Source organism: Sylvia atricapilla, chromosome 4 (assembly GCF_009819655.1).
Source record: "Sylvia atricapilla isolate bSylAtr1 chromosome 4, bSylAtr1.pri, whole genome shotgun sequence".
Taxonomy (NCBI): Eukaryota; Metazoa; Chordata; class Aves; order Passeriformes; family Sylviidae; genus Sylvia; species Sylvia atricapilla.
Window position 1 is genome coordinate 61,137,899 of NC_089143.1, and position 133,552 is coordinate 61,271,450.

The 133,552-nt window shown below is 39.8% G+C and overlaps 3 protein-coding genes across 21 annotated transcripts; 2 read left to right on the plus strand and 1 right to left on the minus strand.

Moving 5' to 3' along the window:
• Positions 1 to 232: 232 nt before the first annotated feature.
• On the plus strand, positions 233 to 28,649 carry OTUD4 (OTU deubiquitinase 4). 12 transcript variants are annotated; one of them, XM_066318082.1, is made up of 22 exons: positions 233 to 374; positions 3,316 to 3,823; positions 5,375 to 5,458; positions 8,298 to 8,348; positions 8,661 to 8,707; positions 10,505 to 10,577; positions 11,050 to 11,131; positions 11,351 to 11,495; positions 13,388 to 13,445; positions 13,824 to 13,941; positions 14,168 to 14,232; positions 15,897 to 15,997; positions 17,235 to 17,359; positions 17,476 to 17,656; positions 18,211 to 18,376; positions 19,191 to 19,308; positions 20,942 to 20,997; positions 21,544 to 21,702; positions 22,203 to 22,341; positions 23,334 to 23,603; positions 24,306 to 24,346; positions 26,009 to 28,649. In XM_066318082.1, the coding sequence occupies exons 2-22, from the start codon at positions 3,659 to 3,661 to the stop codon at positions 27,233 to 27,235; spliced, it is 3,471 nt and encodes a 1,156-aa protein (XP_066174179.1). In that variant the 5' UTR covers positions 233 to 374; positions 3,316 to 3,658; the 3' UTR covers positions 27,236 to 28,649. The 12 variants fall into 12 exon arrangements, 11 of the variants coding, with proteins under 11 accessions (XP_066174179.1, XP_066174189.1, XP_066174186.1 ...); XM_066318085.1 differs by lacking the exon at positions 233 to 374 and having other exon boundaries at positions 3,080 to 3,823; positions 23,334 to 23,413; positions 23,489 to 23,603; XM_066318083.1 differs by lacking the exon at positions 233 to 374 and having other exon boundaries at positions 3,078 to 3,823; positions 21,547 to 21,702.
• A 1,703-nt stretch (positions 28,650 to 30,352) lies between these two features.
• Positions 30,353 to 47,295, minus strand: ABCE1 (ATP binding cassette subfamily E member 1). Its single transcript, XM_066318093.1, has 18 exons — positions 47,281 to 47,295; positions 41,122 to 41,289; positions 40,713 to 40,798; positions 40,127 to 40,224; positions 39,627 to 39,744; positions 37,644 to 37,781; positions 37,430 to 37,499; positions 36,265 to 36,361; positions 35,182 to 35,271; positions 34,479 to 34,600; positions 33,594 to 33,815; positions 33,111 to 33,170; positions 32,968 to 33,026; positions 32,678 to 32,788; positions 32,443 to 32,585; positions 32,233 to 32,355; positions 31,158 to 31,269; positions 30,353 to 30,885 (listed from the first exon to the last, which is right to left on the minus strand). Exons 2-18 carry the CDS (start codon positions 41,222 to 41,224, stop codon positions 30,838 to 30,840), a joined length of 1,800 nt encoding a protein of 599 aa, XP_066174190.1. The 5' UTR covers positions 41,225 to 41,289; positions 47,281 to 47,295; the 3' UTR covers positions 30,353 to 30,837.
• A 192-nt stretch (positions 47,296 to 47,487) lies between these two features.
• Positions 47,488 to 80,149, plus strand: ANAPC10 (anaphase promoting complex subunit 10). 8 transcript variants are annotated; one of them, XM_066318097.1, is made up of 5 exons: positions 47,488 to 47,641; positions 53,979 to 54,095; positions 55,400 to 55,490; positions 56,159 to 56,279; positions 79,757 to 80,149. In XM_066318097.1, the coding sequence occupies exons 2-5, from the start codon at positions 53,981 to 53,983 to the stop codon at positions 79,985 to 79,987; spliced, it is 558 nt and encodes a 185-aa protein (XP_066174194.1). In that variant the 5' UTR covers positions 47,488 to 47,641; positions 53,979 to 53,980; the 3' UTR covers positions 79,988 to 80,149. The 8 variants fall into 8 exon arrangements, with proteins under 8 accessions (XP_066174194.1, XP_066174192.1, XP_066174193.1 ...); XM_066318095.1 differs by lacking the exon at positions 47,488 to 47,641 and adding an exon at positions 47,706 to 47,773; XM_066318096.1 differs by lacking the exon at positions 47,488 to 47,641 and adding an exon at positions 48,240 to 48,258.
• Positions 80,150 to 133,552: the final 53,403 nt, after the last annotated feature.

Below are 133,552 nucleotides of genomic sequence, written 5' to 3' on the forward strand. Positions count from 1 at the left end.
GCACCATCCGGCTCCTCCGAGCCGACCGGGGCGGGATCCCAGCGCGGCATCCCAGCGCTACATCCCGCTCGCTGCCCCGGCGCCCGGGAGCGCCCCCCGCCCGCCTCTCCCCCCCTCGGCGCCCCCCGCGCGGCGAATGGTGCGAGCCGCAGGTGTGGCCGGCGGGACAAACCAAGAGCGGGCGGGGGGGGATCGGCGCGGCGGGAGGGCGGGACGGGACGGGGCTGGCAGCGGGCGCATCACCGGGAGCGACGCGGGCGGAGCGGCCGCCGCGGGAGATTGAAGTGCCGGGGCCGCGGCGGGGCGAGGTGCGTGAGGCGCTGCCGCCGCTGCCAGGCGTCGCCCGTGGGGAGCAGAGCAGGAGGAGGGGGCTGGTAAGTGGCGTGCGCCGGCGGCAGCGGGAGCGCGGCCCCGGCGGCGGTGCCGGTGCCGGGGGGGCGGCCGGGCGGGCAGGGCACGGCGGAGCGGCGGCCGCGGCTCCGGGAGGCCGCCCGTGCCCGGCCGCCCGTCCCCGGCCCGCCGAGCCGCCCGTGCCCGAGCCGCGGGCGGGAGGAGGCGCGTGGCGAACCGGGAAAGGGCGCGCGAGGCGGGGGAGCGCCGGGAGCTCTCCGCGGGGCCGCCGGCCCAGGTGTGGGCACGGGGCAGGCCGTGACCTGGATCGCAGAAACAACCTTGCTTTAAAGATAAAAGTTCATTTTTTTTTTTTTCTTCCCCCTCGAAAAAAATTTTTTCGGCTTGAGTCAGCTTCCTGGGCTGATTCAGGGTATGGGCAGTGAGGGCAGAGACTCGTGGCTGGGGCTGCTGCACGTGGTACAAGCGCTGGTTGGAAGTGTTAATAAAGATACGGCTAATTAGAACATCTGTACTGACTCTAATTAGAGCATCTGCAGGAATTCTAGAACATCTGTAATAACTCTGTGGGTTATAAGTTGGTCGTTCTTACCTTGATGGAGCATTTATTTTAGTGCTGAGGTGTTTCAGGTGCCTTTGGGTGGGTGCAGGGGTTCTCCTTGAGCCTCAGCAGATATACGTACGCAGTAGTTTTCTTTATTGAGAACGAAACCTCTTTAGAAATGGATTGATTCTTGTACAGCAGCACTTGGAAAAAACTCTGTGGGTCATGATCACTTGATCAGCTTCAGGGGCTGATTACAGGAAGAGCAGGATTTTGGAAGACTGACAACCAGACGACTTTAATGCTCTAATTTTCTGTGTATTCACTTATCAGAACCACATTTACATCTTGTCACATACTGAATGGCCTGGTGTGTATAGGCATTCTTGAGTCTAACAGATGTGATGAAAGGCATTTGCCCTTCCCCTCACCAGCCTTTAGAATCGCAATGACAAAAGGCTGAAATATATGAGAAGACAAGATTTGTTTAAAATATTAGGGCATAGTTCTGCCTCTAAACATGACAAATAGAGCGAGGAAAAAATAGGATATTCCTAAGAAACTCTGTAACTGGACACCAGTTTGATAGGTCTCAAAAGCATCTCTCCAAATCACTTTTATCTACAGAAGAAGCATCTCTCACATGTAGGACTCTGCTACCCTGAGTTCCCTGAGTGAGTGTGGTAGCAACTGTTGATAGTTCAGTCTTATTAGATGACCTTTCTCATCTTCTGGGGAGAAGTTGGAGCTTTCCCTCCAGCCCCTTGCTGGTATTTTTATCCCCTTCCTTCTCTAAAACATCCATTCCTGTGCTGCCTCACTAGCTCACTGTGTCCCGGAGGTTTGGCTGCGGGTAGAGCTTTGCTTTCACTTCTTTCACTTTCTGTTCTCCTTGTCTACAGAGATCCCGGGAACGGGCATTTGTTTCTTGTTCCTTTCTGGCAAACCCGAGCTTCTGTTAGGAAAGATGGTGTGATGCTGCTTGTAAGGAGCTGGTGGAGCAACTAGACTTGGGCTGGCTTGCAACTTGTGTTTATTAAATAAGTTATTTACTATTATTATTACCTAAGGATCGCAAGTCACCACCCTCCCTAGGCTTATTACTGGGAGCTGAAAGTAAAAATCAGGGTTTCCATTCAAGTTGCCTTACAAGTTTTAAGAGCATCCTTTCTTGTCACATTTTGTGCATCAAAACCTTCTAAATCCTTTAGAAGGATATTTACAGTGCCAAGCAAAATTTAATCATGTGATTGTGATACAAATGTTTGGGCTTCTTACAACTAAGAGTGGCATACAAGAGAAGTAATACACTAAAAGTATTGAATGGCTATGGCTTTTTAAAATCCATTTTTAATTAAACCCTCTTTTACTATCTCTGTTTTATTTTCATCTTCTTTCCTGCAAGTGGATGTAGTTAAAAAGTAATCTTACAATCTCATCTGTTGGGGGGAAACCCCCAAACCAAACAAAGCCTAACTAAACACACAAACCCCACATCCTGTGGATTAGGTTTCAGACAATATCATTGACTGTGTAGGAATGGACCTTAAAGATTATCTAGTCCCAACTGCACTTCCCTGTGGACAGGGACACCTCCCACTAGACCAGATTGCCCAAGGCCTTATTTATCCAACGTGGCCTTGAACACTTCCTGGGATGGGGCATCCACAACCTCCCTGGGAAACCTGCTCCAGTGTCTCACCACTCTCAAGGTGGAGAATTTCTTCCTAATAGCTAACCTAAATTTCCACCCTGTGAGTTCGAACCTGTTACTTCTTGTCCCAGCACCACAGTTCCGAGTCCCTCGCCTGCTTCCTTTTACCTCTTCTTCAGATGCTGAAGGTTTGTTGTAAGATTTCCATGCAGCCTTTACTTCTCCAGGCAGAAGAGCCCAAACTTTCTCAGCCTGTCTTTTTTAGGGGAGGTGCCCCAGTCCCATTATCAACTTCGTGGCCTGCTCTGGACTTGCTCCAACAGTTCCACGTCCTTGTGCTGGGGGCAGCAGAGCTGGACACGGTATTGCAGGTGGGGTCTCAGCGGAGGGGAGCCGAGGCGGAGAGAATGCGCCCCTTGCCCTGCTGCCCACGCTGCTTTGGACGCAGCCCAGACACAGCTGGCTTTGCGGGCTGCGAGCGCACGCTACCGGGTTGTGGTGCGGTTTTCACCAGCCGCCTCCCCCGTGTTGATCCTAAAAACCGAGAAGCGATGCAATGATCGTGGCCGGGAGCGAGGCTGACAGCCCGGCCCCGGGCGCCGTGTCCGCTTCCTCCTCCTCCGGGACTACGGCTCCCAGCAGCGCCCGGGCTGAAAGTGAAAATAAGCGCCAGGTTACGCTCCTGTTTGCGCCCTCCCCTCCCTCTCTCCCTCCCTCCCGGCGGGCCGCACGTGTCCTTCCTTTCCCTTTTGTTTTCCGCCCGCAGGCCGGCTGCGCTCCCGGGACGCGCCCGCTCCCGCCGGCACCGGGACCCGCCGGAGCCGCCCCCGGCCCTCCGCAGCCGCCGGGAAGCCGCGGCGGTGACGGAGCTGCGAGTCCGGGCTGCGCAGGAAACTTTGCCGCTTCTCTCCGCGCTCCCCACATGCGAGTGGACACCGTGAAGCCGGCTGCTGCTCTTCCTGCCGCTCCTGTGCCTGCTCCCGCGGCTGCCGGCGGGCCAGCGCTGCCCCCCGCCCCGGCCGCTGCACCTGTGCCCGGCCCCGGAGCTGCGCCGCGCCTTGCCCTCGCCATGTGGGACTAGGAGGGGTGCGGCGTTCTCCGCGGCGAACATGGATGCGGCGGGCAGGGCCGGCGGAGGGGAGCAGAGCCATCCCGGCAGCGGCGGGGACGGCCCCGGGGACACGTCCATGGACCGCTACCTGCGATCTCAGGGCTTGTACAGGAAGAAAGTGGCCAAGGATGGCTCCTGCCTTTTCAGGGCTGTGGCCGAGCAGGTAACCGGTTACATAAACAAAGCTCCTTCTCACGACAGCATGGGAAGCGGATCTCATTAGTGGGTGGTAATTAGTGTTAAAACGCAGACAGGTGTAGGTTAAGGTTATGCAGTCGTGTCCCAGTGAAAACCGTGACTTTATTAAAATAATTCCCACCTTGCGAGGTGAGAGAAGTTACGTGCGTACAGCTGCCTCCTCCTGCCACCAAGAAATCCTTATCTGTTTTGACCTTCCACCGCCTCCTCAGAGCTTTTTTCAGTGCAAGATCTCAAGATAGGAATACAGCTGCTGGCTATGAGATTGTCTAGGAAAAGGAGTTTAGTGGAAAGAGCTGAAAAGCCACGTCCTTAGCTTTGTTAATGAGTTGACTATAAAATTAGAGAAAGCGAGTAATTTATTTTCTGTTCTTCCTGTTGAATTCCCCTCCCCCATTTCAGTGTTAGTGTTAAAGGAAAAAAGCGACAGCGTCATCTTGTCTTAAGTGCAAGCAAACAGCAGTGGGAGCTCTGGTGCTTCTGATTGTGGGAACCCAGATTCCTGTGCTAATTATACACAGATCACTTTTTGAAAAAAATTCCTTTCCCCACTGAATTGATAAGTTCAGGCAAGCAAACACTATTGTTTAGAAGTGGGTATGTTTTTTTCTCAAAGGAATATATACATATATATATATATATGTATATGTAATATATGTAGCTATTCTGACTTTTTAATTAAATACATAGAAAGTTTCCCTTACACTCCAGTGTTAAGAGAACTTTTTTCATCTGTTACATTTTTAACATTGCATTCTTATGGAATCATTTAGGTGGGAAATGACCTCTAAGAAAGTAAGATTTTATTTCAGAGCTATTGAGTATTTATCTGCAAATTTGGTTTAATTTGTGTACTCTTCATTTGGAAAAAACTGAATTTAGAAGTGATTTATTTTGAGGGCGGTGTGTAAGGGCTGCAAGAGACACTGCACCTTAAATTGTCTGGAACATGCCTACGTTGCACTGAGACAACTTGGAACCCGTGATGAAGTAATAGTTTTCCAGTAGAGATTTGAACAGGATTTAGAATGCAGGTGTCATATTGGGAACTGAATTCATGGCTTCCAAAAAAGTGTGTGGTCAACAGGCCTCTTGAAGAGAAGGTAAAAATGCACTGTGAGGCTTGGTTGGATTTTGTTTGAATGAATGCATCTTGGTAGGTGACTTCCTCATCCATTCCTGCTGCAATTTCCTTCAATTACTGAAGGCCTTTACAAAGGAGGCAGTTAAAGATTAACAATAAATGCTATACATTTGCTTCCTAAATCCTCATAAAATTGAAGGTTTGAATTTAGCAAACCTGTGAATTCTGCAGTTACTTAATTTTTTATTAAGTAATTGAGATTTGACTTGCCTGAAGATGTTGCTGCTGAATGAGAATGCATATTAAATATTCTTAAAAATAAAACTAGAGTATTTCCCAGCCTGTATTTAGACAGCAGTCATGAATTATTTGTGGCCTGTCATCAAAACTCCTGAGATCCAATGTCACCTTGTTCTCTTTCTCCCTCTGTAGGTGTTGCACTCTCAGTCTCGGCACATTGATGTTAGGATGGCTTGTGTAGACTATCTTCGGAAAAATAGGGAAAAATTTGAAGCAGTAAGTATTTTTGGTTTCTTTGTCAGTATTTTAGAGAAGTTACTTTATTCCTTCCACTTTGGCATATTCTGCACCTCCCTTTGTTTGTGGCAGTATTCATCATAGCTAAATACCACTTGGTCCTAATTTAATTAATTTGCACATATGTGGTAGTAACTCATTTTCATAAGCCAGGAGAGACTTGTGTACTCCTTGGACTGGAGTCATGTCCAAGGAGTGGGGGAAGTTTTTAAAGCTCATGAAGAAAGAAAAGCAAACTTAATCTTTAGTAGTCTATAGTGAGGCTACTACAATCTAGATTTTAGTTTAGTGTAATGCCTACTTTAATAAAAGTCATAAAATGTTCTTGTGCTAATTAATTGCATTTCCAATATATAAGGGATTTGACTGATGAGATTAGTGATTTTTTTTTTTTCAGGATCTGCAGTTTATTATGCATTGGCACTTTTTTTCCCAAACATCTGTAACTAAGCTTTTTATCAACCACGGATGTAAAACATTTTGATATTCATTACACTTGGTCAATGCTGCCAGTGTTAACATTAAAAATCCTTTTTTTCTTCCTTTTAAAAGAGCATTAATCAATAACGGTGCTTCTGTTTGTGTTTGTATGGGTTCTAGTGTATATACTGTTACCTGATTTCCAGGACAGACAAAAGGGGAGTGAATATGTGTAAAGATTTGCTACTAGAAGATTGTTACTCTCTTTTTCTGTTCTAAATTTACCCAGACCCAAAATACAAAGACTGTTTTGGGTATGGGCTGGCACAGGGAGGAGAAGGAAAGCAGGAATAAGGGTATGTCTTTGTGCTGTAATTTCTGACCTAGTACCCTCAGCTCAAATGTGAGTGATCACATAAATGTGGAAGTTATCAGGAATTAATGATATAAAATACAGCAGATCTCCCTGGGACAATGCTGCTCTGACTTGACTCCTTCCAGTTGTTTTTTTTAACTCTTGGATGTCTCTCTTCTTACTTCATTTTTTTCACTGCTGACTTTTTAATCGCTTTCTTTTCAGAATTACTCTGCTTACTGCAATATCTGCTTCTCTGCTCCTGTTCTCTCATTCCACTGTGTAGTGTTTTGAAATTCCATGCCCTTTTTGACTCTAAAGTGTATGTTGTTTCCCATCCCTGCTTTGTTAGCCCTAGCTGGTTTTAGTATTTGGCCTCTCTCATCCAAACTCCTGGTCCCAGTGCTCTTTTTTTCCTCTCAGACATTATCCCAAGGTATGACCTCTCCTCTGTCCATCTTTGCTGTCTTTCTGAAATATCTCTTTTAAAAAAGTTTCCTGTGAGAGTAGGTGTTTCATATTTGTTTTCATTTCCCAGTGTTCTTCCTCCCTTGGTCACCTCATTTCAGCACTGCTGATTTTCTTTGCTGCCTCTGTCTCTCATTCTGCTTTGTGTTTTCTGTCTGGAATACACCACTGTTATCTCTGTAAAAAACCCAAACAACAAATGCCTCTCTCCTGGTTCAGCCATTCACTTGCTGCCTCCTCAGTAGTTATACTCTATTGACATGCTGGTGCTTCCTGAAGTTCCTCTTCTCTCTCTTTATTGTAATAATTTCAGCTGGAATTTGTGTCTTTCTTTTCACTGATACTGTTATAACCAAGATTTCAGGAGTGTAGCCACCATCTTCATTTCCATCCTCAGCCTTTCTTGAAGTGTTGTCTTGAATTGCTGCTGTGTTACATTCATTCTCCAGCTCTTCAGTTTCCTGTGGGATCTTCCTGGTGTCCTTCCTTTCTTCCTCTGTGCATTATCTTCAGGCCATTTAATTTTGACAAAAAAAGTAACTGCTCTCTATGAGCACGTTTGGCAGATCCACTTTTTTTAACTTCACACCCAGTTGCTTCTGTCTAAATTAAAAATTTGGGCCAGGCTTGTTAGTTTTCCTCACTTCCAAGTGGCTAAAGCAGAAATTTCAATCTCACTACTCCACGCAGTTCTCTTTATTATCTTGTTTCTGAATCACTGTGGGTAAAGAGGCCATCCAGCTTGTAGCTCAAGTTCATGAAGGGATTTCCTTCTTAGTTTGCAGCTCTGTGGATCTTTGTTTTAAGTAAATCAAGCAGATTGTGACCGAAGAGCAATTTTTAAAAGCAGCCTCTCTGTGGCCAGTGTGGCTGGAACTTTGAAGTTAAGATGTCTCAACTATTGCAGCATCTGTCTCTGCTCTTGGCAGATGTGAATTTGGCCTCCACATGTGTATTAGGGAGTGCAGTTGAAGGATCACTTTCTTGGGCTGGTACGTGAAGTGTAGTTTGATCGTTTGCATCCTTTGCTGAAAGTAAAAGCACTTTGAGGAAGAGAGGAAAAAGTGCTGTATGAGTTGGCTGAACTAGATCTTACCACTGCTTCCATACTGTGGAAATGTGACTCCTGTTTCTGATTGTCCAGTGCTGTTTGTTTAACAAGATATTTGAATTCAAGTCAATTCCTCTCTTCAGTGATGCTCTGCATCCTGAGATGAATTGCCCCGAAACACCTTCATGACATCAACTTTCCTTTCTTCCAGATTCCCCATTTGGCTGCTGAGTGTCTTTTTGGGGGGGGTTGTTTGGTTTATTTTGACTTGTGTGATGATTTTGAAAGCTGTTTATGTGGTTATTTTCTGCAAGGCAAACCTGTGTGTTTGACTGTTCATTCCTTCATCTCGACATCCCTTTATATTTGGGCTGTAAGCTTTCTGAGGGCAGGGGAGACTTCCATTTCCAGTGGTGCATTCCCATTGGTACAGTGGGTCACAGGCTGGGGATTCCATATGCTGCACTATTAAATATTACTAATTACTGCTGGTTTTTTTTTTTTTTTTTTTTTTTTTTATACAGTTCATAGAGGGGCCATTTGAAGATTATTTAAAAAGTTTGGAAAATCCCCAGGTATGTTAAACTTGATTTATTACAGAAAAGCAAGTACTTTTGTTGAAGTTGATGCTTAATTGGGTTTTTTTTTCCCTCTGGAGTGTTTTTGATTGAGCTTAGGAGGTCTTTGAATTACATGAATATATAGTTTTATGTATGTACTCTCTACTGTAAAATGATCTGGGGAATGTTCTTTTATGTCTTGCTGAACTCCAGATTCTGTGTTCATGTATTTGTTTTCAACAATGATTTCTTAATCTCTTGATCTGCTTATGAGGAGGTGTACTTGTGTATTTGTTTGAACTGCATTTTCTTTTGTTTTCAATACAGGAATGGGTTGGACAAGTAGAAATAAGTGCCCTTTCTCTTATGTACAAGTAAGAAAACCTTTCAATATGTTTTACTGAGATAATTTCTGTTGTTTTGTTAGTAAATGGGTTGGAACAGCAAGGATAGAATTATGTTATACCATGCCATACCATAGTCCTCTGCAAAATTATAAATATATTTGAAAATTGCAGCTGTCAAGGGATTAAATAAAAATAGAAAAGTGAGTTTAGAAAATAACATTTAATCTGGGATGTGAATACAGGTTTGCAATAATGCCATGTATCTCACCTGCCTCACCTGCACAGCCAGTGGTGGGTAATCTCATACACTTCTTGTTAATTTTAATATCCTGGTTTTTCTGTTAAAATTGCTTTTCTTCCTGTTTCTCACTAAGGCTTTAGTACTAACCTTATTGCTCATATGAGCTCTGCCCATTTCCTATGTACTAAATCTTTCCTCACAACGTAGTGAGGACCAATGTGGTGAATATTTATAACTCCATTCTAATTATTGTGCAAGGGAGTGAGTAATCCACAGCATCTTCATTGCCTGCTGTTTATAAACCCATTAAAAATTCAGAATTTCAAAATGTTTACTGTAAATTAATGGCTTTGTCTATGGATGAGACAGCTGGTAAGAGGAAAGAAGCAAACTACTTAAACATTACCTTTGGGCACTTTTGGGTGCTATGTGTGGGAAGGTGCATGGAATTCTCCCTTTGCATTTTGTGAGGTGAATGGGCCAGCTCAGAGTTGCGTGTCCTGCGTGAATGGGGGAGGACTGAGCTCAAAGTCAGAGCAAAGCTTGGCTCAAGAGGCTTAGTGAGAAGGTCTGATGGTTACACTGAGCCGGGTTGTAGAGGGATATAACTCAACTTAAATCAGAAGAACTGGATGCTTAATCACAGCAGAAACGGATGTCATGATCTGTTGTATTTCTAGCCATGAGAAATGTGTTCTCATAAAATAGGAGTAGTTTATTTTGCAGTCGTGCCACACTAGTATCCAGGGCCACAGCTGAGGAATCAATGGAGACAAATCCTGGCTGATAATAGTGGGGTTTTTAAATTTCCATTGAAGGCATCAGGAGGGTTTTGTGGCACAGATGCAACTCCTATGTAGTATTTCACTGCAGAGGTGAGCACACAAGAGTAGTTATTGCTGTGCCTGTTTTGGGAAGACAGGCTTCTATTGAAAAGGCAATTTAGAGTCTCAGGGAAAGTAGGAGTAGTGGTGGAGGTAAGGGGAAAGAGCTGCTCCCTTTCCTGCTTGCTGGGAGACCTAAAGGAAGTAAGAATTTCCTGTTCTGTTCCATTAAGTGACTTTCAGACTTTCCAGCCATAGGATAGAAATTCAGTACAAATAGGTTTGATTTCACTTTCACTCCTCAGACACTCTCACAAATATAGGTTGGTTGTCTAGTAAATTTTTCTTTGCTTCCTGAAGTGTTGGGTTTCCTTTTCTTCTCAGAATTGCTTTTTCTGAGTAGTTGTAAAAAGGTAAAGAGTGTTTTTTTTGGTGTGTTTTTTTTTTTTTTTTTTTTTTTTTAATCTAGAAACTGTGAATAGACTCAATTATTTTGCAAGACTGATAACACTTTTGCCTATGTGAGAAAGAAGCTGAAGGAAGTGACAGGTTGTTAAGCAAAGAACTCTAATACAACATTATGGATGAAAGAGAGAGAAAATATTTTAAGTTTAAAATGGTGATAGAGATTGATTATAGCAGAGAAGCCACTAGGTGTTTTCTGTGGTTATGTATCTTCCTTGAATTTTACTTCAGTGCTTAAATTTTTATTGATACTACTTTTAAAATAAATTCTTAACTGCTACTTTTTTTTTCCAGGAAAGATTTCATAATATACCAGGAGCCAAATGCTTCTCCTTCACGTGTAACTGAAAATGGCTTTTCTGATAAGGTATATTAAAAAAATATGGCTATTGTGACAGGCTGAAGTAGGACTGCTTTATAAACAGCAAGTGATTCCATGTGGCTTTTATTATTCAACACAATGAAATGTTCTGAGAATTCAATTTTAGCAGTTTATTTTGTATGTGTTTCAGCCAGCTGTGCTGTTAATAGGTGTAACACTTCTTTTTAAGTAGATGGGATGTATTTAGGGTGTGGCATATCTTCCTACTAATATAAGATTCTGTAAAAATCAATTTTCAGGCACTGACCTCTGTCTTAAATTTTTTTTTTTTTTTTTTGCTTTTGTTCAAATTCTGTTTGGTTTGAAGTGCATCCACTAAACATTTTGGTTGTTTTATTGAGATCCTGCGAAATAACAAAGCACATGGATACCTTAAATTGAATTTAAAGGTAGTGCTTATGAACAATCAAATGAGATGCAAAGCCTAAAATACCTGTGTGATTTTTTTTTTTAATAGGTATTGCTGTGCTTCTCAAATGGAAACCACTATGATATTGTGTATCCCATAGAGTATGCAGAGAAGGCTGCTCTGTGCCAGTGTAAGTATTAAGCTGTTGGTTAAAAACATATTTTCACCAAAGATCTTAAAGGTGTCAGTGTTAGATTTCAGGAAAAGGCTCTGTATACAAGTTTATTGTAGTCATTTTCAATAGCTTGGTTTTCAGTTGGAGTTGTCAATGCCTGTATGATTACCATCCAAAATGGTGGAATGAAAACTGATAGAGCTGGTAATTGATTTTGCTCTTCCTCTTACCCAGCTCTGCTGTATGAGTTGCTCTATGAGAAAGTGTTTGATATGGATGTAAAGAAAATCATGGCAGAGCTCAGTGCTGTTGGTGTGGCAGAGGAAAGTAATGGGAGCAGTGAAGTGTCTGCTTCGGATTCGGAAGATGACAGCTACAGGTGAGTGAAATAGAAAATTTGCCTGTGAACTCGGGTTAAATGTGTTCTCTGAGTTTCTGGTGGGTAGTGGAATCCAACAGTTAGGGTTGAAAACATTTAAAAATTGCTTAGAAGCATGAAGACAGAGGGTTAGAAGTGTGAAAGAATGCAGTGTGTAACCTTCATTTACCTGAGGACAGGCTTCTGGCCTTCCTCTGTTCTTCCTGCAGTCTAGCTTTGAGTCTCTTTATATAATGGATTGTTGCCATTGCAACATGTGCCTAGAGTTAGAGTAGCAGAATTCCCTGGGAAGGCTGTCAGTGTGCCAGTCTGGCATGGTAGACTCTGGGAGAATGACTTGGCTTACTCTGCAGCTGAGTAGTGTTACAGGAATCTGATCCAACTGGTGTGGCTTCCACATCTGGGGGCTGGAATACCTGCTTGAGGTGAAGCTAATGGAGACATACAGATACAACTTGCTTCATTTTGATCTTGATCATAAAGCAGTGGATTAATACTCTTTCTGCTGGATACAAGCTTTGAGATTTTGACCTGACTCTTGTTGCACAGTCAGTCGTTCACAGTGCCATTTTTGCTCTTAGGTATTGGCAGGTTTTCTCCTGTTTAATAGGGTTCTTAACTCTGGCTTGTATGAAATACCACTGAAACTGTGGAGATGATGCTGCATCAGTGGATCATGTCCCCTCTTCCCACTGATTGTTACAGTCCTCTCCCAGGGCTCTCTCTGTGGCATGTGGCAGAAGTTCTTTGAGCTGTTGGGAGCTGTTTTCTCCCGCAGGTTGAAGACAGCAGAAAGGAAGATGAAGAAAATCATCACAGAAAAAAAATAGTTCTGGGAAAGGGATTAGCTTATTTTCGTATTTGGAAAAAAGTACTAGGGAATGTTGCCAATTAAAATACAAAATATTTCTGCCTCAGGAAACAATTATAGCTAAATGTCAGCTAATGGAAATCTTTATTCCTTTCTGTTCTTGGAACTTTCTTGGGATTCAAATACAGTAGCCTTACCCTGTATCTTTGGGATTCCTAAGAAAATATCCTGCTAACCTCCTTAGCACCTTTGGAAATAAAGTCATATGCTCACTGGAGACTGTGGAACTCAATGTTTTTGATTTAAACCATATGTCCTATAATGGAGGGTTCTGGTGTGTGTGTGTGTATGTGCCTCTTGACCCAGTTAACACAAATTACAGACACTGCTGAGTTTATGAAGTCCTAAATCTTTTACTTGTCCAAAAGTTGACTTCCGCTTGTTTCATCAGCTAGTTTTCCAGAAGATTCTTTTCATTTTAAAAATATAAACTTTTTAATTATGTTGTTATAAAGTGCAATAGTTTTGGGAGAAGTTAATGCTGAGAGTTGTGTACAACTATTGTAGGAAAAATACTTGGGACTTTCTCTGTGGAAAGTATTTTTCCAGTGATGTCAGGTGTAGAAAGTAAGAGCAAATTAGAGTGCCTGATGCAAGTTATCTAATGGAGTAGGTTTTGGTTTTGACATTTTTTTAATGTCTACTTTTGCAATGTTCTCCTCATGTAGTCGCAAAACTTTTAAGAAGACTTTAGTTTCTCTGGTCTTCCATCCCTTCCTTTTTTTTTTCTTTTTTTTAAGTGACAACAAAGAACACGTAACATGCACTTCCTAAAACTTGTACTTAAACTCAAAATCTTATTTCTTTATCAAAGTAAGTTAAAAATACAAATTTTATTTTAGACAGCTTTTTCACTTCAAGAGATGAAGACATTCTGTGATATGCTTACTGTCAGGAAAACTTATAGGGAATGATAGTGTCACTATTTTTATTCCCTTTTAGATGTGTCTTACCTGATTTTCAGGCCTTAGTAATGCTGTAATTCATTATGAAAACATGACTTGCCTCTGTCCTATTACAGAAGTAAAACTGCAACAGTCAGTGATACGAATGGAGTGAAGTCTCTTTCTGGCAACAAGGTATTTATCCACTGAGATTTATTTTTTAATAATTTGTACTCGGCTATATTTTTTAGTGTTTAATGTTCATGAGAGACTCTTGAGTTAATAGCTGTTCTAACATGTAATATCCTAAAATGTGGCTGTCTCTTTGAAAAGTAATGTGTATTTTTGATGTGCTCAGAGGTGGATAGTGTCCTTTTTCGTGATGCTTGGTTCTTAGATTTGTTCTGGCATGGTTAAAGGAACACCATTTAATTTTTTTCAAAGCTCTGTATGCTCTATGTATTTTCAGCATTTTTGTGTTTCAGCACAAGGCTTGAGCACTGTGATTGAAAAATGCAGAGCTGGTCGTGTCTGTGTAGCTGACCATTTAGCACTTTGTTCTGTTCCATGCAGCACCTTGAGAGCAATGGGAATCCCAGCTCGTTGGTGTTGCCTAAAAAGGTTCTGAAATCGCTGGATCCCTTGGTTTACAGAAACGTTGAATACGATGTTTGGCTCCGATCCAAATGGGGTGAGTGACAGAATACTTTGAAGTGGCAGCTTTTGCAAGCTGTGTGAGGTGAAGCCCTCGTGAAGAACTGATGCAAGTGGCAGTTTGGGTTTCGTTTGGTTTTCCTCACATGGCTCAGAGGGCAGATTTAGGGCCTAAACTCCTCGTTTGCATTTTGACTGCATCAAGAAAGTAATTCTTTTGGTATATTTAAACTAACGGTGTATTACTGCTTCTGTGTTTACAGATCAGCAAAAACAAGATTTCTCTATTGCTGCTGGCATGCAATACTCCATTGGAGATAAATGTCAAGTAAGTAATATGGAATTGTAGTTTACAGACACATTAACATTTTGCTCAAGATGTCAGTTTTCCCTCTTTGTTAATTATTTTGATGTTGCTACTGTCTAAGTACTCTTGGCTTGTGTCTTCAGCTGAGGATATACTTGTTCTTCAGTTGTTGGCAGTGTTCATGACTTACAGCATACATACAGCTGATCAGTGCAGTTCTGCACCATTAAAAAAAGACAAGGTTAACTCCAAGAGTAAATGTAATAAGATGACTGAGAGCCCTCAACATTAAGCATGGAGCTGTAGATCCATGTATTTATGTTTGACACTGGAGAGAGCCATTACTCTTTGTATATTGGCTTTGATAAAATCTCAGTACTTGGAAGCAATGAAGTACAGCTTGCTTTAGTTACTGCAGATCCTGAAGTCTTGGGCCATACTTCTTCTCAGGGTGTTGCAAGTGTGTTTTTCAATTGGTTTTTAAATTCTGTTAAAATTTGTATTAAGTGTTGCTGCTTAAGAAACAAGGTTTGCCATTAAATTCTCAATTTGTAGGTTAATCTCCTTAAGTGTTATTTAAACTAGTGGTACTCAGCTAAACGTGTTTCTTTCTAGGACATTTGACCATCTATTGAAGTTATTAACATTAATGACAAAATACTCAGTTGGGGTAATCGTGCAGCACAGGGGCTCTTTCAGTTTGTACTTTTTTATTTGTGTAATGGAATCAAGCATAGTGACTAAACTGCAGGGAAAAAACATCTGTAAACCTGAAAAAACCCCCAACCACAAAATACCCCACAAAGCCACAAGCCCCCAGCCCCCAAACCAAACCAATCTAATGCCAAGTTGATTATTTATTGCTTAATAGTACAGGCTTAAAATTTGCATTTAAGACCCTAAGGCTGTCATGTGTAGTATTTATCGAAGAGTACAGATATTTTTAGGAGAAAACACTCTGGTTATTAATGTATTCTCTCTGTCAAATTTTATGTGTATGTGGCAAGACAGTAAATATATGGTATACAAACATGGAGTGAAGAATGAAAATTAGAGTTGACCAAATGAATACAACTGTAAAGCCAAATACTGTAGTGAAACATGAAGAAATTTTTTCCTTTTATTCAACAGAAGTATTTTAAGAACACAGAATGTCAGTCAGAAAGTAACACTGTGATCATGTCTAAATTGGTTGTTCTTAAAAAAACCTTCTGAAGAATAACTCCTGAAGTAATTGGTGTTTATTATGTTCCTAATTAGACTACATTTCACTGAGGAGAAGTGGATTTTAATAGGGAAAAGCTTTGAGTTTTATTGTAAGAGTGAGTGTTTTCAGTAAAGCTGAAAAGCCTGGCTGCACTGATTGCTTTTAACTTTCTCATGTGGTTTTGAAAAGCATATTTCATTAAGTAGTGTTTCCCAGCAAGCTGTTTCTTTGTGGGCTGTTTGTTTAGTGTTGTGTGTGTGTTTGTTTTAATAGTATTTTTATTTCTTTTTTGAAGAAGCAGTAGGGATTGAAGATTGGTTTTTGATTCATTTACTGAACTGATGTGTATTGCTTAGGTCTTCTGTTGCCCAGAGGAAAAGTTCTGTTTCTAACATTGTTGGTATTTTAAAGAGTTACCTCCTGTCACAGTCGTCTTTGGAGTTAATCCACTTTTTTTCCTTACTCTTGTTCTTTACAGGTGCGCTTAGACCATAATGGGAAATTTTATAATGCCCATATTCAAGAAGTTTTTTCAGAGAATGGGCCAGTTGTTGTATTTGTAGAAGAGCTTGGAGCAAAGTGAGTGCTTAATCTTCTTTTGGAAGGGAGCACCGAACTGAACAAAGCATTACTTTGGTTCAGAGTTAACTTGAGCCTCTGAAACATATCTGTTTCTTTACTTGAAGCAGTGCTGCCACAAATTTCTTAAGAAAACAGCATACTATTTAAAAAAAAAGGAAAAATTGATTATCACTTCATAGTAGTCTGGGTATTACTTGCAGAGTAGAACAGTAACTACATTAATAGCGTTTTAATTTATTTTTTGTGCACAAGATTCAATCCTAAACAGATTGACACCATTCTAATAAGGTGTTGCTTGTACTTACTAATTAGATGCTAGATTTGTGACAAGATTTTCATATTGAAAGGTCCATTAAAGCACCGAGCTCCTCTGGTAGCTCTGTTTGATTTCATACAGAGAGAGCCACATTGCTGTTCAGATCAGCATCATCTTTGCCCTGCCTGGGACAGCAAAGTGTTTAAAGTTGTTGTGGATTTGATGGTTTTGGTGTTTTGTTTGTTGGGGTGTTTTGGTGGGGAGGGGGCAGGGAGAGAGCAGGTTGAGACATCCCGAGCTCTGCTGTAAGTCCTGGGTCAAAAAACCCCACAGTGGTTGTCATTTGGGAAGAGGAAACACTTTCAATCAAGGTAAATGAGGAAGATGCCCATTAATCTCATTTGATCTCCATTAAAAAAACCATGTTGCAAGATATGAAGATTATGTTGCAGTTTGAACCCTTTTTAAATTGGAGTTTAACTTGTTTGAATGTCTGCCTTTCAAATAATGTAAACGGTTGCTTGGACGTTCTCCTTGCTACATGCAGCATCCGGACTTAACAAGGCAGTAATTGTTCTGGGGATATACACCATTAATGTAACATCTTTCAATCTTGTCACCTATTGCACTGTTGGTAATAAATTTATCTAAGTATATTGCTTTTATCTAAGCACGTTGCTTTTTATGACCATTCTCTTTCCTGTCTTCCCTGAAGACATTGCAGTGGGCACTTCAGAAATGGCTGATGATTCTTTACTGGATAAGTTTGTGTCAACTTACCAGTTTTATGTAAAAAGGAAAAAAAAGTGTTTGCTGTTCTACACATTGCTTGAATCATTAAACCAAAGGACTTTGAACGCTATGGTCTCAAAAATGGAAAGATCTATCAGTATGAGTGAACATGTGGTTCATTAATTTATACGAGCCCCAGTCTGGCCTTTTGAGATACTATTCCCTCCATAATTTCTTGTTTTGTAGGCATGCTGTCTCACTGAAGAGCCTTAAACCTCTTCCACAGACCTCTCCTATGGAGGGCTGGAACACTGTGCCAGGGAAGAAGATAAAAAAGTTTTACCCAACGTGGGGGCAGAATGCTCAGCCTGGTAGGACTGTACCTGTCTTTGTATGGCAGAATCTTCTTTGTCAGCTGTTTTGTCCCAAAGAGCTTAAAAAAATGATTAAAACAGAAGTCTTACCTGTTTTTGTGCTGTTACCACAGATGCAGAGTGCAGAGGGCCAAAGAATCAGAGCAAGTCAATCAAACCCCAGTCAGCACTACCTCCTCGACTGCAGCATACTGTGGGAACCAGACAGCACCAGTTCTTGTGTTCTGGGCCTCAACCTCATCAGACCTCAACTGAGCAAAAAGCTCCGGGCAGGAATCCTTCCCAGTCTGCAAGGTAAAACTGCAAACACCATCTTCCCTGGCTTGAACTATTGACTGAGCTTCTGGAAGCCCTGGTGCCTGCTTTGGATGCTTCCACCATATTATTTTGAAATACATTGCCATTGACTTTTTAGGAAGTGTCCCATGTCCCAGGTCCTTAAGAATATACACAAGCAAAGGAATTTGTTTGTTTTGCATGACAGAAATTGCCTGCAAAGCCACATTTCTTTCTTGAAAAGTGGATGTTAGTGTGGATTTTGTTGCAGTTGTTTTTCTTTTTGGTTGGCACTGAAATAATGTTGCAAGTGCTTCTTGGGCATGGCTAAGATCTTCCCTCAGCTTCTGCTGAACCTATCGTAGGGGATTGCTTTGTGTTCTGACTTACCACTTGAAAGGAGTATGAGAAGAGCATTTTGCCTGCATTTGTTGGTAGAGACCTTTCGATTCCTTGGGCTGCTGCGGCAGAGTTTCTATTTCCATGATTGCATCCATCTTCCTCCTAACGCACGAGCGGTTTGATGGGGAATTTCTCAGTGCCGCGATGGCGTTTCCCTTTTCCCCGCGCAGGAAGGCGGAGCGCGAGCGAGCTGAGGAGCTGAGCCACGGCAGCCGGGACTGTAACTACTTCGGGCTGTCCCCGGAGGAGCGCAGGGAGAAGCAGGCCATAGAGGAGTCTCGTTCCCTGTATGAGATCCAGCAGCGGGATGAACAAGCTTTTCCTGCTCTTTGCAATGTAGGCTGTGTTCCTTGTAATTAGTGCTGCGCTGCCCGTACTTGTCTGTCAACCTTTCCTTAGCCATCGGTTTGCCGTCCTTGAATCACGCTGCAATTCAGAAATTAGGGATATTTATTTTGCATTCACTTTGTAATTAGAAATACAGCTATCTACAGTATCTTAAAGATAAGAAAATACACGTAGTAGTTTATCCTGGGGATAATTGAACATCCACCATGCAGTGCTTTAGACTTGTAAATATGGGAGACACTTAAGCATCTGTAGCTGTAGGATTTTGGAGAGATCATTCTATTGATATAATTTTAATGAAAGTGGGTGGAAGTCTCAGTACATCCAGAGACGTGAGCAGATCCTGTGGGTAAAGAGCTACTCTCCTCATAGGTTTGTTCCAGAGATGTGTGGGGCTTTTTGGATTTAAATCCTAGGGCAAACAGTAACAAGGCTGAGAAGAATGACTAGGTGGAAGATGGAAGCCTGAGGGACAGAGGTTGATCTCTCTCCCTGAGCAGTAACAGTTTGCTGTATTTGCTCACCTGCAGGAGGATGTGATTTATTATCTGAGTGAAACAGATTCTGTCACATCAGCTAGTGACATGAATGCTCTTAAAGGGCACTTGGAAAAATGTAGCAATGAATGAGAAAGAGTGGATGAATCTGCAGGATACTGAGCCAGACTCCCTCCTTCCCTTTTCTGCCTGTCATAGATATAAATACTGTCATGAAAGGCATAATAGTGTCATAGCAGATGATGGTAAAGTGTCACTGGACTGATTACATAAAGTAATATTTCTGCTTTTGTCCACTTCTTCAGAACCAGGCAGTCTGTCAGGCTGCTACACAGACTGTGGATAATGTAAACCAGAAAAAGTTCTCCAATAGTGAAAGAAGAAACAGCAAGTGGACAGCAGAGGTGGAGGAGCAGGAGAAAGGTAAAACTAAATGGGTTTAGATAATGGCTTATTTTTGTTTATTTGCTTGCTTGGTTTTGTTATCAGCCTCAGAATTTATTCAAGATGGGGCATCTGTTTAGGCAATGAGGAAAAAGTTATCCTGAGTAGCGGTACCAAACTGGGCTGGAGGTGTAGCAAGGATGTGCTTTGTGAATGTGGCTGAGAGAGTAGACTCCTGCCTGGGTATTTGTAGTAAATGGGAAGAGAAATGAGAGAAACTAAAAGACTTACCAGAGCTACCCTAAATTAGATGCTTTTGAAATTCTAGAGTGTGTGGCAGAAAAGGCTCCTCCCACTGGCACTAAGAGTCGTTTATGAGAAAAGCAAGTTAAAATATCCACTGTGGCATGGTTAGGAGTTAGCATACCACGGTACAGGAAGGGGAGAAGATGGTGTACAGAAGGGCTGGAAAAACAAACCTGTAGAAAGCGCTGTCACATGGTCAAAATTTTGCTTGGGTTTTCTCCTTCCCCCCAGTCAGTTACAACACTTTAGATGCTCTTCATGGACTTAAAGCTTTCCTCTTCTGTGAGGAAGTGGAACACGGCAGTAGTAGATGAAAGCTGTAGGTGCCAGGAGGAGGTAGTTAGTAAATCTCTGCTCATTGCAAAGGAATCTTTTAAGGAACGTTCATGTGTTTTTTAAGGAATGTTCACTTAGAGAAAGCTGGAGAGAAAGTAAAAACTCCAGTGTCATGATGGATTTGGCTGATGGGCATGGCATGTCCAGCTTTCTCTGCTTTTTGTGACGCTCTGGATTGCGTTGGCTCATGTGAAACTGGGTTAACAATCCTATGGGAATCAAGTATTCTTCCTTGTGAGTGTTTAGGGATTCCTATTGCTGCTCGGGGATTTGGCAGTTATTCTCAAAATCAATACTGTTTCCATTTATACTGCTGTCTAATTGTGACAGAGTATATAAAAAGCTTTTAAAAAGTCTATATCTACTGTTGATAATCTGGGCATGACTTTGATTGACAAGCAGTGGTAGCCAGGTCTGAACATAAGCCAGAATGTGAAAAACTTACTCAGATCTTATTATGTCACAACTGTTTTTGAGCATTGTCTTCTCCAGCGAAGTGTTTGCTGGTGCTTGAGAAATGAAACTCTGTGCAGCAGTCTGAAATCTTTTAATCCACTGCAGCATTCTGAACTGTTTTTACTCAGGCAAAAGTAGACAAGACTTTGATCTTCTGTTATCTTAACACTCGAATATGAAAATGCCAACCAGAGCACTTTCACTTTAAGCAAAGTACAAACTTCTGTTTCGTTAGGAGCAATTTAGGATGAATATATTTAAAGGGACAGCTGCATTTCATTCCTGCTTTCCCCAAGCATCACTGAAATGGTTTCCAAACATCAGTAAAGAACTCCTGCAGAGCTTGGAGAACCCAGGTTGATGTAGTTGCTCTGTTACTGCCTGAACAACTGTTTGTTTTAGGATGCTTTGATCTTTGGTAAAAATAGAAATTTAAGTTTTCTGAAGTAATATATTCTAAGGTATAGGTTTGGTTTTGAAAGTTTAATTTTGGAAAGACAAACTAACTGGCTTAAGTTGTGATAGCCATAAGTGGTGTAATGGTTCATTTACTAGGTTATGTTTGGTGTTGCAGAGTCAAATTCCAGGCAGATCCACTTAAGTCAGAAGCTTGAGCCAAATTCATCTGAGGTAATCTTAAAGAAAAGACCAAATTTTTTTTTAATGTTATTGCTTCTCTGATACATGATTAGCAGAGCAATAGCTGCCTTTAGAGCTGTGATTGCTGCTGCTGCTTTACAGCTTTTAGTGAAATACTCCCAAGGCTGGAGGCTTGTATTTCTGTCAGCTTTCCTCAGCCCTGTAACCTATACTTAGTCTTTCTCTGCAATTGAAGTCCTCAAACCTGGGCTATCAAGAGCACTTATGAATCTGGATTTGTAATTGCTTAGTACAGTCTGTACTTTCAGTATAATGGGACCACAGAAGATTTGATGTTTCCTAATAGTTACTGTGCTAACAGACCATGAGCTCTGAAGTTCAGTGAAGATTCATGGCCTCTTGTTGGCTTTTAACCTTTGCTGTCCTTTCAATGAGCAAAATGTCGTACTAGTATAATACGTGATGGGTGCTTAGCCCACTTTGTATGGAGTGTGGTTTACTGTTTGTGAATAACTCTTTGTAAAGTTAATCTTGCTATTAGACTAGCTGTGTATGTTGTTTCTAACTTTGCTTTAGAAGAATAGTCAAGATGAGAGTTATCCAAAAGCTTCATCTCCTTTGGAACAAGTAAAAACAGATTCTCCGATTCTTGCTGAGCAAGTAAGAAATGTTTGTTTGATTTCAAAGTTTTCCAGTCAGGAGACTTCAGACAAAGGGGAGCTTCATCACAGCCACGTATGTATTACAATACTGGCTTCTAATTACACAGTCATTTCTATGGTGATAATGCAAAAATAGCATATTTACAGTTAGGAATTCATTATGTCTGGCATAAAGATTGTAAGAGGACAACCCTTGGTAGAAAAGTAAAAGTGATCTATTATTTTCTGAGAGATGGGTTATTTCACATCTTTCTACCAAGGTAACTGTGCTTTTCCCTTTAAATTCTTTAGCTTTTCCTTTTCAGGTTTCTCTGAGATTATTGGTTGTGAGGGTGGCTTTTCTTTTGGGTGGGAGATATTTAAATATAAGGCTTGGGGAGGTGGTTCCAGCGCTGTTGTCTCTGTGGTACAGGCATAGCTGGGCAGAGCTCTCCACACAGTGATGCAGCTCAGGTCTCTTGGGGTATGCTCCTAGTTAGTATTTCCCTGTGGGGATGGTGGTAAGATGGTGGATAAGACTGAGTCATCAGGGCCACCAGCCATGATGGGATTTAGATTTGTTTGTGTTTACAGAACCTGGCCGAGTGCTTGCCGAGCGTAACTCCAACACCCTCTCCAGTCTTCTCTGAGGTGCATTTACCTCCAGCAGTGCCTTCTGTACCAGCCATTGTGCCAGCTTGGCCAAGTGAGCCAGCAACATATGGACCAGCAGGTTTGCAGAAATATTAACATTAATCAGAAATTACTAACCCTGGAAAATACTTAAACTCTCTTACTAAGTTGAAGATACCCCCAGGAGACACTGTCTCATATAATTTCATGTTCCAAAGGCAGGCATTCATAGGAATCTACTTTCTCACTGCTGAAAGCTAGTGAGAGTTCCAACAGAACTTTGATTGCCTGTATGTACAGTTTGCTTGACTCTCAACCTGAAGGTATATGAGGGTTGTGTAGTTAATTGGCCATTTTTCCTCTTGAGTGGGATAGCATTGAGCTTTGGGGATCTGCTTAATGTAGAACATATTGTCAGCATGTTGAAACCTGGTAAGTGTTTGTGCTCTGTAGTACAGGCTCCTTGGTTGACTGAGGATTCAGCTTGGGGCTTGTATGTCTGGAACTAATGGGATCCATTTGGACCTGAGCTGCAAAGCCAGTGTAATGGCTTTCTGTGTGCTGTGCCTATCTTGTGGTCTGTGGAGTTAGCTTACAATCAGTAATGCTCAGTAGGTCAGGTGCTGCATTTCCTCTCACACTGCTGTTTCTGTACAAGAACCAGCTTTCAGATCAGCCTGCTTTGTTCACATGAGACAGTCAAAATCCTGTTTCGCTTGACTGTGTCTGTGAAAGAAGATGTGGAGTCGAGTTGATCTCAGCTCAGATTCAGAGTTAACTCTAAATGGCTAGTCAGAATAAGAACTTCAGGGATTCACATAAAAGTTACAGTTCCCCCATTTTTTTCTCCTTCCTATTTCCTTCTGGCATTCGTAATTATAAAAAGAAACACGGGCTCAGTGTAGCTGTTTCTGGAAAGCTTCGCTTACTTGTTTCATTCTTCTGAAAACTATTTTCTGCATTTTGAATCCTGCTTTTCTGATGTCTTTGGTTTATGATTATTTATCTCTATATACATATATATAGATATTCATTGATACCTGTTCTACTTTTATATATATAATGTACGTATGTTGGGTTTTTCCCCTCTAGGTATTCCAACCCAAATACCTGCTTCTTCACTGATGCCAGGACCAGCAACGGGACCTGACTCTATTGTATCACAGGCTCAGGTAACATCTGCTTCAGGTGCTGGAGTTCCTGTGTGGCTACAAGCAGTTAACCAGCCTTTAATGCCTTTGCCTCAGACTCTGAATCCCTACCAGGATCCATTATACCCCGGATTCCCTTTTAATGAAAAGGGAGAAAGAGCCGTTGCACCTCCTTACTCCCTGTGCAGTACTGGGGAAGACTTGCCTAAAGGTGAGAAGCCCGAATTTTACACCATTGTTCCTAATAGATTTTATTTTCTTAAAATGTAGATAAACACAACTTTTTTTTGGTCCTCTCGTCAAAAGATCTGATAGTTGTCATTCCGTGATTTAAGATGTGGGAGGGAATATTGAACAGAATAGAGGGAATATTGAATTGTATCTCTTCAGTTTGCATTGTCAACACTGTGACTCTTTCAGGTGGTCACACCTGGAGATCTGGTAGGATCATTCTGTGGTTCTTAGCTTGCCCCACCATAACTTGAGGTTTTGTGCATGTAAAAAATTACCTTTGGAGAACTGCTCCTGGCAGTGTAGTAGGTGTGCTCGTGTCATTTAAAAGCTTGGAAGCTGTTGAGCATTTCCTTACTGATCTGGGAAAATACAGGTTTTGGTATATTATGAATGCAGGGTATGCCCATAAAGAACATCTCATGTCTGACTGCCCAGTGGAATTTGTTTAGTGAACTGTTTCTTTTAAAAACTAGAAGTTCACAGACTGTTAAAACTGAAATTTAAACTGCTGTTGTGTTCTAGACATCTTACTGTGGCAAAAATACCCTCAATTAATCAATTGAAGACAAGCAAGCAGTAATTTAATACCAGTGTTCTCTACTGAAATGGAACTTCATGCAGTTTTTGTTATCAGATGAAATATTTTCAGTCTTCATAAATATTTTTGTTCTTTTTTTAGATAAGAATATTCTTAGATTTTTCTTCAATCTTGGTGTGAAGGTAAGTCTTCAAACTTACTTACGTTTTCATGTTTGTGATAAAAATCGCTTGTAAATAATTGTTGGAACTTGGAGTGCAGAAGTTTGTTGCTGCAGCTGTACACTTCAAGTCCACTTTTCAGTCTGAGGTACTTTCTTATTTTGTGTTCTGTTAACTGGGATTCCAGCAATTGTCCACAGTGCAGTTCAAGTCAGCAGAAATTAAATTCATGTCAACAGCATAGTGAGAATTATTGACTTCCAGCTGTGGCTGCACAGCCAGCGAATTGTGCTTTACAAAGTCCCAGATAAATTGTGAGTGTGAAGATGCTTATTTTGGGTGATATGCATAGGGAATGAGAAAATGCCCTCAGACTGCAGCCCTGGCTGTGTACTGGCAAAGCCACTGCATTACAGATGCCAAAATCTTTCCCTGGGGACACTCCCTTAAGTAACCTGCATGTCTGTCCTTTCTGCTCAGGTTAGTGATAACAGTATTTTCACTTTTCAGTAATTACAGTTGTGTGTATGTGTAAATGTGGTGCAAATCTGTGTGTGGTTGGAGAAGAGGCTCAGCCAAATCTCAACGTTTTTCATTGCTTGGCAAGGACTAGTTGTTTGCTTTATTTCTCTCTTCTGCACATAAAAATGCTCCTTTTTTTACCTTCTTACTCCTTGTGTCAGGCAAACAACTTGGGGCAAGGTGCTGAGAGCTCTTGGGCTTATTTCATTGAACTTTGGCTATAGAAATAATTCTTTCATGTCTGGGCATGGAAAGAGGGAATATTCAGCACAATTTCCAATGTAAATTTGGTACCTCTGCCTAATATAAGTCTCTGTGCTTAACAGGAAATCTGTAAGTCATTAATCAGCAAGTGTCACCACAATGGATTTAAACAGCATGATTTTCCAAAGCTGACATGCTTGGAACTCCCCTTACTGCTACTGTGGATTATTTAGGATCTAGCCTGTCCTTCTGGTGCTTCAGCACCATCTGCTGGTCCCAGGCCACGTTCTAGTGGCTGTGCTGCTCAGCTCGTGTCACAGGGTGCAGTAGGCCTGGGAAATACCTTCTGCTTTGTCTGTCTGCTGCTCTGCTCCAGACCCTGCCCTGCTGGTGCCCACACCCTTCCCCTGCACATTGAGAGGGAAGGGGCTACTGCTACGGATGTCTGCCTAGGCTTTTCAGGAGGGTTTGATCCAGGGACTGTTTCTACAGAGTCCCATTCAATAAAGTGGAGGTAGAGAAGAGGGAAAGGTCTCCACCTGAGGTGGACAACTTCAGTGTTGTGGCTTTTGTGAAGTGAGGTCTAGTAGGAGAAATTGTCAATTAGTAAGTGTGATTCTGGAAAACGAGGTTGAAATGTTTCTCTTCAAACACATAGCTAGAGCTTGACTTACTAAGTCAAACTGCTGGGTCTTTAACCTATAGAAATTGTTACTAAGTTTTCTTAGTGGTCATAACAGTGCCCATTTCAGCTGCATTTGGAAGGAAAATAAAAAATAAGTACACCAACCTAGAGTTGTAGGATTTAGAATTGAGGGCAGTTACTGTAAAGAAAATGAACTTTTATCTCCTGTTAACTGTTTCCAAATGGTAAATGACTGGTCTGCTTTTATGTCTCTGAACATTCAAAAGACCAAATAACTGATTTTTAATTTTTTTTCCCCTGCTGTCTTGCAGGCATACAGTTGTCCCATGTGGGCACCCCATTCTTACCTGTACCCCCTGCACCAGGCCTATTTAGCTGCTTGTAGAATGTACCCAAACGTGTCCCTTCCTGTGTATCCGCACAACCCCTGGTTCCAGGAGGCTGCTCCCGCTCAGAACGAAAACGAAACTGCACGACCAAACAGGCACTTTGCTGTCCAGACTGAGGCCAGGTCCAATGGTCAGATCCCACAGGTTGACAGATCTCAATCACTGCCTTTGATCATACCTTCAGCTCAGGTGACAGAAAGTCAAGGACAGGTCTGTGTCGAACCGGAAAATCCAGCGCAAGCTCTTCACGCGAACTACGAGGAGTCCCTGAGGGGGAAAAATATGTTCCCGCAGCCGCCCTTTGGACACAATCACTTTCTGGGAGCTGTTCCCATAGCACCTCCTTTCTTTCCTCACTTCTGGTATGGGTACCCAGTCCAGGGTTTCATTGAGAATTCAGTAGCGAGACCTAACGTTGTCTTGTCGCCTGAAGACAAAGAGGCAGCAGCGGGCACCTCTGCCAACATGTACGTGGGCAAAGAATGCAGCCCTCCAGTTCCCGGAGTGAACTGTGCGGAGCAGCTCCAGAAGACCAGCAGTGGCAGCGGCTCCAACACTGTCCCATTCCCAGTGGCTGCTGCAGGGACCCCAAAAGACACTTCAGCCAGGGCGCCTCAGCTGGAGCAGACCTGTCCTTCGGCCGCTCCCAAGCAGAAAGCAGCCGGGCAGCAGCATCGCCCTTCACAGACACAGGGCCCAGAGAGGCCGACGGCAGGGCCCAGCACGCAGCCTCCGCTGGCAGAACCTCCCAAAAATGAACTGAAACCCAGCACTCCCGGCAGGAAGGAGAAGCCTGCTAAAGGGAGAGAGTCCAAGGGCGCTGGCAGCGTGCAGACGGAAAGCAGGGCCCAGAGAACGAGGGAAGAGAGCTCTGAAGATGACACCGAGGTTTCCGACATGCTGAGGAGTGGCAGATCCAAGCAGTTCTATAACCAGACTTACGGAGGAGGCAGAAGGCCCAGACCTGACAGGGGTTATTCCAGCAGGGGAGGATACCAGTTCCAAAGAAACGAGGAGGCCTGGAAAGGACCACCCAGCAGAAGCAGAGATGACGGCTACCAGTATCAGAGAAACTTTAGAGGACAGCCATATAGGAATGACAGGAGAAGGGCAACAATGGGAGATAATCAGAGGGGGCAGCAAGCATAAAATGAGTGGATCATTGGAAAATTTAAGAAGCAAAAAGTGATTTGAAGTAGCAGTTTAAAATCTTAATTTCTTTTTAGTGAAGTTCAATGATATGTTTAATTTTTGGCTAATTTCTGGCAAGTAAAAACTAGGAGGATATCAAGTCCTACCATAGGGTTTTTGGGGGGATTCTAGAGTTTGTTTGGCTTAGCAGTTTTTCTTCAATGTCAAATTAGAAAAAAAAAAATAGGTTTAGTGTTTGATAATTTTTTCCCCAAAAGGTTTGCGTTTGTGATAGAAGATGGATATATGTGTTTACTAGAGTGACAAATGACAGCATTTGATGTGATGATCTAGATTCTAAAATTGACAGTAACATTGCACCAAATATAAATGTATATTTTATCATACAATGCCTTAGTTCTGAACTGAGCTAAAGGAATTCTCAGCCTACTGCACTGTTGTCTCTGATATGCTTCCAACCCAAAGGCCTTTCATCTCAAAAAGAAAAAATATCTGTCAAACTTGAATGTTTCTCTTGTGTGTTACACGTACGGCAGCCAGCTAACCCTGTGTCTTAGGTATGTTGTATATAGTTCTTTTCATAATCATAGGGTATATTTTTGAATTTTAAAAAGCATTTATTTGTTGAAATCAAAATCAAGACAAGCAGTCAAGAATACCTGTGTGTGAACTGATAAGAATGGCTGTTTCCACCACGAGTTCTTCTTAATGCTGGTGTGACTAGAATGGTGCCTATGCCAACTGAATAATTACAAAGACAATAAAAATGTAGATGCTATGCATTTCCAAGATAATTCTGCATCTGTTATAATAGCAGAAGTTTTTTTAATGCCACTTTAACACTAATGCACTGACAAATCCTAGATATTTTGTGAGGAGATGCATAAAGTACGTGTTACGTTTTTTTAAGTTTGTACGATTGAGCTACTGTTCAGTATTCTTTTGTTGTTGCACTGTTGATGTTTTGCATGTACAACTCCTTGCTGGAAGTACTTTTCAAAGCAAGAATGGAGAGTCTCAGTGTGCTCTGCTCTTCCCTACAATTCAGAAGAAAGTGGCTTCTGCCTTATATTTTTACACTGTGTCAGAGTTCTGATGCTGTTTCTTCTGAGCCCGGTTACGATCTCCGCAGTGTTCCTGTTGCCTTTGCAGTCTGGATGTTCAGCTGTCCAGGCTCGGAGAGTGCAGTGTGCACAGTATTCACTCAGCTCTGTTGCTCTGTAAAATTGAACTGTTGTGTATATTTTTATATCTCTGTATACAGTAGTGTAGGTGATGGTACCCATTCATTGTGTCCGAGATTGCACACCCTTGGTGCGGAAACCAGAGTGATAGTTACATGATAAAGAGTTTGTTTTCAGATGCATGCTATGTATAAAACCCGAATTAAAATAAATGTTTTGTCTTTTCACTTGTTTTCTAAATTATATTTATGTATTTAAACCTGTTGCAATGGCATTAAATGAAGTGTTGTTCTTACAGAGCCAGTTGTAGTAAGCAGCAGAAATTATGAACAAGATGTTGCATGCAGTGAACAAAAAGAAGCCAGAAACTGAATTTGTGATTTGTTCATAGGGGTAGGGGTCATGCTGGAGGCTTTTTTGTTTTTCTTTTTTTTAAATCTAAGTACTTTTTCATTCAGAAATGTATTCAGGCTTTCAAAAAGAGGCAATCTTCACTTTTTCAGGTTGAGAACGAAGCAAGCACTGAGGGATTTAACTGTTGTTACCATTGTGATTCTCCTGTTTATTTCAACTCCTTTCAAAACTGTCAAGAGGGCTGCTTGTTGAGTTCACGGGTGAATTTTAAACTCAACTCCAGCTGTACCCCACATCTGTGCAGCAGTCACTGAACTGATCATTCTGTCCTAGAGCAGGATCACAAGCTTTGTTGCAGGAATGAAGGCAGTTACACTTCCTACAGAAATTTGTTGGGAAACACTGTGGAAAAGAGACATGGTAGTAACTGGGAGGGATGTGCTTTTACAATTTCCTTTTAAAAGCCAGTTTCTTTCAGCTGGGCCTACACTGCCTTGCTACTCTAGGACAGTGAAGGACTGGAAGGTGTAGATACATTTTCTCCAATGCTCATCAAGTAAGTCTGGTTTTGTCTCTTGCTGAAGGAGTAGTAGACTGATTGGCCCAGCCTCTGGCTTGGGGCAAAATGTTTCAGATTGCAGGATCCTTCTGTTAACAAATGTAATATTCAGCTTATAATGAGCTGTGACACAGCTGAACCATGACTTTACCTTATCCTTACTACAGCTGAGTAGGAGAAGATAGCACAACTCCAGTCCAAAGGGAGTTAAGCTGTGCAGAGGAGAACAAGTTTGGATGCCTTTGGAAGTTTCTGACTGACCAGGGTGGTTGTGTAAGGATGTATTCAATACCTGCACTTCTTTCAGGAGTCCCTCTGCTGGTGTAGTACAGGTGCTCTGCTGCTACATGACACAAGGAGGTAGTGTGTGTGTAATGCTCAGTACTGCCCAGGTTATGACAGAACTAACAGATTGGCAAGAAACACCCCAAAACCCCCGACTCCTTTCTGCAGCTTCTGAGGCAAAAGTGTAAACAAGGAACAAAGCCATGTTTTATCATGTTTGGCACATGCCACTGAAGGCAGAGAACTGTGTTGAATGGACAATACCCTTCCTTACTTTTAAGATCCATAGCTGAAAGTTGTTTTTACATGTATGCTTAAGCAGGAGCCTTTAAATTTTCCTTCTGGTTCCCTGAAGGACCTTAATGTATATGGAAGTAAGTTTTTCACAAGGTTTTTTAAATTTACTTTCTTTTTTTGTCATACTAAGGGTCAAAGCTTTTACTTGAGGAAAAAGTAATTCCTGCATCTTAGCCTTCCATAAAAACTTCATGGAAGAGTGAGTTGGCTGGATGAAAAGGATTTTTTTAAAGATATTTCACTGATTATTTTCATCTCACTAGGTCTAAGGACATGCACAGGGACAGATTATTTAAAAAGGGTGTAGCTACCTTCTTTTACATTCTTTGTACTGCATCTTCTGTGAGTGCTACAGTGCGAGAAAAAATTGTGTTACATTATATATACACACTTGTGAATTAGTAATTGAAGAAATTCTGCAGTGTCACGGAAGAGTTGTAAGTTAGATGGATATTTTATTTTTGAAACCCTCAGCCAGAGAGATTCAACCTTTTAAAAAGAGAAGTCACTCCTGTAGTGTGACACTCTCAGTAAACTTCCCTCTTATACAGAAAACAGCTTCAAAGATTTATTTTAAAATGAGGACTTCAGTCAGTACTTGGTACATGAGTAGGATATATTGAATTGGAAACCTCCCTTAAATTCTGAAAAATCAGGAGACCCATTTGCACAATTTCAAGGTAGTCTATTTTGAAATTATTACACTGAAAATAGGGCTGTGTCACCAAAATATAGAAAGTGGCAGTTTTACTCAGACTAGGATGTTTACTGCTACTGTCTCAGATGTTAAATGCAGCAAGAGATTTTAAGCTCCAAAAGATTATTTGTTCTAAAACCTGATTTGAGCCATCTCATCACAGCTGTTTAGATTCCAAAATGCATGTCTAGATGCCAGTTAAAAAGGTGCTGGGATTCAATATTTAGTCATCCAGGAAAAAGTAGTTTCCACTCTTCTTTTGTTCCACATCCTTGGGAAGAGAAAAAAGGTCACCATTACTTGAAGCAGTCTTTGGCAGACTTGAACATAGCTGAAATAAAAGACATTTATCTAAACTCCTTTCTGCTTCCCTTATTACTCTTACTAGTTTCACATGCACATACTCTTACATGTTTTACTCTTACATGTTTACCAGCACAGCAGAACTACCCTGTCAATCTTCATTTTGTCCCATATTTTAAAATCTGGTTTACATATTAAACAATGATGGCTCCTGTACTGGAAAGATGCTCCTTCTCTTACCTTGATGGAATTGAGTTTGTTTATTCTTGGTCTGTAATTGTTGGGGTCTCTTCTGAAAGTGATTTCAAGCTGAGATAAAAATTTATTCATTCCAGCCAAAAGAGTCTGTGGACTGTTGAGAGAGAAGAATATTTTAGCTATGTTTTCAGAAGTTTTATATCATATGATTACAGGCAACTTGGATCTCCATCCTGAGCTCACTCAGGTCTGGAAATGCAAATGTGAGCTGCATTGGAGAGACCATGATGTGCTACATTTTTAGTCAAACCCTGTCTCAGATGCTGCTGAAAGATAAGAATAGTATCTCAGGGTGGCTTCCAGCAGTGACCTTTATTTTGTGTCTGCATGTGTGTGCTGGCATACTTACTTACATTCAAGGGAAAGAAAAACACCAACACTTGCACCATAAACAAAATCTAACACAAGATCATTACATAGCTTTCTCAATATCAGTGAATGAATGTGATTTTTGAATTCCAGCATGTGTGTTCTTGGAAGGAATATCACCAAAGCCAGGGTAGCAGGGAATTGCAGACACGTGGCAGACCAATGTGTTTACTTCATCTGGCTTGTACCAAGTATTCACTGCTCTAAAAGCCTGGTTTCTGATGAGGCTGCTCATCAAAAAGTCTCTGTAATCTACATAAAATTATTTACGGGAACAAAAGCAGACATCAAAGGGGACAGCTCTGAAAGTAAAACAGCACACTGCATGTTGGTGTCAAGACTTGCCCGTCACTACATCTGCATACAGGTACCATTAGGACACTGCTTGCTTTTAATACATCTGAAAGTTATTTTCAGAAGGGTAGTTTACAGTTGGTACATTTTTCGTTCTTTGGTCTCTTCTGATTGTAATTTACCCATCATGCAGTTGCTTAAGGCTGGTCTAGTTCTGAGGGTTTGGTTATGTTCCCCAGCCCTGGTGTGGGCAGCCTGGAAGTGAGGATCAATCCCATTTTCTGTTCCACGATTCAAAACGAAAGTCAGACCCCTTGGGACAGCCTTGGATGCAGCTTAAATTTCTATAGGCAGGGATGACAATCTTGTTTAGTAATCCCAATGAATGTCTTACCTGTTTGCCAGTGTGTTCTTGGAAGGAATGCCATCAAAAACAATCACACGATCAGCAAGATATGTAGCCATGATAAAATCATGTTCTACCACAAAAGCTGTTTTTTTAGCATGGAGAATGAAACTGAAATAGGGGAAAAAAGAGAGAGTAATGTGAACTCACTGTCATACTACTGTGAATTTCAGTTCCTTGCCCACCACGTGTACTCACCGTTTAATGACTCTGGCAGCCATCAGACGCTGCTCTGAGTCCAGATATGCCGAGGGCTCATCGATCAGATAAACATCTGCAGGTTTGCCCAGACAAAGAGCTAATGCCACACGCTGCAACTCACCACCAGACAGCGTCTGAACCTGGTGGTGTGGGGGGGAAACAAGGCCATGCTTAGTTCAGGTACAGCTTGGGAGTTAAGACCAATGAGGATCTTGATTCAAGCAATTAATACCTCCTGGTCAATGATGTTTTCTATCTGAAGAGGTTTCATCACGTCAGTTACAAACTGGGGGTGGGTATAGGCATCTCTGATCTTCTCGTGCAGCAGCTGACGGACACTTCCCTAGCAAAAGGAAAATGCTGCTATTCAGTTTTATGCACCACAAGAAAACAAGCAGAAACAGAATTAAAAAAAAAATCCATCTGAAATAGATACAGATATAAAACAGGCATAAAAGAATTTCTATCTGTGCATTTTGTAGCGAACATGATACTAAATAAATAAATAAGGCTGAAATGTACCGTAGATTTAGGGCTGATTTTCTGTGGTTTGTAGCTGACATTTAGGACTGGGACCTCACCTATAAAAAGACAAAATTAATCATGTAAACAAGAGAATTTCCAGTGTCCTTAAAATAGGTTTCAGCTTGGGTATAACACATTACCTCCTTCATCAGGTGTAAGTCTTCCTGCAAGCATTCGGATAAATGTTGTTTTGCCAGTTCCTAAAATAAAATACAATTACACATTAATCACTTTTTAGTAATTTAGACCTCTACCAATTAAGTCACTGATACAACAAAGACTATTTAATAAAGAATACACTTTAAAATTAGACTGCTTTAAAAATTGCTCTATTGACTTCCAGCACTTGCTACTACTTCCTTTTCTAAATGGAAGAGATATCTTAAAACTGCCATCTGAGTTTTTAAAAGGGGGTAACATACAAACACAGTGACACTGTTAACACTCAGTAACTCCATATTCTCCCTAGTCAGGAGACTCATGCTGTGATATCCTCACCAGGAAACAAACAGCTCAACCTGATTCAAACCCAGCCATTTTGAAGCCTAGCTCCCAAAGTGAAGAAGGGCTTTAGGAGTATATTCAGGGCTGGAGAAGCAGTTTCCAACATAAATTGCACTTACCGTTTTCCCCTAACATCACCATAATTTCAGAATCGGTGAATTCTCCAGCTACTATGGATAGTTCAAATTCTCCCATCTTTTTTTTCATTCCTGGGTATTTGTACATACACATCTTTTTAACCTCTTCTTCGTTAGCTGTCTCAGCTACTTTAAATACCAGAGATGCATCTCGAAACCTTAGATTTTCTGTTGGAACATAGCCATCTAGGAAAATATTTATGCCTATGATGAGAGGAAAAAAGATTATTAAAAGAGGTCTGTAACAAAGTAAAACAAGATCAATTTCAATTCCTGGCTGTAAATTCAATTCAGGTAATGATAATCATGGATTTTAAATGCAATGTTAAAAGAAGCAACAAGACCTCCTCTTCAAATGTGCACATCATGCAAATTGAATGAAGAAAAGCTTTACTAAAGTACAGAATGGCTGGAGCAGCTCTTCCTGAAAACCCACTGCTAGTGATGTGTGTGGGGTTTAAAGGAACTCCTGTTGTTTGGCCCATTCTCTCAAGGCCAATTTTTACTGAGTCTCAGTACTATCAGTGGGGTCAATTCAGTTGAACACTATGTACCTCTGTACTGTGCAACCTCTCTCCTGCCCTTTCTCTTCTACTTACACAGTCTTTTGTGTAACTCCACTGTTTACAAAACACCTGCATGTATCAAAATGATGTCCACAGCAAGGGTAAAAGGGCATTTCATAATGAAGGCCTTTGGCTTGAGCTAACACATTTAGTATCATGTAACACAGAAATTCTGCAAGAAATCAAAGAGTTTTTACATTGCTGAACTGTAACAGGAAGAGGAGGTGTTTACATAGCAGACAACTGGCATTTTGCTGTCTTTTTTGGGTAAGTTTAAAAAAAGAAATATGGCAAGAATTACCTTCTCTTACGCTGAAAGGCATGGTTACAACACCATAAGCACTTGGCACACCATACAGGCAGCAGATGAAGTCAGAGAGATAATCTAATACACTTAGATCATGCTCTACAACAATAATGTACCTGAAAAACAGCCAGAGAGATGCTTTTCACTTCAATGCAAAACACTTATCTTTCTTGTTTTCTTACTCTAGTCTTGCATAAACAAGAGCTATCAACATGATTTTTAGTTAATAGGGTTTCTTCACTTTATACTAAAAAAGGAGAGAGTTCAGATCTCTCATAATCATTTTTTAAACTGTCCAAAGAACTCATTAATGATAAATTGAAAGTCCATCCTCAGTGTAAACTGGCAGCTTCTTTATGTACAGTAAGTGGAAGGACACTGATTGATTTGATTGAAAAATACTTAGCACATTTTAAGAAAAAAATCTTTGTGAGAAAGGGATGAAACAGAAATATTCAGGTGAAAAGTAACCCCCAATATCTTCCCATCCTGATTACAAAATTTTGAAACAGGACAAGAAACTACAGGAAACAAGTTCCAAAATGCAAAAGAATAGAATATTACTGACTTGGAATATTTGAAACCTCTGTTAGTGTACCATACTGAGAAGTGAGCACTTCTGAGGGGATGGACTAGATGTTTTCTCCCTCTATAAGCATTATTACAGCCTGGCAAAACATGTGAAGCTTGTATTTACCTGTCAGGGTTAATTAGGGACCGAATAGTAATGGCAGCCTTCAAGCGCTGCTTGACATCCAAGTAGCTGGAAGGTTCATCAAACATGAAGCTAATCCCAAAAGGAAGAGAGAAGTCTTAGTGAATGCAAGCTTTCTACTTATTCAAACATAATATTAACATTTCACCCATTTAATACATGGAAATAAAAAATTATTATTACCATTAAATAGATGAAAAAAAAAATCATTATCTATACTGAGAAACGGAGACAAAAAATTAGAATTGTGCACACCTGCCTTCATTCTCTGTACTGTCATGTGCAAGCGAGTTAAGTATTGCTTTGCCAAAAGTTCTGACAAAGTTACCAAAAGTTACAAAGATCAGCAGTTAGCATTCCCACGCACTCTCCCTGAACTACCTTAAATTTAACATGAACTGAAAAGTGCAAAAATACTGCAGAAGACTGGAAGAAGGACATCTTCCAAAAAGAGAAAACTGAACAAGGAAGCCCACTTGAAATTCACACCAACCAATCATAAAACAGCAGCCCAAACAGAAGAAAACCAACCAATCAACCAAAAATTCATGACAGCAAAAAAACCCCAAACCCTGTAACTCTTCTGATCTTGCTTTCTTGGTCACAAGGAGTCAGGAAACAACAGAGATTAGACAGTATTTTCCTGCTTGCAAGACAGGAGAGGAGGGACTCAAGTTCCAGAAGGTGGGGAAGCAGCTGTACTCTTCTCGTTCAGAGAGGCTAAGGGAGGTGTGCTGTCCAATATGATACATTTAAGTGGGATTAGGGAGAGGTTATGGTGCTGAGATCTAACACTGGCTTCTAAAATCAGCTATTTCCACTCAGACAAATAAATACAGAATGTACAGAATGCAGAGATGACACATGAAGGAAATATGGCCTTCAGCTGATGAGTTGGCAAAAGGTTGTGTTTTAAAAAATTATTTTAAAATATTATTTAATAATTATTAAAATTTTCAATATTTCAAGCAGAAGTATTATTGTTAAGAATAAGTGTAAATTCGAGGACCATATTCTGAGACAAATTATTAGACGCAATGTGTAACAGAAGTAAATTAAACATACATATCAGCCTTCTGAATGCAAACAACTGCACAAGCAAATCTCTGAAGTTCTCCTCCTGAAAGGTCCTCAACATTTCTTTCTTTCAGGTGTGTTAAGTCTGCAAATAAGTGTTAAACTTTAGGTATGTTATAACCAACACAACAATCCATATTTTTATTACCCACAGAAACATGTATAAACATAGCAAACATTCTACAGAGAGGAAAAGAAAACAGAAGGAGAATAAGCATTCACTTTATACAGCATCAGTATACTACTAAGTCACAGCAAGCTATGGCTCCTCTGCAGCATTAGCTGCATGGCTGCTTCTTATCATGGAGAAGGATTATATTTCTATTTCTTCTTCCACCATATATTTGGTAAAGATTTCTGGCCCTAAAAAGAAACTATACCAGTTCTGAAAGTGTTTCTTGTCAGCCTTGGCTGAAGAGTTCCGATTTTCAGGAAAATCGAGTCCCTCAAACCTTACAGCAGATGGGTGAATCAGGTACATTTGAAGCAGTTTAATGAACAGCACATTTTAAGAACAGATTGTGTCACTAATAAATTCAGTGGGGCTCAAAGCCCACAACCTTGGTGGCACAATGGCAGCCCCACCTCCAGCACCTACTCAGTACCACCAAAGAGAATCCCATTGTGAATTCAGCAACAACTGAATACAAAACACCTACAAAACATTACTAGGGGCTGGACTATGCAGATGTTCTTATTAATTGTATTAATCTCAGAGGTCAGTGTAATTCCCACTAAGATTAGATATATACAAGCTTTGGGGGGAGTGTGGTATATTAGAGTAACATTTTTTACATGCAGTGGTTCTCCCAAGGGGGATGCTCAGATTTTGCCACATTTGTGAGCAAGCAAGAGCAGCAGCTGTTAAGTGGAATTTTTCCAGATTTAAAATTAAGCACTTTCTACTATGAAACAGAAACTGCATCAGATTCTGTTAACTAGCATACATCAACCAGTTTGCCACCAGAGAGTATTATTTGTGTTCTTTATATTACAGCATGCCCTGGGCTTTACACTAAAGCACCTTGACTTTTTCTCTCTTTTTTTTGAGTCAGTGTAATTTACATGTTCCATCACATTATGGTAACTTAATTGTTTCAGTAAATATGAACTTCTCAAATGCTTTAAAATTTGAGTGTACAAATTTACTTACCAAGCTGCTGGCATACAACAGTTTGTGTTTTAGTTTCATCCTTCCTGTCCAGAATTGATCCCACTGTTCCCTGAGTGATAAATAATAAAAAAGCCCAACCAACATTAAAAACTTCAGACAGTTCTCAATTATGCTGCTAAATACACCCTTGAAACACATGAGAAGAACTACAGAAGAAGCTCCCAGCTTTCTATTAACTCATGAAATGTCTCACCTTTGCAGCTTTAGGGATCTGGTCCACGTACTGAGGTTTGATGATAGCTTTAAGGTCATCTTCCAGGATCTTGGTAAAGTAATTTTGTAATTCAGATCCTCGGAAGTAAGTCAAAATTTCTTGCCAGTCAGGTGGATCCTGTGACAAAATTAAACCCTGGGTTTACTTATACCATTTAAAAACATAATAAGAAACTCTAATTTTAAGTTCCAATCAATAAGGCAAAGAAAATATGCTTGTAAGATAACACACCCAAAAAATCCCCAAAAACATTCTAAAAACAAAGTTTAGAGACCTTTTTTTTCCAGGTTGCACTAGCCTTCAAAAAAAAAAATTAGATTTGCACAGTTAAGAAGCTACCGAACTGAAACAACTTCACGGGGAAAATGACAGCATGGATCAGTGTAACCACACTTATTAGCTATCTGATACAGCTAATCCAGAGGAAGAGGACTGGAATGATAAAAGCACAAACTTGCACAGAAGATGCAACGAATCTGGTAATTTTCTCTGCTTCTAGCAAACATTTCCAAGGAAACAGAAGGAGAAAACAAAGGAAAAATGACAAATTGAGAATAAAAGGAACCATTCAGAGCAACCACCCAGGAAAAAGTCCCCCCCTGCACACTGTACTGCTCTGAAGGGTGTGGAGTTAACTACTTTGATGATAAACAGTATGGAATCAGACTGACACAGTCTTATTTCCAAACCAAGCGAATACACAGAGGAAATGCTTCATCAGTCTTAGAGCAGAAGCAACACGGAAGATTTAATTCATACCACGTGTTTCTGTGGTCATAGTGACATGGCTCCTTCACAGCAAAGTCTGATTTTGGAAGCATGGTAATTCAATTAAGTACACATTCAGAAAGTCAAAAGTTTTGCTATTTCTGCAATACTACCACCTGAAACAAGAAGTCCACAAAATAATATAAACCAAATTTGAAAGAGAATGTAAAATGTAGCTGGGAAATGATTACTTCTTTGCAGGTTTAGGTAGCAGCCATGAAATGAAGAGTCTATTAAAATATTATTCTTTCAGGTAAAGAAACTACTGAAGAAAGTTTGAACACACTTGTTCTTACAAGTGTTTTTGAAGGACAAAAGTTACATCAGAATTCAACTGTCCTCCTGCAATCTGAAGGAAAGAAAGTAACATCTGAAATAGTGCTAAGAGGAGTACTAAGAGTTATTATTTATGCCTTTTCTCGAATGTTATTCACTCTTTGGAGTAGTGCTATGTAAAGATGCCCTTGTAAAATATTTTGCTCACTGGCTGCAGTTTGACTTCGAATAAACACATAGGAAAATGGACTATGAGTTCCCATGAATACTAGCAGATTACAAGTTGTTTTAAGTCTGGTTCCCAAAAGGTCTTATTTCCAAGTAATAGCAACATGAAGAAACCAAGGATTTTTCAGAGCTCAGTGTTGAAGTGTACAGTGGGAAACACCTTCAACCATGACTTACAATAACAGTAAAGCTTTATGAGAAATCTTCCTCAAAAGAATCAAAGATAAAAATGCCTAAGAGATCCCAAGGATACACGGTAAGTGTTCATAGACACTTGAGCTGTTCAGATAAAAACAAAGGTAACTTAGAAGAAACTCCAATACTTTGGCTATGGAAATCCCTGATGGGGAACAGGTCAATTATGCAGGGAGGAAAACTTGACATTTAAAAAAGACTGGTATTAAAAAAACCCCAAGCCCTTAAGTGTGACTTCAAGACAGAAACCTACCTCTGACTTATCTTTTGTGAGTTACAATTACAATTAGTACCCTCATCTTTCCTGAGAGATAGACACAATTTGCAAGAAAGCTTTTGTTAGCAATAACCTTCTACCACTGGTCTTGTGTGGAGTCAACAGACAAAGTGCCAACATCCCCACAGCTCTATCACATTCACAGGTACAAACGTTCAGTCCAAAAATATAAACACAGCTCTCTAAAATGCTAACTCTAGTTTACTGCTGACACATACATCGTATTTTCCAAGATTTGGCTTCTGTTTTCCTGCTAAAATTTTCAAGGCAGTTGATTTTCCAATACCATTGGTTCCAACCAATCCCAGTACTTCACCTGGACGAGGGATAGGCAACCTGTACAAAACATTGATCAAAGCTTGTGTTATATTAGTGCCACCACACATCAACATTTAGTTGCCAATGTTGCAACCCATTTTCAGACTGATTATTACAGCCTTTGTTAGCTTGCAAATATCTAACACAAATGATATCAAATTCCCTAAAAATAGAAGAGCATAAGAAATATTTAAAGGTAGCCTGTTTTTAAATAGGGGCTATGTAAAATAATCTCTAACACTAATTTATTTCATTATAATACTTTTTAATAAGAAAAATGTAATTAACCCTCTAAAAGAAAGCTACTGGGGTAAGAACCAAGAACACTTTGATGTGCACTATGTTTACACTATCAAAACCTTGTATTTTTTGTCTCTTGGATATTTGAAAAATAAAATACCTGTGAAGTTTGAAGGCATTGGCACAGTATCTATGTGTTGTTTCTTTCTCCAGGTTGCTAGGTAAGTTTACAATTGACAAGGCTCCAAAAGGACATTTCTGGAATTGAAATACATAATAGATTATAAAAGCACACAGTTTGTTAACAAAAGCCTATGTTTTGTACTGCATCCAGCTGTGCATTAACATTTTTAAATGGACTTCTACCAAATTTCCTTTACATGGTCAACCTGCCAAGGAAGTTCTATATCAGATTATTCAAATTAAGAGTCTGCAATTTAGACTGTCACTCTAAAACACAAGTAAGCACATTGCATATATTCTCCACCTTTCACAAAAAACATCTTTCTCTGCTAGGTGTCTACAGACACAAAACCCCAAAAAACCCAAACAAAGCCAGAAACAAACCCCACACCTTACAACCCAACCAGTTCAGTCAAGTGACACAGTTCTTCACTTTCTACAAACAGTAAGTTAACTTGGTTTGATCAGTCCAGGAAAGAAAACTGCTTTTTAAAGTTACAAGATGCATCACTAATAGCAAAATAAGGAAAGTAAAGCACTTAAAAAAAGGAGTTAGTTTTTACCTTGATGCAAATACCACAACCAATACAAAGTGTTTCTGAAATCCATGCTATTTTGCTTTGTGATGTGACTTCTATGCAAAGTTTTCCTGGTGAAAAGAATTAAGATAAAGTCAGTAAAGTTTCTGATGAATCAGAATTCCTGCCTACTAAATTCCACAAAGGAACATGTAACTGATGAACATTCACTGAAACTTCAGATTATCCAAAGGCTTGAAAAGTGTCCGTACTACTAAGAATTTTTCATGCTTTTAGTGATATTTCTAAAGCCTTTATGAAAAAAAAAAAAAAAAAAAAAAAAGCTTGAATAACACACAACAATCTATCAGTTATAAAAAGCTCATTCCTTCCAGCAGAAGTAATTTCAAAGGTCTCCAATTGCTTCAAGACTTTGTTACACTGTATCTCTTACCCATTCGAACCACAGGACAACTCTTCTTGCATTCCTGACGACATTTCTTTGGCTTACACTTGTCATGGTTGACTATAGCAATTCTTGTTAATTTGTCTGCCATAATGCACAATTTCAGGTTAAACACCTACACCAATTATGAGAAGGAGCAGTGGGAGTCTTCCAGACCTTAAAGAAAAGAAAAAAACCTCATCAGGGACCATGTCACTGACAGCACAGACATATCACAAGTTATTGCTGCTGGAGTGCAGAGGCAGAAAACGCAGAATTATTTTATTCTTTCCTCCTTTAAGCAACACAACAAACAGAGTGAAGTCAGAGATACAAATAACAAGGGTAATGATGTGTAGATAACTGCACCAATTTTTAACATCAACTCTCCATCCCATTACTATTTTTCCAGTGTAAAAATAAAATTGTGATTATATCTGAAAATGGATTTGTTTCCAACAAAGGCACGTTGTACTAAGAACATAAGAATCCATTCAGCTCCAAATTTTAGTTTCACAAGTTGCCTTGTATAAAGCACCCTTGTTCACACTGTCAAATTGTGACCACAACTATTACTCCAAGGATATTATTAGAATACACATTTACAAACTGTATGCCAATATTCTTTAAGGATTAAACCAGTGTAAAATGTAAACCAGCTTTCAAAGTGAAAATCTGCAATTGCATATAAAAAGTAAACCAGGCAATGTGAGCAGACATTAATGATGATGTTTAATTCTTTAATCCTGAGTTTCACTAGTATTTGAGTAACTACAGTTACATTCTGCATTTCCTAATATGGTACCAATGCCTATAATAGATTTCAATAAAAAGAAGTAAAATTCTTTATCCAAGCTGGATCCATGGGCCTGAGGATCAGTAAAGCCAAGTGCTTTGTCCTGCCCATGGGTCACAACCACCCCAGGCAGTGCCACAGGCTGGGGCAGAGTGTGAGAAAAATTCCTGGCAGAAAAGGTTCTGGGGGTGCTGGTGACAGCCCCTGACCATGAGCCAGCAGTGCCCAGGTGGCCAAGAAGGCCAGTGCCATCCTGTGTCAGCAGTAGTGTGGCAGCAGCTCCAGGGCAGGGATTGTCCCCTGTCCTGGGCCCTGGGGAGGCCACACCTGAGCGCTGTGTCCCGTTCTCGGCCCCTCACTAAAGGAAGTCACTGAGGTGCTGGAGGAGCCCAGAGAAGGGCAGTGCAGCTGGGGAGGTCTGGAGCACAGCTCTGAGGAACAGCTGAGGGAGCTGGGGGTGTTCAGTCCAGCAAGGGAGGCTCAAGACCCTCATCACTCTCTACAAGTCTCTGAAAGGAGGGACAGCAAACTGAGGGATCGGCTCTACTCCAAAATAACAAGAGAGGACAGGAGGGAATAGCCTCAGATCTCACCAGGGGAGGTTTAGGTTGGATAACAGGAAAAGTGTCTTTGCTGAAAGGTGGACCAGCAATGCAGCAGACAGCTCAGGGAAGTGGTGAAGTCACCACCCCTGGTATTTAAAAGACATGTAGATGTGGCCCTGAGGGACACGGCTTAGGGGCCAGCAATGGCCAATGGCTGCACTCAGTAATCTTGGAGGTCTTTTCCAACCTAAAAAACTGTAATTCTGTGGAGTATTAGAGGATTAAATATTCCCAAAATCACAAATAAATGCATGTAAAGAAGTGAATTTCGGACTTGTATTCCTCTCTATAAGCCCCTGTCTTCCTGCTTAGCTCTTTGTAATGTACATTGACAAGTATTGGATTGGAGTGGGACTTTGTACAGCTGCAGCAAATGGAGGGAAGGACAGAGAAACTGAAATTTAAGTCTTGATAAATAAAGAAGGTGGAATATGTTTTAAAGTGCATTTATATTTCCTTTACTATATTCACTCAGAATACTGAAAATAGCAATAATAATTACTTTTATCTTTCTATGAAGGCACACCTAAGGATAACTCCCTCCAGCTCCAGAAAAACAAAGACAACTGAATTACGAGGCTCTTGGAAGATTTTAACATATTACAGATTGCACACTTTTTTTTTTTTTTTGTAAAAATAAATGCCATGAAGTACAAAGCATTTTCAACTCACTAAATAAAGGGATGGCAGCCCTACAGATGATGCATGTTCAAAATCATTTCAATGCAGTATCAGTAGTTCAATGACATAACTGGGAAGGAGCCTGGAATTACTTCAGGTTTCCACACAGTGCAAAGGTGTAGTTGCATCCAAAGGATTCCAATATTTCTAATTAAAGCAACTTTTTTCTGTTGGATGTCCAGCTCACTGTTGCTTCACCAAATCAAAGCGTCCTGCAGTGGTTTACACACTATATTTACTACATATGGCAACTGGATGAAGAAAGGTTGTGACTTGCAAACTGAAGGAAGCAAGAATAAAATGGAAGCAAGAATAAGATAAATATTATTTATCATAATAAACTCTACCCTTCCATAAACTTCAGTTGGAAGGAATCCTCCAGATATTTCTGCAATAGCTGGAAGATGGACATCCAACAGCAAAAGTCAGAAAAGCAGATGTTATTGTATCCTTAAATCTATTACTACCATAGGTACAAATATTTTAAGTGGTTCCTTTTGAAAGTGGTAGTCTTATTCCTTTATTCAGTTTCCAAATTATCTTTAAACTAATGTCAAAAGATATTCTTCATCACCTGTAAATGAATGTAACTGTTAGTCACACTGTCAACCTTACTGTGGAGGTTTCTACTTATATTTAATTTTTTTTTTACTAGTTTAAATGTTCTAAGCCAGAAAGTCCTATTAACACAGCCGATGTTTTTAAATAAATGATAGAATGTTAAAAATGAAATTACAGGTGGTTCAACAGTTCTCTATTGTCAGACCAGACTGACAAAGTAGGGCTGAACATTGAAATCACATCTGTGGACCAGGCCAACAGACAGGGAATAATGAGTCTGCAGTTCTCACTGCAATACATCAGAAAACAACAAACTGAAAACCTTGTTTTTGAAAACTATAAAGGTGCTTGAACCAGGGTAATTTTCTTGGGGACAGGTAGTGGATGCTGTCATTACTTCAAATACAGATTCATTCTTTGGGATGACATCTCAGCCCTTTTCACTAAAATCCTGCAGTTTACAGTGGGAGTATTTGGGGGTGACTCGTTCCCTGTCTGCTTTCCCAAGGGAAGCGCCCGCTGTGGGTCAGCCCTTTGTGCAAGGCCTGAGCAGACAGAGCACTGGGATCTCCCAGCCGAGCTGCAGGCAGCAGTGAACCAGTTCTGTGGGTCACACAGCCCAGCCCCAAACCCCGCTCCAAGCTCCTGCAGAGCAGTGCCAGAGCAGCCCGGGCACCCCCTCAGACACCCACCTCCCCGCCGGGCCCCAGCCTAAAGCTCCAAAGCAGGAGAGCGGCAGGCGCTGCTCTCTGACACCAAGGCAAATAGCCCTTGGAACGAGCAATTCTTGCCAGTTTCCTCAGCAAGCTTCCCAGGGTCTTGGCGGGATAATCGGACTGGTTTACACTCACTGCTGGGTCAGACTGCGGTTGGTAAGCAATGAAACAGCCCAAGTTTGGTTTTTTCCCTAATACTAGCCTACATGTGAAAATGCCCATCTGTGGTGAATAGTTTGGAAGGGGTCAGAGGATTAATTATGTACACTGAACATTTATTAGAGTATGTGCTGGGGGGAACAGAAGCACGAAGACACACACTCCTCCCACTCTGCTCCCACCTATGTGACAGAAGTGTCAGTTTATTCAAAATTCTCTAGTGCTCTTCACCTTTTTCATAAAAAACCCCATGACTCCTGTAACTTCTGCAATATTTCTAGGACTGTGCTGACGTCTACAATGACAAATGTCCACAAAAGAAAATAATAATATCTACTTAGAAGTCAGAAACAAATCAGCAAACTCTCCAAAACCAGACTGAACCCAAGGTACATATTTACATCCAAGTTAGCTGAGTGGCATTTGAATTAACACATGGAACAGGATGGTTGATGATTCCAAGGAACAAATGCAGAACTCTCAGGACACTAAACACAGACCAGCAATGTTACAGTACAGCACAGTGCAGTCAGCACTTCAGGGGCAGGAGGAACTGGTACTCAGAAGCATTTGACTTCATGACTGTGCTTCTCCTTTACATACCAAGGAGAACAGAATAAAAAACAGAGCATGAAAATATTAATTTCCCTCTAACTGCTAGGGTAAAGAGGTGTTTTGAGTTAGTGAATGATGATGGTGTGGCAGCACAAAATCTTCCCAGAACAGACTGGCCACACAGGTGAAGGAAGGAGAGAATGACTAAAAACTGCTGGCCAGAGAAAAAAGAAAATGTCCTAAAACCCCTGTCAGTATCATTTATTGAAGCTAAAAGCTGCCCATTATGGCCAATTATGTCATTTAATATAAAAAGATCAAACATGTCTAAAAATAAGACACAAAACATGTTATCACAAGCATTCTAAGTCAGCATTCCTAGGCTGTCTGACACAGCTGCTGCACACCCTGACACACCAGATTACAAAAAAAAAAAAAAAAGGCAGCCCACATGCAGACCTTGCTATCTGCCACAGAAAGCAACAGCAATGTACAATCTGTAAAACAAGTGCAATGTGTCTGCATTAATAATATTTATTCCTTCCACAGGCATTAGAGCTAAATTCTAATTTCTGAAGTCGAGGCAATCACAACTGAGAAAGATCTGTAATGGCAATGAATTATTCAGACCCAAACAGAGAAAAATTAAAACACTGAAAGTAAATGAAGACCCAAATAGAAGCAAAGACTCAATAGAAGATGTGAAGGCAAGGTCTGGGTTCAGAACTGTGCCATGCTTTAGCTACTTTGCACAAAACCAGTGAACATTTTATAAAATTACCCTGCATCAGACCTCAGAGAGAAATGCTATGGAAAGAAGTGAGGATGAGCAGCACTTCAGCCGCCATTGAAAACAAGCTCAAGAATTGTCTCTCAATTCCATTGCTGATGGACCACATACAGTCACATCACAACAAGAACAAGAAAGCCAAGAACCAGAATATCCAAAGAAAATTGAATTGAAAGATAAAACAGATTTTCAAACTGCATATGGGAGATCACTACACCTGTAAGTATCAAAGCAGAAACAAGAGTAAATGATACAAGAACTAGTTTGTGCTTAAGGTTTTGACACTTCTTTTAGAAACTGAGGCAATGTTAAAAAAAAGTTTAGACATGCCCTAGATTTCCCTACTGTATTAAATCATTATGTTACTCATAAGACACGACATGAATAAGAAAATATGTTAACATGAAAGCATATGGTCAAATATACTGACGCTGCACAACGAGTGGGTGTGTTTAGCTTGTACTGAGCAATATTAATTACCACTCAATCTTCAACATTTCCCCTTAACATGAAGTAAAGTGCCTGAGAACGAACCCATAAATTAGCAATCTAATGAAACTAATGAAAGTATTTCACGACCACTGGTTTAGGACCGCAGTTTATGGAAGGAACCACAGCAGGGACACTAAAATCCTGTGAAAACTGTCACAGGAACTTGCAGGTGAAGTATTCAAGTGCACTCCAGGCAAGAATCCAGGAAAATCCAGGAAACACCATCATGGTCCTTGAGAAAAGCCCTGCAGACTTCTTCTTCCTCTGTTTTTACATATACTCGCAGAAAATGGCATTACGCCGCTATCTTATCGCACCTGCAAGGAGGCTTGATCTCACCGCCCCACAAACACACACATGGATATCATCTTCCCCCAAAATACGGCTTTCCCCCCACTCCGAGGAGGAAGCTGCCCGTTTTCCCTGGAGCAAAATGCCGGCGCTCCGCTTCCCCGCGGGAGGCCAGCGCCCGCAGACGAGGATCCCGCGCCGCACGCCCAGGGCGGCCATTCCCGCGGCCGGGAGCAGCAGCGGGCCCGGCTCCCTGGTGCCGGCCGGCACAAATCCCGAGGCGCCGGGGATGACGTACCGCCGGCCGGGCCGTGCCCACGCCGCCACCGAGCCCCGGGAGCCGCCGGCCCTGAGGCCCGGGCGGGGCGCGGTCCAGCCGACCCTTCTCCCGCGGCACATCGGGCGAGGCCGCCGCCCAGGCCGAGCCCAGCGGGGCAGCAGCACGGCGTGAGGAGGGGGCCCGTTCCCTACCGCCTCCGCTCCCGTGCGGGAAGAGGGAGTCCCGGCCCCGGCGTGACTTACCGGGAGCTGTGAGGGGGGCGGCGGGGCCGGGGGCGGGAGCTGTGAGGGGGGGTGAGAGCGCGCGTCCGCTGATCCCGCGCGCGGGCCCGCGCCCGCAACGTGCTCGCGCCGCCGCCACCCGGCCAAGATGGCCGTCGGGCCCGGGGGGCGGGGCCTCGGCGCCCGCCACACAGAGGAGGGGAGGAAGGAAGGGCGGCCCCGCCGGGGACAGCGGGGCAGGGACGGCCGGCCCTCCTCACCATGGAGACATAGAGAGCGGCTTCCCGGGCTGCGAGCGGCCGCCCCGCTCCCAGGGGAGCCCCCGGGTCGGAACGGCGCGTTCCCAGGACAGACAGGTCTCGCTGGCCTCTGCCTCCACTGGGTAGGTGGCGACCGGCAGCACAAACACTTCGACCGGCCGCTTCTCTTCTCAAGGAAAGGTGTCGCCGACTGCAGTTTCGGCATTAATTAACTACAATGTCGAGTACGCCCGGGGATTGATACAACGCGAAAGGTACCAAGATAAAATAGTCTTGCTAGCCTTTACTTGCCCTAGACTGCGCGTCACCATAACCTGAAACACTGGGACTACGCGCTTCCCTTCCCGTGGGGGAGCATTCTCATGAGCCTATCTCGGGAGCTCGGGCTCCACGGGCAGCCCTGAGCACGGCCCGGGCCCGCGCCCACAGCGGAGGCGGCGCTCCCGCCCACGGCGGCGGGAGCGGGGCGGGCCCGGGCCCACGGCGGCGGGAGCGGGGCGGGCCCGGCCCCGTGGCGGCGGGAGCGGGGCGGGCCCGGGCTCTCGGCGGCGGGAGCGGGGCGGGCCCGGGCCCACGGCGGCGGGAGCGGGGCGGGCCCGGGCCCACGGCGGCGGGAGCGGGGCGGGCCCGGGCCCACGGCGGCGGGTGCGGGGCGGGCCCGGCCCCGGGCGGGAGCGGGCGGGGCGGCGCATGCGCACTGCGGGCTCTCGGCGGCGGCGGCTGTTCCCGGCGGGGTCAGGTGGGAAAGGATCCCGGTTCCCGGCGGGATCAGGTGGGAAAGGTGCGAGCTGCGGCTCTGCCGGGGCCGTGAGGGGAGGAGAAGGAGAAAGAGGAAGGTCCGGGCCGGGAAGAGGCTGGGCTGGCTGAGGAGACCTGTTCGGCGCTGCCGGCCGGGGCCCTCCCGCCGTGCGTGAGGCGTGAGGGGCTCCCGCGTCGCCCCCGCGGCCGGAGAGCGGAGCCCGGGCTGGGCAGCCGCCGGGGCCGTGCCCGGAGTAGGGGCTGCTGCTGCCGCTTCCCCATACTGAGGCGGTTTGTAGGCCGGGGGCACACGGCTGCAAGGTAGTGTTGTCAGCCTGGCTACTTTTCCTTATATTTAATTGTTACAGTTATAATTAATATAATTGATATTGATTGAAAGCTCTAGAAACAAGTCGTGAGGGGACGGCTGCCGGTTGGTTTTTCAAAGCTTTCAGAGGCTTCACCCTCTGGTTGTTCATGGTTTTCACGACAGCGTCCACCTAATATTTACGCTTAACACTCCTTGTAAAGATGTGCTCGCCTCCTTTGAGGAGCAGCTTGTAGCCTTACCGGGTAACTTGGTAAAATCTGGGCTTTCACAAAAATATATTTCAGAAAAAGTTGTTTTTTTTGTTTTTTTTTTTTTTTTTTTCCTGATTAGGAATGCATGTATAAAATTGCCAAATTGATTATCGTAATTATCTTTATTTTTAATGAAATGCATTTTTGACAATGAAAGACTAGTAATTTTCACTGATAGGTTTAAAGCAATGCACTGTAGGCAGGGTAAAAATAATAAGTTTATTTAACTCATTTTGAGAGAGTAATCTGAAGGATCAAAAGTACAGGTAAGCTCGTTGAAATAGGGTGCTGCTGAATGCTTACTATCATTATTAAATATTAATTAATGATTAGCCGTTTTAATGTTTAGCATTTATTCTTCCATCTGATTAAAAAATATGGAAGCATATCCATATTTTGGATATATCTTGAGATCTTTAAAGGCCTTAGATGAGCAAGGGTCCAGCCAAAGAAAATGAGAGCAGGGACAAGAGCTTGTAAATGAGTAATAAAATGAGTAGTGCAGCAAAGAAAATCAGGGAATCTTAGGTGTGAAATTCCCTTCTGTTATGAAAAGGAAAAACAGTCTTATGGATGTTGCAAAAATGCTGAAGTTGTCAGTGCAGCCTTTGTTCAGTTTGCCTGGAAAGGCTGTAGTCAGATATTTGCTAAAAAGAGAGAGAGAGAGAAAAGCCAGATGATCTCTGATCCCCTGAAGGATTCCGAGGAGGTGGTTTGGGAAGGGAATTTGTCAGTAAGTAGAGGACAATTAAAATCAGTGTGCACACAGGAAATATTCTAGTGTGGTTTGTTGAGAGTAGTCTGGATCAAACTTTTTTTTACAATAGCCAATGCAGTTAATAAGGAGGGAATATGGGGAGTCTGTCTTGAGTTTTACAGGATTTCTGTCATTGTTCAAGCTACTGAAGTGTGGTCTAAAAATAATGCTTTTTTAAGAGCTTTTGAATCTGACTTGTAAGTAACTCACTTTTAAACAGGGGTGTCATGAAACATGCTCCTGGAGAGTTCAGTTTTGAGTGTATTTGCACAGTTTCCTGTAATGTGGAACACGAAATTGAAAGGATTGCAAGCACTGTACACCTAAGAGCTGGAATAAAAAACCTTCTTGAGAAGTTTGGTGGCAGGTTGGAAATCAGCATAACTAAGCTCAGTTAACAGGAAATGAAGGAGGAAAAGAACACAGGAATAAAAAAATCAAAGGCCTGGTTAGTGGAAAGGGTGTCAGTGAACAGCAAACAGTATCCCAAAATATGCTGGGCATTTATACTGCATTTGAGCACTGTAATGCATGGTAAAACAAGTATTAATTGAGAATTATGTTCTTTCAACTAGCCAGGTGTTGCTTTATCATATTATCAAGTGTGAGGAAATATAAAGACAAGGAAAGTGATTGCTGAAAAAGGCCCTTAGTTAAAATGGTCTGGTTATTTTTTTAAATAGTGCTGAATACCTAGACTCTGCAAGAATATTAGGTTAGTTAAACTTTGTGAGGGGTGTTTGAAATGCATAGATACTCTAGAAAATAACAAACTAAGTGCAAATTTGATGGGTGCCCTCACGTCAATTGAAGGGTTGCTACAATAAAGGCTACTGATTAACAGGTTCTCTATGAGTTCTCTGTAGATCAAGAGATGCTTGTTTTTAGAAGGTGATACTTGATTTGGATGCTAAAGGGAAACTTTCAGCTTTTAGGTTTAGGGAACCTGAAGCTGAGTGTCCCCAAATCTCTTTCTGCAGAAGTAAGTGTCTGGCCACACGTCTCTCAGGCACAGTCAGGTCTGTCAAGGGCCTTTACAGGTGTGTATTTAAACAGTTCTGTGCATACAGCATGGTGGGATTACAGGTTTTAATAGGGGAAAGCTGCTTTGGAATCTGCAGGATTCCTTGAGACTGGATTTTTATGGATTTTTAGTAGGAAAGACCCATGATGGAGCCTTCAGTGTCTCCTCTTGGGTGTGTGGTGTGCTTACACAAGGGTTTGCTGCCAGCTGTGCACCTTTCAAAGGTGTCTCCTGCTGGTACCCTGAGAACAACATGGCTGGTTTGGTTGGGGAAGGCAGACTGTCCAACTATTTAAATTCATTTCACTCTCTTCATAAACTGTGCTGGCTGAAACATCTTCAATTGGCTGTTGCTACACAGGGCTGGGATGTTTTCTGGAAAAGAGAGAACTTCTCTGAGGAAGATGAGGGATAAAAAGTTCAAGAAGGGAGGAGGAGAAAGCTGCAGTATTATCTTGATCAAAGAATGTGCAAACCACAGAGTGGAAAATAGCAAAATGAAAGTGTGGCCTTGATCATGTCATTAAGATATTCACATGTTCATACTGTCAATAAGGAAACAGCAGGCTGTTAATGATCTTTTGGAATAACTGAATTGGAAAATCAGAGATGTTTCCAGGCAGTGGTTATCAAGATGCAGTGTGCCTTTCCATTTTTTCAGCACGTGTGTCAAGAAAAAGGCCTTCTAAAAAAAACACTTGTTTTTACACAGCCTAAAAAAAGCAAAGAATAATTTTATTAGGTGACTTAAATTCCTTTTAGAGCTAGGTATTGATGTCTCTTTAAAATGAGGTACTTTTACTTCTGCTAGTAAAAATTCCAGAAGTGTTACTTGAGTGAGCTGACCTGTTGCTGCATTATTGTTCCTTTGTACTTCTATCAGCTTTCGCATTTTCAAGTTCTGACAGTATTGGGGAGCTTCAGCAAAGCTGTCCAGAATGTATTGTTCTTGAGCAGGAGGTCTGTCATGAAAATCTGACTCATTTAGTTCAACCATTGAAGATTTTCAGTCTTGCTCATCACTAGTACACAATATGTGGCTGATTTATTTGCCAGCAGTGGTTTGGAGTTGAAATTTCGGGGTTTGAGAAGCTTTTCCTGTTAGATAGAAAGAAATGAGCTCAGTTTAAAACAGCAGGAAACTTGAATGGTGTTTTTTGCTGTTAGGTTTCAGGCCCCCAAGATATAATGCCTCCAACTTTGGAGAACCAGTCTTGCATTATTAAGTTATTTAGAACTTTGTGCTGTGTGCTGAAGCTTTTAAGAAATCTCAACATCGTTATCTTAAGGGATTTTGCATACTTTGGCAATTCCAATAATTTTTTTCTAAAAGCATGTGTAATGAACTTTGTGATGTAATCTGAGTGAACAATGCCATTTCTGTGATTTACTGTATTTTGGTGGGTTTTGATGGAATGATTGCATAGTCCTTTTGTCTTAAAGGTGGGATTTGGAGTTTTTAATTTATTTTCTCTTGAAGTCAAGAGGGTAAATACTTGCTGGTGCTAATATGGAAAAGGTGTTCTCTATGATGTTTTTAAGATGTGATCACTTGAATTACAAGTGAACAGTTTAGCTTTACTTCATGAGGTTGAATTTTCTATGTTTATTTTTAGAGGCTGGAAGAACAGTACTTTTGATGTCTGTAAATCTGAAAATTAAAATGAATGCATCTCAACCTCTCTTAGTTCACTGTCACAAAAGTAAAAATAATTGCACAGAGCTTGGATTAGAAAGTCATTTGATCTTTAAAATTCACAAGTCCAGGATAATAGTCTCCCCAATGCTTAAAAAACATAGTTTGAATTGTGGTGCAGCATGAGGGTTGAACTAAAAGATTTTTGAAGGTCCCTTCCACCACTCCAAACCGTTCTGTGAAAAGTGTTTGTTTTTCAAGTAGCTGAGAACTAAATGTTTTGAATTTTTTCCAGTTTTTTTTTTTTTTTTTAATTTTTTTTTATTTTAAATTTAGATGATGTTAGGTTTAATATGCCTGTGAATATATATGTGAGACATCTGTAGGATTAGCTGTGTAGTGCCCAACATCTCTTCTGAGAGGATGGTGTTTGAACAAGGATTTTGTCTGAAGCCTTTTGTGACGCTTGCTGTTGTCAGTATTTAGATTTTTCTACACATGCAATTATTTCTTCAGATTTTGTTTATGGTAGTTAGGACTGCAACGTTGTATATGGGAAAGCAGCTAAAATATCTGTGTTAAGTCTTATGTTTGCAAAATGAAAAGAAAATACTCAGGGGCCAATAGCAGGCGTTTGGTGCACCACAGAATTCAGATTTCCTGTGTCCCACAAAGGATTTTTAGCTGCAGAATCGTTGGCACATAGGAAATGTTGTCTCTGTAGTGGGTCAGGCTGATCCTGTGGGTCCCATCCTCGCTCAGTCCCTTATTTGCTGCCTGGGACAGGCACTGCAAAACTTGTTCTGAGATGAGCAGAGCATGACTTGATGTCGTGCGTGTAAGCAAAGGAAGAGAGGTCAGCTCTAACGCCTGACTCTTTAGTGCTCTATGTTAAACTGTAAGTTTTAATGTAGTTCTTTTTGTGGATCTAAAGGTTCTTCGGGTTTTTTTTTATTTTTAATATTTTTAGCCACTTCCTAGGAAATAGTGAAGTGCTGTGTACTATACAAAGCCCAGTTTAATTAAGTTGTTGTATGTGTGGTGATAGACTGGCTGTTGAGAATGAGTGGGGATACTTGAACAATGCAAATCACCAGTTAATGATTCCAGATGAAGTTGTAAAGTTAAGGAAATGGTCTGTGAAAAACTGTGGCTATAACCAATTGCTGCAAATGATAGAATTTGTTTAAACTCCCATTCCCTATTTTAGGGGAGAAGTATCTCTTGCTCTGGTTTCTGAATTTGTACATTAAGAGAACTTCTAAGTATGTCTGTGGGAGGGAATGAATTTGTACTGCTAGCCTCTAAATCAACATTTTAAATTTTAATTTCTTAAAAAACAGAACTTGAAAAACCAAATTCTGAAACCCTAACTCCGCATGCATAAATTAGAATGATACAAGCAAACTGTGTCTTATAAATGTTCCAAGTATGCATTGAATTCTTAAGGGCACAGAATTTACATATGTGCTGAACCTCTTAGATATATTACACATATATATTCTATATATTTATACAAATTACTTTATATATATATAAATAAAACGTTCTACAGACATGCAAAAATGCATGTGTGTATATGTACAAACCACATATTCCGTAGGCTATTATTAAATTGTGAGGGCAAAGAATTAAACTGACTATGTGAACAAACAAAATCCTTTCATTTTCCCATCAAGCTAAAAATGTGTCAAAACTAACTGACTTGTTTTTTCTCACTAGAAATGACTACCCCAAACAAGACCCCACCGGGTGCTGATCCAAAGCAGTTAGAGAGGACTGGTACTGTTAGAGAAATAGGCTCCCAAGCAGTTTGGTCTCTTTCATCCTGTAAGCCAGGTAAATCACAAAATGATGCAAAAGTTTGAATGTACATTTCTGTTTTGGGAGGAAGGCATCCACCTCAGTGAAACTGCTGTAGTGTAGGCTGTAGTCTCTACAAATAATGTTGGCCTTCTCCATGTGTGATACAATATGAAAGTTAGAACTGTGTCAGAACTGTTGCTAGGAGGAGCTATATGAACTAAACAGAACTCCTATGTATTTTATATTAACTTTAATTTTTTTTTTACCCAATAAATAAACTAAGCCATGTGAGCAGAATCATACCCAGCACAGTGAAATTGTTGCTGTGCTTTGGGATTTTGCCTGGGTGTGCTCCATTTTTAAGTAAGAATGACCATGCAGCTGGGTGACCCAAATAATATTACTTTTTGTAACTTTGTATGGCCTCAGCCCTTACAGGGTGGCCCTAAAACCCTGCAAGTAAAATGAACCTGAGCTGCAGTTAGTGACACCTACTCAAAATATCTGAAAATCTGTATTCTTTCCCTTTGGGATGGTTGAGTTGCTATTTCAGAAATATCTGTTGGGAATTGATCAGCTGTCTTGCTGCAGCCTAGGGTCAGTGATCCCTTTATGTCACAATATTGTGCTCAGGCTGAAATCCTGGAATACTGGAGAAAAATGTCCCAAGGTTTTGTTGCTCAAACAGGCTGAAGGAAATTTTTTATTGCAGATTAAACTTCAGCTGCTGTATTAGAACTGCAGCTAGTGTGGACAATCAATAAAAGGATGTGCTTAGTAAAAGGACAGATAATAAGGGAATAGAAAATACAAATTATGAATACAAATGAGGGAATGCAAAATACAAAGCTGGAGTTGCTTCTTCTAATGTGATGGCATTAACCTTTAGGAATACTGGTTTTGCCTGTTCTAGCTGGTACTTGAAAAAGCAAAAATATTTCAGGATGTGACTTGAAAAGAAAAGTTACGTTTGGCTAAAATTTTATAATGAATGGTCTCTGCTAATGATTTTTCTTTAGTTCAGCAGTTAAGTTACAGAAGAGGTGGAAAAGTCTAACTGCTTATTGCTCTGGCAACCAATATGAATTACTGCTTAACCACTTGAAATTCAAGGACATGTTGACATGGATTTGCACCCCACAGACCTCAACAGCATTGAACTTCTGCAGATTCTTCTATTTCAGCTTTGTGGTGGAAAAGCATAGATGCACCTTAGATATCTAAAAGTATTTCCTAATATGTTATAACTTGAGAGCCATTAATTTATAAGAGTTGAAGAGCTACATTTGCCTTACACAAATGGGATGTAAAAGATAATCGCACTTTCTTTTTCATAGGGTTTGGAGTGGATCAGTTACGAGATGATAATCTAGAAACTTACTGGCAGTCAGATGGATCACAGCCTCATTTGGTGAACATCCAATTTAGGTATTACAATGTCCTCCCTGTGGGTTAGGGTGCTTTGTGTCACTTCATATCCATTACCATTCACCAAGATAGGAATTCTGGAAGTGCAAGAACTCCTGGGTTAGTTCTGTTATCCAACTGGTAAGCAGTCAGATAGCATTTCTAAAAATGAGATTTTCAAATATTATGATCACTAAATGCCTAAATAAGCAATGAAAAGGAGTGTTTAATGGTATGTCTGTTCTGACAGCATCACATTTGCTCATATAGGGTGACTTGTGTCCTGATTTTTGTATCTTTGAGCGTCATTTGGAGAGTAGATGACTCCTGTGTAACCTAATAGATGAGTTTTAGAAACCTTTTTTTTATTATTATTCCATCCTGTATAGGATGCTTTCAGTACTTGTTCTTTAACCAAACTTGAGATGAGATGTTTCTCCCCCTTTTTTATTTGCTTGCTGTTTCTTGGTATACTGGCATTTCTGAAGGCGGGCAATGGAGCATGGTGAAAATCAACTGTGTGCATAATGTAATGTAGAAAATCACCTGGTCCTTCAACAGCATGTTCCTTATGAATCAGTATATTCATTTTCAGAACATTTAAATCTTTAGTTATTGCAAACTAGCAACAAATTCATCATGAATATTTTTCTTTATGATGTTTACATAGCTTGTGTTGCTTCTTGCAGAAGAAAAACAACAGTGAAGACCTTATGTATTTATGCAGACTACAAATCTGATGAAAGTTACACTCCAAGCAAAATCTCTGTCAGAGTAGGAAATAATTTTCATAATCTCCAGGAAATCCGGGTAGGTCAATGATGCTTTGCATTCTGTCTTAAAACTATTCTCTCTTGTTAGGACATCTGATGTAATAAAGTGTTTTTTGGAGGTAAAATATAGCATTGTTCTTGAAGGGGGAAAATAGCTGGCTTTTTCTGATGTTTGCTTTTAGTTTTTATCTTGTAAATTTAATAGACTGGTTGCTGTATTTTTAAATCAGACTCCTTTACCAAACGTCATTATAATTGAATATATGCATAGGTTAAGTTTTACTTTCAAGTATTGTTTCTAATCTTCTTCTTTTTAATACTGAACAGTCACTGAGATGTAAAAATTTTGGATGGGATGCAGTTTTTTATCAATATGATGCAAAATTGAATTTTCACTTCTTCATATCAACTGAAGATTTTAAATGAGACAGAGTTGTAGTGTTTTGTTAGTGATTTTATTTATACAATGATCAAAGCCAGTATTTTTATGGTGATGTTTCTAGTCAGAACTGTGATAAGATTTGAGTTGCTTTAAGTGCTCAGTCTTGCTTACCTTTTAGTTAACAGTAAAAGCAGATTTGGAATAATCCCTGACCTTGGTAGAAGCCCACCTTGGAAACTAATCGGGTTACTCATAAGCAGGTATCCTTGCTCCTTCTGAGTCAGGGGAGCCTCATGTTTCAAATTCCTCTTCTCTGGAGCTCAGCAGTAACTGGCTGGTATTTTGGGGAGGTTTAACTTACCAGCCTTATATGGCGGGTGTTACAATAACAGAAGGACTGGGGTGATGAGAAAAGGGATGTGCTAAATGGTGGCTTGAATGTGTTTTACTTCTGGAATTTATTTTTTTCACTTTGGTTTTCAGCTTTGAATAACAATTCCAAGTCCCAAGAGCAGGTTGTAAGTAGAAGGTTGTAGATGCAGTGGGAGTAAAAAAGAGTGTAGTAGAGATGTCTGTTAGCATTATCTATCTACAGTCTATGTACATCCTATCAGTGATACGTGGTGGTCTCCCAAGTTTTGACCTATACTGTTATCCTAAATCTTAAACGGAAGTCTCTTGGTGTGTTGTATTTCTTTAATTTAATTCATTAAATATTCTTTTGGAAGAAATGAATCACCACGTTATTTTGACTTTGATCAGCTGCAAGTTCTGCCTTTCCACCTTCCCACTCGTACCGTAGCAATTTGGGAGCTGTGCAGTGTCTGAGGAATGGGCACAGCTGGAGCCTTTCCCGTTGGGCTGCGGGTCAGTCTCCCGCATGGCCACTAGATGTCATTGTTGTCCTTAATGAGCACTTCGGTTTTTGCACTTTTAGCTGCCCTTTCAGTAACTAAATGATTATTGTCCTTCCTGTAGTCATGCTTAGTACAGCACTGTACATCTCACTGCCTAACTGAAGTTTCTCATACAGCGATAAACTCCCACTCTTGAGGGTATGTGGGTCATTAACATATTAAAGATCTATAAAGCAATAAAATCTATAACAAGTGTGTTAGTTTTCTCCAGTGTCTCAAGCAATATTTCTTTAGCTCTTTTCTTGCCAAACACGGGATTTTATGCATAATGTATGTAGTTAAAAATGGTACTTCTATATGAAACAAGTTACTAGCATTTTTATGGTATATGAATGTGACTATAATGTGATGCATGACAGAGTAATTCTTATGCATACCACATGCTCATGTGCTCTTTTTACTTCCAAATTGGGGAGAAAATATGGTCATGCTTCTTATTAATGAGATACAATACACTGATGCTGTAAAATTCTTGTGACTGTCATCACCATGATGTTACATGTTGCTATCAATTTTCATATTTCCTGAACTGCTTTAGTCTGTTTCTTAAATTTTCCTTCAGTTCTGAAACTTTCTTCAGCTACCCTGACACATGAGGAGGTTATTAAAGCAGTGTGAACTGTTATGAGCTCTTTACAGAAATCTGCTTAATTATACAATGATTCCATTGGCTTCAGTACTGATTAACTGGGTGGAAAATCAGGCTAAAGCATTTTATATTTTTCCATGGATGCTTGCCCAACTCATAGTGTCTAATGAATGTGTTTTCTTTCCTAATGGTCTAATTTTCAACACAATGCAATATGCTGTTAGGCTAAACTTTGTCACAAATGTAAGATCAGTTTTAGTTTGTATTCTGGGATGTAGGCATATCTTTTTTGGAACCTTAGATGAATTTATTTTCTGAGTAAAAGGTTTCTTCTCCCTCATTTGTACCCCATGGTAAGGGTGAGAACAGCCCTTGCAATCTGGCAGGATTATTCCCTTGCTCACTGCAGTTAAGGTGTGTGCACTCAGCCTTCTCCTGTGACTTCAGTGCCATTCTATCACAGCTGTCAAGCTTGGAGAGCAAATATCTTCTCATTTCCAGTCATGGGGTTTTCCCATGTGATGGTACAAACAGTCTGGAATGACAAGATAGTCTGTAGAGGCATTTTTGGAACAGCATCCAGACTCCTCAGAATATGATTTAAGTTATTACACTTTTTCATTATGTAAAAATAACCCACTGCAAAGAGTATGGGTGAAATGCTGTCTGTGAGAGATCTCTGGTCTCTTCAAGTGATTCTCACCTGCTTATTGCATTTGTACCCCTCTGAGACATTCAGATGTTCAGTAGTTCATGTTGTTGTGAGAAGACTAAGTGTTCCGATGCTAAGTGCAGGTGGTATTTCAGGGTATGTTTTCTATCCATGTATGATATATCTGTATATACACACCTTGTAGCTTCAGTGGTTTCTGCTCTCAGCCTGTAATGTAGGGTCTTTACACAGACTCAAGTGAAAGCCCTCTAATGTTAATACACCTTCCGTGACAACAGTGTGAGGTCTTTGTTTTAGGTGTTTGTTGGAGTTGCTTGTTTGTTTGCTTTTCCTTTGGACTGCTGTCTGGTTTGTTTGCAGTTTGTTTTCCATCCCTTTTGGCCTTGCCTGGTGTTTTGTAAGCAGGTGCAAGCACAGCATCCCCCCTGGTGGCGTGGGGCTGTGGCTGAGCACCACGGACAGGGCTCCTTCTTCCCTGTTTGGAGAGATTCTGACTAGAGAGGGAAGTTACCAACTGGGGTAATGCCCAAGCTGAGAGGCTTTTCCGAGAGCTAGTTACATTACAGTGTGACCCTACTGTAATGCCTTTGCTCCTGCAGTGTCCAGGGACTGTAGTGAAGAGGTTGGACTCAGCCAGATGTTTTCTGGCTAAGAAATCCATCAGTGAGCAATCATCTCCTGTTTTCTCTACGTGGAGTAAACTTAGATCCTGATGAGTGAGGACATGGTAGTTTGTCCCAGGGCTGTCACGAGGTAATCAATCAAGAAGGTGCATTTTGGTGAGTCTCTAATCAAACATCTCTAAGGTGCATTTTAAACTGCTTTCCACTGAAGTTGGAGTACTGAGTTGTTACTCCTTTATATTCCTGACTAGGCTTCAGGTACTTTGGTTAGAAACCATTCCTCTGGTCTTTCTTCCATTCAAGAAAAGGGGCATTTCTGACCACTAATTTTTCCTTGGGTTCAGAATGTCAATTAAAAATAGTCTGCCTTCTGCAAGCTACTCTTCACGCTAAGAAAAGACTGAATAAACTTTAGTTTTATAGAATTTCAATCTGTAGTCTTTCTTGTTGCTCTCTAGGATGCTCCATAGACACAATCATCACACCAGCTGTTCATTTTGGTTGTTGTCTTGCTGTTACTACTGGCTGAGGATGGATTTGTTTCATCAGGATGCACACAGGACCTGTTCCTCTCATCAAAATTAACTGGTGCTGGAAATCTGCAGAGCAGGGGAGTAGAATGCTCTACTGGTATTGGTTAGTTATTAGGCCTTGTGATTGATGTCAAGAGTAGGAATCAAATTTCAGAAGCAGGGTTATTTCCATTTGTACTCCCTACAAATTTCCACCTTTCAGCAGAGGATATTTTATGAATCCCCAACTGGGATGTTCACATGAACTCATCTTAACAAAGACAAGGCAGAATTAAATGATGTAACATCACTGTTCCCTGCCAATATCATCATCACTGTAATTGATATGACCTTTTCATCATTCGTGTGCTTATGGAAATAGCTAATATATGCTTCAAGCTGTGGAAATTAGGAACAGGATTACAATTTTCCTGCCCTTTGATACTGTGGAATGGTAAGACATCAGAGCAGAGCTTGCTGTGCAGTTCTGCAAAATACAGTTATTGAAATAGCCTTTTATGCATATGAGGTGTGTGTATACAAATAGGGAGGTCCACATTAGAGCTAGTAGAATAGTGGAAAATTATTTTTGCCCACACACTATAAAATTGTTAAGCCTTTAAATCTTACCTTGCTGTGAAATAATATTTTAATATAAATAAACATCTCTTCTGTAGAGAAAAACTAAACGTGTTTTTTATGCTGTGGCACATGTTGCACGTAAAAGATATTTTTTCTTTTGTGTCTGAGCATTCCAAAACAAATCTATGAAGAAACCTTTTCTTGCCACAGAAGGGCTCAATTAGGGAGGGGTACCTTAAAGAGGCCCTGTATTTTTAATTCTGTCAGTCTGACTTGACTTTCTGAAGCCGAGGAAAAGCCATGTGAAACAATGTGGCAACAGCTCTATGGAAGGCAGCAAGTTGATGAAGTACAGAGCTTTCCTCGAGGGAACTGCAGTACAGAGAGCCTAGGAACGCATGGAAGCACTGAGGGTTACATATGTGTGAAAGCCTCTCCTGCACCTACAGCCCTCTTCATGATAATTCATTCAAGTTCCACTGTGGAAAAGAAATTGGAAAATCACCGCCCTCACAATAAGCATTTCTTGCTAATATCTAATCTAAACCTTAGTTTAAGGCCATTCCTCCTTGTCCTATCATGCCTTTGTAAAATGTCTCTGTTCTTCTTTTTTGTAGGTTCCCTTGGTACTGGAAGGCCACAATTAGGTCACACTGCCACCTTCTCTTCCTTGTTTCATCTCTTTTCTGTGCATGAAGTTCCAGTAGGAGGATTTGAAAAGATTTCCCCCAAATCCTTGTTAGATTTTTACGGAAGTAAAATATTTTTTGGTACTAGTGGCTTAAAAATTCAGATTTTTAAAACTGTATGTTGTCAGTGCAGGTAAGCTGTCCTTCAGCATGATGGGGGAGTTTTTCATTGGCTTTAATGCAAACTTTCACTATTGTGTTCTAATTACAGTACTTTAAAAAAATTCTCTGGTGGACATGAGCAGGTTGCACATAGTGCTGCTGTGTGTGAGAGAGGAAAGAGCCATGTGCTTGAACTTTTTATATTGAAAACCAACTGCAAATTTCAGTGAGCATTATTCTCTAGCACTCTTTTGAAGCATATAGGATAATATTGCTGTTGTAGAGTAGTAATCATGTTAATTAGTGGAAAAACTGCTAGTTTTCCTTGATAGTTTCTTACCTTCTCTGTATCCCTGAAAGATTTATTCAAGGAAGACTTCAATAATGGAGATCAGTGTACCAATAGACCAGCTCCTTTACCATTCCTAATTAGTATAAATGGAGGATCTCTTCTCCACAAGAATATAGTGTTGTGAAGGGAGTGGAGTACCTGTATGGTGCTCCATATGTGTTAATATGTGTGTGTTAATAAAAGCTCTGTGAGAGTAGGGCCTGTCATTGTTCCTCTTTGCACATTTTGCCAGGGGCATGCTTATGTACAAAAGTTCTAGCTAGAGTAGTGGAATAGTCTTCTTTTCTTTCCTTAGTTTTATTTTTAACTCTACCAACTTCTGCACCTGATTTACATACACACAGACGTGCACACATTGTGCTTCTGGCTTTTGTGAAAGCATTTTATGTAGCCTTTAGCCCTTAGTACTACATATAGCTTTGCTTCTTTTACACCATGGCTTTTTCTTTTAAATGCCTGGATAGAGCAGAGATGCTGATCTGTCTCCCTTTGATAGTCTCCCAGATTTTTAGGCTGATCAGTCAAATTTCTGTGTTCTTTAGCTCCTAGGAATTGGTCCAAATATGTATATTGATTTACAGTAGATCATATCTATTTAAAACAGTAGCCCCCGTGCCCTTCACTCCCTGAAATTTCCAAGTTGTAATCAAACTTATGTGCTATCAGGCTGAAGGAAGAAAAGCATGTTTTTCTTTTACATGCTCAAAATGTAGTGAAAATCCCAGTGGACAGTCGTGTTTACAAGGGTAACTGTCTGCATTCAATTGTGGGTTATAAAAGTGCTTGCTTGAATAAATACACAGAGCTATCAGACAGAACAACCAATCGTTCCTTGGACTAATTGACCTTGTCAGTAGAATAGAAACACTTGCAAATAAAATTCCCATTGCCAGCAAAGTTGCAACTGAAAACCCCTGAAGAAACTGTGTATATCCTCTAACTATCTTGGAATGCAATGATTCAGGCAGCAGACATGTGCAGTGGGAGGGGGCAGGAGGGGGGAATCATTAACCAACAGAGTTTGTATGTACCAGCAGTTTTCAGAGGGCTCCTTTTGCAGTGTGAGGCTGTATGCATTCCTCAAATCATTAAGTAGTTCACTTTCCATATTCAGAGTTATGTTTTCTACCAGTTGTTACTACTTTTACCATCCCTTGGGTCCCCCTGTATGATTTGTTTTGCTGGGCTGCTTTTATTATGGTGTAGCCTTTTCAGAAAAGGCAAAGGTGTTTGGCTGGTAACCACAGCATGTTGTAATGCGGGTGGAGTGTGTTTGTCATTCTGCAGCAATGGTTGACTTCTATGAATGCCAGTGTCTATAACCACACAGGCTGTGGCAGTTTATCTTTTTGAATATATTTGGATTGCATAACAGTGGAAAAGAATTGCAGTAAATATCAGAATATCTGGTCTTCCAATCAAAAGCACGGTGGAACCATTTTTTTACTTTACCCAATGATGAGTCATGTATCTTCCCATTAAAAGGAAAATATTTCACTCCAGAAATAAGTCTTCATAAGTGAATTAGTCATATATCAGACATTTCCTTTTAAAAGTTTGGATAATATCACACAGGTGGAAGTAGTATTAAGAAAGAAAGCAACAGTGAAAGACACAACAGGCTTCACTGTGTACTATAAAAACATGATTTTATTTTGGTTAGAAAACAAAACAGGAAAAATGGCATTTGGAAAATAAAGTCTGAAAAACGGTCTAGTTAGCTGCTAAATAAACTTCAGAGATGAAGGTTAAAAAAAACCCCACCAAGATTTGTAAAAGGAGGCGGGAGGGGAATAGTGTATTTCACCTTAAGTAAGGGACAATGTGTAATAAGGGATTTTGTGGTTTTACAGCTCGGTGCATGTGTTTGAAAGCTGTTCTCTCAGCAACGTGGGTGGCAGGTTATGCTACCATATAATGTATTGTAGTTGGCTCTCCACACTTGTCAGGGTTAGCGTTCAACCATTCGGAAAATTTTCCCATTGTTCTATCATGTGAACCAAGGCTAGTGTTGAATTCCCAATAACCTTCTGCAGGAAAAAGAGGTTTAATTAGAAAGTTTGAAATTTGATTACTTTTGTTATTGTCTTAATGCACTTCTCTCTCATTTTGGTGCTTATCTGCAAATGCAATTGATTTTTGCTCAGGAAGATGAAAAACAAACTTAACTCTGTACTGCAGTTGCTTCCACACTTTAAAAAGAAAACTTATATATTCAATTCTGTCTTTCTTCAGCATTAACACTCTATTTCCATCTTAAACATGTTTGCTTTAGATGGCTCATAGCTTTTGGCAGCTACTGCATTTTTAGCAAATAATACTGTTTCTAGTAAGAGTTGCAAAAAAAAAAAAACTTTGTGTGAGGTCCTTGTAAACTGAACCTTGGGAACGTTATGTTATTTCTGTATTTTCCCTTCTTTTGTGCTTCTTCCCTATTTGTGTCATGGTTATAAATTACATCGTTTGAACTAGAGAATTAAAAACATTTCATTTTGTGATTCCTGTAATTTTAAAAAAGAGAATGTTTGTTTTATGTGTATATTTTTTTTTCTTTTTACCTGTTATTTCAGAGGCTGGCACACAGAGAAATAAGCAGTTATGGTATTGAAATTCCATTGTGCCAGCACCTCCAGGGCATAATCCAAAAACCCAGAAAAATCGCCTGCTGGGTTGTATGCAGTAAGCTTGTGTGAACATCAGTGTCTGCTGTTCACACATCATTTTTTACTGGAAGTTCCTGTTGGAATAAAGGTTCAGTGTTTGGAGAGTGTACTGGGATACTTGTTGGTCATTGGTTTTTCAAAGCTTGTAGGGATTTCTAATTACACTTTACCAGTGTAGGCTCACTAGATACTTCTTGCAGATAATCATTAATGTTCCAGAAGTAAGAGAAGCAAGCAGGGATTTGGCAACATAAAAACTGTAACAAGAAAGATCTCGGTGCACTTCCTTTAGGCATTCTCTTGAAGACTGAACATGGGAGTGAGGAATAAGGTGGGTGGATGGAGGGGGAGGTGACAGCATCACAGAAGACACTCACATACTTAGTTTCCCTACTTCAGTATTTAACCCCTTCCCTTCCTTCCCCCTCCTTTTTTTAAGCAAGTGTAGTGTCTAGTTGACATTTTAAAACATCCAAGTGCCTCCAGCATTTCAACTTGTGGTGGGTGTAAGTGTGTTGCTCATCTAGATCATCTTCATGGTGCTCAGTCAGGTGAACCCCCTCAGCTGATCAGAATTTGTTTGAACTGTGGTTTACAAAACGTGATACTGTGCACTTGTAAACTGGAGCATGTAGCAACATCTGCTTTATCTTGTGTTTGATCTCTCTGCACTTGGATAGAAGGATGGAGACCATGGTAGACAAACTGTTTAATAAAGCTTTTTACTTGGGTGTTCCTGGTCACATAAGGCTTTAAGGTTTGAACTAGGGACAGTGAAAATCTTTGTTGAAAATCTTTGCTGTGTCATTTAGTGGCTTCTGGGGAGGTGGATCCTAGACAGCCGACCTTGCAGTTATTTAGCAAGGAGGTAGGTACCATTGAAGAAACTGTCTGCTGCCTTCTTTGATCTCAAAAAGGCAGCATGTTGGGAAGGAGATCTTGGAAAAGTACAACAGACCTGTATTTGGAAGGGAAATTATATTTTTCTGTAGTAAAGGGCCCTGCATACTGCATGGAAATTGTTAAATAAAGAGCTACTTCTCTGTCTCATTTTTCTTCTTCTTCTTCTTCTTCTTCTTCTTCTTCTTCTAGCCTACCACATTCTATAGTCATGCTCTTTCCCATTCTGTAAGTTCCCTAGGCCTGAATAATCCAAAATTATCTCCTCTGGTTTTGGATCCAAATGTGAAAACGTTGTGGGAGTCACACCCCATCTCTTGCTTGAAGGATGTAAAACAGTTGTGTCAAAGCTGACAGTAAGATGCTGCTCACTCACTCCTGCTTTCCTCTTTCTGGAGAGCTTGCTCACCATTGGGAAACTTCTTGCCTTTAAGCTACTTTTGTCTACACTGTGAAATAGGATTGGGAGGATAAAGTCAGTGAATTATAAACAATCATCTTTGATTTACCTGATTGCCTTCATAGACTTAACTGTGGAGAGTAATCCTTGGAGGGAGCACTAGATATTTTCAGACTTTAAGAACTGCTAAATACATGCAGCAAGGTCAAATCCAAGACTGATTCTGATCCCTCTGGATGCTGCTACTAGCATAGTATTAAAATCCTCCAAAGACTAAAGCCAGCAGTCAACATTTAATTTGGTTTCAGCATAACAAAAGATATAAAAGGAATGGGAATTTTCTTGGATATCTAAGAAAGTTCTATGCTGTCATCTCAACTGGTGCTGGTCGGCTGGCACAGCATATCTCATTTTCTGTTTCACTTGAACAACTTGTAAGCACCAGGAGCTGGAAACCTTGTGTGACTGTGTTCACCACCCTTTGCCAAACCAACAGTTTGGCACTGGGTGGAGAGAGGAAGTAGCCCCAGTTTGGAAGGAATTAGGAGCCAATTTGCCCACCACTTATTATTCTTTGTATGTGTGGCTTCCATGTTATAATACCTTCATTTGTATCTTTACAAATAATGGGCTATTTTTAGTACATACTGCCTTGTGGCAAAGTTATCAGGTGTTTCTATTAATTAGGATTAAAAAAACACCCAAACAAATCCATTTAATATGATGAATGTGCCATGCTTTGTCAAGTCAGCACCAAAAAAAACACCAACCAAAAGTTTCCATAAATTCAGGTAGAAATACAGGAACAAGTGTATTTTGTGTAGGTATGTGTGGGGGATTTTGTAATTACAATCAGCCTTTTTTTTTCTTTTTATCTCTGAAGCATAGCATTCTGCTGGAAAACTGAGATTATTCATAGTGTCACTAGGAAAGTAGTTCTGGAAAGGAATTCTGTTGATGTGGTAAATTACAGCAATCCTCAGTGTTCAGAAGAAAATGCTACCTGGCAGGTGGTTGTGATCTAGAGCAAATCCAAGGTAATGGAGCAAGAGATTCAGTTGCTCCAGAGCTACCACCATGGTAGTTCTTTCCAGAGGGAGGTCTTGTTCCGTGATTACTGAAATGTTCTGTTGGTCAGGGATCCCGTGTCTGCGTCTGGCTTTGATGAGAACGCTGCTACCCAGGCTCTAAATTCAGTTCTTGGCTAAGTTTTATTGGGTGGGAAGGGATTGAATGTGGTGTTATCCTGTTCCTTATCTCAAGTAATGCATGGAAATGTTTCTATAGATAGGAAGTATAATTTTTTTTCTTTCTGAGGGCTGTTCTCTGTCTTAATCTGTCATAAGATAACCGAGATCATGTGTTTGAATCGGAAAAACCTTTCCCAGGCTTTTTCCATTTTCTGTGCAAACACACAGGAGAGGGTGGAGTGAGAATAATAATGTAGCATATGTGTCTGGCTTGAGGGCCCGTGCTCTCTAGCTGCCTTCATCCAATTCCTAAAGCAGGTTTATCTAACAGTCCTATTTTATTTCAGAATGAATTCTGGAGTGTTTTGTGTCTCACATTAAAGGAATGTTAACAAAAACAGTTTTTACTGAAGCCTTTTATGAATTCTGTTCTCAGTCACAATTTTCAAGTGAATCATGTGGCAAAGCCCCTAATACTACTTTTTTAATTTTTGTTTTCTCCCTGCTCTGTATCTGTCAGAGATCAAATTCAGCTGTGGGTATGAAGGATTTTTTGGATTGTTTCTACTAGCAAATGCAGAAAACCTTAATTTGTTACTTCTTAGTAAGATGAACTTAGTAAGATTGAACATAATTAGTGACGTAAAAATCAAATTACATTCTGTTTTTTCATTCTTTCAAAAAGAGTTACAATTCGGTATCAGGAGAAATAATGGTGTAAAATTTTGAGGTAGGCTTCCCTCTCCTTGACCAGGTCTGTGTTATGATTATGATGGTCACCATGTGTGACAGATGTTTTCATAAATCAGCTTTTGGTAAATCCAGCACTGCTGGGGTAGGAACTTCTATTGTGGAATTACTGGACTTTCTTCTATTTCTTTATACTGTCATGAGGAGTTAAAGATTTACTTGCATAGCAGAAATAAATTAAGCAGAGGAGCATATGTAGCCACAGGACTTGCAGATATACAGTAAGTCACATAGATTTGCAATCCAATTCCATCTGCTTGTTGTTGACTGCACTTTGCTAAGCAGTAAGATGACACCCCACAGTAGCTCTAGACTTAGTAAATAGCAGGCCTGCTGGTAAACAAGTTTTTAATTATCTCATTCTCATGCTTTGTTTGCCACTGCCCCCTCGTTTTTCAGGAGCATACTTAGGATGTAATTTTATTTTGATTCTTATACAGTTGGTGGTGAGGAGCTCATGTTCTTGGTCTGTAGGATGTGGCACTAAGGCTACTGCAGATGCTGTTTGTAGCAGAAATGCTGTTGCAGTGAGGGAGTCATTAGCCCAAGTGTATAGCACCATTGATTACCTTTTTAAACTGTACATTTTTTTGAGTGAATGGTGACTTGAGGGACCTTTGACTCCCAGAAAGAAGTCAAGAAATAAAATTTATCTAGATTGAAAGAAGCAGAGTCTAGAGTCTGATCTCCACATAAAACAACAGGAAAAAAGCCTTGTGGGTTTTTTTTGGACACGCTTTCTTATTGATTTGTAAGAAAACACAAGCAGAAGGTAAAAAGTCTCCTGCATTTGTTCCACTACATTAAAGAAATTCTGTTTGGATGTAAAATTAAATGCTTCCATTGGGCAACAGTTCTGATTCCAGCTTTGCAGATTTATGGAAGTATATTCTGGCTCACATAAAAGTATCCAGCTGAACCTCTGACAGATATATTTCTTCTCTTTTAAAGTTCGTTCATATGAAAATATATCTCCAGTGAGACATGTTTATGAATTTGGGATCTTTCTGAGATGAGACTCTGCATTGCATTTGAAATTTGCACAAATAGTTTTCACAACGGTCTTTTGCATTTGTTTCCAATAAATAAATATTCCTTGAGCTGAGCATTACCTCTGGATCCTGTGAAATGCTACTCTGCATTTGTTTACTGTGTGCTACAACACACTTGAGTAATCTTGAAGTTTATCAGGTTTTGTCTCACTTGCCTTTACTGAGCGTCCACGGACTCCTTATCCAGACACAGAAATGTTTGCATACTGTACTTCTGCAGGATTTGGGGATTATTTACAGAGGTTTAGGGTTTTTAAATTCCTTGATATTCGGGAGAGGCAGCTCTCTGTAATTCTCAGAAGCAAACCACTCCTGTGAAACCAGGAGAAATGCTTTCCCTTAACCCCAGTGTTTTTTGTGTCTTAAAGCAACAACTTGTCCTCTCACTGGTAAAGAATGAGTAGGTTTTTTTTTAATTTGGTAGTACTCAGGTGTATTTTGTTCCAGTCTTTTCCTGACAAATAAAGTCACTCAGGAACTCGTCTTGTGTAACAGGTAAACAGTTAGAGCCATGCAGTTTTGTGGGCCTGTCTTCTGGTAGAAGATCAGAAATCTAGTTCTTTTCAATGTATAGTAATAGCCCTTCTCAGTGAGGGGAATGAGGGTTGTTTTTTTAGTTTTGATGTACTTTCTTCCCCTCACCTATAAGAGTGCTTGAGAGCTAGCAGCTGGCTGCTACTACTGCTATGAACTATTTTTTAAATATTGTAATATTCCCTTTCTTTTTATGTTTGTTCATTTCCCATATTAATTTTCTGCATTCTCTGGGATGCAAAGTGCATGGCATGAAATGTGGTCACTAGGTTATTGCCGCTAAGTTATTTGAGATGGTTTGATAGAGAATTAACTCAGTGTGGCCAGTCTTCAGACACTTAAGTCTTTAATATTCCTTGCATAATTTTTTTTTTCAAATACTTTCTTTGTATAATTTAACTGTAGCTATGTCTAGACATATTTCCTGGATATGGCTAAACAATTTTGAAGGTAAATTATGACCTGGGTTTTTTTTTCACTTTCACACAAACATAGTATCATTCCATTATGTATGTTAGGAGAAATGGGAACTGCAGACATCTGCAATACAGTTTTCACCGAATCTGCAAACTTCTGCCCCTTTGTAAAATTAGTTATTTCCTGGAAATGTTTTCCAGCCTTAACTTCCATTTGCAATCAATTTGTGCAGCGAGCCCATAGAATACATTTATATTGTTCCTGCTTGTACCTAGCAGCTCTAGTTTGAAAAAAATTCATAGGGCTTCTCCCTTTATGCTTTGCTATCTTCTAGGTTTTATTGTGTTCATTTTATTTGCCTTAAGGTCCTTTGTATAAGGCCATTGTTCAAAGCACTTGTTTCTTGTTCATAGAAAATTCTGTCTATACTCCCTTTCTTGGAAGATTCTGTGGTGTTAACCATAGAATCATTTAAGTTGGAAAAGACCTCTAAGATCAGCCTGTTCTGTTACCTTTCATAAAAGGCAGCTGCTTTGTCCCATTCTTCAGTCAGCAGTTCCATTTGTAATGCAAATTCACCTGAGCTTCAGAATGGTTTTTTAAATATATCTTCAGACTTCTTTGCAGTAGAATGTTCACTATCCCACCTCAATCTATTTCTGTTCTCTTTGTGTAGCTGTCTGCTCTTTCATTACTGATTTTCCCTGCCTCTCTTCAGTAGATGGTTAAAGTGCTACTCTTCCCAGAGAGCAGCCTGACTCACCTGGAAGTTGTAGGAGATGTCTTTATTTTGGATGGGTGCTGCTCTAAAGGGAAGGACTAAGATTTTGATATTCTCAGTACTGGGAAATCTTAGGGCTTTTTAGTGCTGGGAGTGAGAATTCAAACTTATGACTAAGATCCAAACTTAAATAAAGGTGCTGGTAATGTATTGTCTTAAGTAATTTTTAAGAAATCTGTGCCCTGTTTCCGTTGTTACAAAAACCTTAGTCCACATGCTTCACAGATGGGGGATTTTGATACTTCTGTGACTATTTTGTATTTTGTGTTACGACTAAACACTTTGAATGCAGGTGGTACTATTTGTTTGAGTGGTACTATTTGTTTGAGTGAACATGGGATGTAGTAGTGGCTTTTGTTATGTTTGACAGGTGGGTGGTTTTTTTTGTTGGTTTTTTTTGTTTTGTTTTTTTTTTGTTTGTTTGTTTGTTTTTTACAAGCTTCTGATCAGGTAAAAGTTACTGAGGGTTTTCAAAAGCACTGCAAAAGGTACTTGTATTGGTTGGTCATCATCTGCCAGATCCTCACTTAGAAGTGTCCCTACACAGTTATCTTGTGCACATGGGGTGTTCTCCTTAGTTACTAACTTATAAAATGAAGAAACATTGCAGTGAGGTAAACTTTGATTTGAAGTGCTTTCCTAAAGGTATGAAACATTTGTTTTCACTAAATGAGATTTGCACTTCTTTCTAAATGTGTAGTGTGCAGTACTGGCTATATATTTTATAGTACTTTTTGGTTTTTCGAGTGTGCTGTTTCTTTTGTCACAGTTACCTCTATAATACTCTAAGCTACTGATAATTTGAGTTATAAAGTACCGTGGTTAAAAAAAACCCCAAACATTAAAAGTCCCTCATTCTTCTTTCAGAATGCTGGAATTTTGAAAAGACTTGTTGCAAACCATGGGTTTTCTACCATTCCTTTTTAAGGCCAGACTGTCCAGATGCAGTCTGTTCCAGTATGTCTGCAACTAAAACTTGACCCACCTTAGGTACCAGAAATAGGCAAAGTGAGGCAGAAGGCCTGTTTTGGGCTGCATTACCTGTTTTTTGATACTGTCAGCCAGGCCACCACTTCAGAGCTCAAGTATTTTTTGTAGCTTTTTCATCTTCAGTGTGCTGTCTGCCAAGCTCAGGGAAGTAACAGGTTCACACTGGAGCCAAGTCCCTGTAGTTGTGGAGGGTTTCCCCTGACATACAGGAACGTTCTCAGAGTGCAGTGCTCTTACAAAGGTATGACATTCCTGTGAATTGTGACAGCTGTGAAGTGAGATTAGGTTCCTGCAGGAGAATACTACTGCACTTAGAGCCTTCCCTTCCTCCACTCTTGACTGCTTCTTAAATGAGTTATGAAACTCATTTTTCTTTAAATCAGAGATCCAAAATTTCATGGCTGTTATGGCTGATTTCAGTTAGAGGCAGTATTCCTTCTGGAGCAAGAGATTCCTGTTAGGGTGAAATCTCTTTTAGCTGATACCAAGCTAAATTTAGATAGCTTCCTTCTGTGGGTAGAAGGTTTGCTTTGGAGTTTTATGTCTTAATTCCCTACTTGCACATATGAAGCTCCATTCTAGACTGCATTGTCGTTCCGTGTTTGCTGGTTGGATCTTCCTGCTTTTCAAAAGGACAGAGAGAAGGTTTTTTATTATTTTCTGAAGTTCCAGTGGCTATGACGGTTGCCACTTAAAGCATACACAGCACGGCATTCCTTCTCTAACGAGTTTTAGTTTATGGATGTCACCAGCATAAAGTATTATGTGAAAGTTCAAATGACCTCACTTAACAATAGGATTTCAAAAATGTGGGACTGAAAAGCAAACTGTCCAAGACTGTTCAACATTTTTGTCCTTCTCTGAAGCAATATATATCTCTTGAGGCATGTATTTTTGTAATAAATGTTGAGCTGCCTATCTCTTGTTCTTCATGGAACATACTAAAAAAAAAAAAAAACAAAACCCAGTGGATGTGGCACAGCAAATGGGAAAACAGTGTTTCTTTCTTCCAGAGAGACTTTCCTAGTAAACAGTCTGTGACAAATTCCTGATGGTTTCTGCAGGTAAGTTTTCTAGAATGGAGAGCTGTTTTCAGCCACATTGTAGAGAATGAAGTATTCAAAGACTGTTGTCAATTTTTTTTTTCCTTTGCTTTTGCTTTTTTTTCCTGCCACCCAGAGTTAAGCAGACAATATTTTCTGAAATTGCAATTGAGTCAGACAGTTCTGGCTGACAACTGCACAGAGGTTGAGCATTTGGCAGGTTATTTATTTTGTCTGTCAGGCTGGATGTACCTGCCTGTGCAAGTGCTGTGAGCAGATGCAGCGGTGGGAGTGTGATGGGCAGGTGGTGGTTGTTTAAGTACCACGGACAGGGGCCCCTTCACACATGTCCAGACCGTCCATGACTTCGTCTGTCAGGAGTTTTCCGTGTGGGCAGTTCAGGACAGCCTTGACCCTTTTGCAGGCATCATTATGTGGGCTTCTTCATCATTTGGTGCTTTTGAAAGAGCTGTTTCTCCTGTGAATCCCTAAAGCTCTTGGTGTTCCACAGTGTGTGCCACTGTACCCCATTTCCTCCATTTGAGAGTTGGTTTATCTGCACACTTACTCACCAGAGGCTCCCCATCATGTCTAAGACTTGACTGTTGTCCTCTTAGGTGTTCTTCACCTGACTTCAGCAGATTTCAAAGACAGACTATGAGGGCATTCATAAAGCTGACTTTTCCCTGTTTACCATTCCATGGATTAAATTTCAGCTCTTCCTAACTTTATTCCTGAAATTCTGCCTGAAGTCACTATGTACATCTTAGAAAATATTGCATTGGTTTCTCAGCAGAATCAAATAAAAGGGATTATTTTTAACTGTATGGGAAAATGATAATCAGGACACCTAATTCTAAAGAATATCAAAATGGACCTGTCACTGAGACTGTTTCATGAGTTGGCTGGTGAGTCATTCTGCCAAATGAAATTCAGGGTGCATCATACATGGCTCAATTGGCATCATCTGCTCCCTTCAGAAAGCAGCAATGGGACACAACCCACTGACGTTGTCCAGTGTATTTGTGCTGCTCAAGTAATCCAAACAGGAAATTTGGAAAGGCAGTATAAGGATCTGTATTTGGGCATTGTGAATACTAATCCTTGACTCACCAAGGATTTGCTTTTCTTCCTTTTCTGAATATTCTTTATAGCTTGGTTTGAGTGTTTAGTTGTCTTTATTTTAATTGCATACAACTTTCTAACACACCTGGGCATTGATTAATTTTTAGTGGTTTCTTCTGGAGCAGAATATTCTAAAGGACATTCCATAAAACTTCTTGCAAGGATCTTTTGGATCTTTTTTCAACCTTCCAGTCTTCTCAAAGGTTATTTCTTTTGCTTTATTTGAACAAAGAGCCTATAGGATACTAAGAGAGAGGAACTTCTAGTGTTTGAAGGTTTCACTGGTCTCCTATCTACCAAAATCCACATCTGACTCTTTCTGAGGGATGGACTGTGCTCCTTTAGACTCTTCAGGAACTGCTGTTTAAAAGAATGGAAAACTTCTCTTGCCTAATGGACTGAAATGAGATTTCTTGACCGTTTAAGGAGGTGGCTGATTAAGACCACAGAGGCACCTCCTTAGGTGGTCGTTGCTCCATCCGAGCACACAAGTGTGCTATTCACAGTGGGTCCTTTGAGCCTGTTTCTGTGTTCCCTGTTAAGTTGCTAATGTGGTGTCCCTCCTTTGGCTCACTTGGAACTCACCAAGTTTCTTTTGGACATGCTTCATTTTTTCTGCTGGAACTGGTGCATCACTGCTATTAACTGGTTCTCTTCCTTCCTAAGTGAAGTGATGGCTGAAGCCCAAGCCCTGCTACTTCATGTGTTGACAGTTCCAATACTTGGAATTATGCAGAGGCACACAGATTCTCAGTCCTGGTAACTAAATGGTAGGACATGGCAGTTATGGAAGCAGAATTTTGGAAGTTGAGCCAGCCTCCTTTCTCCTTGCCAGTTGTGAAAACATATTTGGATAGATGTAAAAAACAATGGCTAAACAGGAAAAAGCCTTTTCCTACATGGGAAAGTTTGTGTATTGATAAATATTTAATTTCTGAACATAGCATTTCTTTTCCCTGAAAGTTAGTTTTATAATCTTCTTCTTGGAAGAATACATTATTTATTGAGAACACCTGCTTTGAAAAGCTTAGGTTTTTATAAAAACTGTATTGTAAGAACTAGCTAAGCACAGAGAGAGACAAAATTATATGTGTGAAGAAGAGTCTAACCACTACCTTTAATTTCATAGTTGGCTGAGTCACTAAAACAAAAAGCAGCTTTAACATTTTTATGAGAAAAGTAGAAGGAGTAAAATCAAATGCTGTTTGATTTCACAGCCATTTGAATCTAGTAGTAAAGTTGACAAAACAGAAATTTGATGAGGTACAAACATCTCAGAAGCATGTTTCATGCCGAAGCTGTGATGGCAGCAAGAATTGTCAGCTTTCTGTCAGTACATAGGTCCTCTTCTGCACGTGCTTCCCAGAGGAAAAAAAATGAGCTGCTTTTTCTTCCTGTGGGTATTTATTCCCCTGAGCTGGGAGCCCTGTCCAACATACATCTCGGACGTGTTTGTAATTACACTGAATGCGAAACTACTTACGGTGGGTTTTTTCCTCTATATCTTCACAAAAGATACCTTTAAAGGGCAGGAAAATCATGTCTTATTTCAAGGATGTTAGCCTACTGTAAATATAGCCAAAAACTTGGGCTGCATTTGTAACCCTAGTAGAAGTAGCAGTTGGAGTTATATGCCATTTGGAGATGGCAGAGAATGTAGACGACATATCACTGAGTATGGAAAAGAGGTTAGTTTTCAGTTTAGGTAGGATTAATACACTAGAAAAGTATTCTTTGGGTAAATAACTTCCTAGCCTGTAAAGAGGCTAGTGGTTGTAGAAGCAGCTCCCTCCTAAAAGCCCTGGTCTTGTATTCAGTCATCTCTCTGAAGTGTATCCTCAAGTTGCCTTGGTCTTTTTTTTATTTTTTAATGTGTATTTTGTTGTGTGGTTTGCGTCTTCTATGGTAGGACACACATTAGTTGCAGTAGTAGCCTTGCCAAATATGTATGGAATTCTGTAGAACCTCTGGACTGTACAATAAAGTGAAGAAAAAGGGCTGTTAAATAGGCTGGGGAGGAGAATTCCATTGAGAACATTAATTTTCCTTTGGCTTTCCAAATAATGTGGATTCATGGAGTTGGAAGTATATGTCCATAGGTAAAGCTGTAGCACACAGAGGACAGGAAAAATAAGAAAGCAACGGAAAGAAAGCAGGAGAAGAGCTAGAGTATAACAGCAGCAAGAACAAGTGAGTGATTTTTCCATTTCCATTTTTATCCCTTTGTTCTTTTATTCTGACTTTCATGATCTTCTTGTTTTCCAATTGTCACAAAATTTATAGTATTAGAAGCAAATATAAAAAAGCCACAAACCCTGGGCTTTTAGTATATTGTTCAGTAAGATTAGTCTAGAGCTGCAGGAACTGTCCTGAGTTACCAATACTGAACTTGCACTGATTCATTCCTATGTTTTCTTTAAAAAAAAAACAAGAAAAAACATATCAGAGAGAAATTTTGAATTTTTAATTTCACTCAAGTGATGAGTAGTAAAGCTGATTTTTTAAAATCTCTTGGAAGACAGTTAATTGTGACTGAGTCTTAATGATCTACATAAGATGAAAAATACAGGAGGAAACTTCATGTGGTGTTTTCTCATAGAGGACTAATACTATAGAGTTGAGGTGAAATATAAGTATATCTGTGTGTGTCTATGTATATACAGTGGTCTGTGCTTTTGAAGAACAAGTTTGACTTTGAGCAAAGCCAACTGAAATGGATTTCAAGTATAGTATTTATTATGGGTGGAGCTGCCAGTGCCACCTGAACTTAAGGTTGTGTGAACCTTTCTGTTTTAAGGCTTGACTCTTGGTTACTTTGACTTTTGCCAAAGTTCAGTTCAGACAGATTTTTCCATGCCAGATATCTGCTTTGGGCTGAATTTTTTTTAAAGTTTCAGCCAAAGCAGTTCTGTTCCAAGAATTAGGCTAGTGAAAAGTATGCTGTTTTGCTTGTGTGAGAATATTCTGGTGTCCTTCTTTGATGCTCCAGTGCCCCCAAGCTCTAAAGCAAGGATTTGAAATTTGGCAATAGTTCAGCCTTTGTGTTGAGGATGTGCCTTTTGCCGCCCTGTAAAAATCCACCCAAATTTCCAGACCAGTTTACAAGGCTTTGAAAGATTGCCATTTGCATGGGCTTAATAGGAATTTCTTAAAACTTCACAGTAAGCTTCCTTTAGATTCTGTTCACACTGGGAATGCTCCAGGCAGAGTAGAGCTGCATATTTCATCCCACTTCTGGTAGGACTTGTGATGGCTGGGTCTGGGTGCTGACATTGAGCTAGGAGTGGGCAGCATTGTGTCTTGTATCTCCCCTGCCTATTCCCATGTCCTGTTCCTTCTCCCTGGTGAGGGACCTGGGCCTCTGGAAAAAGAAACTCTTTCACTCATCTGGAAGAGCATGACAGATGTGGAGGAGAAGAATTTGGGAGAATGTGTGTGTCTGGTTTATACCATTCCTTTGGTCACAGAAGATGTGTGTATCATAGTGGCAAAACAATACTTCCTTTTCTACTGAATGTTCCGTTTGGTTTTGCTGCATTTAAACCCCAGTAGTTGAGTCTGTATCAGGGTTTTAATGCACTGTGTGGGCATCAATTAAAAAAAAAGAGGTTAGACTCAAATGTCAGTAGAGGAATGTTATTAAGAGGGCAGAAGTCAAGAGCTCACTTTTTTCAGACATGGAAGTCTGACTCTGACATTTGCATTTAGTACACTGTAGCCTCCAACTTCATCACAAGTGTTGTGTGTTTTGTTCCAGAGGCAACTGTTTGACTGGACTGGGAAAAGGGGCCTGTTCTGAGGATGTGCCCAGGATTTGTACGAGTGAAGGCTGTGTATTCATCTGTTAGGGAGGTTGAAAAATGTGGAGTGAGGAAATCTGAGATTTGGGGAAATAAAGTAAATCTCTGTGGCTAAGACAGTTCAGTGGTGCTGGATGGATTGTGTGCTGCCTGCTCAGTCGTGGTGTTTCCATGAGGGGTTTCTATGAGTGACTGCTCCCAGGTGGCTGCTCAGACTCTGTGTTGTGGCTGCATTGAGAACTTGTATGCATTGGCAGAAATGCTGAGCTGCAAGTGAACTCAGTGGGACCTAAACCTCCTTCAAAATGCTGTATTTCACTTAAGACACTAACAACTGGCTCAGAGTATGTGAAGTTTGACATCTGGAGCCAGGGAACCTTTTTGTCTAATTAACCTGATGCCTCAGTTGCCAGTTTTACAGGTGAAGGAATGATTTGTCCCATCTCTGTAGAAAGACTTGGGGAGAAACTGGTTGTCTTTGTAGCAGGACTGAAAAATAACATGCTATAAATAAAGCATATAACCACCTCCCTTGAACAGGGATGATACAAAGCATTGTAAAAGTTGCCATACTTTTATCTTTCATACCTTTTTTTTTTTTTTTTTTTACTAGGAGTTAGTGTTAGCTAATCTATTTCATACTGATCTAAACATAAAAATTTAGGTATCTTAGCTCTTGAGCTCAAATTTTTCTCTCTGAATTAGCAGTCAAAATTTGTGAACACTGAGAAAATTCTTAAAATACAAGTTTAATTAGCAATAGCCTTGTAATTCTCTTCAAAATCAGTCACTTGACCTTAGTAGTAGTTGAATGAAGTGTTAGGAGGATCCACATTCTCTGTTTACTATGAAGATGGGAAACATCCTTGCTCAAGTTGTTTACTGCTACCTCACCATGATAAATTTGCCCTTTGTAAAGCTGCTTCAACAAGACATCTTTTTTTTTTTTCATCTCTTTGTAAAGTTCTGAAGCTTCCTATAAAAAGAAAAAAAATTAAAAGTTTTTTGAGAGGGACAGTGCTATGACAAATGAGTGACTGTGTGTTTGTGGAAATGTCTAGCTCCCAGAGTGAAATGATTTGCTGCTAAGGTTCAGTGAATGTAATGCTTTGGAAATAATTTGTTGGAGAGTCTGCAGCAGTGGAGACTTTTGGGTTGTGGTTATTTGTTGGTGGTTTTTTGTTGTTGTTGGTTTTTTTTTATTTTTTTTCCTTGTTCTTTCTTTAAGGGTGGAGGTGTAAAAGATTTTTTTGTTTGCTACTTTAAGCTGAAGTAGTAATCAAACTGTCTTACTTGTCTCTTGGATTGTTTTCTCAAGGTGTCTGCTGCCTCTGAACCAGTAGCTCTCAGGATGGGTCTTTTGAAACCTTCAGCATAAACAAGGCATTTGCCAGGATGTGCCATGCAGTATTTTCAGGAGAAAGATGGGAATTTTGAGCTGCTCAAAGCACATACAGCTTCCTTAGGGGAACTCAGCTGCTAAGAACAGCACTCTTATTTGCTTAGCTGTGTGAATCCACTTGCTAGTGGACAATTGTTTTGTGTTTTGTTTTCTTTCCCCCCCAAGACTTCTATTTACTTGTGTGCTCTTCCATGTGTGTTTTGAGCTGTGCTTTGAAGTTGGGCAGCTAGCTTTAAACAAAAGCTGTTACTATGCTCTGCATAGCATCCAGCTTGATTTCAGCAATCTGTTGTGTCAGTGATGTGGTTTAGAGTTAACAAAATGCTGTTCTTTGCTTGCCTTGACATTGGTTTGTGTAGGATTAAAACTGAAAAAGAAAAAATCATCATATCACACTGGATATGTTGTATGAAAGGCAAGTCAAATGTGATTAGAATGTGATTTAATGGCTGTGCAGCAATTATTAATTGGCCAGGCATCTGTCTTGATACATGAGATGAAATTTGAGGTATCCTCTCTTTTTTCCTCTGCCACCTTCCTTTTCCTCTTCTCCAGTCCCCCTAATAATCTAAGGAATTTCTGAAAACCCAGAACTTTGTGTGCATTTAGTTTCCTATGTAAGTCACTCCAGTATATTGTACTTCAGGGTGCCTAGGTAAAACAATTTGAAATGCATATTTTGTCATCTTTGAGCATTGATCTTCAGTAAGAAGGTCCAAATGCTACACTTCTGCTTTCTTGAATCTATACTGAAGTCTGTATTCTTTATATTGGTTTTTATTCTAAGATTAAGGCAAAAAATGAGGACTAGATTCTGAAAGGCAAAAGCAAAAACAGCTCTACACAACCAAATTATTTTGTATACATTTACATGAGCGGTAAATTAGCTATGAGTACTCAATTCTGTTATTTCAAATGAATTTGAAAATGTAATTAAAATCTGATTAACAAGACTGCTTTATTAAATGGATTTAATATGTGATCATTTATATGAAGTATGCAAACTGTTTCTGAATGTTTTGCTCTTCTGTCTTGTTTTTTGGCAGCAGCTGGAATTAGTGGAACCCAGTGGCTGGATCCATGTTCCTCTCACAGATACTCACAAGAAGCCCATTCGCACCTTTATGATCCAGATTGCTGTTCTAGCCAATCACCAGAATGGGAGAGACACTCACATGAGGCAAATCAAAGTGTACACCCCTGTGGAAGAGAGCTCCATTGGTAAATTCCCCAGATGTACAACAATTGATTTCATGATGTATCGCTCCATCAGATAAAATTTCCTCATGAGGAGTATAGTAATAAAGGTATTTTTTCATGACTGTATCGTTGCTAAAGTATTCAGATAATTAAAGAGCAGGGTTTACTTCAGTGTAATTATATCTTTATGTTTATATTTTGTACAATTTTTGAAATAAAGGTTATCTTGTGTTACAGTATGTTGTAGTCTGTAATTTTGTTTCTTTTTCTAGGAGTCTGAGTGCTCTTGCGCTCTCTGAGAGAGGAAAAAACAATCCAGGCACTCTTAAAAGAATGTATTTGACTGCGTGGGAATGGATAATTAATTTGATATAAAGAGGTATTTTGGGGGATGATTTCCTCCCGTAATGATCATGCATGGAAACAGGTCATTCCTCTACCTAAAAATTGGTCTGTAAAAAGTTTCTCCTCTTCTTGAGCAGACGTGATCTAAAGATATTACCAGTAGTGTTTTCCCATTATTGCTTATGGTAACGTGTTGTACCTTTTCTGTAGAGGGTTGTATCTGCTCAGTGGCCATGTGCATGGATTTAGGCTTCTTTGTAACTGCAAAGTCAGTCATAGAATTACAGCATATCTCCAGCTGGAAGGGACATGGGAAGATGATCAAGTCCAATCTGCTGCTTTTTGCAGGACTACCTAAAGCCAGTCCATATGACTAAATGTTGTCTAGATGCTCCTTGAACAGGCTTGGTGCCAGAACCATTTTCCTGGGGACCTTCTTCTAGTGACTGATAGTGCAGTGAAGATGACAATGGTATGAAGAAAACCAAACCTTTCCAAATTATTCAACATAGTATACACATTAATATGGATACACTGAGCATAGGTCATCAAGAACATGATTAATTGTTGAAAACAGGCAATTTAGGAGTGCTCTGGCATCCTACAGCAATGTAGGAATGAATGTGGTGGTCCAATGCACCTTCTAAAGTCCTGGGAACTCAAGTTTCCTTGAACACAAGTGATCTCATATTCAGAGCACAGAATTCTTTTAATTTGTCTTTTAAAGCAAAGGGCATTGCAAAGGAAAATGTGTGCTCTGTCTGTTTGCTGTGAGTACTCTACTAATGTCTCATAATCGAATCACTAGTTATTTAATCTTTTTAAAAAATTAGTAGATTTTAGAGAGAGAGATTGTTGAAGTACAAAGGCTTCTTTTAAAATGTTCAGTACTGATCAAACCCATTCTTCCTCATAGCACCGTGAAGGTTGATGGTCAATCCAGACTAATCTCTGCCAAAGAAAACTTTTGTCACTCCTCCTGTCTGTGAGCAAGGAAAGGCTAATAATAGTTGAGGCTCATCAAACAATGATACATCATCCTGCAGAGGAGAAAGGAGGTAAAATAGAGAGAAATGGGAAGGTTGTCAAAGAAGGAGGATGATTGAACTGTTGAAATTTGTTTTATATACTTGATGAAGTTGTTTACTGAGAAGTTTTATCTGTGGTGAATTCCACAGTATTCAGGAGGGTCATTAAACAGGCCATTTACTGATAAAGAACACTGTAGACAAGAGCATGACTTGTTTGGGGTTTCTATTTAAATGTGGATCCAGTCATTTCAGGACGACCTTAATGGTACTTTACCATTCCCTGTAGAGGATGGATCAAGTGCAGAATTCCTGTTCAGCAGAAGCTGGCTGAACTTGTGCCTTTCACCAAGTCTGCCACTTCTGTGGATTTTCTTATATAGTGTTAGGGGTTGTACATTCTTATTCACTTAATTGAAGCAAATTCTGTACTTTTGATGTCCACTTCATATTCTTATGTTGAAAAAAACCCAACAAACCTCACCTGGATTTATCTAGTTACTTGTGGTAAGTTATGTATTGTTTTTAAGAAAGGAGATTGTTAGGCATGGAATTTTCCTGGTGTTCTCCCAGATGTTAAGATGGTATTTATCCATCCTACTTTTGCATCATCAAGCCACTGTTTCCAACTTAAAGATTCTACCACAGATAATTCTGTAGAAATTTTGTGCTTAGGTCAGTAACATTTATCTTTTCTTACATGTCACTCTGCAAGTGATACCTGGACTAATACTGCTCTGTGCCAAACATTATCCAGTAAACTAGGAGCAAGCCTGTCAGCAGTCTTGTCCTTATTTCTGTCCTGCCATCAGTAGGCATCATTTCTGGATCTTTATAGAGAGCTATTCTAACTTTTATTGATTTTTTTTTCAGGACATCCATGCTCATACAGGATAGGGGCCAGCATTTGTGTCAAAAATCTGGAATTGTTATTCCTGGCAGTGTCGTTGAATAAGCTAAAATGTTGCTTGACTACTTATCCTGCTCTTCTGAAGTTACAGATTGTGTTCAAGTGGTTTTTAGAACCCATGGTAAACTGGGTTATGTCAAGCTTTACTGTTGGGGAAAGAAATCTGTACTTGAAAATAAGTGCAGTGGCCATTCTAAATCCATATGAAATCTTCTGTGTTGTTTTGTAACAATTGTAGATGCATTGCATTGGTATTTAACATCTGTGGAACTACATTTGGTTTTTAACATTTTTGGCACTTGGTCACATAAGGCCGCTGATTTTTAAGTGATGAGATCCTAGATGAGTGTGTCTGAAAAATAAAGCAAGTTGCTGCCTTTGTGTATGAATATAGTACTTAGTATTTGAATTGGGATAAACAAACTGGGCTGCCAAGTCATTCAGGAAGTTACACGTATGTTGTGTTTAGCTGCTGCTGCTTTTCCTTGCTCATTGTTTTCAGATATGCAGTAGTCTGGAATCTTATCACTTTCTCTTTTTCTCTTTGTGTAAGAAGCACCTTATAAATGTTGAGTAGTACCAGTAATATTGGAATAAATGACAGACAAAATAGAAGATGTATTTGTTCTGAAAAATCATGACTTGGCAGTGATCTGACTCAGCACTTCAAGTAGTGATTTAGGGGGTTTAAAACCTTTTCTTGGAAGGTCACTAGGCCTTTCTGCCTCACAGAACAGAAATTTGATTCCCAGTGTAAGTGTAAAAACTTCCTTTTAATTAAACTTTAGCTTATTTCCTCTGCAGAAACTAAGAACAGGGAGGTAACTGAGTTACCAGGATCTTGAGGAACTGCTGTTGAAATGAAGGGCAGTACCTGTGTTTTGACTAAGTCATGTCTGTGTGTCTTCTTAGCACCACAGTGTAAATAAAAAAGGCAGATGGCAGGAGAGAGAGAAAAAAGGTATTTGCTGCTTCTGGTTTCTTAAATGGAGAACAGCAAAACATTTATGTTTTGTTTAAATTCACATAGGGAATCTCTGGCAGAGCTGGAAGTTGAAGCCATATCATCACTGTCTATCTTCACTGTGAAGCTGATTTTCAGATAATGATCCTGTTTCAAAGACAAAATATTCTGTAGTGCAATTTCTGTATGTAATTCCATTTTAAAAGTTTAAACTGTATTTTGAGGTTTGCTGTCCTGGTTTAGTCTGTAGGGGAGATGCTTTTGCCAGCACTCTGACTATAGATGTGCCACTGAAACTCCTCAGCTGAGCCTTAGTGCTTGTTCTTACCCCCCTGGAGTGTTACTCTTGGTACTTGTTTTTCTTCACCTGTGTTGAAACAATTTAAGGGAAGTAATTGAAACATTATTTAGGCTTGAAATCTGTTTAAATCTTAAAGAGAGACACATATTGAGATTGCCAGCAAAAACTCATGAGCTTGGGCACAATGGATGAAGTGATGGAAGAGAGTGAAGGACCATGGAGAGCTACGGGATACTGGGAAGGCAGATTGTTGCCTCACCTAATAGGGCAAGCCACAGCTCTAGGCATTAGGTCATTGCTTGAAAAATGCCCACCTTTCACACAGCAGTAGCCAGCAATAATTGTAATTGCCTGGGCTCAAGAACTTTAAAGTGAAACAGGTGTTTGAGCAATTCATGTCAGCTGAAGTGAGTCAAGGTGATAAGACTGGGCCTAGTAATTAGAGCTGAATTATACCACACCCTGTAAAGAAAGAAGGAGTCAGAAGTTACTCTAGCAAATTTCTCAGGAAATCCCAGACTTGAGCCATTTGTCAACCATAAATGTGTCTTTGCTTCAAAATGGTGAGTAGATTTTTCTATAAGCTGTATTTTCAAGATGAGTCTGCTTAGTAATATACAAAAGAGGAGTTCATTGCTCTGCCAGGCTTGAGTGAAAGAAGAAATTATCATTATAGTGTTACTGGGTTTTGCTGTGTAAATGAACTATGGAGATAATTTTTAGTGGCTATTTTTCTTGAATTTACCGGTAAGCTCTGCAGCTTTAGGAGAATGTATCTGAATTTTTTGGGATCACTGGATGGCCCAGACTGACCTCAGCACGTGCTTGCCTGCATGGGGGAAGTAGAGGTTTGGGACTCTGAAGAGCCCGTGGTTATAAGTGCTCTGCATTCAGAGCTTGTCTTGTATAATTCCTGGTAACCTTTGTGCTCTTATTCCTAAATTTTGTCATTCTCTCTTAATGGTTAATTAACACTGATGCATTGATTACAAGAATGCTTTGCATTCCTTTGCATGTATACACAAAAAGAGCTGCTTATTTAATATTTAATGACCACATTACTTTGCTTCTTTAATTAAGTGCGATAGTTTTTTGCTGGAGCACAAGATAATAATCTAAATGCAATTAAAGTTCATAGTATTAAGAGTATGTCCCTCTAAAGATGGGATTGCAGAGGCTTCCAGGCAAAGGTATTGGGTGGTCTGCTGTTGGTTTGGAATACTTCAGTGTTCTGGTTTAGATCAGAAAGGTGTTAAGGTGCTTTTATAAAGCTGCATAAAGCATCATTAAACATTGTTCGTGGAAGCAAATTGAAAGTCATCCTTCACGTGACATACTTGCTGTAACTCCAGGCTGACATTTCAACGAGCTGTTTTACGTCAGCCTAACAATTGCCTGTGACAGTTCCTCCATTTGCACCGAAGAATAAACCTCTCTTGCAGCAGTCAACAGTATTAGCATGCTTTAGTTTAATGGAAGAATGGGAAAAAAAAAAAAAAAAAAGCCCCAACCCTAAAGCCCAGGTAATGGAAATTATGCTAATACTTGATGCTGTTAGAAGATATAATCCAGACATAATTATATATGAAGTGAGAAAGTAAGTTTGGGATCACTGGAAACATTAAATACCTGAACTCTGATCCCACTGAAGTGAATTACTGCTGTTAATTATAAATAACTATATTATTATAATAATTATGAATAACTGTAGGGGAAGAGTTTAGCCAATATTTAATACTCTAATTTAAGGAAATTAAATAGGATCAGTGACTTCCCAGTTATGTAAAGAGGCAAACCTGGAGCAGTTTTGGAAGTTTCTTTCTCACATGCTCCTTTCAATATACAAAATTAAAGAGTAAATTCCATACACATGCAATGTAGTATGAGCAAGTAATTTGTTGAAATCTTCTACACTGTAAAGGTAAAAATTCCTTGTGTAAGGTGAAAGCATCAGAGCTCTGCAACACTTCACTTTTTGAATATTTAGTATTCTTGAATGTGTGACTGATCGTGTAGGTGACAATGTCTAGCCTGTAGAATGATTTAAACAAAATTCCTAATAGCTGTTTCATTTCAATATTTACCATAGTTTTGTGCTGGCATACAATCTGTAAAGTGAAGCAGCCGAGAGGAAAGCTTCTATAAACAGTCTCATTCACCCTAGAAAAACACTACCATGACAAGCAAAAAAATCTGGGGCTTTTTGTTAGAAAACACCTCGGGGAAGGAATTGTCTTGTTCTCTGCATTTGTGCATTTTCTTTAAAAATGTTTCTTTCTTTGCTTAAACTGATTAGAAATTTTGAGTAAAAGGTGAGCTTTCTGCTGTTTTGCAAAGGTTTTACCTACACAACTGCTTCAGGTTGCTCTCCTGTTGTCATTGAAAATAGGTATAAAATGAAGAAGTGTTCATTCTGGTGCTTCAGAGTAGAATCTTTAATCTAGGGCACACATCTCTAAAGAGAATTTCTATAAAGAATAAATAAATCCATACAATCTAATCTTTCAATTATATTTAATTTAACCCTCATGCTTTGTTTGGTATAATTTTTGATTTTTTTACCATGTTTTTATCTTTAAATGCAGTGTGATTTTTAATAGAAGATCTACTGCTAGGCCAGGATCCTGTGACCTCTTGGATTCAGTAGTAAAGCTTGTTCTACTTTGAGTTGAGACTGGTCTTAAATATTTCGTATGTTATGCTTCTTTATCTGTTCTACCTGGTATTGTTTCCCATTACGTGGCAGTTGACAGGGGAGAATTACAGCACTTTCTAAAGGTACATTTTTCCATTGGAAAATCAGTGGGAATACTAGTGAGGCAAAGGTTTAAACTGAAATCTTACTGAAAGCTATTGTTAATCCAGGCTATTGTTAATCCTCTAGCAGAGATAGCTCATCGCTCAGTACAAGTTATGTATATCTTAATTCTGTTTGATTTTCTGTCATTAGTTGATTGAAAAAACCAGGAGTATTTATATTCTGTCACTTCTCAACTAAGTCTCAGGTTATTCTAATCCTTCCTAGTGGGTAGAGAGGTAAATGTCAGTGGGAGCATATGTGCTCAGATGTTGCTGTATCCCACATTTCCAGTCCTACTGTATTTCTATGCTCTGATTATTCAATGTAGTTTTTTAAGGCCTTAAAAAAATAAAATAAAGCAGTGAGGAAGGTAATAAAAAAGTGGGTTTTTTTTACTTTTTTGTGGTTTTTTTTTTTTTTTTTAATTCTTCCCTAACCTAATTTTTCTACCTGTGATTACAATTTGCTTTTAATTCTTCCTTGTTTGTGACAGGGTTTTTTTGGTCTGTTTCCTTCATTTTCATGTTTTTATGAAGGCTTTTTATCAAGTAGTTGTACTTCTAAAAGGAGGTAAGTTCATCTGGGTGTACCGGTAAAAAACAGGAGATTATTTGTCTATGATATTTACCAACAAAGTGTTTGTGTCATCCTTGGATCTGTCAGAAATATTTTTGAGTATATAAATGGCTATTGAGACTGTTTTCCTCCAGATACTGCAGTTTGCATTTCTTCCAGACAAAAGAATTAACTCTGTTCTCATATAACATAAAGCAAAGGCACTCTCATTAAACCAGTGGAACAGTGTAAGTCAGGAGAGAGTCTGTTCTTGCATATTAAATGGAAAAATATTGATGTCCTTGTCTTGGGAAATTTGCAATGACAGGTATATCTATGTTGTCAAAAATTAGGATTTTCCAAATAGTTTGTACAATCCTCCTGTTCCCATAATTTATGCTGCCTTTTGAATATGATTGTTTTCTTTTTTCCCCACCTAATTTTAAGAGTTAATCAAAATAACATAGCAAAGGGAGTCTATTACTTCTGGCTCTTCTGGGAATTTGAAAAGTGTGGAGTGAATAAGGTGAAGTCTTGCAGAAAGGGAGGACACAGGTTTTTGATTAAGACCAACTGCTGTTTGGAAAGTTGGACTCCATCTTTATTTTCCACACAATGCTCTAGCAAAGTCACTTGAATATTTTCATAGGTGATCACTCTTTGTTTCTTGGAGGATTTGCTCTGAAAGCTCTGGTTCACTTTTCCTGAAGTATTAGTGAAAGGTCACCCAGTGTTGTCAGGTGTTGCTGAAGGCAGAGGCTTGCTTACATCATTCATTCTATTCAGCTCAAGAGAGAGCCTTAAAAATGAAACAAAGCCCCCCAAAACCCGCTTTTCATTAAAAGCTATGTGATTATTTGGGACAAAAATTTGCATTCATTTAGTTGATTTCTCTGGCTTCTGGTGGCAGCCCTAATTTTTTTTTCTCTAGAAGTATATGTCTGGACCCTGCTTTGCTCATTTGCAGTGCTTGCTTCCTCCCCAGTCTTCAAACTGGCCCCAGTCTCATCTCCAAGTCTGAGCACTTTTCCACCCTAGGCTTTAATTTTCCCTTCACCCCCATTTTCTTTCCCCGGAACTCTCTGTCCCGTTCCCAGTCACTGTGGCAGCATTTTGTATCCTATTTAGTCATACATTTTCTCACCCACTACTCATTTTCTCAATATCCCCCTGAATCCCCTAATTTTCCATTTTCCCTCCACTAATCCTGAAGATTTGCCTTTCTTTCCCAGCTAGTCCCAACTAATACCACATGCTTCCTCCCCACATTGTGTAATACATATTCTGCCTGTCAGCTCTCTTCCCATCCCGCTGATGATGAGATTATTGAGAGCACAGGGGAGAGAATTTTCTGCTTTTGGTTATAATACTCTACCCAGCCCAAGGATACAATATCTGAAAGCAGCTATTACAGCAAAAGGTTGACTTTGCCCTGTAGCTTCACACCAGATCATGTTCAGAATTGTTCTGTGGACTGTGTATTTTTAGGCTTGGCCAAAACTGGGCAGACTTTCGTAAATGGTTCTATGGTTCTCCTACTCTCTCTCTGTTCCCGTCCAAATTCAGAACCTCTAAAGCTTTCGAGTGCTAAAAGTTTCCAAATAAAAGATTGTGAGAGTATTTCTCTGAAATGGCTGAATAGTTTTGGCTGGAGTTTTCAAAAATAAATTCAGCCTGAGGCAGACAGCTGGTATGGGAAATTTCAGCTAACAGAGTTGCTATTTGGCTAAGTTTTGAGAAACTCGGAAGAGATCTGTGAGAGGGAATGAACCCTGGGTAATGTTTCACATTTCACCAAATAGTATCTTCTGGGCAATGTGCTTTGTCACTTCACGTGGACCTTCCCATTCGGTGTAAAATTCATTCTCTACAGAAACTAATTAAAAGTGGCTATTCTAATGCACTAAGCTTATTTGGGGTTTTTAGACTCAGAGTTTTTAAAATCCCTTATTTGCTTCCCCGGTCTACTTGAAGTATCTTTCTGTATAGGTACAGGCTGCCAAGGATATTTGTATTGAAAATATCTCTGTTGTTTTATGCTTTTTTTTTTTTTTTATAGCTTCCAGGGGGCATTTGTGCTGGAGTGGCAGTGTCCTAGGGTGAGCTCGGAGGGGGTTTTAACCTAGCACTGTCACAGCACCCTGCTGTCAATCTGCTTCCCCAGCGTGCAGTCTGTATGGTAATAAAAGGAGCAGGGCAACTCCTCCTGCCCCATTCTCCTGAGCTGCTCCTGTGAGCCAGGCTTAGTCACACTCTTGTTTTTCAAGCTCTGTCATTATTAAACATTTCTGTGTTATTTCTTGCCCCCTTCCCCCTAGATTTGTATTGGGTTTCAACTCAGGCATACCTTCATTACTGCAGGCTTTTTTGGGGGCTATTTGATGGTTCTTGATTCTTGGTGTAAGGCTGTAACATGCCCAAGCTATTAAAAAGTGTTAAAAAGCCATTTTTTTCTGTCATACAAGGTTCTCTTTGCTTTAGATAGAACTTTCAACCATCTTGACTGTCTCAAAGTACAAATATCTGTGTGGCCTTCAAATACCAGGGCACATCTGGGCTATCAGGAGCTTCTAAACTCAACCTCCTAAATGCAAAAGCTCTGCTGAAGGCAAGAAAGTACTTGACAAAGACAATTTGGATCATCTGGAGCCTTTTTGTGCTCTGGTGGTCCTGAAGCACTCAACCCAAAATAAGAGCAGCTGAAGAAAAAAACAACCCGAGCCAATCTGTTCATCCTCTTAGATAATTAAGGCACAGAAAGTCTCTCCCCACCTAATTCATGGTAGCTCCTATTACCATGGGGGTGGGTGAATTGGGTTAGAAAGGAGCACTACCTCCACACAAATCCCTTCTCTGAATGTAATTCCTTGTTTCACACACCTGTTCAAAAGCAACCTGCTAAAAACTTAGTACTGCCAAATGAACTGATTAAAATCATGAATACTGTGGAGTGAGTAGGGGCTGATTTGATTCCCCCTCCCTATGTCTTTTCAGTACCAAAAATGAGGGGATATCAGGTTATGTCAGCAGAAGTTCAAAATAAATAGAAGTATATTGTTCCTAAAGCTGTGTAGCTTAAACCTGGCTGAAGCGGGTTGGAGGTGTTTTAAGCTTTTGCATAGTTTCTAGACAGGAATGAACAAATTATTGGAAGAAAAATCCTTTGAAGAATATGAAATCCAAAAGAAAGGCCATAAATTGTTGGAGATTTCTGGGGTACTGTGTAAAATACCATGCTTGTCCTCTTACACTGTTCCCTTGAGAATTACTTGCTGGCATTGGTCTGTACCAGGATGCTGTCAAGCCCTAACAAGACCAAACAACTTTTGCTTGGAAAAGGATAAGGGAAACAAGAATTTGGAGAAACAAAAGTGACTACAGGGGACAACAAATGTGGGAAAAGGAATGTGTGTGTGTTAGGCTCAAAGGTGAAGATTTTTCTCTGCTGTTCAGAGCACCCTGCAAGGCACCAGGAAGTGCTTGAAAATATCAAAGAACCCAGTGGATACTTCCCTGGGCTCCTGTCAGGGCAGGTTGTTGAACTAAATGGACCTTATGGATTTATTTGCTGCTGCCATTTGTACATTTTTCAGTGGTTAAGTTCTTCAGCGTTTTTCTGTTGGCAAAACTTGTGTAGAATGTCAAGCCAACTGAGAGTAGAAACATTGTGATTTGGTAATTAAATATTGCATTTCAGTAACACCAAAAAGCAAAATTTTGAGAAGGAGTATGTTTAAGAAAGGAGGAGGGGAAAAGACCCTAACTGTTTTCTCATCACAGTACACTGAGAAAATATTTAGACTGATACATAACCTTGGTAGTGTTATGTTCTATAAAATTGGCAAGAGCTTAATTCTTAGTCTGAATGCTATGCTTGTTTTGAAATTTAAATAATAAACAATTTATATATGTATGTATTTTAGCTTAAAATCACATCTTGTCGGATTTGGCTGTTAATAAAAGCTTATGGTGGAATCAGCACTCTGTCCATCCAGTGAAAATATGAACAGGACCACACAAAATGCTTCCACTGTGTCATTCCTTTTACTGCTGTTCCATTAAAATAAACTCCTTGCCACAGAACTTACTTGTCATTTCCCGCTTCTCAAAAATATCACGAGTAATGTGGTTCCTAAAGCTTTTCCACTTCTACCTCTGGTATCTACCTGATTGTATTTGCAGGAGATCTCTTTGTGTTCCTCCCTGCCATTTCTTTTCTAATACATGCAGCACTGGATCTTAGATATACTCTATTAAATGCACTTTTTGGCCAGCACTGCTTACACCTAAACCTAGGCCAGTCAGATAGTGTCATATTCATCTTGGTTTCTGTCATCACAGAATCCAAAAAGAAAGTACTTTAGCTCTTAATATATGTGTTCTTCTGTCAATGTCTACTTTAGCATTTATTGAGATAAGTTCTTTTTGAATTGGTATCTGCTTCTCGTTAGAGCATGCTTTTGTTTTTCTCCTGGATTTCATAGTGTACTGAAGTAAGAGGAAAAAGAAATTATGAGCATTTGTTGGATTGGATATTTAGCTCATCTTGCTTGTATGTTTGTGTTATCACCTATAATGTTGTCCTGTGTAATGTTTGGGTCTTCTGGGCTTTCTTAGATCAGAAGAATCGTGTGTTCATTCTTATTCAACTTCCCTGATTTAGAACTATTTTTGTCTCATCTGAGAAATGGATTTTCCTCTGTTTTTTTTACAAAGCATGATAATAATTCTTTAATATGTGTTTTCACTTCCTGAACTTTTTCTAACTTACTTTTTCTGAAGGCATGTGCATGACTAGGATTTGTTTAAAATCGGAGGAACCTGTTTACCAGAGAACTATTTTGGTGTTTCCTCTTCATATGTTTAGATGAAAATTCACAAAATTTCTTTGAATGTCATCATAAAACTCCAATCGTAGGTAGGGATACCTTCAAATCCCTAATGCCCAGCTAGCAGTGAAGTGGGACTCTGGAGATTTGAGATGAGTTGTCATACAGATTTATTATTCAGGACCACCAACTTTACTATTTCCTTTGGCATTGTCTCACCTGATATACTCTATGACCACATAGAATTATTAAGGTGCTCTCTCTAAGACTCAACTACAGTGCTGTGATCCAGTGGTGTTCTCATAAATGGTAAGAATGTATTAGATTGATGTCCTAATAGGGCTACAATTCTACTCTGGTAACAGAACACAGTAAAACATTACAGGTGCTGTAAACATCCTTAGCAGGTTTTGTTTTAAACATGATAGTGCATTTTAGTTTGCAAATCGACTTCACCTCTCAAAATCCTGGGGTCAAATAACAGCACTCACTTGCTCATACAATTGATGAATACTTACAGCATTTTGCTATGTTTTTCTGGGCAGTTAGTGTCCAACACCTTCCCTTAGTTTACAGGGGTTTGAATAATAATCTGCATTTGCATGCACTGGCAGCAGTGTTCCCAAGCTGGCAGGCAGGGAATGCTAACTCACAGGGCTGTGCTTGAATGCATCACTTCTGCTGTGCTCTTCCCTTCCTCTGTGCCAGCAGCTGAGAGAGCTGTGAGTTTTCCCTACACTCAACATCTTTCTGGCTGATTGTCAGTCAAGGCATGCCAGCTGCACCAGCCAGTAAAAGCATATAGGAAAAATAAATTTGTCATAGGAAAAGTACAGAAAAATTATTATTTTCATGCACGACTACAGTAAAGGCACTGTTAGGCTATACTTTGCTAACAAGAAAAAAAATAGCTTTCAAAATCAGAGGGTTTTGTCAATGACAGCCTGCTTGAGGACACTTCCACTCAAAGGGATAGGACCAAAACTTGTTTTTTTTAAAAACTGTTACAATATTAACATTTTATCAGCTGTATGGGTGGATGAGGCTGCATGATACCATTGTGCTCTATCATTCTCAAAAAATTTGGTGTGAATAATAGTAAAGGGATATGCTGGCTGATACGCAGGAAGTTACAAGAGATGTGTGTAGTGAAAATAATGTGTGGTGATGAACAGCACTTTCTACAGTGGATTATTTGTTGAACCTCCAAACACAGTGGGTTTTTAGGTTATTTATAATGTAATATAAAATAGTAGAAAGTCAAAATGGCTTTGTCAGTGATTAAGAAACTCGGCGCAACTTTTAGTTTTTAGTCTTCCCTAAACACACACTTCCATTTCCTCTTATTTTAGGGAGGCAAACTCAAACAGACTCCTGTTTTTGTAGCAGTTTACTTCTAATCACAAATTACAGCTTCAGGATTTGTGTGATTATTTTGTGTCTAATTCTTCCAAAGAACTGTGCAGGACCATGCAGAATGCATTGTGATACTGAATGCTTCAGCTTATGCTTAAAACACCTTAGTCTTGGCACACTAATCTAAATAATGACAGTTTGCAGTTTTTTTCACTCATACATGTTTAGCAGAATCAATCTCCTGAAAGTCAGTAGTACAACTGAAATTAACATTAAATAATACACACGTTATTTGTCAGAGCTGTCTTGAAGGACTGTTGCAAGTGCATCAATTATTTAACTTGAAGACTAAGATCAACCTCGTTAATCTCTACTTAATATATTGTACTGACATATCAGAGGCCTAATTTTGCTCAAGGCTTATTCCATGAGTCAGGGGTGGCCATTGAGTAGAAAATTTGTTTTATTGCTCTGGAAATAACTATTGCATGTCATAAAATGGTGTCAGATTTTCTGAAGTCAAAGCATTCAGAGAGTATAAAACGTGCAGAATGTTAAGGTGCTTTGTTTTGGTATTTATGGACAATCAAAACTGATGTACACTCAAAACTTCAAGAAACAAATCTTTACCAAAACCAAAGACTGTATTTTCTATCCTGCCGAGGAGTCTTTCAGTACCAAGAACGCTTAGGAGCAGGAGTTTTCACAGGGAACAATATTCTCTGTGTGGCAGAAAGCTAACAAACTGTGCCTTCTCTTATATCTGCCATCTCCCAGATCCTGATATAAGGTGAGGCAGGGACTATGATGGCAAACTTCAAGAGATTGGTTCTGGCAAATTGCACCAAATCATCTCCTCTCCTGACATGAAATGCAGAATCTCTTTCAATCTAATGACAGAAAAGGAGTGAATCACCCATTGTTCTGTTAGTTGGATGTGCACAGCACATATGAGGCCTTATATAACTAAAAGTTATTTATGGGAAGTAAGGATCCAAGAGAAAAATAAAATTGCTGCAATACAAAAGTACAGTTAGTGATAAAAGCAATATTGACATATTTAATGTAAGATACTCTGATACCACATATTGTGACTTCAGTTTATGACCGTTTGTCTTGAAGCGAGGGGACAATGCTCTTTTGCCTCCAGAAGACAGGAAAAAGCTGAGTTTCTGTTAGTGTAGCATTGATTTTGTTCAACTGATCAGAGATTCTTTTTTAGGTGTACTTGTGCATGGGAAGTGAACCTAAGAACACCAGAAAAATGCTCTGTTTTGCTAGATTTTTGATGGCTCTTCAGGCATTTTAGTTAAAGCTTTCTCTTCCCCTGTGATAATTTAGAACTTGGCTGAAATATTGTATAAAGTAGATGTAACAACAGGGATAAATTTCTCCATCTTTTGGAATGGAGTTTAGCAAAATTCCAAGAGATACCTGTTCTAGAAAACCTGCAGTGGTCTTTCCCTGGGCTCTCTGAGCCCTGAGAAGCCCTAGGAATGTAATGTCTTCCTGTATCCATGTGAGCTCTGACCTAGGTCACAAAGTCAATTTTTAAAGGCTTAAATAAGAGCCAGCCTTTGTTTCTTAATACAGTTTTAAAATCTCCAAATGCCCACTCTGTTATCTGACTATGCCAGAAAACCATAGGACCTGTATTTTCACTGGTTCATTTCCTCTGGCTATCTATGGAATCACCCACATCTGATTTTAATTAGCAGTTATGAGTCACTGGTGTGTGTGTTTATGAACGAGCAGAGGAAAATACTCTGGTCTGGTTGTTTGGGCACGTCTCTAGGAATTAAGAAAAATTGTGTTCTCTTCCCTCTGCTCTCCTGATGAATGTTTCCTTCAAGTGGGTCAGCTTAACATGAAAAAATCAATAAACTGTTTTCCTTCCTTCACTATCCTTGTTCTTGAATCCTTCCTGACCCAATAGATGGGAGTTGAAATCACTGGATCAGAAAGGTTGATGAGCTCTGGCTCTGCACGTGGGTGGGTGAGGGAGAGGGAATTCCACTTCCCTCCATAGTCCAGAGGGAGATTTAGGAGCACATCTGCACCACCACCTCGGGCTGTGCTGGCTGTGTCTGCACCCCAGTCCTGAGTATCCCTGCTGGAAACCACAGCACATCCACTGCTGGCGTAGGTTTTCTGACTGGAATTCTGTCTGGGTTGTGTTAACATATTCTAGTTTCAGGAGTAAAGCAAATCCATCTCCAAGGCATTTGCTGTAGATGAGTGTTAGACAGCTCCATGCTCAACTTGTTCTCTTTAGGACATTTTCCTGAAGTCTCTCACCAGACACTGCCAAGGGAACTGAGACAGCCAGCCTGCAACTCTGGTTTCCACTGGCTGGCAAAGCAACAAACCTTTGGGAGCTGTTTCAGGGAATACCTTCTGTGATCTGGCTCTGATTCTCTGTGACAACATCTTTATGTTTGTTGAGACTCAGGCTCAATGATGTTGTCTTGCAAGCTCTGGGAAAGGGAGAACAAATTTTAATTTTTGGACCCGTTCTTTGTTTAGAGCCCTGATGTTACTGAATTGACAAGTGAGGTGTCATCTATAAATGAGCAGAAGCCTAAGCACAGAAAAGCCTTCTCAAGGGTGGATCTTGGGGGTGGTCCCCACGGCCCTACTTGTAGGAGAAAGAAATGTTCAAAGGAAAGAAGGAAAGCCCCATTGTAATGTGGCTCTGTACAGAATTGTGCTGTGGGGTGGTAATTCCTGGACTGTGCTACTGAAATGTGTTTGAATGGAGTTCATATATCTCTGGGATTATGATAAGTATGGCTGCTTCTCCTGAAAAGTAAACAAATACATTCCTCAACATGAAATCCCACACAAATGGTCTAAACACAGATTGTGACTTTCACTTAAACTCCCTGTTTTTGGAAAGAATTCCAATTTTTCTTTTGAATTGGCGTAAACTGTTCTTGAGTAACTAGCTTCTTTTCAGCTTACTCCACCCTCTTTTCCTGGATTTCTCATGCTTCTAAAGGGCAATGGGAATACAGTTAGCCATTTAATTCCCCAACTAAGAGTTTTTAAGTCCCTTGCTAGAAGAGTTTTTTGTGCAGATGGGTTTTTCTTGGACCAAATGGGCTAAATAAGCCTATACTTACCAACTTATCATCTGTCCTGTATCTTTTATGTACAAATAGGACAAGTCTCTCAATAATCAAAAAATCCCACTTTGCTGCTGCAGGAGACCAGGCTGACTGAGATTAGAAAGCTGGAGTCAGTGGGGATTTAGTCACATCATTCACACAGAATTTGGTGTGTCGATGCTACTTAGTCTAATTGACAGGAATGAAGAAGTCAGAACACGGACTTACATTTTCTTCATTTATGAGTATATCTAATGTCAGTGAAATTTGAAGCATAATTGTTACTTGGATAAGCTTCTGTGGTTGTAGACTTTCCTCATGTCCACTTCGGAGGCAATTGTTCCGAATCTTTAGTCAGGCCTCCTCTGATAGAGGAGTAATATTAGGAATAGCTGGAGAATTTCGAGGTGTTGCTTTCCTTACCCACTCAGCAGGCACTAGGCCCACCGATAAGCTGCCAGGCACTTCTGTGGCATATTTATGCAAGCATAAAAGCCAGATAGAAGTTAGTTCCTCCTGTGTGTGTACCAGAGTGGCCCCTGCCTCACCTCTGCTGGAATTCCAGTAAGATTTGTGAAAACTGAGATGGTGTGGGCACAGCAGCCACCAGCTGCTGAAACAGCTCCAGTTTCTGCTGGGACATGGCATGAGAGTGAATACTTTGTATTTAAAACTGAATTTCCGTCTCTCCCTCAGTTGTGTGACATGCTGTTCTCTGGCAGGTCAGAATTCAGGGTCTGGATTAACTGAAGTAATGAGCAATTGTTGAAAGTGTAAGACTTAGCTGGTGATGCCTCCAGAACTCGTTTTCTCCCAAGAGGGCACGTCCTCTGACACACTGTCATTAAGTCTAGAATTTCTAATGTTTCTACTGCATGGAAAACAAAGGAAGAGAGAGATTAAAAAAAATCCAACAAATTACTTTAATAGAAATATCTAATATTTTAAAGCATTTTTTTTTCAAGCTGTAAAATTTCATAGACTAGTATAATAATCTATGGGATACTTATTTTCCTTCCATACTCTGTGGTGGAATATCAGTCTCCATATAATTCCAAAAACAATTTTGTGACATCCTTCCAATTGTCTGGCTCTCAATCAGACAAACCAAAAATTTGAATTAATAATTAAATTTGTTGCTATTTTTCATCAATACTGCTGATTCACAAAGAAACCAAAGTTGTTACATTTCATTTGACAATCACAGTCATAGAAACTTTTTGTTTTTGAGAGTGATGATAGATACAGGATTGAGGATATTTTTAAAGTCATCAACTCCCGTCCTCACTTCCTTTATGTATGCCTATAGAGTATATTAATTTTCTATGTACTAATTTAGTTATCAGTGCATACATAGTTGAAGGAATATTAAGCTAGACTGAACTTCTCATAGTTGATACTAGATTTACACTGTTTTATCAATTGAAGAGGCTTCATTGACTGACCCAGAATTGCTAAAATTTGCAGCAACTAAGGACATCAGGTACAGCAGTCTTGCATTGTTGTGTTGCTTAAGACTGGTTACTGAGAACAGTGACTTCCTCCAAGAATACTGTAAAATAGCCTTTAAACTACATTGTGTGATTTCTACACCTACTAAAATACAGTCTTGTAAATGGCATCTGCTTTAACAGTAAGAGACTGTTATTTGTGCTTGGATTCTTTCTGTTCTTGAGTGCGCAATAAAAACCACGGCTGACCAATTTTCTATATGTAGCTTGTGTTATTTAGTTTGAAAGAGATCTACAGCTAGTCTGTGCTCTGTATTTAGGAATTCTGTAGTCTTAATCAGGTGCAAAATCGCTCTCTTAATGAGAGATTAAGCTTCTTAGAGAAAAGTGCCTTTTCCTTGAATATCTATGTATTGGTTTTTATCGTTGATGTCACTTTACTTCCCAGGGTTGGGGTTTTTTCAGTCTGGCAACTCCACCGCTGTTTCATGATTAACAAATGCTATTTATACATTTTTCAATGCTGTGCTACTGTGAAACTTTGGATTGTACATTGCTCGAAGATGGCACTCCTTGATATTCTGTTCTAGAAAAACGATTGCAGTTTTTATTGATAAATACTTGTTAATCATATTTTAGAGTATACTCAGTTATCAAATGACTTGTACTTTTGCACTCTTGGGAGAATGTTAAGTTTGTTTGTTTCTGCATCAGAAATATAGGAACAGTTCTGTCAGAGGAACTTTACTAAAGATGCCATTTTACTTACTTGAGATAGGAAGAACTTGCTGAGCTTGCACTAAAAGTTTTAAAAAGTCTCCTTTCCAACAGAAAGTGAAAATCAACAAACAATTAACTTCACTTTAATGAAATATGAGTTTAGCTGTTGATCAGAAGCACACTGTGATTGTTGTCTATTAGGAATGTGTGCAATCCTTTGAGATAACTTGAGCATAGGTTACTGTAGAATTAATTAAGCTGTAATAATTGTGTTGTGCATCAGCTACCCAAACCTTTAGAGCCTGGGCTGTCTCACACTGAAGCTAACACACTTTTTGGCTGACAGCAGGTTCTAAATTAAATCGTTGTGGGTTGAAAGTTTGGAACTATACTTCTCTTTTTTAAAAACTTTATTTAAATTGAATATCCTTCCTTTTTGGGACCATCATAAATTCATAATCTCTGCTGAATTCAGAGGATGAAGGATAACATGAATGGTCTAGAAACACTTTTGAGTCACACATGACTAGATGTGTCCAGGAAGTATCAGTTATGCTTGCCTGTTTCTTATTTTTCTTTTCCCATAAACATTCATCATGACTACTTTCAACTACTGAGCTAGAGAATGTGATGAGCATCTATATAAATATTCAAAGTTTTCAGTACAAAAAATTACACGGACCCCAGAATGCATCTAATTCATCACTGGCATTCCAGATCTTTTCGTGTCAGCAAAGGTAATTTAAAGCTTTTGTTTTGTACACATAGCCTTCCTTTTGGACAGAAGCCTAATTTGGAACTGCAGGACTGCTGAGAGACAGTCATAAAATACTGACACAAAGCACTCTCTTAGCAGCCATACCAAGAGATGGTTAGGAAAGATAGCAGCAGTAGTGCTGAGCTTTTGTATTCCCAAACCAGCACAGTGGTTCCTTGAATGCCCTTATAAACTATGACTAGTCCTGAACTATTTTAAATTCTTGTGGAAACCATGCTGGCAGTGATCTGCCTGAAGGATTAAGCAGAGATAACACATTCCCTACAGAGTCCAGCTAGGCTAGCTCCCAAAACTGTAAGACCAGGAGCTTGTTTTATGAGGTCTTATACTGTAATTTTGAAGTGCATGTTGATCTTTCAAAACCACTGGAGGAGAATTTGAGCTCTACCAATCACAGACATTGAAAAGTCTTCAGTCAGAAGTCCAAAAGCAACTGGTGAATGCTTCTCCTGCTTAAACACTGTTACACCCACCACTCTGTGGTGTCATGGGGACATTATAACCCTAATATCCCCTATAGATTGCTCTTCCCAAAGCCAAGTGGGTTCTGTGCCTCACTGAACAGCTTTCCATTACACTCTATGAGACTGCACTATATGGGATTTAAGAGGAAGAGTCTCATAGGAGACTATTATCTCGTAGGAGATAAGCTGATAAAGCTGGAACTCTTTTCAAGGTCTCTTCCAAAAATATTAAAATGTTCAAAATTTCTCAGATCTGTGATCACAACATGATTTTATGGTAGGCTGGTAAACAAGAGACACTGTGCAAATTTACCCTTTAATATATTATTCAGTTAATATGTGGGAGAGATGTAGGTAAGTTATTTAGGGTTTAGATGACTTCAGTAGCTTTTTTTTTTAATTTTTTTTATCACATGATAGCTCTGAAAATGTTTTTAAAACTGGGAAGAGATTGTTGTGTTTGAGCAGTTCTTTAGGAACAATTTAGCAGCCTAGAAATCATCATTATGGGTAGAATTTTTTTCCCACTCATCCATCCCTTTCTCTTTATCCTGTGCTGGAATATTCTTACTAATGACATGCTGCTATCAGAGGAAGATGAAGCATATAATGCTACTTAGAGTGGTTTTACTGCTAAGAGTTTGTTATAGATGCTGTTGGTCTGCACCTTTACATGTGAAAATGGGATTTTTAAGTTAGGAAATAAATGCAGAAAAGAATCGAGTTCACAACAAAGTGGATGGAAGTTTTCAGTATTCTAAGATAATATCTGTTCACATAAACTACCAGGCTACAAAGGATTTCAGCATTTTACAAAGCTTCTGCTCAGCTTCCAGCTGGCAAAAAATAGTGCTATTTTCAATAGTAGGAAAGGTGGTGGTTATGCTGTTTTGCATTGCAGAGTGTTCTTATCCCATGTTGTGTCATGTCTCAGAGTAGGTCAGTACAAAATCAAGAATGAAAGAAATGAAACTTTGAAGATATTTGTTTTTTCCAGCTCAGTAACTTAATATTTCATCAAGGGTCTTCTGGGAGCTGATCTGAATATGCTGCAGTGAAGAGAGCAGCCAGGGAGGAACTCTAATGAGAACTCAGTATACATTCCTGACTGCCTTCAAACAACTTGGCGGCCATAATCTTTTAAAACATTCCAAGCACTCATCTCTCATTGTCTTTTGTGGTTTGGACGGAGTGTTGTTGATTGTTGGACTGGTTTTGAGGTAGTCCCCTGAGTGAAATTGTGGATCCTACCTCACACATTATCATCTGCATTTGCATATAATTGAGACATAAGCGCTCTGGCAATCTGCAAAAGGAATGCTGTAGAGCTCTTGTTAAATTTTCTAAGAACAAACACAATAGGAATGCCAGCCTAGGATGTAGGTCAAGAATTTGTCCACGGAATATTCTTTATTAAAGCCAGTGAAATCCTCTGGAGGTTGTTAGATATGAGTTAAAGGAAAGACCTGTATCCAAGACCTCCTTAGTATGGGGATTAAGTCAAAATGAGATTTGGATCTCCTTTGCCTCTCCACTTGTTTGTTTGAAACTAAAATAATTCCAGATTTTTTCAGTTTTTATTTTCAACTTTTTTTTTTTTTCTTTTTTTAAAGTTTAATATTTTTGAAAAAAGCACCAAACCACACTGAAACCCAGGGTGTCCTTTTTGTAAATAGCATCTATGCAGGAAAGTGTTTGAGTCTGTTTTGGGGGGTTGGAGTGAGTGAGACAGAGTGAGAAACCACAGAGGTACTTTATACTGAACATTGCTCCTGCAGCAGCTCATAGGGTGAGAGGTGACTTTAGCAATGACTTGCATTACATAATACCTCCCATCTCTCTGCAGATGTGTGAGTTTGTTTAAATGTTTTATGAGGGTTTTATTGCACTGTAATATAGTCCCAACCCCTCTGCAGTTGCCAGTTTGGTCACAAAATATAATAAATTTAAAAATACCTAATGCTTCAGCTATTCAATAATTTTCTGACAGGCCCCCTGATGCAATTATGGTACCACTGTGTCCCTGAACTACTTTTGTTTGGGATGTGTAGAACAGCAGGTTTAGTTCATTTATCCTATTCTACAAAACCCCTGTATTCAGGCAGATTTGAACATTCTGTACAGTTGTGGAACATTATTGTTCTCTGTCCTTATCTCCCTCGTGCTGTGATACAACAGCAGGCTGTGGAATGATGACCAGTGCTTTCATCCTCTTTTGGGCTTACCATGCCTCCTTGATTTGTGGTGAAAGTTTGAAAATCACTGTGGTGTTTTTCAGGGCTGTAAACCAAACTGAATTCTTGGGCAGCATCTCTGCTCTGTGCTGATATGCTACTTTTCACCCAGACAATAAAGTTTATATTGGGACCCACTGAATATCAAACACTAACTTGTGAGAGCCCTGAGACTGAGAGGCCAGTGAAGTCTTCCTTTTACATTAAGGCAGTGCTCAAGTAGCCCATTCCTTAAAAAAAATTCTAATTCTCTTTCAAATGGAGGAAATAAAATTTGTGAGAGAAAAAACCTCAACCCTACACTTAAAAATAATCTAAGTGTGTAAATAGAGGGCAATTTTAAGCTAAGTAACTCAGAGAGAACCAAGGGAAGATATACATGCATAAAGAAAATTATTCCCTCTTTCCAGTTTCCAATTTCCAGTTCAAGCAAGGCAACTTCCTGCCAGGCTCTGAACGCTGTTTGCAGGGCTCAGATCTTGACTGAGAAAACCAATTTTCCATTTTGAAGTTTCTCTCAGAAGGAAATGGCTCCTGAGATGCAGAAGCAGATGGGCAAATAGAGCTCGGGTGTTTGAGTGGAGTTAGGCTCCTAAGGAAGATGTGCTGCAGAGAGGGAGATAAACACGGAGACAGGATCTTAAAAAAGAACAGTCTTAACTTTTGTGTGAAGTCTCTCAATTTAGGAAGATGGAAAGTGGCCGCATTCACAGAAATTTGGGGAAAATGAAAATTTTGTACAATTTTTTGTGTGATTGCTTCTTTAGGGTTGACAGGTAGGAAAAGAAACATTTGGTTTCTGGCATTCAGGCCCAAATGGAAGCCCAGAATTCTAGAAAAGGAAAGATGTATGCTTTTTCATAGTTATTTTTCAATGGACTTTCCAGCAGCAGTTGCTATCCTTCTCACTAAACTAAATTCTTTGTGGTTCCCTGTTAAGACAACTTCTATTAAAAACATACTGCATAGATGGAATTAAAAATTCCTCATTGAAACACATTTAAATTTGAAGTGTCCAATTTTCAAAGACACTGGCCATGTGAAACAAATGGTTATACTTTAGCCTACAGAATCCTGAGGGGTCTTTGTAGTTGTAGGATACTCAGAGAAGGAGTTTGGGCCTCAATATGTCTCATCTGTATCTTCTGTGTAAATATCTGTCTACGGTTTGGAGGTATCAAAGTTGTTTTCCTAATGTAGCCCTGTCAATTTTGGAACTTACTTGTAAATTCCTCAGGTCTCCTCAGCAATGATAATCTCTTATATTTCATTCAGAGGTCACAAAAGATAGGTTTTTACCAGCAGGGACAACTACAAGGGTTGATAGACTTTGCTGATTTCACACAATTAGCCAGTGGCTCAGGTGGGATAAGAACCTAAATCCCTACATCAGGCTGTATCTTCTGGGCTGTAACAAAAACGACAAAATAACCAGCTATGGTGTCTGCTTTGTGTGTCAGATATCTCAAATTCGACTCAGTAATGTCAGATGGGCAGCAGGATGGAATGTTCCAAAGAACTGCAAGAGTTCACTTGAAACAATGCAGTGCTGCTTTTTCCTCTGGCTAATTGTATAATTAATTGCATGACTGGCCCTCCAAGTTATCAGTAAGATAGAAAAGCATTGCTCACCCATTTCAAACATTTCATAAATATTGTGTGTAAATATCTGTGCCAACTGAAATTATAATTTGAATAATTAAATTATCCTTGTGATAACTTAGGTATAATATATTTCCATTTTTATTTTGCTCCTCTGCGAGTTGTTTCTTGTGTGTGTAAATAGTCCTTTTCCTTTCATTTGTAGCTAGCAGTGTTGGTTGAATGCCTGCACAATTGTACAAAACTTAACTTTTGGGGTAAAAGTTGACACATAATTATACTTTTTTATGTTAACCCAATTGTGAAACACAGTTATCCTTACATGGATAGGAGTCAGTGAGACATTCAGTTCAATGGAGAGCATAATCTAATATGGAACACTTTGGTAATTTGATGGGGTTTTACCCTCTCGAGGTGAAATATTAGAAATATCAGTATAAACTGTGAAGAAATAATTTTAATTTAATTTTAGCCAGATGAAACGAGTTTATGAGTAAGGGTGGGGTGGGAGAGATTTTTCTATACTTACGACTTTTGTGACTTCATTGAAGTGTGAGTGTCTTACCTACAAGGAAAGGAGTTAAAGCCAACATTTCCCACTTCCAAGGTGTTGGGATTGAAGGTCCTGAAAAAAGATTGTGAAGGCACAGTGTGTACCTCCAGGGAGACACGGGTTTGTGGGACAGATGTGAACAGGGTGAGATATTCCCATCCTTAGCTGGAATATAGTTCAGTGGGAGTTAACTCCAATTGACATTGGGGTTCAGAGAAAGCAAGGGCAGAGATTTTTGGCTGTTGCTTTATTTTCTTCTGTGTAGCTTTGTGAAGAAAGGAGCCTAATTTTGCTAGAAGCTTTCCTCAATTCAGGAGGAGCCAGCCATCTCCTGTGCTGCTTTCCACCATGTGAATAGGAGCGGGCAGAGGGCCCAGGAGCCACATTCTCCACCTTAACCCAGTGACGCCTGAAGAAGCCAAGAGTCCTTCCAAGCAGTTGCAGTGGGAAAGGGCCAACAGCTACTTAAGAGTGCCCCTTACTCACATCACAGATACTTTGGGGGCTCGAAGGGAAGTAGTAGAAGGCAGCTGGGAGAGCTGCCAAGTGTCACACTTTTGGCAGCTTTGTCACACATTCCTTCAATTTTGGATTTGGCTCCGCCGCAGGGGGACTTGCGGGTTTCTGCTTGAAGTTTTCCTTCCTTACCGCTTGGGGCCACTGTGGCACTCTTGAGCAGGAAACGTGGGGCATCTCCTCCCTGCTGGATCCCCGGCGGGAAGGAGCCCTTGGGAGGTAGAACTTGCAACATAGAGGCGGGACATTGCCCATTGTCCTCACTGCCTTTGCTTCGCTCCAGGTGGCTGAAACAATCTCGAGCATCCCGGGAGCTTCCTATCACTCCTCAACCGAGCAGGATCCTGGCAGCCCTGGGCTAGCGCTGATGGATCCCCACCCCAGCTCCCTATTCTTTGGCAGCACCTGTTCCAGGTGCTGGCGTTTTGTAGTTTTTTACTTTGCCCTTGCCCTCTTCGGGGCAGGGTGTGTTGACAACAGGATTAGGTGTTTGATCATCAAAAATAGCACACGGGGGCAAGCAGAAGGTTTATGAGAGTATAGAGAATTGTTAAATGGTGAAAGCCTGGACAGCAGTGCAAGTGAGAAAAGTCATATCATCACTGTTGAAGATACACACATATTCTGAGGTAGTTAAGTTCTCTGATGGTGGCAGAAACACTGGAATTTTTAGTTTAAAATATTATTGGAGCACATGTTAACTCTTACTTTGCTAGGCAAATACTTTGCTATTGAATCCAATACAGCTAAACTGTTGTTTTCTTGACAGCAGCAGTATCTGAAAGAAAATACTTCTTTACTTCTGCCATACTGCATTACTCTTTCAATATCTAGGACCATAATTTTCTTGTCCACTTGCATTTGAAATATTGTGGAGTTCAGGCTAAATAACATTCCTTTTTTCTACTTGGATGGACTCTGGTTAAGATGGGTATTTAATTTTATGTATTTTTAGGGTAGCACTAAGTTAGAGTGCTGGGATGGAGGTTTATAGTGTCCTCTATACATTTAATGCAAATTATAAAATATTTCGAGTGACTTCACACTGGCTCTCCCTTTTGTCACCAGCATTAAGTAACTTCTCTCCGAGAGAGCAGACAGTGGATGTCACTTCTCTGAAGGGGTTGGAGGGAAAGAGAAACTTGCTGTTCTCTCCCATTTCAGTGGTACTGAGTGACCTGCTCAGCCTGGAGCAGCAAATCCCTGGGGCCCAGACACCCCCTGGAAGCAGAGCTGACCACGGTGACCCACCACAGCTCTGCTGCAGGGGTGTGGGTTGGTATTGGTTTTCAATTTAGACAAGATGTTGTGTGAGTCACCCTGCCCCCTGCCCTCCCACCAGTGCTATGAATAATAAACTCAGGCAGAAGCTGGGAGCCAACTGATGTGCTGCCAGGGCACGGTTCCTTCTCCCCGTGCTCCTTTCCCTCTCTGCACTTTGCTGGACCTGCAGGGCCTGTTGTGGGTGGAGGTGAAACACATCTGGAAGGGGCTGATTCAAATGGCACTCGTAAGTGAAGAAGGAGGTTCTAAATCCGACCCACCCTGGGGAAAAGGGGCTGAGGTCATAGGAGGGCAGAATGCAGAGTATTATTATAGTGAAAAAGCGAAAAAAAATTACATCAAATGTTTGCTTAAGGATCAGGAGTCCTGACCCAGCCCGTTTGGTTTGCCAAATATTACATGAAGCTACATAAAAAACCAACTCTAACCTCTTACAGCTCTCCCATTAGGTCACATTAAGCTTTGGCAGGGAGGATGGTCCTACTTGGTGGTTTTTTTGATTTGTGGTTTGCATTTGGCCAACCTGACTTATTTAAATTTATTTTATTTTTGTAAATGCTCAATGATAGAGTAAAACTCTAGAGTAAACTTGTTCTGGCCAACATTTATTGTGGAAAAATTCTGTATTATCAAGAGATCTTTGCAGAACAGCTAACAAATTAAAACAAAGCATTTCAGGCACATATTGAAGTTCTTTTTGCAAATGAAGGAAATGTACTGATGGCTGCAAGCCATCCCTTTTGGTTGTTATCCACTTCTAGCCCTCTGGGCTTTTATAAGCCTGGTGTCTTTTGACTCTCCCCATGAGGACAGCAGTGCCTTCGGCTGTGGTGCATCCAGGGGAATGAATCAGAATATGTTCTCCTCCTTATAACTTTGTTAACCTTTAACAAGTTGGTCTTTCCTGCCTTTATGGATAATTTGGTCAGCCCTTTTGCTCCCATTGAGGGTCAGTTTGAGTGTTGCCATTGAACTAGGAAGACCTGATTCCAAGGAGGGACTTTCCTAATCTAAAAGAATATTAAGTACACCCTATGCAAGCTCTTTTTTTTTTTTTTTTTCCCACTAAAAACAGAATTTAAAATAATGTGGAGAAGGATATACTCTTTTTTTATCTTGTGAATAAATTTTTTTTTTCCTCTATGCATAATATTTTTTTGTTACAGAAAAAACACTACCAAAATTTTAAAAACCAATCAGTTGCATTTTCCTTAGTGGGCCATTTTTTATTTGTTCAAAATAACAGAAAAACTTTATTTTGCAATCAGATTGGTAGTTGACTGCTTGTGGTAGAATAAGGGTCCCATTCCTTCTGAGGGCTACAGTCTGGTGACATACATTCTTATCTTTATAATTTTTTCTAGTGCAGTTGCCAGGCTTTGTCATTGAAATATAATCTCGTCAGAGATAAAAATTTGTACTGCATGGAACCCAAGTAGCTGGAGCTAGGAAGCACTTGGAGAAGCCTTCAAGTGAACCTGCTGCCTTCTAACTTTTGTAATTTTTATATGTTGAAAATTTCATTTAGATAAAAAACATGTAAAGAAACCATTTGATATGTTTGTAATATTTTTCAGAACTTTCACGATCTTAGGGGTAAAAATGGCCCACTGCTTTTGCCTTTGGAAAGAAATTTTGCAGCTGTTTTAAAAATAAGTGACAAAAATGCAGGAAGAGCAATAGCTTAATTATGATTTTATCTATAAGCTATGTATCAGAAATATGTCTCCTAAATGATTTTAAAAAGTATGGCTACAGGTTTGACTCAGCAATTGCAATTATGTCCTGCCAAAATTCATTATTTTGTTCTGTGCACATACCTTGTGTAGGCCAACTTTTCCACCATTTGGCAAATGGAATTTGAATTTAGGCTCCTGTGGAGCACTGACCCTGGCTGGATGCCAGATGCCCACCCAAGCCACTCCATCAGCAGGACAGGGGACAGAAAATATAACAAAAGGTTGGTGGGTGGTGATCAGGACAGAGAGAGATTGCTCACCCATTACTGTCCCAGGCAAAACAGGCAAGGTGTGGGTTAATTGATTCAATTTGTTGCAAAGCAAATCAGAGTAAGGTAAATAAAATAAAATCTTAGAAACACCTTCAACCCAGCCTTCCCTTCTTTCTTGGGCTTAACTTTATTCCTGATTCCTGACTTCCTCTCTGTTCAATGGTGCAGAGGGATGGGGAAGGGCATTGCAGGCTCTTCATCACACATCTCTGCCATTCCTTCCTGTTCAGGGGCGGACACCTCATAGTCTTCCTCTGCTTCAGTGTGGGGACCCTCCCAAAGGGGAGAGTTCTCCATGTGCTTAACTGGCTTGAATCCTTCCCACAAGCTGCAGTTCTTCAAGAACTGCTCCAGTGTGGGTCCCCAAAGTCACAAGTCCTGCCAGCAAACCTGCTCCAGTGTGGGCTCCTCTCTCCACAGGTCATGCCAGGAGCCTGCTCCAGGGCTGCACAAAGTCACATCCTCCTTCAGGCATCCACCTGCTCCAGTGTGGGGTTCTCCATGGGCTGCAGGTGGATCTCTGCTCCACCATGGTCCTACATGGGCTGCAGGAGTGCAGCTGTTTCTCCTTGGGCTGCACCACGGGCTGCAGGAGAACCTCAGCTCTGGCACCTGGAGCACCTCCAGCCCCTTCTCCACTGGCCTGGGTGTCTGCAGGGCTGCTCCTCTCATGTATCCTCACTCCTCTCTTCTCTGGCTGTAATTTGCTTTGCTCAGTAGATCTTTCCCATTCTTAAATGCATTCTCCCAGGGGCGTTACCACCGTGGCTGCCTTGGCCAGAGGCTGGTTCATCCTGAAGCCAGGCTGGCACTGGCTCCATCACACAGCAGCTCTTCACAGAAGCCACCCCTGTACCAAAGCCTTGCCACACAAACCCGGTTCAGCCCTGCACATTGCAGACTGACAGCCCTATAATCTGGTGACTGTAGAGCACAGGCTCAACACACGTAGCAGTGCTTGTACAATGTTCCCTACATTTGGCACTTAGCTAAGCTAATCACTCGGCTTTTTGGCAGGATAATTAACCAAATACCATGCTCACTGATACCTCAACAGAGTTGTTTCTCCTCCTGGAGTTAGCTTGTTGAAACAAGTTTAAATGTTCTTATCCTTAAGCTGTAGTGCCGTCAGCAGGGAAGATTTAAAATAAATTATAAAAGTCACTTGAAAAAATGCAGTGTCTGGTAGATTTTTAAATGCCCATGTAGTTTTTGAACTCTTGATTGGCTTTTTCACAGATGCTGGCAACTATAACAGTAATTCTATTGCTATAGTTGATTATCTGATAGTTACTGTTAAAACACCAATCTGTTCTATGGGAGTTGCTGTCACATCAGCCTGACTGGAGGTCACACATGATCTGAAGATGACAAATTCCTGTATTGTCTGATACTCTTGAAACTTTTGTTCCTCTGTGCGCTTTTGATAGCAAAACCACCTTTAAATGCCAAAGCCACATTGTCATAGCTGTCACTGACTCTATAATACAGAGTTGGAGGCAGATTTTACAAAGAGATGTGTTAATGACATTTGTATTGTTGGTGGAGAATGACGCTGAATTATTGAAAAATTGCAACACTGAAGATAGTTGAAGAGAAGTTTTCAAATCTGTCTGTATGCTGTACAAATTGGCAGCTATATGACAACATTATTTCCATTTGTTTTTCAAGTATCCAGATAAAATTGGCAATGAAAAGAACCTGCACAAAATCTCAATAATTTGTTGGATGGAAAGGATCTTTCTTATTCACTAACCGTAATCTTCTGTTATAGTTTATGACTTTGCATTTATGAGTTTACCCGTTTTCAGAAGCGACAGAAGAGCTAAAAGATGATGTTTCTTGTTGCAGGGTCAGCCTGTTCCTCAGTTCCTCCAATTTGTGATTAGCAATGCTTATTAGCTTGCCAGAGGTTTGGATTAAATGCTTAATCACTGTTATGCTGAAGCCGAGGTCATTACTTGCAGTTGTACAAATGAGTAAAACCACGGCATCTAAAGAGAGATTGTTTGTGTCAGCCCTGCTGACTGTTCCCCAAAACTGCTCCCCAAAATAAGTATCTTGTCAGTCTGCTCATATTTGATGTGCTTTTGGCATAGAAAGCTGGATACTTAGCTCCCTCAAATATTGAAATATTAATCAACTACAGAATTGCATAGGTTTTCCTCACAAGCTACACTATCCACATGTATTATTATGCTGTATTTTGATTTCTTAACAAGCTTCTATGATAAAAGCAATTATACTCACCTTGGCTATTATTGTGCACTGGCCAGATTTAGGTACTCTATTTAGTATAGACTAGCTGATGTCACAAACAACTAGCACAGTTTGAATAGTGTCAGTATCCTGAATTTAGATTATTGTCACTCCTCATCTGTGGTACTTCTCAGTTATGTAGAAGTACTATGTCTGTGTCTGGTCCCTTAAAGTTCTCAACCTCTGTGTCACAGTTGCTTTTGGGTGTGTAGGGACATAAGAAGTGTTTTGTAGGGGTAAGTTACAATGCTTGGGCTCCCTTTTCTCATTTGACTTCAGACTGATTAACAATTCTCAAGTTGTAATGATACAAATATGCATTTTATATGTTTATGTTCATGGTGCTGAATTCACTGAAAGAACCTAATGGAAGAAGAAGAAAAGAAGGAGGAATCATTTCTGTGGGAAAGGATCTGGGAGTCCTGATAGATGCCAAGTTGACCATGAGCTGGCAGTGTGTCCTTGCAGCCAGGAGGGACAATGGGATCTTGGCGTGCCTCAGGAAGAGTGTGGCCAGTGGGCTGGGGGAGGTGATCCTGCCCCTCTCCTTGGCCCTGGTGGGGTCACACCTGGAATATTCTGTCCAGATCACCGCTCCTCAGCACAAGAAAGGCAGGGCCTCCTAGAGAGGAGGGTCTGGTGACAGGCTCAGAGATGATGAGGGGCTGGAGCATCTCCCTTATGAGGAGAGACCGCAGGAGCTGGGCCTGTTCAGTCTGGAGAAGACTGGAGGGGATCTCAGCAATCCACATCAATATCTCAAAGGCAGGTGTGCCAAGAGGATGGTGCCAGACACTTTTCAGTGGTGCCCAGTGACAGGACCGGGAGCGATGGCCACAAACCGAAACACAAGTTCCACTTCACCATGAGGAAGGACCTCTTAAGTGGAGGGTGGCGGAGCACTGGAACAGCTGCCCAGGGAGGTTGTGGAGACTCCCTCTCTGGAGCTATTCCAGACCCACCTGGGTGTGTTCCTGTGTCACCTGCTCCAGGTTCCCCTGCCTTGGCAGAGATCCCTTCGAACCCTAATTTGTGGTTCTGTGAAAGGTCTCCCTTAAATTACCATTAATGTGAAAAATACAAAAGGGTAGTTATTGGTAGAACAGGTAAATGTTAAATTTGGGAAGAATGAACTTGAAAAATTCTCAAAAAAAATTTAAAATGCCATGTATTCCTTCCAAATACTGCATTGGCATTAAGACAGCCACAGAAGTATTAAATCCATTGCCTGGATATGTTGCTGTGATGATAAATATTTGTGACTTGAGGATGATCATGATAGGTACTGGTTTCTTTCCCCTGGAACACTTTTTCTTGCTTTTTAACCTCAGATACATGTTTATTACAGATTATAGGTGTGCTTTTGAAACAAACCTCACAGCAGTCTCCACTTGCTGCATTTTTTGTTTGTATCACAGTGAAGTCCCAGAGGACAAAAACTGGATTCCTTTCAAGAGAAACTTGTACTCCAAGAGTGCATGCTCCAGACTCTACTGGTGTTCTATCCACAGCCCCAAACTAAAGCAACTCTGAAACAGAAAGTCTCAAGAAGTGTATTTGTACAGGGATGTCAGGTTCTCGAGGCTGTCAGGGTAGTAACTGCTCTGTTAATAGGGGACTGACTTCAGTAACACTGCTTGCTAATGTAGATGTAGTTATTGTGTCTCATCTTTTCCTCTTGGTGTATCTACTTTGTTCAGGATGTGCTCAGTGAGGCAGATAAGGTGACAAATGCACATATCCAGGTTAGTAGTATTTATTCTATGTCTGCAGTCATTCTCAAGCAACAATGAGACACCAGCACAATGCTGAGAAACAGCTTGAAACTCGACTGAGAAACATTCTACTCTTACACGAGTTTTGTATGGTAGTATTTGCTTTTTCTTTGAATGTCAGAGCTACCACTTTTCCCTTTTAAGACTCCCCTGTGGTGACAGTAAGCATTGCCAGTCACATGGCTGAGATTCAGAGCTGGGAGAACTGCCATAGTAAACTGAATTTGAACTCTGGTCTTCCCATGCCTCCACTGGGATCTATAACTGTCTGAAAGGCAGGTCTGGCCAGAAAATTTTTGTGTTGCAAAATTACTTTTGATGTGCAGCTGGCTATGTAAAATGGTTCTTATTTGTTTGTCCAAATTCCATAGCTGATTTAAACCACACAGTCCAATCAATAGTGCAAGTTTGTTTTTAAAAATAAAAATATTTATATTTTTTATTAGTTGATTGGATGATAATTGAACCCAAGTGGTTTTGAACCTTGGATGCAGCTGAAGCTCTCTTAATTCATTATAGATTGGCCAGCAGGCTGGTGAATCACTGTAAAGCCATGTTGGGGCACTGACAAACCTCAGATAAGTTTGGCTTGTCAGGGGTTTGTATGTAATCCTAAAAAATGCATGTAATTTCTGTATTATTACATGTTAATTTAATTGTAACAGGGTTACTTTGAAAGAACGTTATTTTGTGTACAGCATCACCAGACCTGCTGGTCTAACGCTGTGGAGCTTCACTGCATTCAAATATTCATCAATTTCAACCCTGTCCAAGCTCCTTGTTTTCAGAAACTCTGTTAGAAACCTGGCAGCACAGCAAGATACAGAAAAGTTCTGTAGGAAAATTTAAATCAGGGACATGTGTATTTGTTTTGATAGTGTGTTTGTAGGCCTAATTTAATAATGTATATTCTTGGAGGAAATGTGAGGAAAATCTGTTGTTAAAACAGATGAAAAAAAATGAGATTAACTTATTTCATTTTGCATGAGTTTTAGTATTCGTCTGTAAATTGGTCAGTATGCTGCCATTCAAAAGTTGCCAGTAGAGTCTCACAGCTCAAAGAGCTGTAGGATTTGGAGTAGGGGGCATCATTCTTCTACTAGACATGAAAGAAAAGCTATTTGTCAACCCCTTTACCCTCCAATGTCTAGTAAAGCAAACAGAAATTGAAATGCAGCAGGAAAGTATTTGAAATTTATTTTTCTATGCATGGAGACAGTCATTACTTACTACATTTTTTCACTCTATTCACAATTTAACATGTGATTTAAAAGAAAAAAACTCTGACTAATTTAAAATCTGTTTGGCAGAAGGAGAGAGGTTTGAGGGATACCTCATTCCTCCAGTCCTAGGGGAGACTGGTAACTGCAAGGAGACCACCATTAGTGCTCTTGTTGAAGGAACAGCATTTGTTTGAGCTGGATTGTCATTTGTCTTATTTAGGTGAGAAGAAAGTGATGAAGGAAAGAGGGAAAAGAGTATAGGAGACAGCCAGAGTATTACAGAGCATAGGGAAAGGGCAACAGGGACAGGGACACAAAGCTGGGAATGAGCAGGGCTTCATTTGCATCACTGAATACAGGAGGATACATCACTGCTGGGGCCTCAGATATGTCTGATGGAGGTGATTTTAGTTTTCCTGCATGACTCCAGGTGTGTCTTGGATTTTCAATCGAGATTTTAGACTGGTCAGCACTACTGGAGAAGAGGTATTGGAGGTCAAAGGAAATGTGTCTTCTACAGACAACCTTACTGGTTACAGATATTCTGTCACAGTGGTTTTGAGCTTTCTGATTCAGATATATCTATACATGAAATATTAGGATGGCGCTTTTTCATTTTTCAACAAAGCTAGGGGCTTCTTTTCCCCTAGTTTTAAATGGCAAAGTCATAATAATATCTAAACTCAAAAATGTTTCCCTCTCATTTTCTCTTCCTAGTTACTTTCTCCTTACTGATTTTGTAGCACATATGTAAAGAAACAGTACTTTTTCTTGGATGATTTTGTTAGGACTGAAAGATATTGGACAGATTCGGGGTTTGATTTTGGCATACTACAGTGCTGTGGTCTGACTTGTAGGTTTTATCCATATTTTCTTTGAATAATTTCAGGATTTTGTTTTTCATTTATGAGGCTGTATTATAAAATAAACTGTGGAAATTAATACTGTAATTTTAAGGTAACCTAAATTATTTTCTAAACTATGTGGGTCAAATTGATTCTAAATAAAAATAGAAACTTTCCTTATTAGCAGGGCTAATAAAACTCTTTGCCCATGCTCATGCAGCCTCACTTTTTTACCAGGCAACCTCATGACTCACATTTTTTAAAGCTCTTTATTCATGAATGTATTTTTGCATTTAGCACATAGGAAAAAATTGATGAGCTACCTAAGATAACGTGAAGTATTCAAGCATGTTCTGCATATTCCCCTTTTTCTTGTAAGTTTTCGATACAACTCTCTCCCATTTGAATACTGAGCAAAAAAATTAAAAACCTGTCCCTGCTAGGACCCCTGAAAGGTACCAGTTTGACTGTTCAGATGGTGTTGGAACCAGGTGCAATTTGGTTTAGTATAAAATTCGTCCAAAGAAGGTAAAAAAGAACCATCCCCCCAAGCCCTGTAAGTATGTGGTCTTAAGAAATGCACACAGCTGCAGGAAAGAACTGCCAATTAATGTAATTTACAACAGGTTTCAAAATCTTGACTTAGATTGTGAGTTGAATAGTGTGTGGGGGAAACACAGAAGAGAATGGTGGAGAAGTTCAGGCAAAGGATGCTGTGTGGCAGGGAAAAATTGGGTGAGCAACATCTGGAAACTTAACTTGAAAGAGGAAACAACCAAAGTTGCAATGAGTAAGAGGGAACCCAGACTACAATAGATTAGAAAAGAACAGAAGAAGCCAAGAGGAGACCTTTGTGGTCATGTGTCACACAGCAGGAAGCAAACATGGTTGTTCCTTTTGTCTTGGAAAGTTCTGTCACTTTCTCTAAGTATGATACCCGTGTCATTAGTTTGGCGTGTTGTGCTGGTTTCAAAGTCCGAGATTATTTAATGGAAAGTTGTTTCTGAAAGAGGGAATTGAGTAAAATCCACTGCTTTCTTCACAGTTCTGATACCTGTGATTGCCTTGTGGCTGCAAAAGTTCTTTGCTTACATGAGTATTGAGGTGATTTTATAATCACCTCACTAAATTGTGTGTTTAACTACTGTGTGATGTGCCTCTAGAGGAGCATCTTTCCTCGTGCACACCTCATATATTGCAAGATAAATACTTTTTGTGGCAGGTTGCTCATAAGTCATGTTATCATCACCTTTGCCAGTCATATGGAGCCAATCACAGCTTTCCCTGTTCATTGCAAAAGAATGCAGAGCAACCCACTCAAAGCAGCCTGTGAACACTTGCTTTAACTGTTACCAGTTGCTTTTCTCATCCCTTGTTAATTCCTGGTGGATGCTCTGGTCCAGGCTCACTGCAGTGAAACTGTGTCCAACAGCTGGCTGTGGGCATGGACAGTGCTGGACAACACAGAGAACCTGTGTATGGGGAAACCATTAGAGATATGATGACTAATTTGCTTATTCTTTCTCAGTAAAATTGGCTCTTCATTTTAAATTAGATTTTTTTTTTTCCCCAGATGACACAAACTTGAGGAATCTGTCATTTCTCATGAGAGAAAATTGAGTTGCACAAAAGTCTGAAATACTGTGGCTCTGCTTATACTTTGACCAGAACACCAAAAATTCTTACAAGAAGAGGAAATCACCATTTGACAATGTGGGAGCAAAGGAAATTAATCTTCACTAGACTAGTTAGGTAATCTGCAGCTGCCACAATATTATAGAATAACTTATTAATCTTGCACCTGCCTAAAGTGAAAGCATTTTACCTTTCTAATCTACAAACTAGGGTCCTGGCAGCAGAAACACATAGGCTTTGAGGACAGGATGGGAAAAAACCATACCCACCTGAACTTATTTTTGACAAGAAATGACAAATATAGCCTATTTTTGTTCCCCAGAACATGCTGTATCTTGGGGTGAGGAGGTGTGTCTTTGTGTCTCACCTAGGAAAACCAAGATATTTTTCCATGGGTTTTCTTTTTATTTCAGAGTGTGAAAGCATTCTGTAGCTTTTTGTTAAATTGATTCTTTTAGACTGGATACATGGCAAGAATTTTTAGTTAGTTGGTTGGTTTTTTGTTTGTTCAAATAAAGCAGCTGCAACTCAAGTGAAGCATTTGGGCCTTATCATAGCGTAGAGGGAAACATGATGAAAATCTAGATGATGTTCATTTTCCTCAGCAGTTGCTTAATATCCACCCCTGTGATCTTAACACGCAGATGTCTTCTGAAATGCCTGCATTCCCCCATTATCATCAAACCTAGTCTGTTTTCTCTGGCCAGACTGCTCCTTCTCAAAGCACAAACAGAGAGTTTAACAGAGCACTGGCTGGATCTGTTAGAAACCTGTGCACTGCCCTAAATGTCTTGACTGGTAAAGCAATGCCCATACTTACACTTTTCCAAAAATACATAATTGGACTTGTAGGGTTTTGGCCTAGAGTCCCACTGGTTCCATGCAGTGCTGTCTGGGGGTGGGTATTGTTCCTTTGCTTCTTCAATCCATTGCTTCTTTTTCCCTCTCTTCTTCAACTAATTTTGAAGGTCTATAGGTGATTCTTCTAAGCTCTATGGGTCTGGTCTTGTTAGAAATGCACATTGGTGCAGCTGCCAGAGAACCTCAGTATGTAAATGTATTTCATATTTCTCTGGATTTTTTCCCTACTTCTATTGAAATTTCTTATGCTTATTGCCTACTGTACCTTCCACTACATGAAACAAAGGTCCTTAAAAACTCAGAAAATTTCATGCAAAAGAAAAGTGAAACAGTGAAGCTACACCTCACTGTCAGTTATTTGTTGTTTTAGTACCCTCAAGTTTTCCTGCAATTAGAAAACAGATAATGGCACATAACTTTCAGAGTATTTTAGGATCTATGAACATGTCTTTTATTATTCTTCTAGGAGACATTCAGCACTGAAAACTTCATACTTTAACTGAATATCGTATACAACTCATAACTTGCATAATTTTGAAGTCCTGTAGTTTTTATTTCCTTCCGTAGTGTCTCCTGTCCTGAGCTATTCCTATAAATAATACAATTATGCTTCATAAGCAAAAAAATAATTCCATTCTTTAATTATAAGATTGAAAGAATCTACATATTTTGATATTGAAGTTCAAGAAAAAAGAATCAATTAGTTTTTGGTGGAAGGTGGAGCTTGATTGGGTTTGCCCTATAAATTTATAAGAGCAATTGCAGTATTGCCATCAGAAGTGCTCGGGATCTTTGGAAAATAAGACCATCCTGTGGAAAATTGCATATTAATGCAGAATTTAGACTCAGAAATTGCTCTCTTCTAGGTAGCTGAAGTTGAATGTTATTTGGTCTCATCTGTCTTTTTCAGTTTCCAGATTAATTTTCCCAGCTGTTTCCTCAGGCATGTGAGCTATGCGTGTGTCTGTCATCCTGTTCAGCAGGGAAAAGCTCTTTTCTCATCATCTCAATCCTTTACTTCTAGTTAGGGGAAAAGAATCAGGAACATTTTATATTGGAAAAATGTAGTTATATTGGAATAATGTGTTATGCAGATTCCACTCTTAGGCAGACAGCAGAATAAAGTGCTGCATCTGAGTTTTCCTGTTTGCACGTTTTTCTGTGCTCAACTAATTTTGGTATTGGTTCAGGGTTTATTTAGATGATTTTAGTCACGAGTAGTAGATATTCTAGGAATCTCCTGGTTAAATTGTAGGCAGAGCAGGTTTTGCAGGGAGGGCAGAGGAGCATGGGTGGTTTGCAGTGAGACGAATGGAGAATGCAGAGCAGTTCTCCCAGGCAAGGTAGCAGAAGGCACCAGAGCAGATCTGGCTGTTCCTGGATTGCAGGACGTGGGCACAGGCTCCACTAGGTGGCACGTTTTTGGGGATTTGGTGACATGGTGTTGACAACACATCAGTGAGACTGGATGGACCTTTTTTTTCTTTAATCAATATATAGCACATGCTTTGTGCTTTTACAAGTGGTAAATTCTGCTCTTGGAGTGAACGTTATTAGTCCCGTATTTCCTTCTCTGTAACAGAGGAACATTTCCAGAGCAGCCATGCATTCAGAATGTTTTCTATGCTTTGGACTGTAGTATGCTGTGCAGATGGAAAAATCGGCTATTTTAATATCTGTAATCCAAACCTTCTTTGCTTTACAATCTTCATAGAACTTTAGCAGTGCTCCATTTTAGCTTTGCTTCATTTGGAATTTGTTTGAAACGAATGGCATATGCAATATAGGATAAAGAGATACAACAATGGTTCTTGGTTTGTTTTCCCCTCAGAGTTTTCAAAAAAAGAATCATGGAACCATTTAGATTAGAAAGGACCCTTAAGCTCATCAAGTTCCGACATTAACACTACCAAGTCCACCACAAATAGTCCTCTCGTTCTCCTTTAACTTTAAGTCATTCAGTAAATCCTGTATATTGCACTGGAATTATTTTTATATCACATCAAGTTAAGTTTTCAAAATATAAAGACAATGAATTTCTTTTTTACTAAGTTCTAAAGGTAAGGCATTTGGGGCTTACTATTTGCAAACTAATCTGAATATAACTACTTGGCTTTAAGTATCTTGTTGAACCAAATCTCAGTGTTAAAGTGTCTCACCATGTTAAATATCAACCTGTATCCCCTATATTGTTTTGAATATTTAGATTACAAAAAAAAATCAAATGGAATGATCCGTGATATAAGAATGTAATTAAATAATTACCTTATGCATCTTTTTAGGGAGTTCTGCCTCACTGCAATTGTTGATCAGATAACTGGGCAGTAAGTTGTGTTAAGCAGGTTAGCTGATGGGTGGTCTCAAGGATATTAATATTAAAAGATAAAATCAAAGAATAGAAGCAGATAGAATGAAATCAGTTAACCTCCCACTCTGTTTAGAGAAGGATTCTGTTTCAGTAGAGGCTGACTTTTTAAAGACCGTGACAGCTTTTGGATATCTCAACAGGCAAATAGTTTGTGGGCATAGGTATGACAGACTCCCACAGATGTTTAGAAAAGCCTTCTGCTTCGCCTGGGGTTTTGTATGAAACTTACTGAGAAGTGTGGTCAGGTGTGCCAGCACAAATGAATAAATATCTCAAACTTTTTTTCTGTAAATTCTGTAAATTTTCATGCATTAGTGCTCTAGGGAATCTGCAGAGTGGAGTGGGACAGGCTTCTGCAAAGTGCAGGACTTTTTTTCAGGTAAAGGGAGATTGTTCCATAAAATATGTGAGTGGTGGATGTTCATACAGAACTGAGGGTATAGAGTAATGATTGAGATAATGCAGAGAAAGAAGTAGCTATGGGATAATATCTGTCATGTTTTTTCCACATCTGTTGGGCACTCTTTTAGTGTGTGTTTTTTGAACCTAGTGGTTGCTATTCAGAATCTATATTCGTAGTCTTCCAGTAAAAGAAATGGTTTATTTCCAGAACTTAGACTAGTCAGCATAAAAAAGTCAGATTCAGATTCATTGTGCTGTCTTTATTTTTGCTTCTTTTTCTTTAGGATGTAGCTAATATTCATTATATATTTTGAGAATTAATTGTCCCTTTTCAAGTTATCTGAAACTATGGGAAGAAGGTGACATAAAGGTATAAATTTTGAGTGTCATTATTTATTTTTAGAGCATAAAATTTGGTCTGGAACTTTTAGCCAAGTATTTGAGAAGAAAAAGAAGAGAGACAGAATAGTTTTGATGTCAATACTCTTAGGGAATATTGTTTATTTCTAGTATTAACAGTAGATTTTATGTGCAGAAGGCAGTGTTGACTTGCTATTAATTGATCTGAATAAAGCATCTGTACAACATCTCTAGCACTATTGAGAGGTAATTAACTAAAGCTTAATTTCCTTCTGTAGCTGAGATTTAGGTTTGTTGGCCAATGACACTGGAAACACTGTAACATTGGAAGGATTTTGAGAGCTCTTGTCACTTGCTCTTGCAAGAGACCTGGAATTCACAGAGCTTTTGTCTTTTTGCTTCTGGACTCTGGAATAAAAGTTGCATTTTTAAGTGATGAAGGGTATTTCTGACAGTCTCCAAGACCATCAAGCGTGAATCCCTTTCCTGACTAGTAGCCTAAATTGTTACAGCCATTTATTGTATTATGAGTTACTGCCTAATTATTTATTTTAAAATAGTTGATAAATACACAGTTGCCAGAACATTATTTTACTGCAGGGGAAGCATAAAAACTGTGGAAATACAAAATACCAGTTGTAGATTTCATTCTCTATTTATCAGCGAACTTCTCAGAGGAAAACCTGGCTTAGAGTAGCTCTTGCATTATTTCTTATGTAATTTGATCAGTTTCTTAAAAAGCATATAAATCTTAATGTTTTCAAGGCATTAAAAGGAATCTAAGCCTTCAAATTCCTTCAGTATTCCATTTGGAATGGAATGGAATCAGAATCAGTCATAGAATGGCTTGGATTGGAAGGGACCTTAAAGACTATCCAGTTCCAACCCCCCGCCATGGGCAGGGACACCTTCCTCTAGACAAGGTTGCTCAGAGCCCCATCCAACTTGGCCTTGAATGCTTCCAGGGATGGGACAGCCACAGTTTATCTGGGCAATCTGATCCAGTGCCTCACCACCCTCACAGTCAAGAATGTTTTCATAATATCTAATCTAAACCTGGTCTCTCTTTCAGCTCGAAACCATAAATGGTTCCTGATTTGCAAGGCTAAGGCTGCAGCCAGTTTCTGTAATTGTCATTCTTGTGGACAAAATTTTCGCTTTAATGTTTTCCTGAAGTATGAGTAGGTACTCTGGATTTGTTCTACCAGTTGTTTTCGTGATGGATCCAAGTTTTTTACACAGCCTGGGATTAAGTAACTAATTCACTCATGGGTTTGGCTCCACCTTTACCTGAAATGATTGACCACAGATGTACAGTACCATCATGCTTGGGTCTAATGAATTCTTAATGAATGTAGCATTAGTACAGAAAGATGCCTAAAGGGTTCAGTAGTGTAGGGAAGATTGTTAGCCAGGCATCAAGAGAATTTAAATTTTATTCTTAGTTTTGAAATGTGATAAATCTGGCTATTGCTGGGAAAAAACCTGTCCAAATGTGGTGAATATTGTGTCAGTTTCGGAGTACTTTTGTTTCACAATTATTGCTTTCTTAAATATTTATCTAACAAGGAACATTCCTTGCTTTGCCAAATGCCTTTCCTGCAATAGTCTGGAAAGGCTGAGGCAGATCGGGATGAAGCATTGGTGGCACACCTCTAACAAAAGCAAAAACTCCTGTGTCAAATTACCTTTCAAGGCAGGAATTGATCCAGAATTGATGTCATGTTAACTCAGGGCAGGAATGCAATGTTAACTGAGGAAGTTGCAACATACCTTGACCGTTGCTAAATTAATTCTTCTTGTGGGATATTTAATTTGATGTGCATCACCTTTTGTTCTCTTTGTGAGTGAGTTCAAAGTAATTCTGAAGATTTAAGATATTCTCAAGTGGTTGGAGTGAGTCATTTAATATTTTTATATGTCTAATTCAATTAATGTAGTTAAAGAAGAGATATATAGTTAAATTAATGGTAAGAGCTGGGACTATTCAACCTGGAGAAGAGAAGGCCCTGGAGAGATCTGAGAGCAGCTCCCAACACCTAAAGGGGGCTTCAGGAGAGCTGGAGAGGGACTTTTCACAAGGGCATGGGAGAGAGGGGGAGAAGGGGAATGGCTTCAGACTGAAATAGGGCAGGTTTAGATTAGATAATAGGAAGAAATTCTTTGCTATGAGGGTGGTGAGGCACTGGAACAGGTTGCCTGGAGAAGCTGTGGATGTCCCATCCGTGGAGTGTTCAAGGCCAGGCTGGATGGGGCTCTGACTCTGGTCTAGAGGAAAGTGTGCCTGCCTGTGGCACAGGGGTTGGAACCAGATGATCTTTAAGGTCTCTTCCAACACAAGCTGTTCTGTGTTTCTGTGATAATCATCCAACTAATCAGTGCAGTTATTTGATATCATATTCAAACTTGGCTTGATAGATCACATAGCCAAAAGAGAAATTTCCAATCCGATGCATGAATACAATTCTAAAAATCTGGTTTCTTGTTAAATACATGATTCACCTTCTGGGAATGTCCATCAGGATCTGCCTAATCAGTTCTGAATGTAAATTGCCTGAATATTTGCAGAAAATAGTTGAATGTCCTGAGCATAAATACAGGAAATCCTTTAGGCATTTACAATTTTAGGTATAATATTTTCCTGTGTTTTCCTATCTATTTACTGATGTAATTTCTCTTTTAAAGATAGTGTTCAGTGACTGGGGCTGTGCATGTTAGGATAGAAATCCAGGCTATCCCATCTGTCTGTTTCCAGTTCCACAATCTTTTTTACTGTTCTTCAAAGTGTTTTTCACTTTGTCCGTGAATGAGGAGGTGAGAAAGAGCTAGGATGAATCTCTTCTGAAATAAACAAGAGAGAATTTAATTCAGTAATAATAACAACAGTTATAAAAAAAATTAGAAGGATAAATTAAAAAGAGGAGCCTTTTCCTCATAACTTTTTCATGGTCAGAAGAAAATGCAAGGCTAGTCTTGCTCTGCATTCTTTCCTAGAATCTTCAAAATGTAGTATAAAGGTTGCCCAAATTCTTGTATTTCTGAGAAGATGTGTCTTTTCTTTTCAGGGTAGATATAGGAATTATCTTTGTTTTCAAAATTTAGCTTTGCAGCTGCATAAAATTAATCAAATCACCTGTAAAAATCAACCAGCTTTGCACTGCTGCAATAAGCAACTTGGTTATGATTTGCAGAGGGCAAATCTTCTTAATGGTCTAACTTGTTTTAGGACTTCAGTGTTTCATGGATGCAAAATGCTGAATCAGGGATTGTATAAAAACTTATTTTCACATTCTCTTTCCATATTTAAAAAACACATCTGTTTGTTTTTCAGCTCAGGATTATGAGTTTCATTCATGAAGTCTCTTCTGTTGCCATAACAGGGATGAGTTTCAAACTCTTACTTTACTCAATATATATTCCCTGTGGGCTGTTAATGAAGTAAAATTGGGTAATAACATTTACCAATTTATTTTGAGATTTGAATTAATGATCTGGAAATGTTGAGCTTTTCCTTAGATTTGCTCTGGTTTGATTTTTACCTTTTCTTTTTGTGTTGAAATGATGCAATTATTCATTAAAAAAATTGTCACAATGAAATTATAGCCTTGTTTTGATTAAGTTATCATATGTGTGTAAATTGTAACCCTTGCTGCTCTGTGTTCTGAGCCTGCCACTGCTTTCTCCACTAGCTGAGACTCCAATACTTAAAATGCTCCTTTTTTTTTTCATACACAAAAATGTACCTCCAGCTCATCAAACCATTTCCTTGGGAAGCTGTGGTTCATGACAGCATGACCAAGTTAGCGTTCTAACCTGGAAACGAAAGGAAAGCAGAAGCTGTGCTGTTTGAGAAGCGCTGGCACAGCAAGAGATTACCCTGTCTCATTTTCCCCAAACCACATTTTTCTGGAATTACGCTTCCAGGAGAGTCCCCACCCAGGCAGTCCTTCTCCCAGATGAGGTAAAGGAAGCCACCATCAAGCTGAGCTGGGAGCTGGGTTAGGCTTCTCTGAGCTGGAAGCCTCTCTTCATTACATCACACCTGGCCATATTTCAGAGATTAATGAACGGCATCTTGTCAGGTTTAATATATCACAGTGCTTGGGTTCACATTGAAGATGTAATCATAAATTCCCTGAGCTGTGAACTACACCTTAAGGACTTGCAGGGAGTTCTAAGAAGGCAAGAAAAAGAAATGACTGTAAACTAGAGAGTGTGCCAGTTTTGAGAGAAACCTGCAGATTTTCTAGGACATTAGGTTTCAAAAGAAGGATTACACACAGACTAAACAGAGTAGAAGTCATAAAAATTTAAAGACATCACAAAAATAAGATCCCTTTTAGGTATGACAGAATACTAAAGGAAATTTATACTGAATTATACCACCCAAGCAGGCCCATTAATTAACGTAATGAGAAAATATGTTCCATTTCCACGGACCCAAGCGTGTCAGGAAGCATTTGACACTTTTAAAAGGGAGAGAGGTGAAAGCCTGCACTTCGCTGCTCTTGAAATTCTCAGGTTTTAGCTTATCTATTCACATTCATGTTTGGGCTGCTGAGGCATTAGGATATGTACTAATCAAGAGAGAAAAGGAAAAAACTACTGCAAGTGACTGATATGCTGGAAAAAATGTAAACACATTTGTGCTGAATAACTCAGGACACTCTTGCATCCTGAACATTGGAGAGGTTGTCATGTCATATAGGAAAGCAGGAATGAAAAGAATGTTTTTATTGTCAAAATATGATTCTGAAAATATTATATATGTGAAATTTAAAAATCCATAAGCAGATGCTCCGTGTTTATTCCAATGGGTTATACTTGTAAAGCTGACAAGTAGGGCAATTTGCAGGATCAGGAAATAAAAGCCAGACATTTGAGGCTGTTCAGACATCGTTTTTCTATGCAAAGAATTTAAAATCAGGTTCTAATTCCTTTTTCTCAGAGTTTTATTCCATTCCTGTTATTCAAATATTCTCCTGTATATTGCTTGGAAATTCTTACTGTCATTCCTTGACAGAAGCAAGCTGAAAAAGTTATTTTGAGCCTTAATTTTTTTTTTTTAGGATGTGAAACCCCCTGTTCCATTTCTTATCTGTGATGTAATGGCCAGCTGATGTTGAGAATGGGACATTGCAGGTGGCACCTTCTGCAACACGTTTTGTAATTTCTCTGTTTGGAGAACAACTCCCAGATATTGTCACACATATTTAGTTTTTGATAGATGGGATTACCCCTTCCAGATGTATTCTTAGACTTAACATGTTGAACCATCTGTATTTCTGAGGCATCACTTTTTAATAAATATGTGTTTTGTACATGTATAGCTGATGCTTAAGGATTCTCTAACTTACAAATAAGTGTAATTTTTATGCGTGCAAAATTTTAAGAATTAAATACACTAGTGTGCATAGGGTCCACATCTGATACAGCACGTAATTGTTTTTTGGGATTAAACTTTGTTTCTTTTCACTTGGTGTCAGGATTTGGGCCTGCAGATCCCTTTTCTCTTTTGTGCTAAGCAGGTTAGATGTTGTGTGTGCAAAACTGTGCTGTAGCCAAAATAATACTTGAAATGTTTGGTCACCAAGAATCAACAGAAAGAAGGCCAAACCTTATGCTTTTGTGCCCGCATAAAAAGCCAGTTTATCTGTGTGGTTGAAATGCAATGTGGCAGGTATTCTATAATTGCAGGAAATAGAGGCAGAAGATGCAGGAAAATTTTGCATTTCATTGAAACTGGCGAAAATATTTTACATGGGCAAAATCCAGCTTATTTACTTCACACATTATCCTATACTGCACTGTCATTTTATAGGAGTGCTGATCGCTATCCTGATTATGTTCATCTAAATATTTGCAATGCAGAGAGTATTGGTTTGTTTAAAATTGCTTGTCTCTCAGTTGTTGTGGAGACTTCTATCAGCATTATCTGTTTCTGAGAAGAAACTTACTGAGGACAATGTGCTAATAATCCCATTACAGATAATTGAAAGGAAGCTCTTTCTGAGCAGGCAGCTTTCAAAACAGTCAGGGGACAGAATCTCATGTGCTTCTTTTTACTCTTTATAAAAAGGTTAATATGAATTATTAATTCATTCCTATTAATTTGAGTGATCATCGTCTGATCTTCTGATCTCTGATCTCAGGTTCTGCTTAAATGAGTAGTGGTACTGAAGATTAGCCTTCTGCTGTGCCTGTGCTGCATTTAGCAGTGATTGCAGCAGCCAGAATACATTTCTGAATGAGGTGTGTAAGCACTTTGGGATACAGGTCGCAGTTAAAACAGTCCTGCAGAGCTTCACAGGCTTGCCTGGAATGTCTCTTTGCTGCCCCAGACTTCCTGATGCCATCCCTGGGCTACTGCTCATACTCCAGCTGACTCAAAGCTGTCTCCCAGAACTCAGTAGCTGCTCAAAACTTCAGCAAAAACTTGTCTTCACTTTCATTTCCTTTAATAATAAAGAGAACACTTCAGCGTTTTCTGTTACCTGTTCAAAAAGATTCATGAAAGGATTCACATAAGCCTGTGGGGCTTTAATGTCTCAGTGCCATAATCTGGCAAATCTTTTGTTTTGAGCTTTTTTGTTGGAGTGTTTTATCCCTTGAATATTTCCAGGGATAGGGCATTCCCAACTTCTCCAGGCAACCTGTGCCAGTGTTTTACCACCCTCTTTGTGAAAAATTTCTTCCTCTTGTCTCATCTTAATCGACCCTCCTTCATTTTGAAACCAGTGCCCCTTGTCCTGTCACAACAAGCCCTGTTCAACAGTTTGTTCCCATCTTTCTTACAATTCCCCTTCAAGAGCTCAAATACTCCAACAGGGTCTCACCAGAGCCTTTCCTTTTCCAGTCTGAGCAATGCCAACTGTCTCACCCTTTCCTCATAGAAAAATCATCCCTCCAGTCATGTTTATGTCCCTCCTCTGGACCTGCTCCAACAGGTCTGTGTCTTTCCTCTGCTGGGATCCCCAGAGCTGGACGCAGCACTGCAGGTGGGCTCTTACCACAGTGGAGGAGATGCTCTGCCTGTGCTATGAAATGGGGCTTTTATAATTTGTAAAATAGTAACAATTAAAAAAAAATCCCTGATTATTTTCTATAAACAAACACTTTGGGGTTTGTCCCTTAATTCTTTTCCAAAACTTCTTGGAGATTTCCGAGATGCTCTGCCCCAGTGAGGGCTAAGTGAAGCGTGGAAGAGGCAGCATTGTGCTGCCTGTTGCAAACAGACCACTTGGAAAAGCAGGACACAGAGGCAGAAAAGGGAGTTTGACTCACCTGGGAGGAGGCACTGAGGCACTCGGTCCTGCTTCCTCGAGCGTGTATATCTAAATTGCGTAGCAGGATTAATTTAGTGGGCTAATTTACACTTTCAAATAAGCTTTCTGGGCCAGAAGATTCTGACTGCTCTTCCCTCTCTTCTTTTGATCCAGTGCTTTTTATCACTTCTGGCTTCACTGTACCTTGGATTCAACCAGAAAGACTGCAGTCAAAACAATTTCTTGGGAAGTAACCAGAAGTTAGATCCACCTCTTTGTGAATCGTAGTGGTGTTCTTATCATTAAACTGGCACCGCCACCCATGAAGTTAATTGAGGTGCTGGCTATGACTAACTTTTCAGGATTCTCCAAGGTTTCAAGCAAGCTTTTGCAGTGGTATGTCTTATCCTGCTCTGCTTTTAGGAGGAGATAATTATCTATCTCCATAATGTTTGGGTACTTCTGAGCATATATGCCAGCCAGAAAAAAAATTCAGCCATATTAGAAGAAACATAGTGAGCTCAGGTGCCAGGATATTTAAGTAGTACTGGAAATTGGGTAGATGGAATTGTTCCTTGGGACTCAGAAGGGTTTACAGGCCTGGGACACACACACATCAGCTTGAAAACTGCTGTCTTCTTGGAGGAAAAAGTGATGCTAAACACAACAAAATAATAAAACCAATCCTGTCTAATCTGTGTTTGAGACACATCAACACCAAGGCTGTGGGTTCAATCCCCATGTGGGCCTCTTCCTGCAGAGTTGGACTCGATGATCCTTGTGGGTCCAACTCAGAATATTCTGTGAATATTCCGAGTGTTCCATCTGGGGTAATTTTGGGTGAATCTGCAGTTTCAGCAACCACTGCTGCCTGAGTATTATGCGAGGGATTTCATTTCATGGCTAATAGAAGATGTGAAGAATTTGCAAGACAAAAAGCTTTAAAAATATTAAAGTGCAGTTTATCTGCGTACTGAAAATCTGATTATTCCGTAGAAGTTCCATCAGAAACAAAAAGCTGTAATTATAAATGCAAATTAAAAATGGTTCCAGTAATTTACAGGGGCCTCCTAGACATGAATTCATCTTACTACTAAGGTATTTAGATAAGAAACCTGAGAAAATGCTAGACAGCTGTGGTTTTTTGAATAATTTTAATAAGCTGACATGGTAATGAGTTTACTGGGTTGCATTCTGTTGCCCATACTGAAGTCTGTGCTGTAACTTTTTCTTGCAGAACCATCTTAAAAACTGCCTATTGTTTTAGCTTTTCCCTGCTTGTTTGCATTGATCTAGAACCAAATAGCTCTGAGTAAGTGCAGAAATGATGCATGAGGTATTCGCATGTGTGTGTGGCTGCAGGTTTCTGTTACAGATATAATAAGCAAAAGGTATATATATATATATATGTGTGTAGGCTGCACAGCTATACATCTTGGAAACCTCAGGGTTAGGCTGACATAAGTGCCTTCTGATGGCTTGCTAGCTAAGATCTAGCATGAGGCTCTCTGGGGATGAATTTCTTAAAAAAATAAAAGTGGGTTTGGCCACATTTATTTGATATTACATTCATAGGTGTAAAATAGCAGTTTATAGTTTCACTTGTCCATTTCCCTTGCTCTGGACCTGCCTCCCTGATCAAGAAATTCAATAGCTATTAAAAGCTGCAGCTGTACTAACAGTCTTATGCTTTATAGGAGGCATTTTGCAGCTATTACTTTAGAACAGGCGTTCTGTGCCAGTACAGATGTTACGTCCACCTTTTTCATAAGCACTTTATCTGCACCATGGGCATTGCATTTCTAATGTTTGCTTGAAATTGCTGAACATGCTCCGTAGCTGTAATTTATTTGGGCTGGTGTAGTTTAAAGGCCTGAAAGCTGTGTCTGCACCTGTTCTATTCATCCAACCAGGAAAACATGAATTCCACTGCAGGAGAGTTTGTGCAGTTTGGGTCTCTTCTTTGTAAATCTCCTGAACCAAAGGCAGCCATTTGATTCACGCGTATGCTCCCTTTCCCCGAAGTGAACATAGCCTGCGTATATATCACAGAATCCTAATTTTCTAATACTGAAAGGAGAACAAACCTCTTGTTCTGATGAAGGACAGGCCCAGAACTCCAACATTCCCTCCCTCAGTCTGTCTCTGAGTAACCAAACATGCACAGTGAAAGGTGCAGAGACATGTAGAAATTGCTCCAGTGTGTACAACTGGGACAAACTGTGTAGGATAATGACACTAGTTTCATTGTGGGACGATGTAACAGACACTTCTGAGTGAAATGTATTTAAAGTGAGATAAAAGGACTGAAAAGGAAAAGCCACTGCTTAGCCCAATTTGCCTCCTGACAATGCTGATATCAGTGAATTTGTGCTAAAGGAAGATAAGTGACAGTGAAGATGACTGAAAGATTGACAGTATCTGAAATTTTGTATGTTGAATGTTGAACCAGTGTAAGAGCCAGTCATTCAACTGTTTTAGCCCAAAATTTCAGAATTCATGCAACATCCAGGAGTAGCTCTAGCTCTGAAAGACAAAAAAAGTAAACAAAAAAAGAACTTAAAACCCCCCAGAAACCACCCCAAAAGAAGCAAACAAGGAAGCCACTGTTGAGTGAGGTTTTCCAAACCAAAGCTATGTCCCACTTTGCCCAGCTCTGCCAGAGACATATGTCATCTGCAGACATGTCATGAAATATGACTCAGACCAGTCCTTCCCCCAAAATAAATAAATCCAAGCACATAGACCTAAATGATTCTTTGGCATCCTAAAGATTCTACCCTACTTACTTGTGGTGCATTTTTAATTTACCAGGGGCTGATCCATTACTTAGTGTTTTCATTAAAATAAAAGAGAAAAAAAAGCACTTGTGCCATAATCAGTCTCATGAAACACTTGTAAATATGTAGTGAATTTAGTGCAACAGAAGGGAGAAGCAGCATATCTATAAGAAAACAAATAAAGACCCAAACCAAGGATTGAAGGAACAGAGCTGCATGTGGGAATAAAAAGAAGGCAATTGAAAGACAGAATATTGTTCTAAGTGTATATTTTGGGAATAGTGATTAAATACTTAATCAAATACATGAGTATTAACTGTATTACTAACATGAAATGTTCCTGAAATCATGCATTAGACTTTGGATTCCTTTTGAAAGTTCTGATGGCTTTTGGCAAACCATGCAAGCCTTGTTCAAGAGGCTGAGGATGCCTCCTTTGGTAAATCCAAAATTTCAGATTCAGAATTTGGCCCTTCAGGTTTAGGATATCATCAGAAGCTCTAGGTAGAATTACAGTCCTGCTGTACACAGCTGAGTGTATGTAATTCTCTAAGTAAAATTCATGTCTTATGTGTTGTAAAAGGAATGAAAGGTAGCTGTTAATTCCAAGGCTTATAAATATGTCAGTGGGTTTTCATAATATCTTAATAAATTACAAGAACAAACTCAGTGACTCATGATGTCACCAGAGCTGCTCACTGCACTGTATTTATTGTAATTATGTACAAAACTCACAGAACTCTTTTTGTATTTTCTCTACATGAATATATAGGTCCCACTAAAAAATCAAAACAGTCCTCATGGATTTCTTCACTATTTATTTGTCATCTTTCAGCTGTATTCTTGTTCTGAGCATTTCTTCAAATGCAGAAAAATTTCAAGAAAATGGGTTTAAAAGAACATTGCTACAACTGCTGTATTTATTCATTGAAAAGCTGACGTAAAATACAGTTTCCAAATATCCTCAAATTTGGGTGAAGTTCAAATTTTCCTTGGATCCTAGTTCTCTGGCTGGCCACCAGCCCATATCACTAATGGTATAGCTAGCTGAAAAATGGAAAAACAATTTCATGAAAATTTCAGGATTATTTTGGCATCAATCTGAAACGTAGAGATAGCATCAATATCGTAGAGTTGGTAATGCTTCATTCTTTAGTTTGAGAAACAAACACAGGACAGGCTAAAGGCTTTAGGTAAGTTGAATGTGTAAGACTAATTCAACAGCATTTCACACCACCAAAGTAAACCTAGTGTGAGAAGAAGCCTTGGCCCTTTAGTGCTCCCTGTCCCAGCTGGTCCCAGATGCAAGTGTGGTTTGCATTGAAGTGTTGTGATGATTAATTGTTCTCTTTTATCATCAAACACAGGGGGTGGATCTGTGGAGCTGGCCCTGCTCCCATGTGCGTACTCAGGTGTTGAGTTCAATGGAACAGAACCTCTGACTTAGGATGGGGAGAAAAGGAAAGAATTCCACACTGCACCTATGTTTTATGGCCCTCATTTAAAGCACTGGAAATGGTACCTCTGAATTTAACATATGTTGATTTGATGCTGGGCTCCTCTGAAGAGATGAAATAAACAAAAAATAAATGGCCCCAATGCTTCTCCCACTATTGCTGAACTATTTCTCCAAGGTATCTGTGTTTCCAAAACTGTGTATGAAATCTCCTTGTTCCAGCTGCATGTCCACTCACATACTGCTTGCCATGCAACAGGTATCTTTTCAACAGGGATGTCTTAATTTTCTGTCCATTCCAAACTTCCCATTCCAAAAATAATAGCAGTGTTCAGTCACATTTTATGAAAGCATCTTAGAATTTATATAAATAAAACTAGCATACATTTCAAAGAATGTATAAAATGCTGACGTTTTGCTTTTACTGCAAATATCAAAGAGCCAATTAAAATTAAAATTTAATGAACTTTAAATAATGCATTTAGTCATAAAAAATATTAAAACAAAAAAAATTAAAGCAGCAGCTGTACCTTATAGAGTAAGATAAAGTTTAATATATTTTATTAGCTTAAGGGACACAGAATAACTATCTAATCAGAACTTCAGGCATGCATTTACATAAATATATTAAATTAAGGAAAGCAATTATACACTTAAACATCCTTTTGTCTAAAAAAATCATTAAATCCACAGATTAACAATAAATCCAACTCTATGTATTTATCACTTCCAGATACAACTGTTCCATTTCTCAGATATTACACAAATACATTTGTTAGAATTTATATGCATTATACATATATTATATATTACATAATAGTGTGTATACATACATGGTGTTCAATAATATAATAATAATTTGTAGTTTTTATAGCACTTTTCATTTGAAGAGCTCAAAGTGCTTTACAAGGATTGATTTCACTAATTTTTGGATGGGAAGTGGAGGCACAAAGATGCAATTATTTCAGGTTATATAGAATTTGTGACAGACAGCAACCGAATTCTCTCGTTCAGAACTTCAGTCCTGCTGTCCCCCTAAAAAGAAATGCACATATAGCATGTGGAGTCTGTGTAGGTAGACTTGCAAAGACTTGTAAGGTCTCAAACCAAGAAAGCACTTAATGATATTAATAATATTAAGCACATGACTTCAGTGAGGCTCATGTGCTTAAAATTACTTGTGTGCTCCCAGCTAGATCGGTGCCTGTGTATGCTTAGTAGTATAATTCAGTTTATAGAAGATGCTTAAACCTAGTTTGAGTGATATTTCTAAGCTATTTTCCCACATTTCAAATGTACATACAGTACCTGACAGCTACTGTGAAATAAAACTACTTGAACAGGGGAATGCCACTACAGTAATGTTCCCGAGTGACTGAAGTTTTGTGATTTCCTCTTCGGCTTGGCTCCCATTACAATCTAATTGTTCTCAGAGAGGAATTGAAGTTTTAATTCTGCAGTATATTTTGTGGGGGACAGCTAATAGCATTTCTGGATAATTCACAGGGTAGGGTTACTGCTTCTGGTACTAATGGAGACCACTACAAGTTACCTCTGGTGACTTAATACCACGTGGTTTCTCGGTATGTCTTGATATGAATCAAGTTCATTCTGCACACAAGTTTTGACTGCCTAGAACATTTTCTTTTAAGCAGTTCCTCCTAGGAACATTCAGAAAATGGGGTTGTTTGTTACTGCCTTGTGATGCAAAACACCCTTTTGTCCTACTGTAAAATGTATCCTACATAAAAAAAAACCCTGTCTCCAAACCAGCCAACTCTCTCTGCCTTTTTTTCCGAGAATACTGTGAGCACAGTCATTTTGTATATTCACATGCTTTAGCTGATGATGCCTTTCTGAAATTTCCTGGGAATTTAAACAGTTTTTCACTTTAAATATATTTTTTTAAAACTTTTTTTACTTCTTCGCAAAACAAAAATAAATAGGAAAACCTCATACAACTCTTCTCCAGTAATGCAGCCTGCTCCCTGTGCAAAAATGTCTGACAGCTTTGTTTATGGAAGCCTGTCTGTAGACAATAGGTAAAGACACACATTATTTGCATATGTGTCAGAATATTAAATGCTTTTGAATGTCTGTAGCATAGAATGATCACTAGATGATATTTTGTCGATACTGAGAGCTCAGGAAAGCAGGTGAGTCACTCAGCTTTCACATCAGCTGATGGCTGGGCATTAAAAAAGTATCAAAAAGTCGGGCAGATTTTGTGTAAATGCTGGCAGTAGCTATAATGAAACCCAGGAGTATTGGAGTGCTCTGTAGGGTTTTCTGCACTCTCATTCCACAGAACATCGGTGTAATGCTGCTGATGCAGACACGGAGAGGTCATGTGTGCACTGATGTCTGAAGTTAAGATCTTCTGCCAGCTAAGTGGATCTCTTTTAAGGACTTAATCCTGTAACTAATGAAGTCAATAGGAGATTATCTGTTGACATCAATGGGCTTGGAGTCAGGCCCTCAAAGATTAAAGTAATCCTGTACTAAGCTTTCAGGTGGCTTCTGCTGTTTCACACCTATATCCCAAAAAGTACGTGCCTTATTTCACTGAATTACTCTGTTGTTGAAAACAACAAAATTTTCA

What these genes read in the sequence shown, in the direction of transcription:
- OTUD4 (XM_066318082.1), top strand. Translation starts at nt 3,659, where the DNA reads ATGGATGCGGCGGGCAGGGCCGGCGGAGGGGAGCAGAGCCATCCCGGC. An exon ending in TCAGGGCTGTGGCCGAGCAG is followed by an intron (nt 3,824 to 5,374) that starts GTAACCGGTTAC and finishes CTCCCTCTGTAG; the next exon opens with GTGTTGCACTCTCAGTCTCG. An exon ending in AAAATGGCTTTTCTGATAAG is followed by an intron (nt 10,578 to 11,049) that starts GTATATTAAAAA and finishes TTTTTTTAATAG; the next exon opens with GTATTGCTGTGCTTCTCAAA.
- ABCE1 (XM_066318093.1), bottom strand. Translation starts at nt 41,224, where the DNA reads ATGGCAGACAAATTAACAAGAATTGCTATAGTCAACCATGACAAGTGT. An exon ending in GGTGATGTTAGGGGAAAACG is followed by an intron (nt 33,171 to 33,593) that starts GTAAGTGCAATT and finishes ATTTTATTTTAG; the next exon opens with GAACTGGCAAAACAACATTT. An exon ending in AAATCAGCCCTAAATCTACG is followed by an intron (nt 32,789 to 32,967) that starts GTACATTTCAGC and finishes TCCTTTTGCTAG; the next exon opens with GGAAGTGTCCGTCAGCTGCT.
- ANAPC10 (XM_066318097.1), top strand. Translation starts at nt 53,981, where the DNA reads ATGACTACCCCAAACAAGACCCCACCGGGTGCTGATCCAAAGCAGTTA. An exon ending in TCTTTCATCCTGTAAGCCAG is followed by an intron (nt 54,096 to 55,399) that starts GTAAATCACAAA and finishes TCTTTTTCATAG; the next exon opens with GGTTTGGAGTGGATCAGTTA. An exon ending in ATAATCTCCAGGAAATCCGG is followed by an intron (nt 56,280 to 79,756) that starts GTAGGTCAATGA and finishes GTTTTTTGGCAG; the next exon opens with CAGCTGGAATTAGTGGAACC.